A 144,179-nucleotide genomic window follows, 5' to 3' on the forward strand; every position below is an offset into this window, starting at 1 on the left:
CTCTTTCACAGCTGACCGACCAGCCTACGGTGGAAAGTGGGGGAAAAAGCGGGAATCCGATCGCCTCCATTCCAATGCCCTGAATGGGGCACACACTGACTACAATGACGCTGCCTCCCGTACCGACACTGACATGGAGGGAAGGCAGGGCCAAACAGAGGCACTCCCCCTATGGACGGACTCAAGGCCTCCACTGACACAGCCAAGGGCCCGGACCCAAGGAAGTCCAGCAACAAGGAAGGAGCTCCGTGATGGGCTTCCTGCCAAAACTCATAAGAGCTCCGACGTGCTGTGCAGCATAGCTCTCTCACCAAACTGGAAAGACATGCCTTGGGAGGGGAAAGGGAAAGGAGGGAGTTTGCAGAGTCTTCAGCGGGCCTTCCTGGCAGGTTTGGGCCCTAAGCATGTACCTACTGGGCCTATGCACTGGCTTCCCTTCTCCTCCGAAACAGGAATGACATAATTTCCTGTTTCGGATGCGAAGGGAAGCCAGCGCGCGCAGTGTTAGAACCCTGCGCCCTGAGTTCAGTTTGCTTGCAGGCGAGAGGGTAGTGAGGGAGTAGAAGGTAGGGAAGCTGACTTCACCAGACAGTCGGGGGGGGGGGCCCTGCCTTTTTTGCTCCCCCCTAACGCCGGTCCTGGGGCAGGGAGACAGCCCATTCTCCTGTGATGCCCTGTCCCATTGTCCCCACACAAAGCTTTGGGACGCCGTCTCTGAAAACGGGACATTTCAGCGTCCCGAAGCTGTGCATGGGGACAACGGGACAGGTAATCTGAAAAAGGGACAGTCCCGTTCAAAACGGGACGTATGGTCACCTTAACCAAAGTCCACTTTTTATCTTAGCTTAGTTAAAGGGCCCCTAAATTTCATAATAGAATATTAGTGCAAGTGGCCATTAATGTCCCTATATATAAAGCACAATCACTTACACCAGCCATACAACTGGTGCAAATGCTCATACCTAGATTGTAAAAACTGCAAGTAAATTGCTTTGCCACTGATTTGGGTATTAGGCATCAATCTTTTCTTTTCAGTCACTTTCCTTTGCTTCCAGTTCCAGAACAATGGGATGAGCTGGCCCAGCTAGTCATTTCAGTCCAGCTCAATGCCCATCAGCAACTTCAATCTGAATTCTAGGCCAGTTTCAAATTCTAGGTCAGGCTGTCATGAAAAGGAAATTCAGAGACTCACCTCTTTGGGAGCTATGTTGGGTGTGGCATTCTGTTTGAGATTAAATAGAATTTGTTTTTATTTGGTGGATGAGGTACAGTATTTCTCATTTATGCGTTATTTGTTGGAATATCTGTTTTGGATTTTTGGTTTTGGTTTTTTTGGGGTTTTTTTACATGCTATCAATTGTGTTGCAGACTGCTCTGGGCTTTATTTAAGAAGGATGGTGGGACAGAGGTACATTCAGAATTTTTTTTTTCATTGTTTTTCCTCCTCTACAGGAGGGTGTCTTATGGTCAGGTGCATCTTATAGAGCAAAAAATACGATAATGTTCCAACAAGTTTCCATGCAAATAATAATTTTATTCTTTTATACCGCTATAACCAAAAGTTCTAGGCGGTTTACACTAAAAAGAGCTGGACAATCAGCGAAATACAATAATACAGTAAAACATACAAATATTTGTAAAATAGAAATTCAGTAATAAAACTCACTAAGTAATAAACTTATACAACAAACTGGTCTTAATTAATTTCCAAAAACTGCAATAGGATAACATAGCTTGCTGAATACATTTTCCTAACCAGATTGTTGCCTACCAGCTTGAAATGCTAAGGTCCTATCTAAGAAAGTCTTATATCTACATCCATTAATTTTTGGATAAGCAAATAAGTAGAAGTTTCTAGTTTCTCTTGATGGTCTATGCAACACAAAATAAGGAAAAAGGTAAATTGGAGACAATACCAATATCAGCTTAAAGCAGATACAGGAAAATTTGAATAATACTCTTGCATCCAAAGGCAGCCAATGAAGTAAACGATAATATGGACTAATAAACCAAAAATCAATCAAACAGCTGTATTCTGAATTATCCTTAATTTCCTTAGAAATTTCCTTAATATCCTTAATTTCCTAAATAGATGATGTTACAATAGTCTAAAATAGATAAAATTAATGCCTGTACCAATAGTCTGAATGATAAAAGATCAAAATATTTTTTTTATGGTTCTTAATTTTCACAATGTAATAAAGCATTTTTGTACCACTAAGTTTGTGTGTTCTGCTAGTGTTAAATGTCAGTCTAGTGTGACTCCCAGACCAACATAAAAAAATATTTTGATCCTTTATTGTTCAGTCTATTGGTGCAGGAGGTTTGCCAGAATCCCATCACATAAGTCACTGTAAGAGAGACTGACACATGTGCAGAGCTTGTTTGGGGAAGCCCTAACAGCTGAGTGGAAGGGAAACCCCTCAGCTGTTGGGTCTTTCTTCTTCTTTTTTATGGCAGAGATGTGCGTGTGTTAACATGCACAATATCTACCCCCTTAAAAATAAATTTTGTACCCCCCCACCAATGATGGCCCTCCTAAAAGACCCTTACCAGCACTGGGAGACCCCACCCCCATGGTAGTAAAAATTGGTAGGGGATGCCCACTCCCTTTTGTCAACTGAAATACCCCTTCAATGGCAGCAAAAATGACAGGAGAGATGCCCACTCCCTCCTGCCAATGGAGGCCCCCACTCACACAATGCCTACCCGAACCATCACCTAACCTTACCCCCCCCCCCGCAAAAAAAGGCAGGAGGGATGCCCACTCCTTCATGCCACTGGATGCTCCCCCGAACCCCCGTACCTTTGTGAGGATTTGAGAACAAGAAAGATGCTCAGTCCCTCCTGCTCCGAGACCTGCCAGTCCAAAATGGCAGGTGTTCCCTTCCCCTGTGCATCATGTGATGTACAGGGAGGGACCTTCAGCCCTGATTGGCTCAGATGTCTAAATACCCTCACAAGTTTATTAAGAACTTTCTATCTCGCACCAAGGGTCATAGCCTTCTGGGTGGTTTAAAATCTAAAAAGCCAAATATTAGCCTTACATAAAACAATAAAATAAAATAAATAAAAGTAAATAGTACAATCTAATTTAAATCAGTTTAAAAGATAGATAAATCACATCAATCTATATTTCTAATGTCTAATGTCTCGTTTTTAAATCATTTTCATTTACATCAGAGAAAAAGAATGTTTTTAGTTCTGATTTAAATTTGTCAAGATTATCTAATAGTCTGATTTTTAGTGGTAAACCATTCCAGAGTTGGGGGCCCTTAATGGAAAAAGTTGTGACTCTTATATGTTTGTGAACGATTTCACGATTTGATGGTACTATAAGGTGTATTTGATTTTCCAACTTGTCCAACCCTTTTATTTATTCTTAACCCAGACATGGTAACCTCTATTACCACATCCTCTGATAATAAATTCGAGAGATTATGGGGTCATTTTTCTAAGGCGCACTAGCCATTTTAGCACGCACTAAACGCTATTGCATCCATAGACTATAATGGACACGTTAGTGTTTAGTGCACATTAAAACAGCTTGCGCCTTAGTAAAAGGGCCCCTAAATATTCTTTGAGTGAAAAAAAATATTTCCTCCTATTTGTTTTAAAATTATTTCCATGTAATTTTATTGTGTGTCCCCTAGACCAGGGGTAGGGAACTCCGGTCCTCGAGAGCCATATTCCAGTCAGGTTTTCAGGATTTCCCCAATGAATATGCATTGAAAGCAGTGCATGCAAATAGATCTCATGCATATTCATTGGGGAAATCCTGAAAACCTTACTGGAATACGGCTCTCGAGGACCGGAGTTCCCTACCCCTGCCCTAGACTTTGTACTTTTTGAAAAAGATGAAAAACCCCCCACTACTATTCACTTTCACCTGTTCTATACCACTCAGTATTTTACAGACCTCCACAAGCCATATCTTTTCTAAGCTCAAAAGTCTTATTGTTTTTATCCGAGGAGTTCCATACCCTTTACCATTTCATTCGCTCTGCCTTGATCCTTTTCTAATTCCACTATATCTTTTTCGAAACACAGCAATCAGAACTGAATGAAATACTCAAGCTGACATTCCACCATGTAGCAATACATAGGCAATATAATATTCTGAGTATTATTTACCACCCTTTTCCTAATAATTCTTAGCATCCTGTTTGCTTTTTTTGGGTTGCAGGCGCACACTGGATAGAAGATTTCTGCATAATGCCTACAATGACATCCAAATCTTTTTATTGGGTATCGATTCTTAAAATGGACCCTAGCATCAGATAACTATGATTATGGATTATTTTTCTGTTTTCATAACTTTGCATTTGTCCACTTTAAATTTAATCTGCCATTTAGATGTCCAGTCTTCCAATCTCCTAAGCTCTCCCTGCAATTTTGCATTGTCCACATGTGTTTTGCCAATTTTGAATAGTTTTGTTTCATCTGCAAATTTAACCCCCACCACCCCCCCCACCTCCTGCCCCTTTACAAAGCTGCAGTAGTGAATGCTGTGCAGCAAATGCTCCATTGCCCATTAAATCCTTATGGGCATCAAAGCAATTACCGCAGCAGTAGCCGTTAGCACAGCTTTGTAAAAGGGCCCCTCAATTACTTTACTTGTTCCAATTTCCAGATCATTTATAAATATGTTAAATAGCACTGGTCCCAGTACAGAACCCTGCAGCACTTCACTATTTACCCTCTTCCGTTGAGAAAAATGGCCATTTAATCCTACCTCTGTTCTCTGTCCAATAACTAATTCCTAATCCATAACAGAACATTGCTTCCTATCCTTTTGCTTTTCTCAAGAGTCTCTCTTGAGGAACTTTGCCAAAAACTTTCTGAAGCTCTAGATACACTACATGAAAATCTAGATACACTACACCCATCTTTATCCATTATTCACACCTTCGAAGAAATGAAGGGGTCCTTTTACTAAGGTACGGTAGCCGTTATAGTGTGCGCTAAATGCAAACACATGTGAATGTGTCTATTATATCTTATGGACGCATTAGCACACGTTAGCGTTTAGCGTATGCTAACTTTTAGCGTGCGCTAAAGCGGCTACCATACTTTAGTAAAAGGATTACTAAGCAAATTGGTTTGAACCCATGCTGGCTGCGTCCCATTAAACCATCTTTGTCTATGTGTTCCATAATGTTATTCTTTATAATATTTTCCACTATTTTGCCCAGCACTGAAGTCAGTCTTACTGGTTGTGATACGAATGTGAAACGTATGATATGAAAGGATTATTAATATTGAATGACACTGCCTAGGATCCATGATAGCTGTTACAGGGAAACACAAGTATTATGAGAACGAGCAAGGCCAGAAATTTTTCAGCACCTACTGATAATTATGAGAGCAGGTCATTGTCAGCTCAGGCAGGCTAGGAGTTTCTAACACATACTGATTGGTAGGCAGGCTAGGAGTTTCTAGCTCAATCCACAAGCATTCAGTTAGCTCAATCCATAAAGGGGGGATGTGTAATCAGATTGGTAAATATCCTCCACAAGGAAGGGGATGGGAAATTAACACATACTGATTGGTAAACATCCTCCCGACATTGGGATGGGAAATTAGCTCACGAGGCAGGCTAGGAGTATATTGGTAAACATCCTCCCGGCATTCAGTTACAAGGAGGGGATATGTATAAATATTGCCTTCCCAGAAAGGAAAGTTACCTGTAAGGGGGGGGACATTTCCACCACTGATACGCTGTGTGATGACATTCTGAATAAGCCTCCTGTTCGTGGTCCCCCGACAGAGTGATGACGTAATAACCGTGATGATGTAATAACCGGTAACGTATTGATTCAAACTCTGTACTTAATCAATGATTATGGCTAGAAATATTGTATATATGTAATAAAACTTAATATGTATACTATTTTGATTTCCTGGCATTCTGTCCAGTGCGGAAAGTGACTGAAGGTATTTGGTAAGCCTTTTTAAATAGTAATACATTAATTGGCGTAGTCGGCAGGATTTCTCTAAAAAAAACCTGAGCGCTCTTGTGATACAGGAATGTTCAGGAAGAGAGAGAAATCCTCAAAAGAACCTACAGAGGTGCCCAGCTGGACCGAGGCACCGTATAATTTAATAGCACAAGAACTAGCCAATAATCATGGATTAGCAGAGTCATGGGAAAAGGTTCTGGGAAGTGCAGAACCAATTGATCTTGTACTAGTTTAGAAAATTGCCCCGATAAATCGGGTGATGTAGTTTAGAGAAATAAAAATGCCCCGATAAATCGGGTGATGTAGTTGCTCTGGGTTCTGGGTAGGGCAGAACCACTTGATCTTGTACAAGTTTTGAAAAAAAAAAATGCCCCGATAAATCGGGTGATGTAGTTTAGAAAAAAATGCCCCGATAAATCGGGTGATGTAGTTGCTTTGGTATTAGCAGTTCATATTGCTGCCACAAAATATAAAAGGCGCGGTCGAGTAAATAGGATGTTGGAGTAAAAGTTCCTTTGTTTGAAAGAGCAAACTGCAAAGGGAGGGATTTTCACCCCCACCTTTTTCCTCCTTCGATGCTATCATGTGAGCTTGACGACGGCGGGCTTTTTAAGTTTCTCCTTTGTTCACTAGGCAGAGGGGAGGGGGAAGGGGAGAAAAAAATAGAGAGAGACAGCATGGGGTCTGTCTGCAATTCTACGAATGTTGCAAAAACAGGGATCGATATTTAAAATATGCTTAAATATTAACAAATTATGGATTTAAATGTAGGAACTTGTAATGAAATTAATAATGTAAACAAGGAACCAAAGGGTTTATGGATAAAAATTTAGAAGCTGTTTGCCTGATGTAGCCTGAATTTTTTTTCTTTTCCTTGTTTCTTTAAGAGATGGTTAAAAGCAGGGAGATAGTCTGTAGAACGAACGTACAAGAATGTGGAAGAAAGCTTTGTGAGACGTGTTAAGGAAGGATGTGCCTTTTGTTGTAGTAACAAGCAGGCTGACTAGTCACTGTCTGAAGGCTGGCCGCGGACTTTTCAGCAGTCCGAAATAAGTTTTTAAGAACGATAAAAGAATATTGGAAATGTTATAAAATATTAATGTATATTCCTGTAAGTAGGTTTCAGGTTTGTTTGAACGAGCCCAATCTACTTTTACTAGGCTACCACAGGGATGGTTACATAGTCCTACCATTTGTCCTCAAATAGTAGCGGAACATTTAGATGAATTTCAGAAATTCACATCTATACAAATTTCTAATTATGTTGACGACATATTGATACAGGGAACAGCGAAGGAAGAGGTGCAAGGGCAGTTGGATTTATTAATTGACCATATGAAAAAGAAGGGATGGGAAATAAATCCAACAAAAATTACAAGGACCGGCAACGTCAGTAAAATTTTTAGGAATTCAGTAGAATAGAGGATATGGGGAAATCATTGAGAAAGCAAAACGAAAAAATATTAGATTTTCCCACTCCAAAGAATATACAAGGTAACTAGTAAAAAATATGAGTTTATGTGGGGAGAAGAACAGCAGGTTGCTTTTGAAAATGCTAAACAAGCCATACAGACCGCTGTAGATTTGTGGCCCATGAGAGAGGGGGAAGTGGAATTACATGTATCTATTAATCAAATGCATGCTAATTGGTCATTATGGCAAAAACAAAGTGGGAAACGGGTACCCTTAGGATTCTGAAACAGGAAATTCCCGGAAGCAGGTGAAAAATATATTCCCTTCGAAAAACAACTTTTAGCATGTTATTGGGCGTTGGCTGAGACCGAACAGATTACTATTGCGACCACAAATTCCAATTATGCAATGGGTAATGTCTGATCCCAAGTCAAATAGAGTAGGATATGCTCAGGAACAAAGTATTATTAAATGGAAATGGTACATTTCCTAAAGAGCTAAAATAGGTGAGCATGGGGTAGCTACTTTGCACGAAAAAATAGCTAATATTCCTAACGGAGAGCTGGAAATCATAAAGCCAGTATATGCTCATGAATCCCCAGTGAAATGGGGAGTGGGATATCTTTTTACTGACTCCTGGTCGGTCGCTAATGGTCTTGCTACATGGTTAATGGGGTGGAAGTCCCATAATTGGTTAACTGTGGGGTAAAGAATTGTGGCAAGACATAGAAAAAATTGTACAGGAGACAATAGTGTCAGTATTTCATGTAGATGCACATATGCCTGTTGATTCAATGGAACGATTGTTTAATTCCCAAGCAGATGCTGCAGCTACCATTTCTGTAATAACTACTAATGAAATTCCTAAGGTGGAAGAATGGTTGGAAGGTACAGCCATTTGGACACATCAGAAAAGTGGACATCTTGGAGAAAAAGCTACTTACAGGTGGGCTCAGGAACGAGGGATTCCTTTGACAATAGATGTGATCAAACATGTGATCGGAAAATGTTTGGTGTGTCAACATATCAAGAACGGGAAGTACCACATAAGGTAATGGGGCACGGGGCGATTTGCCAGCCCAGATTTGGCAAATGGGTTTCATAGGACCGTTACCCGAAAGTCGTAAATGTAAATATATGTGTACTGCTGTAGATTATTACTAGCATTCCCTTGTGCTTCTGCGTCACAATGGAGCACTCTAAGGACTTTAGACATGATTATTCAGTATTATGGTATGCCCTTACAAATACAAACTGATAATGGATCACATTTTACGGGAGGGCAGATAAAAGAATATGCTAAGGAAAATAATATTGAATGGGTATATCACATGCCCTATTATCCCCAGGCAGCGGGATTAATTGAATGGATGAATGGACTTTTGAAAGAGGCCCTTAAAAAACTAACTACAGATGACAAATATGGGCAGTGGAGGGATAATGTAACCCCCAATTTGACGATTGGGAAACTGTCCATAGCCAAAATCTGGATTAGCAATCCTAAAGGACCTCCGGAACCAGCGGAGGTGATTGCAATCGGGAAAGATAAGGCACTCCTTGTAATGAAACCGGGAGTGGAAAAATGGGAATATGTCCCTCAGGAGAAATGTTATTTGAGAGAGTAATAATGTTTTCTGAAACTTGCAGATATGCGTGTGCCTTGGAATCCTTGGAATATGGTATGGGGTAAGAGGCGCTGCCCCCGGGCGACGTATTACAATTAAAGAAGGGGTCGTTACGTCATGGAGATGGAAGCATTCTTCAATGAATCGGAAGCAAGATAACTTCACTTGCAGCGCTAACTCCAGATGTATCATTGCAAATGTGACAACAAGAGACCATACATGGATTACAGAGATTAAAAGCAATGAACACACTAGAAATGAGCAGATATGGAGGACCGTGTTTATACAATTTCAAGCACCAGAAGTACAATGTAATGATATGTGTAAATATGTAGTGTTACCCCTCATACTGGGGGAACCTCAGAAACAATTTTTCTGAGCACCTAAATTTAACGGACAAATGATTGATATGAATACATTTTGTGACTCCACATTGCAAGGGCGAATTTGTAAATTACAATCAATAATATATGATGTGTGTGAATGGACTATATTATTGAAATAACACCACGCGTAATATGTGTGGTGACTAATGAGCCAATAATACCAAAAAATGATAGTACCCTTTGCAGGATGCTTACACAATATGTCAACACTTTTTTGGCAGAATCAAACTTATGTTTGAACACCTGATATAGGATTTAGAACAAATGTATTCTGGGAGAACAACTTTTCCGTTCCAAATTGGGATTTAAAGTTGGGAAAGTTAAAAGCTATAATACTAGAATAAATCAGTCCATAAGGAATTTGAACAAAAGCATCACCAGATTAGTACTAACCATAATAGTACTTGTTCTGTCCTTGTGGAATTGTTATGTGGTTTATGGACTATGCTGTAAATCAACACGGCCCACGATGGTATCCTATGGCAGTATCACTCAATAAGGACCGAATGTGATACGAATGTGAAACGTATGATATGAAAGGATTATTAATATTGAATGACACTGCCTAGGATCCATGATAGCTGTTACAGGGAAACACAAGTATTATGAGAACGAGCAAGGCCAGAAATTTTTCAGCACCTACTGATAATTATGAGAGCAGGTCATTGTCAGCTCAGGCAGGCTAGGAGTTTCTAACACATACTGATTGGTAGGCAGGCTAGGAGTTTCTAGCTCAATCCACAAGCATTCAGTTAGCTCAATCCATAAAGGGGGGATGTGTAATCAGATTGGTAAATATCCTCCACAAGGAAGGGGATGGGAAATTAACACATACTGATTGGTAAACATCCTCCCGACATTGGGATGGGAAATTAGCTCACGAGGCAGGCTAGGAGTATATTGGTAAACATCCTCCCGGCATTCAGTTACAAGGAGGGGATATGTATAAATATTGCCTTCCCAGAAAGGAAAGTTACCTTAAGGGGGGGGACATTTCCACCACTGATACGCTGTGTGATGACATTCTGAATAAGCCTCCTGTTCGTGGTCCCCCGACAGAGTGATGACGTAATAACCGTGATGATGTAATAACCGGTAACGTATTGATTCAAACTCTGTACTTAATCAATGATTATGGCTAGAAATATTGTATATATGTAATAAAACTTAATATGTATACTATTTTGATTTCCTGGCATTCTGTCCAGTGCGGAAAGTGACTGAAGGTATTTGGTAAGCCTTTTTAAATAGTAATACACTGGTCTGTAACTTACCCCCGGAACTCTTTTTAAAAGCTGCATTGGCTATCCTCCAATGGACAATTTTAGTAGCAGGTTACAGATTACTAAACCTGATTCTATATAGGGCATGTGTTTTTAATAGAATCACTCTAAGCAATTTATTTATTTATTTATTTTTATTACAATATGAAGAATCAGACCTAGTGTGCATTCTTAACAATACAGTGGAACCTTGGTTTATGCACATAATTCATTCCAGAAGTATGCTCATAAACCAAATTGCTCATATATCAAAGCGAGTTTCCCCATAGGAAGAAAAGGAAACTCGATTCGTTCCACCTCCTCCTCCCCCCCCCGAGGCTATCAACGCTGCTCCATAAACCCCCACTCCCCCCGCGATCTGGCATCCCCCCTGAGAACCGGCATCCTCCCCCCGCTCACGTCGCCCCCCTCCCCCGCGATCCTACATCCCCCGAGCACCGAAACGACATCCCTTACCCCGATTGGACATTGGTACCAGCACCAACGCAAAGGACATGCTGGTGCCAGTTCCCGAAGATCCTCCCTCTTCTGGGCTGGGCTGGGCAATGCGTCGGAGATCCTTCCTCTTGCCTGTGCTGGGCTGGACTGGGCCTTGAGCATTTGCGCATGCTCAAGGCCTTCTGGTCTCGCTCTCTCCAAGATTCTGAATCTGAGAATCTCAGAGAGAGCGAGACCAGAAGGCTTTGAGCATGCACAAATGCTCAAAGCCCAGTCCAGCCCAGCACAGACATGAGGGAGGATCTCCGACGCACCGCCCAGCCCAGCCCAGAAGAGGGAGGATCTTCGGGCACCGGCACCGGCATGTCCTGTGCATTGGTGCTGGTGCTGGTGCCGGTGCCCAATCGGGGTAAGGGATGTTGTTTCGGTGCTCGGGGGGATGTAGGATCATTGGGGGGGGGGATGACGCGAGCGGGGGGATGCCGGATCACTGAGGGGATGCCGGATCGCGGGGGTGGTGCTCATAAATCGAGTCAAACTCGGTTTCCAAGGCGTCGATTTTGCGAATGTTTTGCTCGTCTTGCAAAACACTCGCAAAACGGTGCACTCGTAAACTGAGGTTTGACTGTACTATTTTCCAACCTCCTCCCCCCCCCCAAAAAAAGAAAAATGTCTGTGTTCTCATCTCTATGGGATCCTTTTACTAAGGTGCGTTAGCCAATTTAGCACACGTTAAATGATTTATTATGTGCTAATCAATTTAGCGCATACTAAATGCTAAATGAATAGAATATAATGGGCACCTTAGCATTTAGTGCAAGCTAAATCGGCTAGCACACCTTAATAAAAGGACCCCTATGTGTTATATACTGTATACCCACAAACAATTATTTAACTGATTTGCCCTTGTCACTTACAGTATGTTAATAAACTCTTCTCTAGTTGTACTTAAAGGAATTTACTTTTTTGTTTTCCCGTTCACTATTCACAGTCTAATGAGGCATCCTAGGGAGTACAGTTTATTCATATTCTCATCTCTATCTTCACTGCTTATTTGAACTACAATACATAATGTGTAATATCTGTTTTGCTGGTTTGGATATTGAATCCATAGTGCTGTAGAGCTTCTGTCTAGACATTACCTTATTAATTCCTTATTCTCTCTCCCTCTTCTCTTATTTTAATAAAGTAGTCTGCACTTTAAATTATTTTGAACAGTATTTCAAAGCTAGATCTACTTTATACAACACTCAAAGATTTCTTGAGAGATATTTTTTTTTCTGTTCCGATCAATTTATTAAATAGCTTGGTTTCTCAAACAAGGTTTTCCATCACTGTTTATCTGGTTAGTTATACAACATGGGGCATTCTCCACTGGCATTATTTTTAGATATTCAGTGCTGAGCTATATCTGGGCACCAATATATCTGAGTTAATGTGGCCAGCTCTCTCTTATGCAGTTAAATGTTATATTCAACACATAACCAAGTTTCAAGTTTCCAAGTTGATTCTATCGCTTATCACATTTCTAAGCAAGTTTACATTTAAAATATAAGGGAAAAAATAAAAACGCCTATGACAATACAAATATTAAAATAAGAAGATAAAACAACTTTAACTTAAAGGCGTACTTAATTGAACTTTAAGGACTAGACCGAAAGGAAAACAGTAGGTAGTAGGGGAAGAAATACAATGGAAAATATGATAGAAAAACATTTAAGGAAAGACAAAAAGATGGAAGAGGTTTCTACCACAGCCCAGAGTGCTAAATGCTCTGGTGTTGCTCTGACACTCAGAATTCCTATGAGCGTCAAAGTATTTGGTGCACTGGGCTGTGGTAAAAACCTCTATTGCTGCTTAGTAAAAGAGGGCCAAAGACTTTTATGTGGTCTCATACAGCTCTTTAACTTAGGTAATTAAATCCTGAATATCTGATCACCCACAAAATAGTCTACTTTCACTTTTGCAGTCTCTGATGATATTCAGTGACACTAACCATTTAGATGCCACTGAAAATCAGTAGATAGTCCTGCGCAAGAGGTTTAGCAGATAGAAGCCATTTTTGGCCTGTTAAATTGCTTTGAATATCAACCCCCTCAAGTTAAAACAAAACAAAAACATTTGCTTGACCTTGCACTTGCATGTAATTATAGATCTATTTCCTTTTATTTTTAGGGTAATATGTAAAAATAAAACAAAAAGAATTAAGGTGATAGCCTTTTTTTATTAGACAAACTAGAGCAGCTGCCCCTAACCTTTTTTGGACCATGGACCAGTTTCATGGGGATGGAGGGGTGGCAAGAGATTCAAGTGCAAAATCAATAAAGCGCATAATATACAATTCCACTCCCCCCCCCTTTTACAAAACCACCCAAGAGGTTTTTAGTGGTGGCTGTTATGCCAAATGCCCTGCATTGCTCTGATGTTCTTAGGAATTCCATGACTATCGGAGCAGCGTAGAACATTCAGCGCACCAGCTGGCGATGAAAACCTCTTGCATGATTTTATAAAAGGGGGGTTATTAGAAATATACTTTTTATATTATGCACTTTATTTATATTATTATTACATTATAATATATTAGTACAATGCACCATAATGCAGAATCAGTGGGAGCTATGAGCTTGTTCCCTGCAACTAAATGGTACCATCTGGGGGTGATAAGAGAGAAAAAAAACCTGTATTGACTTTGGAAGCTGATGCAAGCTTACAGCTCCTCTATAGAGTCTGGCATCTCTCTCCCCTCCTTCCCTTCCTTCTTCTACCTTATTTTGGTCTGGCATCTCTCTGCCTTTCCCCTCTCCTCCAATCTGGAATCTCTCTATCCTCCTTCCCTGGTTTCACATCTGTTTCCTCCTTCCTTTCCTCGCTCTTCCTTCCCCATGGTCCAACATCACTCTCCTTCCCTTCTCTCCTTCCCATGGTCTGATATCTCTCTCCTCTCCTTCCTGCAGTCTGTAATATCTCTCTTTCTGCCTTCCCTTCCATTCCTTGGTCTGGCATCTCTCTCTCCTTCCATCTCCCTTCCCTTTCCAGTGGTCTGACATTTCTCTCTCTCTCCTTCCATCACCCTTCTCTGGAATCTGACATCTCTCCCTTCCTTGAGTCATCTCTCCTCCAGTGTAATATTCCTCCTTCCCTTCCTCCTTTCTGCCCCCCTGCATTCCAGCATCTCAACTTCCTTCCTCTTTGTGCCCCCTCCTTCCCAGTCCAACATTTCACCCTCCTTTCCCTCTACCAGTCCAACATTTCTTTCTCTCTGCCTCCTGCATGCTTCCTCTCCTACGGTCTTCAATCCCTCCCCATCCAACATCTCTCCCTCTCTCCAACACGTTCTGCCTCTTGCATACTTTCTCTTTCTCTCCTTGCCCCTCCCTCAAATATGACATTGCTCCCTCATTTCTGCCTACCCAGTCCATATCTCCCTCTCTGTCTCCTTGAATGCTCTCTCTGCCCCAGCTCTTTTCTACCCTGCCCCATGATCTACCATCATTTGCGTCCCAAAGGACTTTGCTGGCAGCAGCAAATAACATATGCTACCTAGCCACCAGCACTGGCATCTCTTCTCTACTGTGGGCCCACCTCTTATGAAACAGAAGTTATATCAGAGAGGGTGGACTGCAGTAGTGAGAAGATGCTGATGCCAGTAGCAGGGCAGTGTATGAGATTGGTTGCAACCAGCAACATCCTTTTGCTACAAAATGAAGATAGGACTGTCCCTGCTCCAGACGATGATCTATCAATTATGGGGGAGACAGAGCTACCATACCTCCTCATTCCAATGACTATGTTGCAAACTAATATAAATAAAAAATGTTATTCTTTCTGGAGCGGCCCAGTTCAGCACAACCCATGGCCCGGTTCTAGTCTGGGGACCGGTGGTTGAGGACCCCTGAACTAGAGCATTTTTAGATTAGCTTTCATAGGTAACCCTTCTTCTTCAGATGAGAGACCTCGTATTAAAAAAAAAAAATATATATATATATATATTCCTTGATATTTAGCAGCAGCCATTATCCTGATAGCAGTACTGGGTATCTTATTTGGATAATAGTGATATTCAACACCATTATTCAGATTCCTGAAAACTATGTGGACAGTTTGAATGATTTTGTGATCTCCTCCAGCGCCATTACCATTATTGAGAATTATGACATGCTGCTGTACTGATTTTGGACATTCTTTTTGAAATACCCCTGATGCAGCAAATCGCGAACGGGAATTTCCCTGTCGGATCTTTGTGGACTACAATCTCTGCTTGTGGGGAGTGATGAAGATTGCATTGGTGAAAACCCCCGCGGAGAGTCAGATAAGTCCAAATTATTAATATAGTTACAGCATTGGATATTTGCCATGAATGGAGTTGTTTCATATGCTTTGTGTCACCTTATTTTTTGAATTCATTGAAAGCCTGCATTGTTTTTTGCACTGATACCTCCTATTGTTTTTTAAAAAGGTGAAGTTATGCATTTTTTTGAAGTGGAGTTTTTTTAACCATATGAAGAGTAACTGAGGGTTTTCTTTCCACTTATTTTAGCTTGTCCGGCAATATTGGCTTGTTTAGTGAATTTTTGGTGACCGCTAGGGAGCCTCCTGCTCATTGCTTAGTTTGGAGCAGAGTTGTTATAGTTTTGATTTTTCTGCTTCACCCAAATTAGATATTATGTAATTGAAATCACTCATTATTATACTATTGTCCAATTCTTTAGCTTTCCTAATCTCTGAAAACATTTCTTCATCTGTCTGCTTATTTTGTCCCAGGGGACAGTAGTATAATCTTACCTTTATATTCCTTCCCTTCACACATGGAATTTTTATCCTTATGGACTCCACACTGCTATCTATGTCATGCAGAATGTTTATTTTATTTGACTCAATTCCCTATTTAACATATAGGGCTCCTTTTACAAAGGTGTGCTAGCGTTTTTAGTGCACGAACCGGATTAGCGCACACTATAGCATGTGCTAGGTGAAAAACTACCGCCTGCTCAAGAGGAGGTGGCTAGCGCACGTGGCATTTTAGTGCTTGCTATTCCGTGTGTTAAGGCCCTAACATGACTTCATAAAAGGAACCCATAGTACAATCTCCCCCCCTCTGTTTGATCACTCTATCCTTGCAATATAATTTGTACCCAGGTAATACAGTGTCACATTGATTGTCCTCCTTCTACCAGGTCTCTGAGATCAAGGGGTCCTTTTATCAAGCCGCACTAGTGGGATTAGCACGTCAGACATTTCATTACACGCTAACCCCCACGGCAAGCAAAAAAACTAACACCCGGTCAATGGAGGCGTTAGTGACTAGCGCAGCAGGCGGTTTAACGCGTGGTATTCCATGCGTTAAATCCCTACCGCGCCTTGATAAAAGGACCCCTAAGTTTCAAGTTTATTTATAGCTTAATATACCGATCATCACATGTATCTGGACGGTTTACAATATTAAAAATTAATTAAATCTGATAATTTTAAAAATTTAATTAAAATAAAATAAGAAGGGTAAAACTAATACTATGACATATTAAGACTTATTAGAGGCGAGAGGTACTATGGAATAGGGAAGTTTTAACTACAATATATAAATAAAAATAAAAGGAAGGATGGAGGGGTAGGGAATAACGAGAGGAAAATAGGGATGGTATTTCTTAAAAAAGATCAGTTTTTTGTTGTTGTCCCCCCCCCCCTCTCCTCCCGCTTATTGACAGGAGTCTTTAAAAAGAAATGTTTTAAGATTTGTTTAAAATTTATTTAGGGAGTTTTCATTGCAGAGATAGAGAGGTATTGAATTCCAGAGTGAGGGTGCGACTACAGAAAAGATGGAATTTCTAGTATAATATAGGTCCTTGATTGAAGGTACTGTCAATAAGTTTTGATTTGCAGATCTAAGGACCCTAGAAGGGATATGTGGAATGAGATATTCAGTGTTATACTGTAACTCTCCTATTTTATTTTTAGGCTTCTAATATTTGTATACAGACACTTCAAATTGTGTTTTTTCCTCGTAACTACAGGCTGCTGAGAAGACAGGGAAATTTGAGTCTTTTACTCTGCCTTCCTCTTAAACCCTCCTGGCTTTCTTTCACCATTATTGGAACCTCTCTACTGGGACTCCCTAAATATCCTGTTACAATAGTATCTTTCAAGGATACCTCACACCGAACCATCCACTCCTGAGCAACTGTTAGCTTTTCCTCACATCTCAGTTTAAAAGCTGCTCTATCTCTTTTTTAAACTTTAGCGCCTGCAGCCTGGCTCCATCCCGGTTAAGGTATCAATGTTGACAAGACTTGGACTTGCATGGAACTCCCCCAAGCTTGTACAGCTGGGGTGAGTGGGTTGAAGAAACCATGGGAGACCAGGTAAGCTTTCTATGGATATGTTTAACAGGTATTTTTGAACTACAGTTTGCACTTATTTGGATTATGAAAACAGTAAAATCCCTTTAATGGGTATTTTGGCAACCAGATCTTGACCGGTCTGGGAAACTTCAAAATACATTTTCCACTACTTCCAGAACAAATGATGTAGACCCTAACTCTGGAAAAATTGTTACAGCAATCAATGTGTTAATCTATTGCAATATCCATTTACGAATAGAGTTAGAAAATGAATGTGTAATCACTCTGCTTCTTTAATTTAAGCTCTCTCTCTTTTTTTTTTTTGCTAAAGCAAATGCTTATTAATTTAAGTAATGAGGAAATGAAAACTATTGAGAAAAGTAATTATGCAATTAATCATCAGAATCATTAGCAGTGTTTGGAAGTACTTTAATATTATTAAAAAATTTCAAATGCAATCCTTTTATTTTTCTCGCTCTTTTTGTCTAAGATACCCCTCAGAAGTAAAGACACCAGTGAAATTTAGCGCTTTAGAAATAGCATTTTAGATAAGGTTTTCCAATTATGCCATTAAGTGTTTTGAATTTTGGTACTGGGGTGGTGTTAACATGAGCAAATTGGAAATGGTTTGCATTGTATTGTATGATTTAAATTAAGTTGATAGAGGATTTAATCTTCATGTTGCAATTTAATTTTTATTAATTGGTGTCATAGATAAACAAAGGTTTATTAACTAAAAAAATGTTGGTTTCATTCGCTGAGGATGCTGCTTCAGAATAGCAGGAGGCTTTTGAGACCTTTGTTTATATTTAACCCGTGTTGTGAAGTTCAGTGAATTAAGTGTCTATAAAGTCATGATAGCCTCAAATGGACTAAAACCTGAAGAGGGCTCAGGATTAAATCTCAGAAGACAGGACTTGAATAAAGAGCCAATGTGATCTTCAACTAACAACTTGAGAAAGATATAAAGTTATTGGTAAGGGACAGAGGGAGCACAATAAAACTGGATACAGGTCAAGATGATCTCCGATATAAAACAGGCTTAAAGCTCCAGGTCAATTTTCTATACAGTGAAGGCATACAAAAGGAATTAGATCCAAAAGTTAAGGGTAGCTGACATTTGAAAAAAAAAAAAAAATGCTAAGATTAAAGCTAGCAGACATGATATAAGCTGAAAAGGAAAAGAAGACATTCTGTTCTGAAGTTATAGGTAAGAAAAGGAAGCTCAGTTCGGAGCTCAGGCTTCCAACAATATTGTCAGAATAGCTCTTCTGACAGATTTAGCATAGGGCTTCTCATACCTCTCCTTGGCACTCCTCCCCAAAGACAATGGTTTCCAGGATATCCTTAATGAATATGCAATAGATATAATTGCACTCAATGGAAACAATGTGTGTCAGTTTATCTTATGCACATCCATTAGGAATAGCTTGGAAACCAGACTGGTCAGGCAGAGAACAGATCTGTGGAAACTTAGAAATGACATAACTCTAAGCACGAGATGGGATTTGAACTCGTGATACGAGGAAATGTTTGTATAATGTGTACACCCTTGGTATGTGTCAGAAAATGCATGTGTATGTTGCCAAAATCAGCACTTAATATGTGATTTTACCTGATTTATACATCCTCTATAATAAAACCCTAAGCGCAGATGGAAGAAACGGATCAGCTAGATGGAAGCCTTTTGCTGGAACTGAGGAGCCTGAGAGAGGAGGTTAAGCGATTGCGAAGCATCTGAGATGATGAGGTCTTCATTGACGGAGTCATCCAGGAGCTGTCCCAGATCACCGAAAGGGAACCTGACAAGACCATCCTCGTTACGCCCAAAACAACCAAACCTGCAGCCTTGAGACCAACCATTGGAATACAGGAAGAGGCTGGAGACGCTGATTCCTGGCAGCTGGTAACTTCCTCCACAGGCAAACGCAGAAGACCTTCATTTTCTTCTGTCTCTTTCTCTCACATACAGGGCAGTTCTACATCGACCCCGCAAATCACTTTGAGGAACAGATTCCAGCTACTACAGGAAGGACCTGACAACGAGGTACAGGAAGTTGTTCAGCAGATGGTTCCAGTTCCGGAGACAACAGGTTGCCCCCCCCCCCCCCCATAGGAAGCGCAGAGTGGTGGTTATTGGGGATTCGCTGCTGAGGGGCACCGAGGGACCAATTTGTATACCAGATTTGCAATCAAGAGAGGTTTTCTGTTTGCCAGGGGCCAGGATCCGGGATGTAACCGCTTGCCTGGACAGACTCATCAAGCCCCAAGACCACTTCCCCATGCTTCTCACCCACGTCAGAACAAACAACACTGCCAGGAACACCCTGGAGAGCATACCTGAGGACTTTGGAGCCCTGGATGAGAAGCTAAGGAGGATGGATGCGCAGGTGGTCTTCTTCTCGATCCTCCCAGTGAGGGGCAAGGGTAGAGCCAGGGATGATCGCATCCAGAGGGCTAACGACTGGCTGCACGGATGGTTCAAGGAGATGAACTTCAGGTTCCTGCACCATGGAGTGGCATTACAAGGCTACAGGGACCAGATGGGCTATACCTGACCAGAAGAGGGAAGAACGTCTTTGGACACCTACTAGCCCCCCTACTTCACAGGGATTTAAACTAGGTAAGTTGGAGGAGGATACAGGCACAATTAACCTACCTGGCGGGCCAAGCTGCCAATACTTTGTTGAGACTGAGGTAAGTAAACATTGCAATTCTGGGTTTGGGTCTGGAGTGAGTACACACATTTCCGAGTCTGGGGTAGGTTCATATTGTAATTCTGGGTCTAGGGAGAGTACACACATTTCCAAGTCTGGGGCAAGTTCACACTGTAATTCTGGGTCTAGGGAGAGTACACACATTGCAAATAGTACTAAAGGAGTCCAAGTAGCTCAAGCGGGAATATCCCCAGAGAGACATAGCAAACATATAACATGGAGGGCTATGTACGTCAACGCCCACAGTTTGGGCAACAAGATCTTGGAATTAGAGACGGAAATGAGGAACGCCGACCTGGATGTGGTGGCGATATCCGAGACCTGGCTCACAGACTCCCAAGGGTGGGACATGGTCATACCGGGTTACAACTTGCTTCGCTGAGACAGGGAGGGCAAAATGGGAGGAAGGGTAGCACTATATACTAAAGATGACATTAAAGTCAGTAGAATAGCAGATGTCAGATACACAGGGGAATCCCTTTGGGTGAATTTGGCCAGGGGGAAGGACAAATGGCTGTATCTTGGCATAGTATACAGACTCCCAAGACAACAGGATGACCTGGATATGGAATTAATCGGAGATATAGAGAATATCACCTTGCGTGGGGACAAGGTATTGTTAGGTGACTTCAATATGCCTGATGTGGATTGGACCACACTTTCCTCTGCGACCAGCAGCAGCAGGAGGCTATTAAACTCTATGCAGGGAGCAAGACTCAGGCAAATAGTATTGGAGCCAAAAAGGGATCAGGCAATACTGGACCAACGGAGAAAGTTTCGCAGAGATCTCAGTGGGTGACACGTTGGCCTCCAGTGACCACAACATAGTATGGTTCAATCTCAGGAAAGGTTTCGCCAAATCTAACACATTAACCAAGGTCCTCAGCTTCAAGGACACCAACTTCGAGGGCATGGGGGATTTCATCCATCAGGTGCTGCTAAACCGAGCAGAAACAGATAATGTAGAAAAAATGTGGTCAACTCTGAAAGCTACCATACAAGAAGCAACCAACCGCTATATAAAATCAGTAAGTAAACGGCGAAGAAACAATAAGCCACAATGGTTCTCTGCGGAGATCTCAGACCTCATAAACGAGAAGAAAAGAGTGTTCATCTCTTACAAACAATCAGGGAAGCAGGACTCTAGAGAAGACTATCTGGCCAAGTCAAGAGCCATCAAAACAGCAGTCAGAGAGGCCAAATTCCGAATGGAGGAGAATCTAGCGAAGAGCATCAAGAAGGGCGATAAATCCTTCTTCAGGTATATTAGTGACAGAAACAGAAACACAGGCGGGATAGTACACCTTAGGAAACCAGACGGAAACTATGTAGAATTGGACTCTGAAAAAGCTAAACTTTTAAATGAATACTTCTGCTCAGTCTTCACCCGTGAGGCACCAGGATCCGGCCCTCAGCTGCAGACAAGGGATAGCTCGGTAGACCCATTTCGTAATTTCGAGTTTACGCCCAGCACTGTCTACTGTGAGCTGTCTAAATTCAAGGTTAACAAAGCGATGGGGCCAGACAACCTACACCCCAGGGTACTCAGGGAGTTAAGTGATGTCTTGGCGGAACCGCTATCCGTGCTCTTCAATCTCTCCCTTAGTACAGGTAATGTCCCGTTGGACTGGAAAACGGCTAACATCATTCCACTGCACAAAAAGGATGCAGGACGGAGGCTGCGAACTATAGACCAGTGAGTCTCACATCAATAGTGAGCAAGCTAATGGAAACTCTAATCAAACGCCAATTGGATACGATCCTGAACGAGGAGAATCTACGAGATCCTCGTCAACATGGATTTACAAAGGGGAGGTCCTGCCAATCCAACCTAATCAGCTTCTTTGACTGGGAAACGGGGAAGCTGAACATTGGGGAGTCCCTGGACATCGTATACTTGGACTTCAGCAAAGCATTTGATAGCGTACCACACCGCAAGTTGTTGAGCAAAATGAGTTCTATAGGATTGGGAGACACATTGACAGCATGGGTTGGGGACTGGCTTGGAGGTAGGCTTCAGAGGGTGGTGGTGAACGGCACCCTCTCTGAAACGACGGAGGTGATCAGTGGAGTGCCGCAGGGCTCGATCTTGGGCCAGATCCTGTTCAACATCTTCAGAAGGGACTTGGCTGAGGGGCTTCGAGGTAAAATAATGCTATTCACCGATGATGCCAAACTATGCAATGTAGTAGGCAAGAACACAACAGACAGAAAGGGGTTTATATTAAATACATTACCCTTACATAATGCTGCTTCTTGTTTTTCAGTGTGTTTCTTTCTAGCATGGCTGTTATTGAATGCACTGACAAATACACCTGCATTTCCCAGCGTCCTTACATATTTTGTAAAAGGCTCCACATTCGGCTTGTGGAATTGTGAAAGTCCCACTGAGGACTTGTGAACATGCCAACTTGGATATCCATGTTCATCCCTAGAGATCACCAATACCACAAAATTTGGGATTAAGCACATTAGAAATGTGTGGGCGAAATATGCTACCTATAGTCCAATATGCAAACAATACCCAACTGTTATCTCAAAACCACATATACAAAACTTGTCAAAAAGTGCTCAGAACCATTTCTTGGTTAAAACGATCACCAACGAGGTAAAACCCCACAAGCTTCTCTGAAGAAGCCGGTCTGGCGAAACGCATCACAAACCGGAGGATTTGGAAAACTTATCTGAGCTCAGTGTGACTAAACAAGAGATTTGAATGTTATAACCATGGACTACCGTATTTTCACGCATATAACGCGCGCGTTATACGCGTTTTTACCTACTGCGCATACCCCTCGCGCGTTATACGCGTGAGCGCGGTATACAAAAGTTTTTGTACATAGTTCCCACCCCGCCCAATGCCCGATTCACCCCCCCAGCAGGACCGCTCGCACCCCAACCCCGAACAACCGCTCGCACGCGCTCCCACCCACACCCGCATCCACAATCGGAGCAAGAGGGAGCCCAAGCCCTTTTGCCCGGCCGACTCCCCAACTCCCCGACAATATCGGGCCAGGAGGGAGCCCAAACCCTCCTGGCCACGGTGACCCCCTACCCCCACCCCGCACTACATTATGGGCAGGAGGGATCCCAGGCCCTCCTGCCCTCGACGCAAACCCCCCTCCCTCCAACGACCGCCCCCCCAAGAACCTCCGACCGCCCCCCCAGCTGACCCGCGACCCCCCTGGCCGACCCCCACGACACCCCCACCCCCCTTCCCCATACCTTTGGTAGTTGGCCGGACAGACGGGTGCCAAACCCGCCTGTCCGGCAGGCAGCCAACGACGGAATGAGGCTGGATTTGCCCATCCGTCCCAAAGCTCCGCCTACTGGTGGGGCCTAAGGCGCGTGGGCCAATCAGAATAGGCCCTGGAGCCTTAGGTCCCACCTGGGGGCGTGGCCTGAGGCACATGGGCCCAACCCGACCATGTGCCTCAGGCCGCGCCCCCAGTGGGACCTAAGAGAGTCGGGGCAGTGCACGGAAAGTCAGGGAGGGTGAACGGAGAGTCGGGACAGCGCACGGAGAGGCGGGGCAGTGCACGGAAAGTCAGGGAGGGTGAACGGATAGTCGGGACAGCGCACGGAGAGTCGGGGAGGGCGAAAGGAGAGTCGGGGTGGCCAGAGAAGAGTCGGGGCGGGCGAAAGGACAGTCGGGCTGCATGTGCGTTATACGCGTGAGCGCGGTATATAAAAGTTTTTGTACATAAAATTGTGGTTTCTGCGCGCTATACCCGTGTGCGCGTTTTACACGGGTGCGCGTTATCTGCGTGAAAATACGGTATTATTGCCACAAAAAGTGATATTCAAGTGCAGTGATTGAAAGTAAAAGGCACAGCTTGTGGGGTTTTACCCCGCTGGTAATCTTTTTCACCAAGAAATGGGCCTGAGCACTTTTTGACACTTTTTGTATATGTGGTTTTGAGATAACAGTTGGGTGTTGTTTTCACATTGGACAATATCTAGAGATCCAACACAAAATCAGGCTTTGTATTCATTTACAAGATGTGGTCTAATATAGGCTGTTGAGACAACAAAAATCTAATTCTACCACTACGTTTACTGAGTTGCTTCAATTCAATCAGCTATAATTGGGCAGCATTAGTAATAGCATTGTTTGTTCTCTTTTCCCATCCTCATTCCCTTTGACAGCTGCCGCATTTTTGATACAAGTTCAACAATGTTTGAGGCTTGAAAATTAGCTAGATCATGACTCAGAATTCAGACCTTGCCAAAGTGTTGAGCTTGTTCTGGCGCTATTCATAGGTGGCACATTTGTAGGGTTTAGATAATAATCACAAGTCCTCAATGTTATTAGAGTTATCTATAGCTCTTCTTACCCTTTCCACATTTGTCTGGGCCAACTGGTCAAGGTTATAAGAAATGTTCAGCATGTAATATCACACTTTTGCAGATGATATATATATCATCCACTTTATATATATATATCATCCACTTTTTATATATATATATAAAGATATATCTGTCTACAGAGAGAGAGAATGAATAATCTCTTTGGATCTCAACACGCACACCTCTATGTCTATATCTTTATCTACATGCCTAGGTGTCCTAATTAAATGTCATCACTGAGCTAGTTAGCCTGCTGAAATTCTCTGCTAACTTGCCAAGTTTCCGCTCCACCCTAACACGGCCACAAACTGCCTGCAAACTAATTGATTTCAGCATAGGCAATTAGATGGAATATTCAGACACACTTTCCAGTTAGATGCCACTGAATATCCTTGGATAGCTCTGCACTAGAGAATCAAATGGTCAGAAGCATGGCCTTACTATTTAAATCACTTTGAAAAATAGAATAAATTAATAATAATAAAAGTCACAGACAGATCTTTGAATCAGATCACCTTATCCAAGGAATATGGAGGTCCTTAATATTGACTTCTTATACTTGCCTCCCAGCAGCTGTAAATGTCAGGGACAGAAAATACCAATTGTATATGCAGTGGTATAGCAACAGTAGGAGGCACCCAGGGTGGTGGTGCCTCCACACCCTCTTCTCCATCCCCCGCTCCTTCTGTATCCCCACCATGCTTGTACACACACACACACACACACAGTACCTCTTTAAATCATTGCCAGCACAAGCAGCTTTTCTGGCCTGCTGCTCATGCCGGTGTTGGCTTCCCTCTGACATCACTTACTGGCCCCGTGACCCGGAAGTGATTTCAGAGAGAGCCAATCCTTCTTAACATTGTAATTATTTTACCATTTTTAATCTTGCTTTTTTTAAATCTTATGATAAGTATGTTCTTCGCTGATTGTTCAGTTTCTTACGCTGTAAACCACCTAGAACTCTTGGGTAATGGCAGTATAGAAGAATAAATTTATTATTATTTATTATTATTATTATTATTAATTGTTTGTACTGGTGAAGATTTAAAGAGGTATGGCGGGGGGGGAGGCAGAGTAGGGAGGGTGTGAGCATGGCATGGTGGGTGGAGAGGTGTTAGCACTCCCACCAGGACAGCAGCTGGTGTGGCCTACCCCCCTTGCCTCCCTTGCTATACTACTAAGTATCGATATATATGAGGGGGTGATGAATAGTCCTCAGTCCAACCAATCAACTTCCTAAATTCTGAGTGTTCTTTTGCCACTGTAGCTAGAAAGAGTGTTATCTTATTTTGTTAAGTGCCACATCATTCTCTTCTTGGCTGAGCTGAGAACTTTTCAGCACCACCTCATATAGGCCTTCTATAGGCCTTAAGACTATTGAGAGTGGTTTAGATTCAGGTACGGTAGGTATTTTTCTGTTGTTGGATGACAGAACAGTAAAAATTGAGAAGCAACTTTTAAACATCAGAGTAATGCTGAATGCTGAAATAAAAATAAGTATACCATAGAAGTGATTTCCAACTCACATTAGTGGGAAAAGTAGTTATGATTGCAATGATTGTTAATAACATTAATTTCTTTCACCTTAGCCTAAAGCATATCAAATATTTGGAAACAAGACCACCTAATGCATATGGGAAATGAAGAAAAGTTAATATTCTCCAATATAATTCTTCTAACATTTTTTTCATTATGCTTTTCCAACTTGACTTTTTAACACCAGGGAAGAACACAAAGTGTGAGTATGAGAATTATGATGAGAATGTTTTATCTTACAACTTGTCATTAGATAAGAGCATTATTAGTCTTAATTAGACTTATGCTGACATTTCCTTTCACTGAGACAATCAACACACCACACTAATGAGTTCTAGACCAAGTTCAGATAAAAACACACTTTAGACTTTGCCCAGCAGGCTTTTCTGCATTTGGCATACTAGCTACAGTATAAATTGTTGGCGCTATTTCAGTGCCTTAAGAATGTATAAAGTTGTGAGCATCTAAAATACTGTAAAACTTTTACTCTCCACCTCAGGCAATATAGTGTGTTTCTTAGTATACTACTAACATAAGAATATAATAATTTCCATACTGGCACAGACTGAAGGTCCACCAAGCCCAATATCCTGCTTCCAACAGAGGCCAACCCAGGTCCCAAGTATGTAGCTAGATCCCAAGTAGTAAAACAGATTTTATGCTGCTTATCCTAAGAATAAGTAGTAGATTTCCCCAAGCCATCTCAATAATGGTCTATTAACTTCTCTTTTAGGAAATTATCCAAGACTTTTCTAAACCCCTCTAAGCTAACTGATTTCACCACATACTCCGGCAACAAATTCCAAAGTTTAATTACATATTTTGTGAAGAAATATTTTCTCTGGTTTATTTTAAATCTATGACTTAGTAGCTTCATCGTATGTCCCCTAGTCCTAGTATTTTTGGAAAGAGTGAACAAGTGATTTACATCTACCCTTTCCACTCCACTCATTATTTTATAGGCCTCTATCATATCACCCCTAAGCCATCTCTTCACCAAGCTGAAGATCCTAGCTGTTTTAGCCTTTCCTCATAGGGAAGTCGTCCCATCCCTTTTATTATTTTTGTTGCCCTTCTTTATACTTTTTCTAATTCCTCTATATATTTTTTGAGATACAGCAACCAGAACTGCACACAGTATTTAAGGTGTGACCGTACAATAGAGCAATACAAGGGCATTACAAACATTTTCATCTTTGTTTTCCAGACACAACTTGTAATTTCTGGTGATAGCTTAACCCTTTATTTGGCATTGTTGCTCAGAAGCAATGTGTGTTCCTCTATGACTCTTATGGGAGATCTACATCTCCAAATGCCTGTTACTTGGCACTGTTGCTCTCGTTCAACATCAAGTTACTTAAAGCAGCCATTTCACCATCTGCCAATTAGAAACAGAAACATAATGGCAGATAAAGGCCAAATGGCCCATCAGTCTGTCCATCCGCAGTAACAATTATCTCTTCCTCTCTCTAAGTGATTCCATGTGCCTATCCCACACTTTCTTGAAATCAGACACAGTCTCTGTCTCCACCACCTCTACCAGGAGACTGTTCCAAGCATCTATCACCATTTCTGTAAAAAAGTATTTCCTTAGATTACTCCTGAAGTTATCACCTCTTAGCTTCATCCTATGCCCTCTCATTCCAGAGCTTCCTTTCAAATGAAAGAGACTCTACTCATGCATATTTACATCTCGTAGGTATTTAAACATCTCTATCATATATCCCCTCTCCCACCTTTCTTCCAAACTATACAGATTGAGATCTTTAATCTATACCCAAATGCCTTATGACGAAGACCACACCCCATTTTAGTAGCCTTCCTCTGGACCGACTCCATCCTTTTCATATCTTTTTGAAGGTGTGGCCTCTAGAATTATATACAATATTCTAAATGAGCTCTCACCAGAGTCTCCAGAGGCATCAATACCTCAGTTTTCCTCTCCCTATGCACCCTAGCATCCTTCTAGCTTTCACAGTACATCTGAGAAATGACCATTTTCAAACCAAAAAAATAAATGTTTTTCTGTTTCAAAAAATGATCATGTTCACTACTGGATCTTTGTGTATTTTCTGCAAAATGTCCAGACTCTGATTTGAACATCATATCTAAAATTACAGCCATATTGTTCATTTTAATCCTGATATATCTATTTGGTAAATGTTAGGCTGTCTGGCCAGAGGGGTGAGTTTCAACAGGGAACAGGAAGTAAAATTCCTCTGGCAGGGTATAACAGAGGCCCCAAATGTAGAGGATTCTGGAAAGGAGTTCCTGAGTCAAGAGAATTCCTGTGAAAGGATGATCCATAGTACCTGAAGAAAATGGATGGTGTCTCGGGTACCTGTGTGAGGAGAGACTATTAAGGTAGGAAGTATCTTATGATTTTGAAGACGCAGATATTGGGACCCAGACTGAAGACAAGTCTGTTTGGGACTGTGTTTGGCTAGGGAAGAAAGAATTGAACTGTGTTTGAGGTGTGGCCAGAGCCAGCCCTAGTGGGATTCTTTTCTGTTTAGTTACAAAGAATATTGATGCTATTCTCCTAGTACAATTTATGCTAATAATAAAAAAAGGTCTTTTGGTTACTTCTACCTCTTATCTACCTCTTACAAGCCTGCTACTCAATCACATTACCACACACAGCAATTGCAATCTATCAATAGACTTATTTCATAAAAATAATTTTATTATAATTAGAAAAGTTAGTTTGTACTCATCTTTTAAAATATTGTAAACAGCATTAGCTAGGGAATCTCTCTCCAATGGAGAGTCTGTTTTGCCGAAGCTTTATCAAGGTATTCCCGTTAGATAGTTGCCCCCATCCATTATCTTTTACGAAGCATCTATTTCTATCTGGCCCCCACAGTCTTTGTGGTCCAGCTTGGCTCCCAGTTTCCTATGATGATTCCAGAGAGATGGACAATTTAGAAGTAAGGGATGGGTTTTGTGTTCCTTTTTGGAGATGGAGAATTCCAGAAGACCTACAGTAGAGCCCTGGCATATAGAAGGTACAGATTTTAAAAACATGTTAGTCTAATAATAATATTTAGGTTTGCATCCACCTATGTCTTTATTCTGAAAGTGTTGATTATGATTTCAGAATAGAAGCTCTTTGATGTTTGCACTACACTATAATTTTGGCTTCCTTTTATCAAGCCGCATTAGGGTTTTTTTTATCGCCAGCCACTACGGTAAGAGTTCCAGTGCTCATAGGAATTCTTTGAGCATCAGAGCTTTAACCACTGCAGCCAAAGATTTTTTAAAAACAAACAAATCCTAATGCAACTTGATAAGAGGGGGCTAAAATTGTAGTGTAGTGCAAATATCATAGAACTTCTATTCTGAAATCATAATCAATTAACACTTTCTGAATAAAAACATAGGTGGATGAAAACCTAATTATTCTTATTCTTATTATTAATTCTTACATTGAAACTCTTCATCGTTAGTTTTACAAATATAATAGGAGGGGGCCATGATTTGCAAAAAAAGATAATGCTAGTGAAAATGATCTAAACTTTTTTTTGTTTTAATGCTGCAACTTCTAAATATCCAGTACACAGCTGGAGGTTTGGCTTATATATGTATATATGATTTCCTTTCACATAATATAGTACAATGTTCTTTTAAATGTTTCACTGTTTTTCATACATATTTTTATCAGAAGTTATAGATACCACCTAATCAAATATTGAAATAAACTGTAGAGGGGAGTAAGCAACATGAGAGTAAGCAGAGAGACAAGTGTTCTGTTTGAAGTTTTAAAATAAAAAAACAAAAAAAAAATCTGTAAAAACTTCTGAAATGTTGAGACATGACAATCTACAGTAGAGCAATGGTTTGCAAGCTGGTCCTTAAGGAATGCTAGAGTCGGACTGGTTTCCAGATATCCACAATGAATATGTATGAGAGATTTGAATGCACTGTTTTCATTGTATGCAAATATATTTCAGACATATTCATTGCGGGTATCTTGAAAAACAGACTGACTAGGTGGTCCTTGAGGATAGCATTGAAAAACTATGACTTAGAGCAGGGGTGTCCAATGTCGGTCCTCGAGGGCCGCAATCCAGTCGGATTTTCAGGATTTCCCCAATGAATATGCATGAGATCTATTTGCATGCACTGCTTTCAATGCATATTCATTGGGGAAATCCTGAAAACCTGACTGGATTGCGGCCCTCGAGGACCGACATTGGACACCCCTGACTTAGAGTATTAACTGTCACCATAATAAGAGGAAAAATGCTCAAACTATAAAGGAGAGTGGAAGGCAAACGGGACACAAAGAAAGCTGTGATATATCTAGAGAGAGCTACAGGCTATTGTATTTTTCTAAGGTTAAAAGAAATTTCAAATCACTTGCTTCCAATGAATGATAAACTAGGTAGCAGATTTTTGCATATATCATAGTCTAATTAGTTTGGCATGGAAAGGGGAAGGAGGTGTGTCTCTTCTTTCCCATTTTAGTCTATTTACAATCAAGTTAGGAAACATAAATGTAGACACAGGCTAGAAGTGCTTGTTTTGACCTGGCATGGCTTCCTACTTACATACCCATAGAAACAGCTGATCTTAAACGAAGACCCTTTTTTCTACACATTGACCCATAGACACAAAATAGGAGAAATTTTTTAAAGAATAGACTCCATGCTACAATAAAAAGACATTCCAATTTTCCAAGGATTCTGTGTGATTGACCCATTTCTAATGTGTTTCTGACAAACACCATTCATATTATTTCATCAATGTTTACATTTAATCATATTTCTTGGCTGAAGGTCTACAATATTTACAAAACAGCCAGAATCTGTTTAGGAACCTTAAAATGAGTCAAGTCCTGAACATCTGAGTTAGATGCAGAACAACACAAGAGGAGTTTGATTCCAATCCATCCATTCCTGCTTCCTGCCAATTCTGTTATGTAGCAGAAATGTCAGCAGAGATACTGATCACCCCACCAGCTAGGCTGGCAGGAATGGTGGCACCACCTCTTCAAGTGCCAGTAGAGGTTTCCAGTCCCTGTCAGCTGAAGATTGACTGAGACTGTAAGTTTCAAATCATCAGTGGTCATAGGTTTTTTCATAAAAAGCCATTTTTTGAGGACCAGCACTGAGGGAATGGGAACAGGGACTTGTATAATGCCTTTTTGTGGCCTTAACATTTTAAAACTGACATTCAAAGTGGGGCACTGAAGGATTAAATCCCATGCCCAGGCTCACAAGGAGCAGCACTGGGTTTTGATTTCATGACCTCTTGCTGCAGAGGCAGCAGTTGTACCAGTAAATGGGAATTAAAAAATTAAATAAGCAAATCTATTTAGAAAAGGCAATAGATAAAAATTTGATTAAAAAAAAAAAACCAGAGGACTGATGATGAATTGGTGATGATCTGAAGTTGTGATAAATGGATCATATTTTTTATTGAAACCTATCTGAAGGTCCTCAGAGAGAAAAATTGATTAAATACATATCCTAGCATTCACACTCTCACTTTTTTCATCTGCAATCACACCATTAAAGACACAGCTTTCTTTCTTTCCCCCCCAAAAACCTTTCAAACATTGTATAATTTCATAGCCAATCCCAACAAATCCCAATAACATTTTTACCCCCATAGGGAGAATCTGGTGCTGAAACTAGTTTCCCCTTAACTTGTATCCATCAAAAACCTCCAAAACAAGGCCTACGGTAGCACCAGGCCATGCTTTCCTCGCAGTGGTGGCGCCTACGAGGTTCACATTTCAACATTCAACTGTATATTTCCATTCCCCAACTGTACGATTACCTTCTATTATTTAATCTATATATATAAAATCGGAGGTATGTATGTGTGTATGAATGTGTGTGTGTATGTGCCGCGATCACGCAAAAACGGCTTGACCGATTTGAACGAAACTTGGTATGCAGATCCCTCACTACCTGGGGTGATATGTTCTGGGGGTCTCGCGGCCCACCTGCACATGTGGGCGAAGCTACAAACATAAAATCAGATTTCACCCATTCATGTCAATGGAAAAAATGTAAAACGCTGCCATTCTCACAGTAATTCAAAAATGGCTTGACCGATTTGAACGAAACTTGGTATGAGGATCCCTCACTACCTGGGGTGATATGTTCTGGGTGTCTCCTGGCCCCCCTGCACACGTGGGCGGAGCTACAAACAGAAAATCAGATTTCACCCATTCATGTCAATGGAAAAAATGTAAAAAGCTGCCATTCTCACTGTGATCAATTTGGACGAAACTTGGTATGCAGATCCCTCACTACCTGGGGTGATATGTTCTGGGGGTCTTGCGGCCCACCTGCACACGTGGGCGGAGCTACAAACAGAAAATCAGATTTCACCCATTCATGTCAATGGAAAAAATGTAAAAAGCTGCCATTCTCACAGTAATTCAAAACCGGCTTGATCGATTTGAACGAAACTTGGTATGCAGATCCCTCACTACCTGGGTTGATATGTTCTGGGGGTCTCGCGGCCCTCCTGCACACGTTGGCGGAGCTACAAACATAAAATCAGATTTCACCCATTCATGTCAATGGAAAAAATGTAAAAAGCTGCCATTCTCACTGTGACCAATTTGGGCGAAACTTGGTATGCAGATCCTTCACTACCTGGGGTGATATGTTCTGGGGGTCTCATGGCCCACAACTCTATTTTGCTTGCTCAAGGGTGGGTTCACCCAATAATTTATATGTTCTTGCTCCAGGAGGTGAAACTAAAATTGTTGTTTATAATCACGTTTTGCGTTAGTTGTATTGTATTCATTTTGTCAAATATTTCACTTTATAATTTGAATATTGTACTTTTTATTAAGCTGTAAAAAAATACTTTCATTCACCACTATAAAGTATCTTTATTTGAATCCATTTACAGTGTTATTGCTATAATTAAATACCCGTGCAACGCCGGGGCATCAGCTAGTTTTATATAAATAAGCTGTAACCCCACATACACATCCCCCAACCCCTACCCACCATCACCAACCCAACAGAATCCCTTATAAAACACTCAAAATAAGCACAACACAATCCAAGGGGGGGGTTTACTAATCCATGTCCTACCCTACCCTTCCCTTTCACCACAAAATCTTCTCAAATTACCAAACTCCCACCCAATCCCCATCCAGCTTCCTTCCACACAGTGCTCTCCCTACCTCCATCAATCACAAGCCATCTTGCACACTTCTCCTATCAGACTCTACCTCACCTGTTCTTTCTCTCCCAACCTTTTCTTAACCCCTTCCTTCCCTACCCCCTACTTATCTCCATAATTTCAAACATTGGTGACTTGGCTCAACTAATGTTAATTTCCACCAGATAACTCTGGTATCATCATTATTAAGGGCTCCTTTTACTAAGCTGTGCTAGTGGTTTAGTGCATGCTTAGCACGCACTGCATTGCCGCACACGCTAAATGCCAGCATTGAGCTGGCATTAGTTCTTGGCGCGTAGCACAGAGTTAGCACACGCGGCAATGCTGCGCACTAAAAACAATAGTGCACCTTAGTATAAGAGGAGGTAAGTTGTTCCATGATTAGATTGACAGAAATTGGAAGGCATAACTTATAAAATATATTGACCACTCTCTTCCATCCTATTCAACCTCTTCATGAGCTCTCTTGGAAACATCAAATTTAAATACAAAAGCATAATGTCCTACACAGATGATATTTTTCTCCTTATTCCCATAACCAACAATCAATCTGACATCACCAACAAAATCTCACACAATATTGAAAGAATCCAAAACTGGGCAACAACCAACAAACTAAAATTAAACACAACTAAAACCAAAGATCTATACTTCTACATGGCCCAACAGATGGCACAAACAAGCATCACCCTTCGATCAGGCAAGACCCTCTCTGTAGATGAATCATTCAAAATCTTAGGTTGTATACTAGACTCCACACTTACCATGGAACCTCAAATCTCCATTCTCCAAAAGAAATCCCTCTTCACCTTGAGACAACTAAGACTAATCAGACCGTACTTTTACCAACACAACTTCACCTTCATTGTACAACTGGTGATACTGCCACAACTGGACTAATACAACTCTATCTACATGAGAATCAACGATGCTCTAATCCATAAAATGCAACTCATCCAAAACACTGCTGTAAGACTAATCTTCAACCTGAGAAAATATGACTGTGTCACAACCTTAATCAAACAACTGCACTGGCTGCCCATCCCATCACGAATAACTTTCAAAATATCATGCATCATTTACCACATACTTTATGGAAACTTTGCAGCTCCTCTCATCCAGCTCTTCTCAATGGCATGGTCTACTTCTCGCAGAACCCTCAACAGGATACTTCTAAATCTCCCATCCACAAAAAGTCTTCAGTAAAAAAGTGTTTTCCACTCCATGCTTACCTTTCTGGGAGTAAAAACTTGGAATGACCTTACAGAAACAACCAGAACAGAACCTAACTACATCATATTCCTGAAGAAACTGAAAACCCATCTATTTGACATTTAATCTCCTGTATCCTCTCCTTCTTTCCTATTTCCACTTTCTCTCCTTCTTTCCCTATCTCCCTCCTAACTATCCTCTTCCATCTTCTCTCCCCCTCTCCTCCCACCCCTCTCCCTCCTTTTCCCCCTCTCTCCTCCCTTTAAGTCGCCTTGAGCCTGCATAGATATGAGCGATGCACAAATAGAAGATTAGATTAGATTAGATAAAACACAAGTGCATGATTTGAGGGAACTGTAACAACGGAAGTGGTATTAGGTGCTGGTAGGTGCAAAATTCAAGTCAAAGATAGACATCAGAAATGTAGGCCTTGAAAACTCTGGCCTACATTTCTGGTGCCTCCATTTGCCGGAGGTGCGATTCTGTAGACAATGCCATTTCATGATTGACACATAATTGGCAGCCATTGACAATGGTGCTGTTTAGAGAATCATGGCCTATGTAAGTTAATTGAGTAATTGTAGACTATCGAATATATAATATACCGGTATACATGCGGGTATATGCTAACACTCTTAACATCTATGTGTGCAATGGACATGAAATGTTAGTGTTTAGTTTATAGGATTGTTCTTCATGTGTTTTCATGTGAAATCTGGTGTAGTTGTCTGTTTGTTGTTTTCTGGTTGCTGTTGTTTACTGCAGACTACGTTGGATTTTCTTTCTCCCTTTTGTGCATGCTCAAATAAATACATGCAAATATGATGGTGCATCAGAATGGGAAAATACTTTAAAAGTACTTAGGTCTAGAAACAGTGCTATGATAATTTAATTTCTTATCAGTTTGTAAATAAGCATAACATATGAGGGGCCACTGAAAAGTTCTCAGCCCATCCAACAAGGCTGGAGCAGCCTCCATAGAGGGCTAAAAACAGTCCAGTGATTTTCCACTTTTTTTGTTCTGTAGTTTTCCGATGGAATGAAAGAAGTGGAAAATCAATGGACTAAGTTTATAGCCCTCTATGGAGGGTGCCCCAGCTTTGTTAGTTGGGCTGAGAACTTTTCAGTGGCCCCTCATATGTTATGCTTATTTACAAACTGATAAGAAATTAAATTATCATAGCACTGTTTCTAGACCTAAGTACTTTTAAAGTATTTTCCCATTCTGATGCACCATCATATTTGCATGTATTTATTTGAGCATGCACAAAAGGGAGAAAGAAAATCCAGCGTAGTCTGCAGTAAACAACAGCAACCAGAAAACAACAAACAGACAACTACACCAGATTTCACATGTGTCTTAAAGCACTCGCATCTATCAAGTGAAGTAAAACATATCATCATGAGGAACTGGCGTATTCTTGAGCTACATACATGCTTCAGAGGCAAGCAACCCCTTGTTGCAATATCGAGGAATCCCAACCTCAGAGACAAACTGGTCCCCTCTGCTCTCCCCACACTCGTCACCACTCAGAATCCACACACTGGACATCAACCGTGTGACTCATGTTCAGTTTGCCGACATTCCCTCAGGATCACTAGTTTTACACATCCACAGACTGGCAAGAAATTTCACTTGAATTTCAGCAGTAATTGTGATACTCAACAAGTGATTTATATCATTATTTGTCCCTGTAATCTTTTATATATTGGTAAAACCAAGAGAAAAATCAAAACAAGAATCATTGAACATAGAAGTTGCATAATGCGGGAGATTATGACGGCACCCTTGGTTCCCCATTGGAAAGACTTCTCTCATACTACCAATGATCTTCGTTTTTTTGTTTTTAAAACTTTTAAAACTGGTTGGAGAGGGGGAAGTATTGACAAGACTCTATTACAAATGGAACAAAGAACTATTTTCGAGCTGAATACCATTACACCTGCCGGTTTGAACTCTGAGATTGAATATCGTCACTTTCTATAATATATATCATCAAATGTACATATGTGGCTTTGTTTTTAATCCTCTCTTTTTTAGCATATTAGCATATTAGTAGTTTCTATGATTTTTACATTATCTAGTACAAAGTTATATATAGTATCTTTTCTCTTTTTTTAAGTCCATTATGGTTTTATTTGATGTTATATCATATTTATATTCATATCTCTGATTTGCTTATCCTTTCCTGTTGCATGGTCTTTACTTTTATTCATAACAAGCTGGTTATGATATTAATATTGATTTGATGTGTTGACTTTCACTTATACCCTTTTAGGCAGATGACCATTAGCTCCGTACCTTCAAAAGCTCTCACTTTTTGCCTTCGATTTTACCTATTTGTCATTACATTGTTCATTACACATCTGTCACTTATGGGTTCACATAAAGTTTTCCACATTTTTTGTTTCCTTAGTTCCAGCCTAATCCAAGCCTCATTTTCACTCTACCATTCATTCATTTGCTTGTTTAGCATTTCCACATAAGCATATCCACCAATCGGTTACACCCACGTTTCTGAGCACACCAACCTTCTGAGCACATAAAGTTTTTTCACATTTTTTGTTTCCTTAGTTCCAGCCTAATCCAAGCCTCATTTTCATTCCACCATTCATTCGTTTGCTTGTTTAGCAATTCCACATAAGCACATACACCAATCGGCTACACCCATGTTTCTGAGCACACCAACCAATCGGCTACGCCCACATCGCTGGTAGATCTCTATTTCAGCCTGTAGCTTACTGTGGAGTAACCTTTTTTACCATTGTGTAAGACTTGCTTGACACCATTTGATCGTGATTGGCGTGTGGTAAGTAAAGTTTTCCATATTTTAGATCCACGATGATTAATTTTACCTTGTTCTTTTATTATTTATGCTTATCATTGTTACAAGAGTATAGCTGGTTTTAATTCATATCTCATGTGCATTACTCTCCCCCCCCTTTTTTTAAATATATGGTATTTTTATGTCTGAATGGTATGTTTGAGTACATAATCTAATCTTCAGTTCTAATACTGTTAGGCTTATTTAATTGCTCTTAGCTATTGTTAAAGAGTATTTAGGCCACCTTTGAGAACACTAGCTCTGTGCATTTAGTCATCACTCTGTTAATCATCTTTTCTTATAATTCTGTGGTCGCCACCCACTCACATTGAACCCATGGTATATCAATCTAAATGTCCATGGCATGCAACAGGTTTAAGTTTTAGCAAACATTTTATGACTTTTTTATATATTGTTTTAATATTATTTCTTACATTGTTTTTAATATAGTTTCTTCTTATTGTTGTTTAACATTGTTTTCTAATAAAGTCTTTTAATAATTTTTTGTTATTAACATACAATAATGCATTTTAATATTTTAACATTCATATAGTACATTTTAGTTTGGGTTTTATTAACTGTTAGGCGTTAAAATGCACTTTCTCCAGCATATTTGGATCAACTGTTATTTTAAGTTGTATTCATAACATTGATTACAACCTTTTAAGAAGTGCACATTATGAAGATTTATATTATACTAGCTGATGCCCCGGCGTTGCACGGGTATTTAATTATAGCAATAACACTGTAAATGGATTCAAATAAAGATACTTTATAGTGGTGAATGAAAGTATTTTTTTACAGCTTAATAAAAAGTACAATATTCAAATTATAAAGTGAAATATTTGACAAAATGAATACAATACAACTAACGCAAAACGTGATTATAAACAACAATTTTAGTTTCACCTCCTGGAGCAAGAACATATAAATTCTTGGGTGAACCCACCCTTGAGCAAGCAAAATAGAGTTGTGGGCCGTGAGACCCCCAGAACATATCACCCCAGGTAGTGAGGGATCTGCATACCAAGTTTCGTCCAAATTGGTCAAGCCATTTTTGAATTACAGTGAGAATGGCAGCTTTTTACATATTTTCCATTGACATGAATGGGTGAAATCTGATTTTCTGTTTGTAGCTCCGCCCACGTGTGCAGGGGGGCCGCGAGACCCCCAGAACATATCACCCCAGGTAGTGAGGGATCTGCATACCAATTTTTGTTCAAATCGGTCAAGCCGTTTTTGAATTACTGTGAGAATGGCAGCTTTTTACATTTTTTCCATTGACATGAATGGGTGAAATCTGATTTTATGTGGGCCACGAGACCCCCAGAACATATCATCCCAGGTAGTGAGGGATCTGCATACCAAGTTTCGTTCAAATCGGTCAAGCCGTTTTTGCGTGATCGTGGCACATACACACACACATACATACACACATACATACCTCCGATTTTATATATATAGATTGTCTTTTGTATCCTATGTTATACAAATTCCAGTATGAGACAGCCACTGTACATATTAGATATTCTTAACCTATTCAGTTCTGTTCTTAATGTTTTAGGACCAATGCTTTTATTGACTCCATGCCTTATCATTTTTATTTTCATCAGTTTGTTATCTTTTACGCAGTTTGCTTTATATCTTAACCACCATGGTATGTTTTTTCAGTTTTTTGTTACCTATATGCTGGTTTCCTATTCACACACTCACTGCCCCTTTTTCATTATGCAGTATCACTTCCGGTTATTAAGATTTGGTTTATTTTTATTGTTGGTCTGCTCCAATTCTCGTTTCACCACCACTTCTGGTTCCCTTTTCTTTTCTTATATTTGTGATTTGTTTCTTCCGTCTGTCACGTATCCCTATGTTGATATTAATTGCTTTTCATTTGACACATGTCACTTCATTTCTAGTTTTTCATTCAGTGACATTCTAGTCATTAAAAATCTTTGCATCCTTTTGCACTATATCATTATATATTTCAATCACACTCAGAGACACCCGATTTTATTTGTACATTTTTACTTTTTCTCTTTAATATGTTCTTGTATGACATTATCACCTTTGTCACATTACCATTTGCTTGCTTCACCTTTTTATGTTCACACATTATCCTAAGTATTTATGCTTAAATTCATTAGGACCCCTGAGGAAGGCGTGTCATCTGAAACACGGACCGTGTCGGGTCCCTTGGTTGGCTATAAGGTTGTATATGTTACTGCATTTACTAATAAACAACGCCTGCATCTTGTACATTGTCTGCAGTCTGTTTGTTGTTTTCTGTATTTATTTGAGCTACATTTTGAGGGAAGTATGTTACATTACGTTATAGTACAGTCATTGTTTTTGTACTGCATATACCATTGCAGTTTCCTGATGTTGTCCTTTTTTCCACATTTTTGTACAGGTATTTAATATTTTACTTACCTGAAGGCTTTTTACTCACCTGTGGGCTTTGTTCAAACATCTTGTATCATCTATGATCCTAGTTTACTCCCCCTTCCCTCCTTTTTTTTTTTTTATCAAGCTGTGCTGGAAGTTTTTAGTTCAGGCCAACAAGATAAGTGCTCTGACACTTTTAGGAATTCTACTCCAGCCCACACTAAAAACCCCTAGTGCAGCTTGATAAAAGGATCCCTTATTCTTAATTTACCTTTCCCGCCTTCCCCCTCCCCCAATTTTACAAAACCACACGAGGATTTTAGCACCAGCTGGTGTGCTGAATTCTCTGTGCTGCTCCAACAGTCATAGAGTTCCTATGAGCGTTGGAGCACAGAGCATTCAGCACGCTGACTGGTACTAAACCTATTGCTCGGTTTTGCAAGTAGGTTAGCCTTTTGTTAGATTCGAGCTGCATAAAAGCCACCCATGACCTCCTTTCTGATATTACAATGAGAATTAATGAGATGATTTAGATTGCCATTTTCCTTACTTTCATAGTGCTTTTTTAAGCATATCATCTCAAATTTTCTGTTTCTATGTCCCATCTGTATATGTTCTAGTTTAATGCCTGGTTACAAACCTCCCAATATTCAGCACTATTTGACTGACCAAGCCACTATTTGGCTGGCTATCTCCTGCTGAATATCTGGCTCTATGGATTGTCCACTGACCAGCTATGCCTCACAACATAGCCTGTAACTGCCAATATTCAGAAGTTCACCAGCTATGTTCAACAGCAAATGGTGGATGGATCATGCCACCGAGTCATGGTAACACATACAGCAAGGAATCCACCCTGTAATGTTTCATGACAGAGTACAGGAACAGTTTGCTATTGCCTTCTCCCAGTGTGTGGCTCCACCATGTCTCTGTTCCCTACCATAGGCCCCCTTCAGCCTACAGCACCTGGTATTCCCAGGCAGTCACCCATCCAGGTAATAGCCAGGCCCAACTCTGTTTACCTTCCAATAGTAAGAGTGGGCCTACTCAGGGAAGCCAGGCTATAGGCTCAATCCTCAACAGACCCACCTAAAAGACAGATCTATTTTTAGCCGCTAAGACATAGTTGACCAGCTGATAAACACTGGCTTAGTCAGCTATGTTTCAGCCGGTCAAAAAAAAAAAAGACTAAAAATTCAATGCTGCTAGCCTGATACAGTGCCAGCACTACATTTCCGGTTTTGATGCCCATTGTGAGAAATAGCCAGCTGTCTCCCTCGGTCTGAATATCAGGCCTAAATGGTCTGAATTTCTTGTTTAGGATTCTTTCTTTTGTCATAGAAATATGTATGAAACAAAAGCGGGAGTCAAATCGCACAAGTTGAATCAAAAACAAAAGTTGAATCGCACAACAAAATCCTTCATGGTAGGAGTGGACCACAAGCCTTCCACAAATAAAAGAGGCATTAAAGGTTGAAATTCAAAATTTTTTAATAATAATCCCTCCCAAAAAAGGCTTAATAAAATATAAAGGCCAGAGGCCTAATGAAGTATTAATATCCACCAGAAGATAACAAAAATTAACTCAGGATTCCAACACAGAAACGTGTTTCAGTGTGAAAGGCCTACCTCAGTTTCTAATGGGTACAATACTGAAACTGATGTTTATAAATACCTCAGTGGTAACAGTAGTGCACAACAAAGAACAAATGCAATATATCATCCCATATTAAAAACACTGGCATGAGAGTTTCACATAAGAGCACGGTATCCTACAGTAAAAGGTAAAGCTCCCATGCCAGTGTTTTTAGCAAGAGATGTGACTATGTTAGACATTTTAGAAAGCAGAAAGTAAACAACGAAGGATACTGATTGGTGTTCAATTTCATTTATTGAATTAAAAAGACTCAACATGATCGTGTTTCGGCCCCAAACGGGCCTACGTCAGGAGTCTGAATGTATAAGGAGACAATGTTCATGGAGATAAACAATCTTCAATTCTTAATTCTGTACTCCAATATGCATTCACTTGATGGTTATAACAATAAATGTAATGAAATAGGGAGGAGCACCAGTTGGTAGTTAAAAATAATTATTCTCCGCAAATAGTACCTGCGATTTGCGCCGCTCTCAGTGTGAAAGCAGTCACCTTCTTTGTTTACTTTCTGCTTTCACATCCTGTGAAGGTGGTATCTCCTGCATTTTCTGTGAGACATTTTAGAAAAACAAATGTTCATTTTTCCCAAAGCTGTCACAATGTCTGATATCCCTTCCACCTTTTTTTTTTTTTCAGGGTGACATCAACCACTGGAGGAATAAGAAAGTGACTTCCTCTAATCTCTTCAGTGGAGTCAATGGGAGTAGTTTTCTGAAACCAAGACATCCCAGATAGCAGAGATAAATCCTACTACTACTCTTACTACTTATCACATATATAGTGTTGAAAGGCATACGCAGTGCTGTACATTTTGACATTTATAGATGGTCCCTACTCAGAAGAGCTTACAATTTAACTTGGACAGACAGATATGACATATAGGGTTGGGGATGTAGAACCAAAGAAGAGAGGAGTTAGGAGCTGAAAGCACTCTCAAAGAGGTAGGCTTTTAACAGGGCCTTGAACACTGCCAGAGAAAGAGCCCGCCATAGGGATTTGGATAGCTTGTTCCAAGCAAACTGTACATACATGCATTCCCCTAACTTTTTTAGGCCCATAGTTTGGAACATGTTTGTGTTTGAAGTGCTTGAAGTGTTTAATGTTTGCTTTATTTTGAAATAAAAAAGTCTGGTGGCAATTTTATAGTATTACTAGTCTTATAGCCCGTTACATTAACGGGTGCTAGAATATATGTGTGTGTCTCTCTTTATTTCTTTCTCTCTCTCTCTCCTTAGCCGCTTTCTTTCTTTCCGTCTTTCTTTTTCCTTGGCTGTCCATCACCACCCCTTGCCTGCTCCCCCTGTCCATTCTCCCTTCCTTTTACCTCCCCTGTGTCCACCACCACCCCTTCACAGCTCTCCTTATGCAGCAGCAGCCCTTCTCCCTTTGTTTTACCTCCCCCCTGTCCAGCAGCACCTTCCTTCTCCCCCTGTCCAACATTAGGCCTCCGTTCCTTTTTCTTCATCCCCCCCGTCCATCAGCACCTCTTTCCTTCTCCCCCTGTCCAGCAGTAGGTGTCCCTTCCTTTTTTTCCCCCCTCCTCCTTCTTATCCCTATGATACACTTACCTTGCTCTGCCCCTGATCAGAGGCTCCCGACAGCCGCCCAGTTGCACCCATTGGAAAAGTTCCCTCTGCGGCATCCCGCACCCCTCCTGACGCGACTCCCGCTGTCTTTCTTTCTGACTGTCTCTGTCCCTGGCCCCCTTTGTCTGTTTGTCTTTCTGTATATCTCCCTGCCCCTGTGTCTTTCTTCTTTTCTTTCTGTCTCCCTTCCTCCCTCTGTCTGTCTGTCCGAAGCAGCATTCCCTCCCCCTCCATTTCCCTCCCCCCACACTAGTTCCCTGTGCACCTGCCCCTGTGTCTTTCTTCTTGTCTTTCTGTCTCCCTTCCTCCCTCTGTCTGTCTGTCCAAAGCAGCATTCCCTCCCCCTTCAATTTCCCTCCCCCCACACCAGTTCCCTGTGCAGCAGCATTAGCGTTTCCTCTACCCCCTTTCCCTTCCCACAGTCGTGACTACAAACGCGGGCCCGAGTCCTTTGCCGCCCCCCCTTCCCTTCCTTTCCCGCAGGCCCGACTACACATGGCGATTCAAGCAGTGTGTGCAGCAGTCTTCACACGCTGCTTCGGGTCCTTCTACTGCCCTGATTTACTCTGGCACGTCCGGAGCAAATCAGGGCAGTAGAAGGGCCCGAAGCAGCATGTGAAGACTGCTGCACACACTGCTTAAATCGCCAGTCGGGTCCACGGTAAGGGAAGAGGGGGGGGCGGCAAATGACTCGGGTCCCGGGCAGCGGAAAGTTGCTAGGCTCCTCGGTGGGGGCGTTGAGTGGCCGCGATCCCTCTCATCCCAGACCTCCCCCCAGAGGAACGGAGATTGGTGGCTACAGCCGCTGGCTTAGGCGTCTTCTATCCACTGTGGCCAACCCTAGCGGAAACAGGAAGTAGTCAGAGAGGGGGGGGCGCAGTGTACAGAAGACAACAAAGCCAGCGTTAGCGCGGTGCAGCACTTTTCTCTTCATTTAAAAGCGGGTGAGCCGGCGAGAAGGAGGAGGTGGTGGTTTTGGCAGTGAGTGAGGGCGGGAGGGGGCAGTGAGTGAGGGTGGGAGGGGGGGAGTCGCCAGCTGTGCTGTGCTTTCCCGATCTGTCCGCCGCATACGCACTCTGGCCACGGACCTAAGGATCACAGATCAGGGATTACAGATCACGCAGGTCTGAGTGCGCATGCGCGGCTAGCGTTTTATTATATAGAATAGTCTGTCCATTTTTGGGGTACCCCAAAGGTGGACTGAGAGAGTTTGGTGTTTTCTTCCCCATCCCCCCTGTGAACTCACATTAAAATATACCTTTATTGTTGGATTAGTAAGCCCTGCCAGCATAAGAGTTCTCCTGCATACATAAATGAAGTGTCACATTTCGGTTTTCAGAATTTTGAATAAAGGATCTTGTATTTGGGAAAAGTTAATCACACATTCCTATGTTGGCCTCACTCTTTTTTTTGAGGTGGGGGAGGGTCATCAATATTTTATGACAAAGTCTTTCACAGCTTTCCAGAAAAGTTTTATATATATATATAACTAAAAAAAGAGATATGTGTTGTTTCTGGAAAGCTGTGAAAGACCTTGTCATAAAATATTGATGACCCTCCCCCACCTAAAAAAAAGAGTATAAAGGAAAAAAAAAGAAATAATGAGAAAGGAATACTGATTTTTTTTCTCTGAGCCTGAAAAGCAGAGTGAGAGAAAAGTCACTATTTTTCCTTTAGCTGATATTCATTTAATAGTCCTAGCAAGTCACATATTAAATCTTCTCATCATCTGATACAGAAAAGGTAGAATGCAGCCATGGCAGATAAGGGCATGTTTTGATCAAGACGGTTCATCTTACTTTCCGAGCAAATGAGATAATGCATCTGTAGGACAGCAGCTTTTAATCAGATCAGCATGATGCTACCATTGAAATGGAATAAAAGTCTGCAGCTGTAAGTTGCATTTCCCTAAAAACAGATGCACTAATGTCTTTTTGAAAGGAGAAAATTGTACAACTCACTATTTTGCAATTAAGTCTTCAGATAAACCAGAAAACTACACTGCAGCTAGAGATTCATGTTTGATTTTGCTTTCTGATAGTTTTGTGAGATGAAAGGAATAAAGTAACCATTTCTTTGCCTCTTTATGTTGAGGTTGATTGTTAGAATTCTGCATATATCATATTTTCTAGATTGGTACTTTCTTGCACAATCCTTCTGCAGGCTGAAGTCGTGGGATCTTGCATCCTCTTTAGCAGGGCTAATAAAACTTGTTCCCTCCCCTCTAGGCTATCTGCCTGATAGCTTCCTGTCATGCTCAGTTTGTTCCTGCAGCCTCACTGCATAGGTGAAATCAGTTTCTTCTGCTTGCGATTTGTATTTAATTCCTGGTCTTTATTTGATTTGTTTTGTGGTTTTCCCTAAGTGCTACGAAACCACTCTGTGGGAGTGATCCTTCGGCGGGAGATCATAGACATTTTAAATTTTGTCTGCTTCTGGAGAGTGCTCTGTAAGCTTAAACTGCAGTAAGCCCTCTAGACAGCCTGCAGATTGGATCTGGTCTCCTGGATCAGGAACCATCTCTCCCCTGGTTCATCCGCAAAGGGGTAGAGCGCAGGCTGCTGTGGGTCCATGGAGGTATGCCAGAATTAGAACCAGACCACGTGTCTTCCCTAATTTCCCTGAGGGGTCCTAGTAATCATGATCTGTGTTGACAGGGAAGGTGAGGTGGTCAGAGGACCTGAAAAAAAATCCAGTTTAATCAGTCCCTGAGGTACTGATCTCCTTGCTTGTACTGTGTATTGCAGGCTGCCATAGACTTTCATTAAAGCACAGGTCTCTGTGGGCTCTGTGACTCACAGAGTTTGCCGATTTTGGAGGGTGCTGAAATCATGGTTTTGGATGGTTTCCCTCAATGCCCTTGTCCCCCACCTGTAAAATTGTAAATTTGCTGTTTTTTGCATTTCCCTGCATTTTTCCCTAGGTGTTTCTTATACAAAATCGGCATCCACGGTGGCCATCTTGGATTTTCTTCAAAGTTTTTAAAAGTACATTTTTTGGACTTAGAAGCTTCATTTTTACTCCAAACTTCACAGATGGCCACTTCATGACAGGATGGCATGGATCCATGACATAAATGCAGCGGATGGCTGACGGATTTGCAGCCATGTATCACGTGCGCTGCAGCCCATGAGGGGCGTGAACCATGTATGGATCCCGCACTATCCTCAGGGAGGCCCTGCTTTCCTCCAATTCTGCCGGAGATGCGATTCCAGCGTTCAGCACACCAAATTTGGGTGAGGAGGGTGCTTTCGTGAAACGGAAGCGCAGTTCTGGGGAAAGTCTCATAAGTTTTCTAAACATTCCAAATCTGAGTCCTGCAGATCGGCTCTGGCCACTGGTGACTATTTTCCACCGAAATTTGTGGATATGATGTATCAGGCTTTCATGAGAAAGAGAGCTATGCCTGTATCTCCCTCTCAGACTCTGGTGTGGCAGTTTGTTCAGGTTTTGGATTCCAGCATGTCCATTTGCTCCCTTGCTGGAGGCAAGGGAGCAAAGGGAGCAAGTGACAGCTCCCCACCATGCAGGCAGATTGATAGGCTTAAAAACAATAAATCCCCAGGACTGGACTGCATCCACCTGAGGATATTCAAGGAACTGAAAGGGGTTATAGCTGAATTGCTTCAACTAATAGCCAATCTGTCGATCAAATCAGGTAGGATTCTGGAAGACTGAAAAGTGATGAATGTTATGACGATCTTCAAGAAAGGTTTGAGGGGAGATCCGGGAAACTACAGACCAGTGAGTTTGACTTCGGTACCAGGAAAGATGATAGAGGCTCTGAAAAAGGACCGCATCATTTATCACCTTGATGGACACAATCTGATGAGGACCAGCCAGCACGGCTTCAGCAAAGGAAGATCTTGCATGACAAACTTATTGCACTTCTTCGAGGGAGTAAACAGGCAGATAGACAAGGGTGACCCAGTCGACATTGTATATTTGGATTTTCAGAAGGTGTTTGACAAGGTCCCGCATGAACATCTACTTCAAAAAATTGCGAGCCATGGAATCAAGGGTGATATACTCATGTGGATTAAAAACTGGTTGGCGGATAGGAAACAGAGAGTGGGTGGTGAATGGACAATACTTGGACTGGAAAAGCATCACGAGTGGAGTGCCACAAGGTTCAGTGCTCGGGCTCTTCAACATATCTATAAATGACCTGGAAATTGGTACGACGAGTGAGGTGATTAAATTTGCAGTTGTTCAGAGTAGTGAGGACACAGAAGGATTGCGAAGTCCTACAACAAGACATAAACACGCTCAAGGAATGGGCCGTGAAATGGCAAATGAGGTTCAATGTGGATAAGTGCAAGATGATGCATGTCGGTAACATAAATCATATGCATGAATACAGGATGTCTGGTGCTGTACTCGGAGAGAGCCCCCATAAAAGGGAAATACTTGTAGACAAGACAATGAAGCCGTCCGCACAATACACGGTGGAGGCGAAAAGGATGAACAGAATACTAGGAATGATTAAGAAGGGGATCACAAACAGATCGGAGAAGGTTATCATGCTGCTGTACCGGGCCATGGTTCGCCCTCACCTGGAATACTGCATCCAATACTTGTCGCCATACATGAAAAAGGATATAATACTACTTGAAAGGGTCCAGAGAAGAGCAACAAAAATGGTTAATGGACTGGAGGACTGGGCCTCTTCTCCCTTGAAAAGAGAAGACTGAGAGGGGACTTGATCGAAACATTCAAGATATTGAAGGGAATAAACTTAGTAGAGAAAGAGAGATTGTTCATCCTCTCCAAGGTGGAGAAAACGAGAGGGCACTCTCTAAAGTTAAAAGGGGATAGATTCTGTACAAAACATAAGGAAGTTCTTCTTTACTCAGAGAGTGGTAGAAATCTGGAACGCTCTTCCGGAGGCTGTTATAGGGGAAAGCACCCTCCAGGGATTCAAGAAAAGGTTAGATAAATTTCTGCTGAACCAGAACGTACACAGTTAAGGCTAGACTCAAATAGGGCACTGGTCTTTGACCTAAGGGCAGCCGCATGAGCTGACTGTTGGGCATGATGAACCACTGGTCTGACCCAGCAACAGCAATTCTTATGTTCTTTTTGCCTCAGTGCCTGCATCAATTTCTATGCCGTTGATGTCATACAGCTCTTCGACTAGGTCCACAGATGTGGTTAGCTTAGCGAATCTCGGGGATTCCCAGAACATTGATTTCCATGATCTGGGAGAGGGTCAGATGGTGTGCAGGCTCTTTATGTCCAGACGCCTTCCTGATCTTACCTCTGAGTCCCTGCGGACATTGAACTTGATTCTCAGCAGTTCAGGCAGAGTGTTCTATCATGAGTTCTAAGCCTCTGCTTTCTGCTGCATTTCTGGATCATGCAGACTTGACGGAAATGCTCTTGGAGGTTTAGGAAGCCCCGGAGGGTCCCCTGAAGTATGCTAGGGTCATGGCTAAGTTGTATCCCATGGCATCAGAATTTTCCAAGCACTTAGTCCTGCCAAAGGTGGATTCTGGGGTGGCTCAGGTCACTAAATATACCTCTTTGCCCTTAGATGGAGGGGTTTTCCTGAAGGATGTCCAGGAGAGAAGACTGGATTTTGTTATGAAGTGTCTTTTTGATTCTGCTGTGGCGGGAGTGTGAGCTGCAACAGCCACTTCCTTTGTGGCCCGGGTATGTCATACCAAACTCCATCAGGATCCTGAGATTTCCTTCGGGACCTCGACTTCCTGATTTCTGGGGTGAATTATTTGGCAGACACACTCTTTGATATCTTGAAAGTTTTTGCTAATCTGGGAACTTATTCAGTTTCTGCAAGGAGGATGTTATGGATTTGTCGATGGTCGGGTGATTCTTCATCTAAGGCTATGCTGACCAAGTTACCTTTCAAAGGTTCGCTCTTATTTGGCCAGGGTTCGGATGACCTTATTGCAAGTGTGCAGGACCATAAGCCTAAGGTGCTTCCTGGATCTAGACCTCGCCCGACAGGGGGACGGGATGGCCAAATTTTTGTCCTTTCCGGAGAACCTCACAGTACACCGGAACCCCTGCGGTGGGACAGCGTTTTGGATCGTTCTCCAGACTTCGCTTTGGAGGTGTAGTACGCCAAAAGTTTTCCAACTCTCGACCTTCTGTCCCTCCCAAGAGAAAATTATGATGCCAGATCTCTGGCGAAGCCCCCCTCTCCCGGATTGGGGGCAGTTTTCGACCTTCCTTACGGAATGGCTAAAGATGACCTCGGACCAGTGGATCCTAGAGGTACTCAGGGAGGGCCTTCGACTACAGATCTTCTAAGCACTGCCAGGCTTCTTCCTATCTTCTTCCAAGGGAAAACGTACAGAGTCGGCAGAGTGTGTGCTATGGTGCACTGGTTATTGGATCTGGCAGCCATAGAGCCGGTCCCAAGGGAAGACTTGGGCTCTAGGAGATACTCGATTTACTTCATCATGCCGAGGACTCCAAAGATTGCAGACCAATTCTGGACCTGAAAGCAGTAAATGCCTTCCTGCGAGTTCCGCGCTTCCAGATGGAAATGGTGCGTTCTGTAATGGCAGTAGTGGCGCCCGGGGAGTTTTTGGCTTCCTTGGATCTCATGGAAGCATACCTTCACATCCCCAATATTTCCAGATCATCAGAGGTTCCTGAGATTTCACGTTCTTGAGAGGCATTTCCAGTTTTTGGCGCTACCTTTCTTTTTGGTGTCGGTGCCCAGATCATTCACCAAAGTCATGGTGGAGATGGCTGCTCATCTGTGATCACTGAGTGTGCTGGTACATCTGTACCTTGATGGCTGGTTGGGCTTAGAGGCTTGGATGCTCTTTATTTGGGCGGAGAATTATCTGTTGGCTTTGTCTGTGGCTCATGTGGCCGGCGTAGACAATGTTCAGGCAGACTTTCTCAGTCATCAGATTCTGGACCAGGGAGAATGGTCCTTGTCCAGGCTAGCATTCGAGGCCATAGTGCGCCGTGGGGTCATCCCACCTTCGATCTGATGGCATCTTCAAAGCACAGGAAGGCGGACAGGTTCTTCAGCCGCTGATGGGAGGTCAGCAGTGAAGGAATCGACACTCTGGTTCAACCTTGGCCTGAAGATGAACTTCTATACATCTTTCCCCTGTGGCTCATGATAGGGCGCGTGCTGTGCCGGGTGTCCTCTCATAGGAGTCCGGTGATTCTTGTGGCTCTGGTTTGCCCCAGAAGACCTTGATACGCAGACCTTGTGAGGTTCAGCTTGGAAAGGGGTCTGCGTCTTCCTTGAGTTGGAGGTTACTCACACAAGGCCCAATTGCATTTCAATATCCAGCTCGCTTTGGTCTTATGGCCTGGCGCTTGAGCGAGCAGCCTTGAAGGCCAGGGGTTATTCTTCTGCGGTTTTCACCACCCTCCTTCAGAGCAAATGGAAATCAACTGCATTGGCTTACGCAAAAGCCTGGAGGTGCTTTCAGGCCTGGTGTGCGCGGGTTCAGGTGGACCCATTGGTCCGTCAGTGGCTCATGTTCTGGACTTCCTGCAGGCTGCCTCAGGAAGGGTTTGGTGGTCTCTTCATTCCGTGTCCAGATTGTGGGACTTTCCTGTTTAGGCCCCTCTTCGTTAAGGGGTTCTCTGGCATCTCACCTGGATGTTGTCCGGTTCTTGAGGGGAGCTGGGAGGATTTGGCCTCCCTTACGGCCACCCTGTCTGATGTGGCATCTGAATTTTGTCCTTTGCTCCCTGACTCATCCGTCCTATGAACCCCTGGATGACATCTCTCTGAAAGAATTTGCCATTACAACTGTTTTTCTTGGAGCTGAGAGCGTCGGAGCTTCAGGCTCTGTCGTGAAGAGATCCTTTTCTTTGCTTCACTGTGTCAGTGGTGTTTCCTTTCTTATGAAAGTGATTTCTTTTTTCGATGTCAACCAGGAAGTTTGGCTGCCAGCCTTTGTTCCTTCGGGTTCCAAGTCTAACGAATATGTTTTGCGGTCTCTGAATCTGCAGCGTCTCCTTTTGAGATACATGGAGGCCACTAATGCTTTCCGTCTGTCGGATCATCTTTTTTTTCTAGTGGGCCCCGTACGCAGGGGTCGGCCTGCTTCTAAGGCTACCATCTCGCATTGGATACGAGTGGCCATTTCCGCTGCTTATGTTTCAGCAGGGAAGAAGCTTCCCCTTGGGGTGAAGGCTTGCTCTACCAGAGGCTTGGCTTCCTCCATGGTGGAGTCTCTGGCAGTTTCACCTGAGGAGATTTGTAGGGCAGCCATGTGGGCTTCGATTTATGCCTTTACTGGGTTTTACCGGCTTGATGGGGCAGCTAGGAGTGATGCAACCTTTGGCGCTTCTGTTCTGGTGGCGAGCTCATCCCTTGAGGATTGGGACTACTTTGATATGTCCCACGAGTTCAGCCTCCAGAGGGATTGTACAAGAATGAAAGATTAGGTTTCTTACCTCTGCTAATCTTCCTTCTTGTAAATCTCTTCTGGAGGCTGAACCTCCATCTGTTTTGTCTGATTTGCAGATCGCTTCTTCAGTTACTGGTTAGTTGGAATCCTGTCTTTGACCAGACTCACTAAGAATTCCATGCATGTTCTCTTAGGTTGGGTTCAAGGATTACTGGGGTTCCTGGGTGGGACCCAATCTGAATTTCAGGTTACAATTTGTACATGTTCAAATTTCTATTTCTTATATATATATTTTAAAAAGTTGGCATTTTTTTGGCCATGATTCCTTATGTTTGATGTTCTCATCAGTGTAATTGACTGGTAGCGGGAGTTCCTGCACCCTCTTCTCTTTTTTTTTTCCTGTTTGCACTAGATATCACTGGCTTTTCGACAAACTGAGCATGACAGGAAGCTACCATGCGGATAGTTTAGAGGGGAAGGAACAAGTTTTATTAGCCTTGCAGCCGAGGCTAAAGAGGATGCAAGATCCCATGAGTTCAGCTTCCAGAGGAGATTTACAAGAAGGAAGATTAGCAGAGGTAAGAAACCTAATCTTTCATTCAAGAAAATGCTTGTGCAACAATAATGAAAATCATTAATTTTCTTTCCCTAGCTTTTTAACAAAGAAAAGCTTATAATAACTGTGGTATCGCTAAGTATACATGCACATATGTGTGTGTGTATGTCCCTAATAACTATTGTGTTCACTGCCTTTTTCTCACCAGATTTTCAGGACTGAAATTTAAGGTAGTCTCTAAGATTGATACAGCAAAAAAGGTGCCTATTGTCACATCCCACGAGCTCCTGATCACTGCAGCGAGCTGTGTTTCAAGAGACCTTGACTGCTCCCACCGTGTACCCTTTAACCAGGGAATCCTTCAGGCCTTCTTTGGCAACCGCCTAAGGTAAAACAATAGGTTCAATGTTCTCAGGTAAATCAGGCAAAGGGAAAAAGAAAGCCACACACCTCCAAGAATGTCAGAAAAATAAAGTTGTATTTTATTTTTATACTTCTGGTTACTTTGTCCAGGTATTGATAGCCAATAGCAGTATTTTCCATACAAGTTGTAGAAAACATAGAGCTCCCGGCCAACCTTGCTACCCTGGCTTTACACACACCAGTCTGGCTCTAATTCCAAAATAATAAATCAAACAAACATTTTTGACTGGACTCTAGTCTTTATATCACAGTCCTCTTCACCAGCCTTCTATGGTTTTAGAGTAACCACAGCAAACTTCCCTCATCAGGAAAGGACAGAAGAGAGTAGCAAACAACACTCCTGCAGTAAAGGAAACAAAGCTTTTACAAAAAAAGTCAAAAAGAAAACAGCTAGTTGCAGCACTGCCACAGAGTGCCTGCAGATAAGGAACCCTTCTTAAAAGGAGCTCCCCTGTGTTTGCCGTTCTGCCAGAATCTTATCTTCTCTTAATTAGCTTCCAGCTGTGCTGAGAAAAACAAAACAAAACACAAATGCTCCGTGGTTTGCAAATGTTATATTGGCTCATGCCACAGTCCAAGTATTTCAGTGCTTCAGAGACTAGCTTTGATAAGCTCACATAGTTCAGCATACAAGCAACTTTAGACTCAAAACTAAGGTAAGCAACAAAAATAGCCACACACTTCCCACCTTTGCTGGGTTTGCGTCCATTGCCTCAAAACCCTCGCTAGGCAGAGTAGATACCCCAATGTCCTTTGGTTCACAGCTTTGTAACTGTCTCTCAGCTTTAGTCTCCAGCCCCTCTGACATGTCCACCATGTCCCAATCGTGGCTTAATTCTTCAGGCTTTAGTTGAGGAAGAGTGTGCTGCCTCTCGAGCTCACCCTGAAGCCTCCTGGCTCCTCCCCTTTGTGACTCAGCTGCCCTGCTTTTACAGTCTTCAACTCGCCCCTCCCTGCTCTGAAGAGGGGGAAGGGAGAAAACTCTTCCTGCAGTTGTGTCTGCTTCTGTGACCACTTCCTGTTCTAACCCGGGTCTTCTGGGAGTTGAAGTTTCTTAACTCCCAGGTTCCTTTGAGCCCTAACTGCAGGCTTTGGAGAGTAGCCTGACACCGGCTTGAACTCCCCTTGGAAGTCACTGTCTGGCTCCTCAAGGTTAGTCCCAGGGAAGTCAGTGCTTACATAATCCTCCGGGCCAACCTGGTAGGTTCTCCTACATAGGGGTTTACTGGTCTTCTTCACTAGCCTTGTGCCAAGGCTAGGAAGAGAGCTAGCTTTGCCACACTATTTATAACCCAATATAGAGTTCCCTCCTTTTATGAAGCCGCGTTAGCATTCTTTATTGATGGCTGCGGCAGTAAAAGTTTCAATGCTCATAGAAATTCTATGAGTGTCAGAGCTTTTACCACTGTGGCTGGTGATAAAAAATGCTAATATGGCTTCATAAAAGTTGGGGTTTGTGTCTTCAAGCAAATACTAGCACAAACCCTGTTTTTTTTCTTAGGGCATCTACAAATTTCTACACAGCCTCTTAGAGAATCACATTTCACATCAATAAAGTTTTATTTTCCTTGACAATGCTTTGTACAGGGCCACTGGCCACAAAATTTGCTTTCAACTCAGTCCATACTTCAAAAATACAGCCCACTTTACAAATATCACACATTTCAGGATTTCTATATTTTCCAATCAAAAAAACAGCAAATTGGTTTTACAGCTTTTGCCCCCGGGCTTCTGCCTTCTCTCAGTCCAATAGCCTGTGCAGATGGGGCCAACATTTTCATCTCTCAGCCTACAGGCAACTCCAGACTGTTACTATTATCCACAGTCAAATAAGGGACACTTTCTTGTGCCTAGCTCCAAAAAGCTCACTCACCTTACTACCCTGACTCTCTCTAGCTGGGCCAGTATGTGTGGGAACAAGCTCCACCCAAATACAGACAAATGGACCCTGTACTAGAGAGCTGCAAGGGAACGGGGATGACGGAAATCCTGCAGGAGCCGCGGGGATCCCGTGGGTTCCCCCTTCGGGTCACGGGGATCCCGTGGGGATGCCCTCTAGGGTCACGGGGATATCGTGGGGATGCCCCTTAGGGTCACGGGGATCCTGTGGGGACGCCTCCGAGGGTCGCGGGGTTCCTGCGGGGCTGGATGTATTCAGCCGCAAGGCTCGTCTCCCTACCTGCCCTGCCGCACACAGCCAAATGGAAGTCTTCCTGATGTCAGCGCTGACGTCGGAGGGAGGGCTTAAGCAAAGCCCTCCCTCCCTCTGACGTCAGCACTGACATCGTGAAGACTTCCGTTCAGCAGTGTGCTGCGGCAGGGCAGGCAGGGAAAAGGCAGTGGTACAAGGAGGGGGGCGGTCCGCCCCGGGTGCAGCACAGCCAGCCAGGTCCCCCGACCGACCGACAACAGGCCCGGTCTGTCAAACCTCCATGCCCTGTAGCCGCGAATTTAAATTACTTTCTTACAGCAGCTTCAATATTCCAGCTGCTGTAAGAAGGTAATTTAGATTCGCGGCTACAGGGCAGGGAGGTTTGTTGAACCGGGCCTGTTCTGTTGTCAGTCGGGCGGGTAAATGCCACAAAGGTAAGGGGCAAGGAGGGAGAAAGGGAGGAAAGGTGGAGTGGAGAGGAAAAGGCGCTTAAGGTAAAACTGAGGGGGGAGAAGGACACTGAAAGCACTGGGGAATACAAAGGGGTGGAGAAGAATGCTGAAAGGACATGGGGAAGACGGGGGGAGAAGGACGCTGAAAGGACATGGGGAAGACAGAGGGGGAGAAGGACACTGAAAGGACATGGGGAAGACAGAGGGGGGATAAGGACGCTGACAGGACATGGGGAAGATGGGGGGAGAGGACGCTGAAAGGAAATGGGGAAGAGAGAGAAGGGAGAAGACGCTGGCAGGGAAGAAGACAGAGATGCCAGATATGGGGGGAGTGGAGGGAAGAAGATGGGTGCCAGAACAATTTGGAAGGGGGGAGAAAGGGAGGCACAGTAACAGAGCAAATGGAAGACGCAGAGAGAAGAGAGACAGTGGATGGAAGGAATTGAATGAGAACATGAGGAAAGCAGAAACCAGGCAACTAAGATAGGAAAAAAAATTATATTTATTTTTTTTGCTTTAGGATAAAGTAGTATATTAGTTGTGTTGATAAAAATTTATAAACATTAGAAGCTCTGGTAGAAACCCATTTACAAAGTATGTATTCTTCCCAATTAATATTTCCAAATTAATAAAGTCTTTTTGCTTATTTGTAAATGGGTTTCTACCAGAGCCTTTAATTCAGTAGCATAATTAAATGAAATAACTATTTCTGTAGTTTATAGGGACGGGTAGGGACAGAGGGTATTCCTCACGGGGACGGGTGGGGACGGAGGGTATTCCTCGCGGGGATGGGTGGGGATGGCGGGATTCCTCACGGGGACAGGTGGGGACGGAGGGATTCCTCGCTGGGACGGGTGGGGTCGGGTGGGACTTTGGCGGCGACGGGTAGGATTTCTGTCCCCGCGCAACTCTCTACCCTGTACACCTCCAGTGTTCCCAATTAATCTATATCTCTGGACAAGGACAAACTTTGGCACTTGCAACAGCCCTGGTTTTAAACCTGGCTTCCTCTGTAATACTACTGTGCTTTTCTCCCCCACTGCACCAAAGCTCATTCAAACACACCTGTCCCCACACTCAAACAATCTCTATTTCAAATCCTTTTAGTTACAGGATCCTTGCTTCATTCTTAACCAGGAAGGTTTCTTATTTAAATGAGGTTTATTCATCCATGCTTTCCACACACATTCCTTCCGCTGGATCATAATCATACTCTATGGCATAGTCTACAATATCCTTCTCAAACCCTTATTCATTTACCTCCATAGGAGTTACTTCTCTGCCCTGTGGCTCCCTTCCCCCACTCTGTACAAGCTCTCATTTCTCATAGCCAGCCTGCTTATACTTTTCCCCAGGAACCTCCCCCTCCCAAGCTAACCTTGCTCTGGGAAAATGATTCTTGCTTTGCCTGGGAGTTGCAGATGGCAGCCTTAAATGAGGCAGTGATACAGGAAAGGAAACAGGGTTTTCCAACATGCTTGGCAGCCTTCTCAGCTCTGTAGCTCTGCTTTAACGTTTTGCTTGCTACTCTGGCTTGTCCTGTTTCTGCCACTCCTCCCTGCAGCTCTCAGCTGTGGAAGCTTTATTCTTCCCGGGCTCTAGCCCTTCTTGATACACGTCAACCCTGATGACTCCACCCCTCTCCTTAACCCTATGTATGTCAGCTTGTAAAGCTGCAAGTTTAAAAGGAGTTTTTACTTCTGTAGTTTTGAATAAGGAATAATAGGGTTGATAAAAAGGAATTCTGAGCTGCTGCTGCACTCTGCCCTATTTTCTGACTCTCTGATGTGTGAGCTACCTGCTAGCCAGACCTTCCAGATTGCTTTCTGGTCCTAGGAATAGGCACTGGTTTGCAAGGAATAAGGTTTGCAGCAGAGTCTCTAAATGAGACAGGGTTCTACCTGTCACAGTACCAAGTTTTCAATTATTTCTCATGGTGCTAATTGGCTTAGATATTCAATTAATGGAGGCACCGTTCTCGGTAGCTGCTTCCAAAATTGGTGCTTAGTGGTAGGCAACCTTTGTGTAATATTCTGAGTGTTGTTCTTGATATGTTTTGTGCAAGAATAATTAGAATTAAAATTATTGTCTAGACTATAATATCACTGATATTGAGCTGATGTTTGGCTTTCTGTTTGCAATGCAGAACTCAGCATGCCTCACAAGTTGTACTTTATTTATGTTCTCTACATAAAAATGCAAATTAGAAAATAAAATCATTGCAGACTTAAAATGTTTATTTGCAATGCCTTATCCTCATAAAATTGCATAAAATCATCTTCTTGCTTTGAGCGGGGAGCTGCGAGGATGAAAATTAAGACTGTGGGGGATGGTGCAGGTTTGGGGATGAATCTTTGTCCCTGCATCACTTTCTAATGGGAACTTAAGTTGCCACACCCCGGAGTGACTCAATATCGCAGGCTTATTTTTCAGTGCTAACTTGGCATTTTCAGTGACAATAACCAGTTAAATGCTACTTAAAATACCCAGTTAGCCACTGAGATGTTAATGGTTTTTTTTTTTCCTTTCCACACAGGAAAATCAGGAAATCAAATTTTTAGAACATTTTAAGAACATACCCCCCTTTTACAAAATGCATGTTTTATGCACGATTGAAAAAAGTCGACGTTGCTTCTCCCCTCCTCTCCCTTCCATTCGTCCAAAAGTGCAGCATGAGAGTGTGTTTTTGTTTTTTGTTTTTTTTTTTACGGCGTTTTATACGCATGTTCCCATTAGTGATGGGCACATGCAAATGTAGGAAATCTTCGCTGCTCTCTGCAGATCTTATTTGCATGCACAATTCTTTAAGAATGTCTCGGGTTTTTAGATTCAGTATCAAACGGCTGCGGTAGCAGACTATTGCTTTTTAACACAGGTTTTTGAAAATCCTGGCCTTAATCCTCCAGTGCCCACCACTTTGAAATGCCATAGCTACAGAAAGACAGTATACAAGTCCCCATTCCCTTTCCCTAGGGCAGATTTTTGCATAATTGATGGAGTTATGTCTTTTAAATCTTAAATTCCCCAGTGTTTTGGGGATCCAATCAATATTGCTGCAAGAGATTCAATCACAATCGATATTATCATAGATTTTTTTTTTCTATAAAGCTTTTCCACTTCAATGTTTAAATCTAGGCAATTGTTTCCTGCTGTTTTCAACTGTTTTACTATCCCTGGTTTTGACCATATCTACAAAATATGCAATTTTCTTTTCTACGACCACGGTGCAAGGTTATTGTGTCCAAGTGCCTGCCAATCTATATTTTAAAGTTCCAGAAGATCTTGTCCTGTAGGTTTTCTATAACATTTTAATGGTATGATCTCAGTAGTTGCTACAGTAATAATGCATGAAAAATTTAGCCACGTGATTGGATTATTTTGCTATAGACATTGATTAAATTGTCTACAATTTCTTCATTGCTTTGCATGATTGCCATTTGCTATCATTTGAAAAATTTACAATTTTAACATTCATTACATGTGCTTGTAACGATTATTCTTGAGCTATTAAAACCGTTCCTTCAATTTCTTTTTTAAGTGCTTCAAATTGATAATTTTTTTGTGACATTTTCCAAAAATATCTTTTATGCATTGACCATGCAGTGGCTTATCGCTTCAGTTTTGAACATGATTTTTTATTTTCTTGCCTTTATATTCTATTTTTGATGCTGATGTTTTCTACAATCATTTTTAATACATAGTAACATAGTAAATGACTAAACTAAACCAAACCTTAAGGGCTCCTTTCACAAAGGCACGCTAGCGGGGTTAACGCATGTGACTTTTCATCACGCGCTAACCCCTGCGTTGGCCAAAAACTACCGCCTGCTCAAGAGGAGGCGGTAGCGGCTAGCACGTCTGGCGGCATAGCGCGTGCTATTACGCGCGTTAAACCACTAGCACGCCTTTGTAAAAGGAGCCCTAAGTTTATATACCGCATCCTCTCCATAAAGATAGAGCTCGGCACGGTTTACAGAAACTTTAATATAAGGAAGGAAAAACATAATAAGAATTAGTGATTATAAAGAGGGTAGCGCGATTTACATTTTTGAGAATAGCCAAGTTTTCAGATGCTTTTGGAATAATTGGAAGGAGCCCAGATTCCGCAGCACAGCAGGAAGGTTATTCCAAAGCTCAGTGCTTTTGAAGAAAAGAGATTTCCCTAATTTTCCAGCATAGATAACGCCTTTTAACTAGGGGAAAGATAATTTAAGTTTTTGGATGAATCTGGTAGTGTCATGTCTTGTAGAATTCCGAGATAGTGGAACTAGAGGAGGAAGAGTGCCATGCAAGATCTTGAATGTTAGGCAGGCACATTTAAATGACAGTAAATAAAGTCCTGAATGGTCCATCCAGTCTGCCCAATGGTTACTTGCATTATAAATTCATGATTAAATTGGTGTAGACATCTGCCCAGTACAGTCAGTAGGTTCCCAAACAGACTAGCCATATATAGGACAAAGAGGGCCTGGTTCTCAAAATGGCATCCCAATTATAGGCAGCAGTAGGCATCCTACCACCATCTAACGGACCAATCTGGTCACATGTTTCTTGTTTTTAATTGATGCAGGTAACAACGCCTACAATGATATTCAAATTAGTTTGGGGTCCATTGACGTCTTTTGTAGATTTGCTATAGTTGTCCTTTATCTTTATTTTCTGTTGTTTTTCACCCACATATCGGGGGGGGGGGGGAGCGGGAGATAGGGGGGTATATCTTTTGTTTTGGTGTTATTCCTGATGGTAATGATGGATGGGGAGGGAATTTTTATCTTTTGTATAGATACTGATTGATTATAAGTGCTTGGTTGATTATCATTATTTGTATATAAATTGTATTACACTTTTTGTTGGCATTAAAAACTTAATAAAGTTCAACAACAAAAAAAAAGGCATCCCAATTATAGGCAGCGGTAGGCATCCTACCACCTTCTAACGGACCAATCTGGACATGTTTCTTTTTTTTAACTGATGCAGGTAGCAACGCCTACAATCAGTGGTGTACCAATTAGGGTGTGAGGGTGCAGTCTGCCCCGAGTGCACGCCCCAAGGGGGTGCATAGCTGGCCACCCACCGGGGAAAGGCTGCCATTGCCACCATCGGGAACAGGCCGGCGCCAAGTTCTCCCTCCCTGCTTTTCTTTCCCACGAGGCCGACCAACTCTCGCCACCTGACGTCAATTCTGATGTTGGAGCGGATGTTCTGGGCCAGCCAATCACTGCCTGGCTGGCCCGGAACGTCCTCTCTGATGTTAGAATTGACGTTGGGCGGTGAGAGTCGGTCGGCCCCGCGGGGTAGAAAAGCAGGGAGGGAGAACTCGGCACCAGCCTGTTCCCGATGGCGCCAGTGGCAGCCTTTCCCCGGTGGCGGTGGCAGCAGCATGTTTCCCAATGGTGGTGGCATGGGGAGGGCATGGAGAAAGAAAGAAAGAAGGGGGGGACAGGGAGACAGAAAGAAAGAAAGGGGGCAGGGTGAAACAAAAGAGAGAAAGAAAAAAATGAGGCACGGAGAGAGAGAGAAAGACAGACATAGAGAAAGAAAGGGGGCATGGAGAGAGAAAGAAAGAAGGGGGCAGGGTGAAACAAAGAAAGAAATGGGGCACAGAGAGAGAGAGAGAGAAACAGACATAGAGAAAGAAAGGGGGCATGGAGAGAGAAAGAAAGAAGGGGGCAGGGTGAAACAAAGAAAGAAATGGGGCACAGAGAGAGAGAGAGAGAGACAGACATAGAGAAAGAAAGGGGGCATGGAGAGAGAAAGAAAGAAGGGGGCAGGGTGAAACAAGAAAGAAATGGGGCACGGAGAGAGAAAGAAAGACAGACATAGAGAAAGAAAGGGGGCATGGAGAGAAAAAGAAAGAAGGGGGCAGGGTGAAACAAAGAAAGAAATGGGGCACAGAGAGAGAGAGAGAGAAACAGACATAGAGAAAGAAAGGGGGCATGGAGAGAGAAAGAAAGAAGGGGGCAGGGTGAAACAAAGAAAGAAATGGGGCACAGAGAGAGAGAGAGAGAAACAGACATAGAGAAAGAAAGGGGGCATGGAGAGAGAAAGAAAGAAGGGGGCAGGGTGAAACAAGAAAGAAATGGGGCACGGAGAGAGAAAGAGCAAGACAGACATACAAAAAGAAAGGGGGCATGGAGAGAGAAAGAAAGAAGGGGCAGGATGAAACAAAGAAAAAGTTGGGGGAGGGAATGAGGTGTGGAGAAGAAGCATACAGGAGGCTGAAATAAGGGAAGAAATATTGGATGCACAGTCAGAAGAATAAAGTGCAACCAGAGACTGATGAAATTACCAAACAAAGGTAGGAAAAATGATTTTATTTTCAATTTAGTGATCAAAATGTGTCCGTTTTGAGAATTTATATATGCTGTCTATATTTTGCACCATGGCCCCCTTTTACTAAACTGCAATAGCGTTTTTTAGTGCAGGGAGCCTATGAGCGTTGAGAGTAGCATGGAGCATTCAGCGCAGCTCCCTGCACTAAAAAACGCTATTGCGGTTTAGTAAAAAGGGAGGGGGTATATTTGTCTATTTTTATATAGTTGTTACTGAGGTGACATTGCATAAAGTCATCTGCCTTGACCTCTTTGAAAACCCGCAGAATATAAATGATAATTAACATTTTCTCTGCGTACAGTGTACTTTGTGTTTTTTAAATTTTATTGTTGGTAGATCATTTTGACTTGGCCACGAAGGTAAGGGGGAGGGAGGGAGGGAAGCTGCTTAAAGACATCTAGTAATCCTTGCAGGCTTGACTGTGCAAGGAATTATTTTTGTAAAATCATGTTTTGTTATGTGACTGGCATTATTTAGACTTTAATTTCTATGAATGAATAGAATGAAAATGATTTAAAATTACTTGCTTGTTTTTATGTGTGTGCGCTGAAGGAAAGTGGAGAGAGAGTGGGCTGAGGACGCTGAAGGGAAATGGGGAAGAGAGAGTGGGGAGAAGACGCTGATTTATAAATTGACAATTGTACAGAATATTGTTTCTTTTTATACTTTAATATAATAAGTTCAATATAAAACAATTCAAGGCTTGTGTGGATGGAATCAGGTGGTTTGCGGGGATGGGGTACCGAGCTTACGGGGATTAGTCCAATAAAATGGTATTTTCTTATTTCTCATTATTTGTTTTATTTTTATTTGTTAATTTGTAAAGTGGTGATTGTTATGTATCAGTTTTTTCAAATTTACATCTACTGTCTTTATATTTTGCATAGTATTAGAGGACATGCATTACTGTTTTTGTGGTGTTGTGGTGTTACATTGTATGCAGAGTCTGGTTTCTTGGTGGTTCAGTTTAACTTTTGTCTACATATTTCTATTTTTAGTTTGTGATTATTCCATATTGGGCGAGGGTGTATTTGTCTGTGTGTATGAAAGGACATGGCTTTCTGATAGCATCGACTGTACAGGATCAATTGACTGTGCAGGATCTGGCTTGTTTAGTTTTACAATGTATGTGTTGGTGTTCTAGTGCTCACTGCAGTGTTTAAGATGCTGCCTTTTCCTAGGTACACTCTTGTTGTGCGATATGTGGATTGTTACTAAAAATCATATTTTTCATATAGATGGGGGGGGGGGGTGTCAAAAAATGATGGGCCCCGGGTGTCACATATGCTAGGTACACCACTGCCTACAATGTAGGTGTCATTTGCTCATGTACAGAGATGTCAGCATGACTACAGATGCCTAAGGAAGGTGTAGATGTGGCTTATACTGGAAGAGGTCTTAGGTGTCCATAGGCATGCCTAAGCATTTCCATAGGAATGAGTCAGCCACCTTAAATGTAGGCCTGTAAAATGCTGGCCTACCTTTAAGGCATCTGTACAAAAAAATAGATGTGATTCTGGGCAGGGTGGCTACCAGTGATTGACATATGATAGATGCCTTTTTTGCAGGTGCCTACCGCGGCAGGCACCATTTCCCTAAACAGGCCCAGACTGTAAATCTGCCCAGTTCCAACCTTAGTTCTTCAATTTATACCCTTTACTTTCTGATTAGAGATCCTCTGGGTTCATCCCACACTTTTTTGAATTCTGTCATCATTTTGATCTCCACCATCCTTCCTATTACATTATATTACATTACATTGGTCTATTTTATCCCACCAATACCATTCAGTTCTAGGCAGTAAAGAATTTGCCTGGGCATTCCCAGGGAGATTACAAGGTTGATAGATAGAATATGCATTGGTAATTGGCAAGGAGTTTTCCACCCCGCAATCTCAATTCATGCCCTCCAGTTTTACCCTTTTCCTTTCTCTAGAAAAGATTTGGTTCTGTATTAATGTCTTTTAAGTATTTAAATATATGTATCATATCTCCTCTATCCATTCTGTCCTCTAGAGCATACATATTTAGATCTTCCAGTCTCTTCTTGCCTTTTGCCTAAAACCCCTTACTATTTTTGTGGCTTTTCTCTGGACCTCTTCAAATCTTCTTATATTGTATCCTTTGGCATATATGGTCTTCAAAATTGAACACAGCACTTCAAAGGGAGCCTCACCAATGACCTATACAGGGGCATCAACACCTCCTTTCTTCTGCCTCTCTCTATACAGTTCAGCATCCTTCTGGCTACAGCCACTGCCTTGTCACACTTCTTTGCCTTGAGATCCTTAGGCATTATCACCCCAAGGTCCCTTTTCCCCATCCGTGCATGTCAGCTTCTCACCTCCATGTGCATGCAGCTCCCTCAGATTATTACTAATATTACTATACAATTTTTAAAATACAATGTTTTCATTTTTGTTCTATTTGGACATTCTAGAAAGTAAGGTGGAATAGCAAGTATCAGTAAAATTAACAGAAATCTGAACTACAATACCTGCATGCAATGGAAAAAAGAGCCATTAACTTGTCAAACAGATTTACTTCCTGATGATAGCTCTAGTTTGCTCTGGTATTCTTTGTTGAAGAGGTTTTCCCCTTATTCAGTAAGGCTCCATCTTTTCTTAATCATTAAAACTGTTCTGAAACTTGGAATGAATTTAGAGAAATAATATAAAGGGGCATAATCAAAACATATGCCTTAATCCTATTTGGACATAGAGCGCTAGTCACCCAAAGTTGGCACTGGTAAAATGTCCATTCTTGAAAAATATGTCTAAACTATTCTGTTTTTCGAAAATTGTAATATTCCACTATGAAACTAGATACTGTACAGTAGATATAGGTGAAATTTGTTAGTGTACAATGAATGTTAGATTGATCTTCAGAAGTCAGTCATGTGTATATTTCATGTTCTCTGTTCAGTTTCACATTTGAAGTGTTGTAGGTTGAGAAAATCTCACTACCTTTTGCTACTTTTCTTATTTTTCATAGCATAGGGGTGTATTATCTGTAATAAGGCTGAAGTGCCTTCCAAACAACAAAATGTCCCTTGCTATATACAGTAGTTTGATTTCATGGCAGTCTTTCTTTACTACACTCCTTCCTTCCGTATTTGCTGGGGTTAGGGGTGGAGCTGACCTGCAAATACGTAAAAACCATGAATAGCTTTTTAGATGTTATTCACGGAGATTTTGTTAAAACCCTTGGGAATATGATGAAATTGTGAATAAAAAAAGTCAGCACTACCAGCACGACCTACCAATGCCAATCTCTACCTCCAGAGGCTGGCATCATCCCTTCCCGTCGATGCCTAACCCCAATCCCCAAGGGGTCCCTGGACCTCCGAGCTTACTGCTGCTTTCCAGAGAGGCTGTTTGGGGTGTGAGAAACAGCCAAGGCCTCACTCCTCCTCTTCCAGAACTCCCCACCCACATTCTAGTACTGCTTCTCTCTCACTCTCAGATGACCTCAGCCACCGCCACCGGCCTGGGATACGTGACGTGAGCGCGCGATGTCAATGCCATGGGCCACACTGTGGCTGCTGAACCAGTTTGAGAATTGGGACATGGCGGTGGACTCTGAGGGGAACTGTGGGCGGAGCCGAGATCTCCTGGGTGGGGAGTGGTTTTGAGGGGGAGGCTGTGTTATTTTGGAGGGTGTTTTAAGAGCTGTTTAAAATTGGACAGTGGTATTTATTTGGCATATAAAACGATGAGCTGGAGGAGGAAAGGCCGGAACAACATTTGGGTTATTTATAGGACTGAAGGCGTGTGTTTCCTCTGCTTCTCACTTCATATTTTGGGTGTTGGTTTATTGGCTCAGCTATTCTTCCAAGCCATTTGGGGGGAGGAGCCAGCAAGGTAAAAATCACGAATAAGCGAAACCGCGAATACGGAGGGAGAAGTGTACCTCATACTTCTCTTGGCAACAATCAGGTATAAAATAAGATATTCTTTCCCATTATGGTATGAAAGAATTGCTTCCAACCCCATTGAGATGTATCAATTTGTAGAAAAAATTGCTCTTAGAAAACCAGCCTAGGTACAAATAATTATCCAACATTGATTTCAAGTTCTGAAGTGCTGCTTCCCTTTCCTGAGACCATTAATCATATGGACATCACTTTTCAAATAGATTTGTGCCAGTTAGAGAGCTTAAGTACTTTTAGCTGTATTTTCTTGGTTGTATTTAGATCATGGAGAAAATCAGGGAACATATATATTTGGGAGCCTGTTTGCTAAACTGTGGTAAGTTTTACTGTACCTTAAAACTTAGCATGTGTTGTGATAAATACAGTAAGGTGGGGGGCATGCCCAACATCATCCTTCATTACACAAAGAAGACACATGGGTGTACATACACTTCTCCCTCCGTATTCGTGGCTTCAGCAATCACGGTTTCGATTATTCACGGTTTTTAGCTTGCTGGCTCCTCCCCCAAAATTACATCAGCTTGCATAGAGAAATCACTGATATCAAGCATTTACAGAGAAAATCGCTGATTCCCAACACTTTCTTCACCGTGTTTTGCCTCTCCTTCAGGAACAGGCCAGTTCTCACACCATGTTATTTGCGGTTTTACCATATTCGAAAACAGCGAATAACATATGAAAAAGTTATTTGCGGTTTTTCTGTATTTGCGGTTCTGTTAATCCCCTATCACAGCGAATACAGAGGGAGAAGTGTATAACTAGGCACTCACATGCACATGTGTTTTATGCACATAAATGTACATTCACTCAACTTGAGCACAATCCAAAGTTCACTATAGGTGTGAAACAAAACAATATACTGCAGAATCATACCTATTACAAAATTCCTTTAATCGGAATGTTAAACTGACCCCCAGAGGTGCAACCCCAAAAAATATTTTATGGTTTTTCAAAAGGAAAAACACCCAGCTTCATTCCAGTAACCTCAAAACTGCATTCATATTGATGTGCCTTAAATCAGTAGGTTCTCCTGCCTCATTCAGTAGGAGGCATTAATTACAGGGGACATTAAAACTGATATGAATTCAGATTTTGCTTAGAGTTGTAACATGGAACGGTCTAGAAAGAAAAAAAAGATGCTACTTCTAAAGCATGGAACAAGGCCGTATCACAAAAAAAACCTATAAAAATAAATGTTTTACTATGGCAGCAAAGGGTGAATTCTCCTTGATCTCATCTCCTCACAAGCTCTTCAATCAAGACCTCTTCTAATCTGATTCCAATCATGACAATCAGCTACCTAATCAAGGCCACCTCCCTCCAATCAGTTTCACAAAATGACTCTCTTGGAGGTTCATAGAAGGAGATCCTATTCTTCAAGTGCTGTTGACCATTTTCTTTAAAAGCCTTGAAGATAAGTTTTAAATGTATCCCTGTTCTGTATGGGTAGCCAGAACAGTTTGCAGAAATTGTGTAATATAATAACATCACTTCCTTTATTATTCTTGCTGCAACATTTTGAATCAAATGGAGCTAAAGTAATGTAGAGTATATTATAGTACTCCTGTCTTGATTTTATCATGCTGCATATTACTATTACTGTGGAGATATTTGCTTTCTACATATATGGAGAGAATCAATGTAGTTGTTACAAATAACAGATCCTAGAACCATTATCAAAATTCCTGAATGTATTTTTACAACTGGCAACCATCAAAATAAAGTCTTATCTGAAAGATACTTCACATCTACTGATATTACTAGGAAAGATGTCAAAACTTGAAGGGCAAATATGGTTATCAACTTTAAATGTATCTCTGTATACACGGATCCTACAAGAAGGGGCCTTAGATATCATTAATACCACATTGGAAAAAAGAAATATGCAAGATAGGATATCGATATCCACCACCATTTTGAATGAGCTGGCAAGAAAAGTGATAGGATAAAGCTTCTTCTGGATTGCAGGGAATTATTATCACCAAATATAAGGAGTAGCTATGGGTGCTATAGTAGCCCCAACAGTGGTAACATTGTACTGTATATGGAGAGATTTGAAGAGACTTATGCATACTGTATACATCTGAAAAATACTCCTCTGTTCTATTATGAAAAAGGTATCTGGACAATATTCTGATAATCTGGAAGGGATCAGAAGAGAATCTATTAGAGTTTACCGTTTGGCTCAATATATGTGATCCTAATCTTCAGTTTGTGTTACAGCATGATGCATTGCAGATACAATTTCTGGATGCACTGATAATGAGGAAATGAATTACATTCAAAATGTATAGAAAACCAGCAGAACGGAACACCTTATTACGGTTTCACATCTCCCACCCTTACTCCTTGCGATATAACCTTCCAGTGGGCTAATTTTTAAGGGTGCAGAGAATATGCTCCACTTTGGAATTATACCAAGAGGAAGCTAAAACCCTAAATAATAAGCTTTTAGATTGGAAATATCTGAAGTCAACAATAAAGAAAGCTTATCTTAGAGCACAATTTGCTCCGAGACACTTGTTACTACAGAATGAGAGAAATGATCAAAAAGAAGAGAAATTGGTTTGTGTACTACCCTATAATAGGAGGGCACAAAATTTGAAGGGTATGATTCTGAAATATTGGCATATAATCTAGTCCCTTATAGAAGAATTTACAGCACCTCCTGTAGATGTATATCAATGGAACAAGGACATAGGTAGATATATCAGCCAAGTAATGGAGAAGATTAAATACCCACATTCAAATTGTGGATCCTGCCAATGGTGTCAGTATACCATAGAGAGACATGAGTGGACAATGCCTAGAACAAGAAAAACAATTAGAGCTAAGATATCAACAACTTGTAAGAGTAAAAATGTAATATATATGATACAGTGCCCATGTGATCTAATTTACATAGGCAGAAGTAGAAAATTGATGCATATTAGATTGGATGAACATAAATCCAGAATTGTAACAGGAGCTATACAAGCTCCTTTGGTTCAACACTGGCAGGATGAAAAGCATAGTTGGGATGAGATGAAATGGCGAGTATTAGAACATGTAATAGAAGGGTGGGAGAGTGGAAACTATGAACGGATGTTAACTACAAGGAACAACAGTAGATCTTCATGCTAGATACTGTAACGCCAAAAGGCCTTAATTTAGAAATCAAGTGGATGACTTTACTTTGAATCTTTGTATAATAGAATGGCGATAATGAGGCTGTAATTCATAGAAACAATAAAGATCTAAGAATAAGATAGGCTTAATGTGAACCTAGCTGCCCAATTAGAAAGTAAGAATTGGTTGACGTCACAGGGAAGTCCTAATAAAAAAAGTAACAAAAAGCACCATCTTGTCTAAAAAATAAAATGGGGGAATGTAGAAGTAAATGGTAAGCAATAAGAATCGATAGATTCCTAGAAGATATCATGTTTTTAATTGTATAAAACTGTTTTGTTTTGTCCCCTATTTAAAAAAATGTTTTACACATTGAAGTATTTGACATTGCGTGGACAACAAACCTTAATAAAACTTGAAACTTGATTATAACACTATTAAATTCCAATCGAGGAATATTGTAGTAATTGAATTTTTTCACCTTTATGTATAGGGGACAGCCTTGATACAGCCTGAGAGGTGATACATTTCAGCAGAAGTCCCCAGCTGATAAAGCTTCAGCTGAGATCAGTGCTTGAGTTAAGTGTTTTAAGAAATATTTTTTAAAAAAACTTGATATAATAGAATTTAAACTATTTAAACTACCAAAAAAGAATGAATAAAGGATCAATAACGATTCAAGCAGTTATTCTGTAAAATGGATGAAGGATTACTGCAGTAGATTCCGATGATCCATGAGTGGTTGTAAAGAAAAAATATATAGTTTGAAAAAATATAAAGATTGGAAGGAGACTGCATGATATTTGTTGTAATAGTTTGACTGTAAATTCAATCAAATGAGCAATATTTTGTTTCATATGTAATGTAATGTTATTTATTTCTTATATACCGCTACATCCGTTAGGTTCTAAGCGGTTTGAAGAAAGTATACATTAAGATTATAAATGAGAAGTAAGAAGGTACTTAAAAAATTCCCTTACTGTCCCGAAGGCTCACAATCTAACTAAAGTACCTGGAAATTAATAAAGAAGAGAAAATAAAGATGGTTGAAAAAAGAAAAATTCTATGTGAACTTATAGGATGGAAATTAAACTGACAGTGAAGAACTGTATGAAAAATACATATGGAATGCAGTTAGAGAGGGTAGGTTACAATCTATTTATGGTATTTGTTTAATTGGAAGGTGTTAAGGTGGGTAATTTGGGGGAAGGTTATCTGAAGGTAGGTGAATCTTCTGGAGGTAAAAGAGGAGGGGTTAAGATATTTGGATGAATTTTTTGAAAAGCAGGGTTTTGATTTCTTTTCTGAATGTTTTGAAGTTGTCTGATATTGTCATAAGATTGGAGATGGAATGGTTGATTTTTGCTGCTTGTGTTGCCAGAAGGTTGTCAAACATTTTCTTGCGTTGTGTGCCTTTGAGTGGGGGGAAGGCGAAAGGGTTCGAGGTTCTTCTGTGTCTTGAGGTGGAGATTTGGTTTAAGCGGTTGTTTAGATAGGAGGGGGAAGAGCCGTGTAATGCTTTGAATATCAGGCAGTGGAATTTGAATTGGATTCGTGCTTGTATGGGTAGCCAGAGAGAGTCTAAGAAGGCAGTTGTTATGTGATCATATTTTTTGAGTGAGTAGATCAATCTGAGGGCGGTGTTTTGTATGGTCTGGAGTTGTTTTATCATAGTGGCTGGACAAGGAAGATATAAGGAGTTGCAATAATCCAGCAGACCTAAGACTAGGATGAATTTATCTTTTTCATTTTGTTACATTTCATGGTTAGCATACATACAATTTGCAGATAGTGTAAGCTAAAAACAAAGGAGAACAAAATGAACAGAGTGAATCTCGTTTTTTAGACTACAAAGAATTTTGAAATAAAAAGAACATAGATTCACTCTATTTTCATGTTTGTTTGTTTTTTTAATGAAACAGATGCACTTACCTATCATTTAGTTATCCTTGAATCTCTTCAAGCTCAACATCTGAAAAACAGCAATAAAACCTTATCTCTAGAAAAGATAAAATGGAATATACCTTTCTCATTGGCCTTTACTCTGAGAATCTTATGCTCTGCCAACTGTTCATGAGACAAAAAATCCTGAACTCATTATCATCCCTTTAAATATTAATATATGAAATATTTAAAGTTAATTCAAAACATAAAATCCCAGATTTTATATACGGCATCCAAAATTGCATGTTCAAGTTTTGCATGCATTGTAATTGAGTAACAAGCAAATAACTGGGAGCTAACAATTAACTATTGTAGTAATTTGACTTCAATTTGAATTTGTGTGCTCATCTATTCTATAGGGGGCTGATGCTATAAATGGTGCTTATAATGGCCGGTACCTTAAAAAATGGCACTGGCTGCATGTCAATCACATTTAGGCACCATTTATAGAATTGCGGCTAGCAGTGCTTATATAAAACTTAGGCACCGGAAATGAAGGCGAGGGTTTTAAAGGCCTACATTTCAGGTGCCTACGTTTATGTCAAATTGCGCTTAGTGACACCTAACTCACGCTCCACCCAGAGAAATGCCCACTTAGGTGCTAGGTGCCGCTAAGTGTGTCGTGATAGGTGCCTTTCTTTTATAGAATCAGATAGGTGCCTATCGTCAATTAATTGTTTTAATTGACGTTGTTAAGGGAGGTTGTTAAGGGAGTTTTGCCAATTAAGTTTAGGCATCCTTTATAGAATGAGCCCCTAGATGTGCAAATTTTTTTAATGCACAATTGAAAAGGATGCATGGCCATGGGAGAGGCATGAGCAGGTCAGGGGCATTCATTAAAGATGCACACAGTATTACAGAATTTGGAGATCCACATCTAACTTACACACCAAGATTTACACAAGGTTTTAATTGCTATAAATCTTCATGTCCAAAGTTAGGTACAGATCCTGGTGCTATGCACTATTCTAGAAATTGCATGCATCTCAGAGCACTGTTTATAGAACAGAGCTCCATGTGGATTTATTCACTGTCCACATTTCAACACCATTTAATGAATCTAGTCCAATAAGTCTAAAATCCTAAGGGTATGCAAGTTAAGCAATGTTGTTTGTGCTGAATTTTTTAACTCATGGGGTGGAAATTATCAAGCTACATGACCCCCACTAACATCACTGTAAAGCAATGTTAGGTAAGTCACTGCTTGATAAATAGTTATGAGATGCAAAACATGTAAAATTGTGGAAAATATCTCATTAATAGTATATATAAGGAGGCCCGTTGCCGATCTTAAGTGTCATCGTGGGGGGGGGGTGGGGGGGTGCAGATCTTGTTGCCAAAATCGGAAAGGTGAGGAAGGGAGAAAGATGGGCCTGTGGTGGATGGAGAGATTGAGAGAAGGGGGCAAATGATGGAAGAGGGGAGAAAGGGGAGAGAGAAGAGGGCAGATGATGGAAGTAGGGAGAAGGGGCAGATGATGGAAGTGGGGAGAGAGAAGAGGCAGATAATGGGGGAAAAGGATTGAGTTAGGGAAATACTGGAGGGGGTGAGGGAAAGAGGTGACGAGCTGTAGGTAGACAGTAAAAAAGGAAATTGATGAGAGGGTAGTAAGAACGTAATCTAGATGGATGCAGAAAATAAATTGAAAAGGAAAATAAGGGAAGAAAGGGATTGCAGAAGAGAGGCGTGGGAGAGGGAAGGAGAGGAGAGAGATGAAAGACCAATGGGGGTGAAAGGAGAGATGGAAGGGGGAGGCATACAGTTTCTGGAAGGGGCATAGAAGGAGAGAAGATGCCATATAGGGAGGGGCAGAGAGATGGCAGACAGTGGATGGAAGGAAGACAGTAACAAGAAGACAAGGAAAGCAGAAAACAGAGAAGACAAAGGTAGAACAAATATTTTCTATTTATTTATTGCTTTAGGAGACATGTGTCACTGTTTCTGTGGTATTGCGTTTTATGCAGAGTCCAGCTTCTTGCTGGTTCAATTTAACTGCACTTCTTCGAAGGAATTAACAAACAAATGGACAGAGGAGACCCCATAGACATCATATACCTAGATTTCCAGAAAGCCTTTGACAAGGTGCCTCATGAACGTCTACTCCGGAAACTGAAGAACCATGGGGTGGACGGAGACGTGCATAGATGGATCAGAAACTGGTTAGAAGGTAGGAAACAGAGGGTAGGGGTGAAGGGCCACTACTCAGACTGGAGAAAGGTCACGAGTGGTGTTCCGCAGGGCTCGGTGCTCGGGCCACTGCTTTTTAACATATTCATAAATGATCTAGAAACAGGGACGAAGTGTGAGATAATAAAATTTGCGGACGACACCAAACTATTTAGTAGAGCTCGGACAAAGGAGGACTGCAAAGAATTGCAAAGAGACTTGGACAAACTAGGGGAATGGGCAGAGAGATGGCAGATGAAATTCAATGTTGGGAAGTGTAAAGTATTGCATGTGGGAAGCAAAAACTCGAGGTATAATTATGCGATGGGAGGGATGTTTTTGAATGAGAGTACCCAAGAAAGGGACTTGGGGGTGATGGTGGACATGACAATGAAGCCGACAGCACAGTGCGCAGCTGCCGCTAAGAGAGCGAATAGAATGCTAGGTATAATCAAGAAAGGTATTACAACCAGAACGAAAGAAGTTATCCTGCCGCTGTATCAGGCAATGGTGCGTCCACATCTTGAGTACTGCGTCCAGTATTGGTCACCGTACCTTAAGAAGGATATGGCATTGCTCGAGAGAGTTCAGAGGAGAGCAACACGACTGATTAAGGGGATGGAAAGCCTTTCATATGCTGAGAGATTGGAAAAACTGGGACTCTTTTCCCTAGAAAAGAGAAGATTAAGAAGGGATATGATAGAGACTTACAAGATCATGAAGGGCATAGAGAGAGTAGAGAGGGACAGATTCTTCAAACTTTCAGAAAATAAAAAAACAAGAGGGCATTCGGAAAAGTTGAAAGGAGGCAAATTCAAAACTAATGCTAGGAAGTTCTTCTTTACACAACGTGTGGTGGACACCTGGAATACAATTCCAGAGGAAGTTATAGGGCAGAGTAGAGTACTGGGGTTTAAGAAAGGTTTGGACAAATTCCTGCTGGAAAAGGGGATAGAGGGGTATAGATAGAAATTTACTGCACAGGTCCTGGACCTGTTGGGCCGCCGCGTGAGCGGACTGCTGGGCGCGATGGACCTCGGGTCTGACCCAGCGGAGGCATTTCTTATGTTCTTAACCTTTGTCTATGTATTTCTATTTTATCCCCCCTTTTACAAAGCTGTGGAGTGTTTTTTAGCGCCAGCTGTGGTGGTAGAAGCTCTGATGCTCAGAATTCTATGAGCATCAGAGCTGTTACCACCGTGGCTAAAATCCAAACTACAGTTTTGTGAAAGGGGGAGGGGTTAGTTTGTGATGACATATTCCATACTAGGTGAAGGTGTTTTCTGTGTTCTGTGTGTTCAAAAGACATGGTTTTCTGTTAGGATTGACGGTGTAGGATTGATCTGTACTAGTCTGGCTTGTTTAGTTTTACAATGGGTGTATTGATGTACTGCTCACTGCAATATGTAAGATGCTGCCTTTTCCTAGGTACTCATGTGTGACATGTGGCTTGTTACTAAAAATCATGTTTTTCGTACAGATGGGGGGGGGTTGCCAAAAAATGATGGGCCCCTGGTGTTACAAATGCTAGGTACGCCACTGACAGGCTGAATTTATATATAGCCTGAGTGGATTAAAACCACTGACAGAAATCTGAGCAAGTTGTAAGTGGATTAGTATGTAAGGAATAGTATAGCTGAACAACAATCAAAAAAGTAGGATAGATTAAACATAGACAGGGATGGAAGGGCTGAACCTGAGAGTTGTAGCTTATTTAAAGGAAAGCCTGAAAATTGATAATTCTTGGTTAGCAGGCTGAGCATAGTTGAAGCTTGAGTTGATTTAAGACTGTAAGTCTCTTATATGCAGCTGAAACTCTGAAGACTAAGATAGACAAAATTCCTGAGAGCCTGAACAAGGAGGAAAAAACAAGCCAGCCAACGCAAAGAAATAAACTTGAAGATAAGTTTTAATTTTTGTGCACATAAATATGGAACATTCAATTTATTTTTTAAATGTAAAGCATCAGTCACTTTAACATCAACTTACCTGATAGAATTTCCTTTCAGAAGGGATGTCAATGGTGCTGAAAGAAAGAAAAAAAAAAAGAATTTATACACAAAGAACAAATTGCTTGGGACAGATATTAAAGTATTAAAATTTGACGGTATCGCTTATAATACTTCAAACATAACAAACTGTACAGGGCCCAACATGATACAACAGGGAAAGGGGTTGAACTATAATAGCTATGGAAAAGAGAACAGCCTAGGGAAGCACTTAAAGGGCTGACTGGGGGAATTTCTGATATCTTATCAGATCCCATAATAATACTTCTCTGATTTAAGTGTTGATTAATTGGATTCTGGAAACAATCTTTGGTTCTTAAAAGAAAAGAGCACTTAAAGCATGTTGTCAATGTTAAACTATGGCGTCCCTTTACTAAGGCACGCTAAGCCATTTTAGCGTGCGCTGCTAAATGCTAATGTGTCCATTATAATCTATGGATGCATTAGTGTTTAGCACATGCTACAAGGCTAGCACGCCTTAGTAAAAGGACCCCTATATTAGATTAAATGTTCTAAATTTTAATTAGACTTTATCAATTTTTTAACTGTATTTATCCTAGATATGTGAGCTGGATCCAGTTAGGGCTATTTTTTAGATTCAAATATAATTATAAAACCAAACTAATTGTACTGTTATTTATTTATTATATGTTATTTACTATATAGTAAAGTAATATGTTATCATCTAACATATTCTTACTAACTCGTTGTTTTAAAACTTACTGAGTTCCCCGTTCCCCTTCCCTATTTATTTGTGCCCACACTCCTCAGAGTGAAGTATTGCCTGAGTTATCGGCCTGTTTAATGACTACAACAATTAAAGGTACAGTAAGATAGGGCTTCTGCTCTGAGGAGTGTGGTTACACTAGAGTCTAGCATGGTACTATGCACCACAGAAACTACTCTACTGGGTCCCAATTCTAATATTTTGCCTTTAATTAGTAGGGTGTTGATCATCTGTGCTTGAATACTGCTCTCACAGAAAACTTTATAAAAGTCATTGCAGGTCAGGGATATGTTGGTTCAGAACAAGCTCCGAACCACATAGGGAGGAGCGATGACAAATCGGCCGAAGCCTTGGGGGCCAATCGGCTAGGTGCGGGGGGGGGGGAGGGGGAAGGGGGGTAGGATAGATTAGGGTGAGCGGAGGGGAGGTCGCCCCTTTCGATCCGGCTTCACACGAGGCGGACGCGGCTTCCCTTCCGCTCACCCACTGCAATAATGGATTTGTCTCTCACCTGGCTGGAGCGCTCCCGCGAAGCGGGAGGCTGGCAGGGCGTTCTTTGGGTGTCTCCGACTACAGTGTCCGAGACGTGGGGCCGCTGCACACGCGGCAAGGAGCAGTCCCCGATCCATGGGGAGCGGAAGGGAGATCGCGGGAGACCATGGCAACGTGTCTCCTAATTTCCAGGTTTGTCTCCCCACGTGCATCGCCGGCTCGATCCGCTCCCGGCGTGCACTCACCCCTACGGAGCGTCGCGCAGCTCACACCCCGAATCTCCATTATGGTGTTGCGGCCTAGCAGGGCCCGCCGAGACGCTCCCTCGTATCCTGCGAGATTGGAGCGTCTCAGGGGAGCCGCCGCGCACGACAGGGGGAATCGCCGGCCGGCCGCTGTCGGTGGCAGTCCGTGCCCTGTTCCCATGGCTAGGCGTTGTGCGCGGCGGTATGGCTCCAACGGGGCCCATGGCGGTGTCGCGTGGGAGCGGATCGGTTGTATTCTTCCTTCCCCTCCCTGAGCACTTCGGCGGTGGGGGAGGGGGATTTGGGGCGCGGCCTCCCAGCTGCCATGCTCCCACCCCGAACCAGGCAGCATGGCAGCCTGCGGCCGCACTGGGCCACGGGGCATCCCGACTGCGGCCGGCCGCTGACGGTTGCTGTCCGTGCCCTGGGGCCCATGGCTGGGCTTTGTACGCGGCGGTATGGCCCCGACGGGGCCCATTGCGGATCGGGAGCGTCAGCCACCTACTGGCCCCAACGCGGCCGGGCGGCGGTCTCACCCGCTCCGCGTGGCTGGCGTCCTTCCCCTCCCTGAGCATTCCGCAGCATCTGCTACTCTGGTTAAAGAACTCTGAATATCATGTGTACGTATTTAACATTTATTTATTTATTTTACAAATGTTTAACTTACTCCATCCTACAATTCTAGGCAGTTTACAATAAACATACATAATAAAACTACAAGCTCAACATAAAACGTAATAATTAATGCAAAACCCCCCCCCAAAAAACCTGAGAGAACAAATGTAAAAAAAAAAAAAAAAAATCCACAGCTGTGATTTTCAACAACAGCAAAGGCCTGCGGTGGGGGAGGGGGATTTGGGTCGCTGCCTCCCAGCCGCCATGCTCCAGCCCCGAACCAGGCATTATGGCAGCCTGCGGCCGCACTGGGCCTCATCTGCTGCGGCGTGGGGATAGGAGGCGGCGTGCACTCGCTGCGGCCTCTTTTAGTGGCTTTCCTCTTCCCCCTCTTCCCCTGCAATGGGAGATAACAGGCTCTTTTCTAGAAAGTAAGATATATAAATGTGAGATAACCTAGTGGTTAATGTACTGGGTGCTTATGCCGAAGAATGCAGGTTCAAGACTCACTTTAACTCTTAAAAAAAAAAAATAAAAAAATAAATAAATAAAATAAAATAAATACATACAAAAAAAAAAAAAATCACAGAAAACTTTATAAAAGTCATTGCAGGTCAGGGATATGTTGGTTCTTTAAAATGTGTAGTTCTTTCAAATAGCAATGAATTCTGATTACATGATTCAACAGCTTCTAAACATATCCTAATTGAAACAAATTTTTCCTCTAGAATATGCATTCACGATCTACTCAAGTGTCATAAAAATTGTTCATATCCTAATAAACTATTTGGTTGTTAAATAACACAGAATAATCACTAATTTGCTGTGAAATGCAATAGGCAGCTTGAAAACCAGCATGTTCTTTAAAGGTTTTTGACAGATATGGTCATAAAATAGGAAACATTGACCCAAGTATTCAGTGGCAGTTATCTGTTTAGAAGCAGTTTCTACCCATATGAATGTCACTCACTGATGCCATACATGGATTTTCAGTAGCTTTATCTAGATAATAGCAGAAAATTTATTTACTGTCCACCCCAGGATAGTGCTAGGGCAGTCATGGTCAGAGTCAAGCAGAGCTGGAAATAATTTGTGTGAAGAATGGTCTGAAATTTGGCAGCTAATATTTAATGCCAAGAAATGCAAGGTCATGCATTTGGGCTGCAAAAACTCGAGGGAACAGTATAGTTTATGTGCACGACAGAAGAGTGGGACTTGGGTGTGATTGTATGTGATGATCTTAAGGTGGCCAAACAGGTTGAAAAGGTGACGGCACATAGGGAGAGGTATGGCCAGTAGGAAAAAGGAAGTATTGATTCCTCTGTATAAGACTCTAGTGAGACCTCATTTAGAATTTTGTGGAGGTCGTACCTTCAAAAAGATATAAAAAGACTGGAGTCGGTTCAGAGGAAGGCTACTAAAATAGTGTGTGGTCTTCGTCATAAGGCATATGGGGACAGACTTAAAGATCTCAATCAGTATACTTTTGAGGGAAGGCGGGAGAGGGGAGATATGATAGAGACCTTTAAATACCTACATGATGTAAATGCAATGAGTCAAGTCTCTTTCATTTGAAAGGAAACTCTGGAATTAGAGGGCATAGGATAAAGTTAAGAGAGGAGTAATCTATGAAAATACTTTTTTACAGAAAGGGTGATAGATGTATGGAACAGTCTCCCGGTAGAGGTGGTGGAGACAGATTGTGTCTGATTTCAAGAGGGCCTGGGATAGTCATGTGGTATCTCTTAAAGAGAGAAAGAGATAATGGTTACTGTGGATGGGCAGACTGGATGGGCCATTTGGTCTTTATCGGCCATCAAGTTTCTATGTTGCAATGATAGCAACAGCCCAAGCAAGTTAAGACAACAAAATAGTTGTCCTAACTTGTGCAGGTAGAGGTACTGACACTGAATATTGATGCTACCCAGATAACTTTTGGCGATCACTCTATTACTGGATATTCAATACTAATGTCTGGATACTTCCCACTGCTGAATAATTTGGTATAATTTCATGCATAATTATGACTGCACCCACCCTCTAGATTAGCCCCCTCACTATCTCAAACTTAAGATACCATTTGATAAATTTAAATCACAGCTCAAGATGTTTTACTTCACATTAACTTTTTTGGTCTCTAACCCTTCTGCTTTCATATGACCATTCTGACCAATTACTCCATTTTTTTTGCTTCAGTCAGAGTGAACAAGAATGTCAGCTTCTATCTTTTATGTCGTTCTCTCCTGCCATCCTTCAATTTAATACTGGCATTCACAAACTCCTTGTGTTCCACTTTTTCCATATTCAATAAATCACAACACATTTATTTAGTGGCAAAACATGGGCCACAAGTTTATTCCAATTTCAGAATGACAGCAACAATTAAGTTACAATAATAATAATAATAATTAAAAAAATTACACTACTGAAAATCTCAGTGCAACTTAACAGTCCAATAACACCTGGAGCTATTTGGTGTAGAACTAGCAGTGTCCTCCTCCACCCATGGTGGTTTTGCATATTAGCAAACCAATAACAATTAAATATATCTCCTTCTTAGCCACACTGAGACAATCAATCCATCCCAACATGTCTACTTTACTGCAACTACAAAAGCTGAGACCATCCCAAAACCAGTCCCCCAATCACCCTATCCCTTGAAACACTACACACCTCGTACTAACCGGCTCCCCTTCATAGCAAGGTATATTTTTAAACTATGTACACTGATCTTTTTAATCTTCCATGGCAAAACACCAGACTACATTCTGAATTTAATCAAAATACCACCCAAAGACAAATACAAATTGATCAGCAACCAAATGGGAATAAAATTTCCAAATCTTAGAGGAATCAAACACAAAACTATTAACTTTACAACCTTACCATACCTGGCATCAAAATGGTGGAATCCTTTACCAGCACAATTAAGGAACACCCGCTCCTACCAAAACTTTTGTAAAGGCCCCCTCAACAACAGACTATGACCATCAGAAACCAAACAAGACACAAATCACCTCTCCTACCTCAATAGATAACCAAGCTCCCTACAAACTGGGAAAGTAACACCATACCAAAATCTATAATATTGACTAGCAGATGTAGACAAAATTCTCTTCAACCTATATTCCATAATCATACACCTACACAAACACAAACAAAGTTATCTGTGTTATGATCCCTAATGAAATAATGTAATCCCTGGATATAGCCAGGCAGTTCTAAATTGTAAATCACATTCCTTCTGAGGCATGTTAGCAATCCATAAATACAAATGTAATATAATATCAAGGCATTATTTACTACAGTTGACAATCTATCAGTTAATTTCAATGCTGGAACAAATGTACATTTTGCATGTCAGGATTTTGTTGATAGATTTCAGGAGAAAGTTCATGATATTGTTCATTTCTTAGAATCTTTTGATTAGCCTTGGAGTGGAAATATCAATGAGACCATGTTCATCTGGGAACATTTTGATGATGTTACTATAGACAAGGTGGAGGAAGTAATTTTGTCTTTGAATAACTCTAATAATATTTTGAATCATTGTTCTACTTAAGTACTTAAGACTCTTGATAAGGAGATTGTTCCTTTTGTTATTAAGATTGTTAATAAGCCTTTCTGTGAAGGGATTGTTCCTGGTGTTTGAAGAAGGAAATTGTTAAGCCTTTGTTAAAAGGCTACAATCTGGATCCCTCTTGTTCTGATAATTATTAAACTATCTCCTCTTTATTATTCTTGTCAAAAGTGTTGGAAAAATTAGCCTTATTGCAATTAGATCCTTTGGTGGATGATCATGGCATTGTAGATCAATATCAGTTTGGATTTTGAACTAGATTTAATACAGAAACTTTGCTTATTTCTGTTTTATATAAGATTTGATCTGGCTTTGACTAAGGAGTTGAATTTTTGATGGTAATGTTGGATGTCTTAGCAGCTTTAGATACTGTTAATCATTCATTGTTATCTCATTTATGGTCCACTAGGGTTGTTGGAACACATTTGTGATGGATTGAGTCTGTTCTGACAGATAGATTTTTTCAAGTTAAATTGGATTCTGAATAGTCTGCCTGGAAACCTATCTCATCGGGAGTACCCCAGGGTTCTGCCCTTTCAGTTTTACTGTTTAATATTTATTTTTTATTTATTTTAAAATTTAAATACTGCATACAACTATGCAGTTTCTATATCACATACATAAAATTTTATTTCCTTACGATTTCCACATATAACATAGACATGTCTGGACAACATCATAATTGTCCCCCCAAATAAAATATCAATAAATCAAATCAAGACAAAATTCATTGATTAAAAAACAAAAGACATCAGATCAAATGATCGATTCCAAAGTAGGTAAACAAATCAATTCACATTTGTATGCAAAGCAAATCAAATTCAAGCAATTCAGAAATACAAACAGGCTTTAAATCATACACTACTGTCAGAAAAATCTAAAGAGGAGATTATCAGCTGGAATAAGCATTAGCATAGGAAGGCATTGGAAAATAATTGAGTCGTTGAGTTTTCAACATTTTCTTAAAATTCATCCTCCCCATGCAGAATCGCAAGACACCAGGCAAGTCATTCTACATCAGCCACAGATAGCATTGATGCTCCAATTCCAATGTGTCCTTAAATGTTTAGGGGTTCATTTTAGATTTATATGCTGATGACATCCAATTTTACTTTCCTATTAAAAGGAATATTATAGAAACTTTTGACTTTCTGAAGTTATGTTTACAGATTATTAATTCCTGGCTAATGGCCACTAGATTGTGACTTAATATGGCTAAGACACAGATTTGGTTTCTGTCAAATTCTTAACAGACCTATTTTCCTGCATTTTTGTTTATGATGAGGTGAAGATTTCCATTATAAAGGAGGTTAAATATTTGGGAGTCATCTTAGATTCTTCTTTGTCTATACAATCCCAGGTGAAGAAGGTTGTGTAACTTGTTTTCTTTAAGCTGAAATTTTTGAAGAACTTATGTGATTTTTTGAATGGCAGTAATTTTCATACTATGGTTCAGGCTTTTGTTTTCTACTTTTTGATTACATTATCCACTGAATTTTCAAAACCGATGTCCAAAAACAGCATGAATCGGCACTTGGACGTTTTTCTCACCAAAACATCAAAGTGCCAATTTTTGAAGCTGGCTTTCTAGATATCTTCCTAGGTATTTTGCCTACATTGCATCCAAAGTTCAAGGGGCTATGTTATGGGCATGTTTTGAGCAGGCTTAATACTTAGATGACCAGGACGGAACATAGATGTACAAAGCTAAACCTGTTTTAAAAGTGTCAAAGTATCAAAGAGGAACTCAAACTAACCCTCTCCTTTTTGTTCTCTCCCTTCTCCTTCCTAACTCCCTTTTATTTTTATTTTGACTTCGATGTAATTTTGAATCTCCCCTCCCCTAGTGCCTATTGTACCTACTTTGTCCGTATCTTTGTCTTCATCTGTTTTTTATGCTCCCCAATTTATTATGTTTACTTTTATTATTGCATTTTATTTTAAACTCTAACTTTAGCAATTGTAAACCATCCAGATATTTGTTTGATGGTTAGTATATCAAATTGTAAATAAACTTTGAAACTTGGCAGATGACCACTGGACAGATTGATTAATGACCTCCCACATTCCCCCAGTGGTCACTGAGCTCCTCCTACCCCATAAAGATCTGAATTAATCAGTACATATATGTCTCTAAAACAGCAGCACCTGGTATGGAAAAGCCTAGTAGAGCAGCACACATGTGTCTGGAGTAACCTGGTAGGTGATGTACTGAACCATAGAGAAAGAGGAATATTCCAGATTGATTCCAAGCTGAGTAAACATAGGGGACCTTTGATGTCTAGGTTCAAGCAATGGAACTTGTTGGATGAAAGTGTGAAAATCACAGATCAGAGGAAGTGTCATCAAGTTTTTTCCACCTTCTTCATCCATAAAAATGGGCACTGCTTCTGTCACAATGTGACCAGTCTGTTTGAGGCAATTGGAATAACCTGTAACCCAAAAGAGTAGTGTCTCTTCATTATCTACACATTCAGGAGCATCAAAGCTGTGCTGCTTCATAATTGGAACAAGTACTCGTCTTTTCCACTGACTTAGTGCATCTCAAAGAGGATTACAACAGCATTAAGACCTTACTATGCACCTTGAAGTATGATGAGTAATGTTTGGAGGTCATTGGAGTGGGAAAACACCTTCCAGGGATTCAAGACAAAGTTAGACAAGTTCCTGCTGAACCGGAACGTGTTCTGGTAGGGCTAATCTCAGTTAGAGCACTGATCTTTGATCAGAGGGCCACCGTGTGAGCGGACTGCTGGGCACGATGAACCACTGGTCTGACCCAGTGGCGGCAATTCTTATGTTCTTATGTTATTAAAAATGGTAGCATTTCTAATGGGTCTCTAAGGCAGTTTTACCAAGTTTTCCTACTCTCTTTCCTTTGGGACAGCAGGGACACAAAGTTGCACCGCAACTGACCAAGTTATCTGTGGGGAGAAACAACATCAAATGGGAATCACTGGTGGACTCCACAAGCAAAATTCACTCAGTCTGTAAATCCTTTCTTTGAAATAATCAGCAAGTGGGTGGGCCAAGCAAACTGTATTGCAATAAAGGATAAGTAAAAAATATTTACCCAGTCACTGATTATTTCAAAGAAATGGATTTACAGACTGAGCGAATTTTGCCATCTGTAGACTGGATGATTTAACCCTGATGAGTGAGGGTGTTTTTGCTTGTGGAGTTTTCCAATTTACCTCACTTTCTGTCTTCTACATTTTTCTGCTTTAGTGTGTAGTAATCACTGGTGGACCCCTGGAAGGTGCTGATGCCATCACTGCATATCAAATTTGACCTAATAAAACAATTTGTTAGAACTCTAGATAAGGAGTCGGCAGCCTTCAAGTACCTTCAAGAAATCTTTCCTAATCTGCCTAAGGCAAAGGTCAAGACTGGTGTCTTTGTCGGACCACAGATAAAAAAGATCCTGGAGTACAATGAATTTCCCAGGAAGCTAACTAGAAAGGAGAAAACATCTTGGGACAGCTTTGTTGCAGTGGTTCCCTGGCAATCACAAGGCTGAAAATTGCATGGAGTTTGTTGAGAATCTGGTGAAGAATTACAGTAACATGTTTTATAGGTTATCTCTCAAAGTCCATGTCCTTGATGTTTATCTTGAGACTTTCAAAGAGAACATGGAACTATACTCATCGGAACAAGGTGAGTACTTCCACCAGGATATACTGGACTTCAAATGCCACTACCAAGGGCAATATAATGAAAATATGATGAGAGACTATATCTAAGGGGTGATTTATGAAAGTGACTTACAATGCTTACAATATGTACAATCGCAAATCCCGAGAAACTACTCACTCCTAAATCTTGTGTGGTCATCTTTGTAAAACTTCAATGTAAATAGATATTAACTCTGATTTTTATGACTTTATAAAGAATGATGAAAGATAGCTGTTTACATGTTTTAAATAGGCAAATTGCAAAATTGGACTATCCTGGTCACAAAAGCAAAGTTTTATTGAAATAACAGACATTAATTATATCCTGACCTTTTACTCTCAACTCTGAGGATTGTCAAGCAGCTTAAACTCATAGAAACATGATGGCACATAAAGGCCACAGTAACCATTATCTCTTTCTGTCTCTGAGAGATCCCACGTGTCTATAATATTACCAGGCTAGATTCTGTGATTCCTTAAACAACTTTCTTTAACACAAACTTAAAATAAAGAAATAAATAATCTTATAGTTCAGTTATTCTTATGGATTTCTTCTTCCACAGAATTTACAATCAATTGGCACCTCCTATGAAACAGGGTAAGCCAGGAATATATTTTCACATACTTTGTAAAGTGGTAATACTATGCTTGAACTTCTCTCACTAAGCTGTTATCGGCTAGCAAAATTCAAAGGTTTAAATCAGAAGTGGAATAGTATTCTTATAGCCATATGCAGCTCTAAAATGGAGATAGCTATCTCCACAAACAAGAGCAGCAACCAGGAGAAAGGGGTGCTCAGCCTACCGAGGATACAGAAGTGCATTCTGGGAGCTTGTCTTAAAGAAACACTCTCACTGCTTATATATATCTATACACAAGTAATCTGCATTCATGAACATGGAAGTAGAACAGTCTATGCTTTTTAGGCATGAGCAGTTAGGAAATTACACGAGGAAATTCTGTATAGGATGCTGGTCTCAGCAGCTGCCTAAGCAGCTGATGAGGATCCCACACTGGTGTCCTATACAGAATCACATCTGCTTTAATGGAGACACACCTAACTCCCATCTAACCAGCCCAATTCTCTAACCAGCGCCCATGTCACATGATCTGGTTAGAGAATCACACTCGATCCCTTGCCATCAGCTAATCACGGCAAAGGAATCCCTCTGCTGAAATCAGCTAAGCAGCTGTGGCAGGGAACCCCTGAACCTCCTGCCAAGTCAGCCGGCAGGAGGTACACCCACTCCCTCCTGCCAGAACAGCCGATGCCCCTTCCCCCACAACAAATCCCCCCAAGAGAAATGCTGCCTTCTCCGACAAATCTCTCAGCAGAAGGGATGCCCACTGCCTCCTGCCACCACCACCCCAGAAATTCCCCCCACCCAGTGATACCCCTCCAAAGCTCCCTACCTGTAGACCCTATGGCACCCCCCTAACCAGCACCCCCACATACCCCCAGCCTCCCCACAATCCCCCATGCCTTTTAAGATGAAAGTCCAGACAGAGAGATGCATATACCCTCTGGCCAGTAGGCCCATCTCTCTAAAACGGCAGGCTTTCTCTTTCCTGGTGCATTCTGGGATGCACTTAGAAGGGGGCCTAAGTTTCTGATTGGCCCATATGTGTTTTAGGCCACTCCCAATATAATGGGCATCCCTCCTGCCAGGGGATTTATTGGGGGGGAGGGGGTATTGGTGGTTCTGGAAGGAGTGAGTGGGCATCCCTCCTACCAGCTGACTTCATGGCGGGGGAGTTCCCTGCTGTGGCTGCTCAGGTAATCGCAAAAAGTAGATTTCCTTGTCACAATCACCTTCAATCAATCTTTAAGAATAGTCTAGCCAGGGCTTACATTTTCTATTAAGGTAACACATTCATTTATACAGTATGCTCGTATAAACAAAAAGGCTTTAACCTGCTTTCTAAAAATCAAGAATACCTCAACACTGGACTCACAATCTTTAACATTTTTTCTCTGTATCCTGTATATCCAGCCTTACTTGTTTAAAAGAGGGCACATCCAGTAGCCCCTTAGTAGATCTTAAATTGCATACAGTTCTATATGTACTCAAGGTAGTAGTCAAACAAACCATAAAGAGATCATTTACCCCCTCTTTACAAAGCCGTGCTAGTGTTTTTAGCACCGGCTACGGCGGTAACAGCTCAGACGCTTATAGAAATTCTATGAGCATTGGGGCTGTTACCATGGCAGCCGGCGCTAAAAACGATAGCATGGCTTTGTAAAGGAGGGGGTAAAAGTTTTAAGCAATAAAATAGCCAACTTGAATGAAATTCTCAAATGAACAGACAACCAATATAGCTGTTTCAACATTGGAATAATATGATCAGTATGAGAAGTATCAGGTGTGCTGCTGCATTTTGAGCTATTTGAATAGCCTTGATGAAACACTTAGGTAATCCTACAAGCAGAATATTACAATAACGCCTATGTAACACAATTTTTGCTCCTGGCCAGTAAGGCCCAGGTTCTCTAAATGGTGCTGTTTTTTTAGGTGCCGGTAAGCATCCAAGCTCAGTGAAAAAATGGCATTTAAATGATGTTTTTCACTGATTTTCAAGGTGCCTTCTGGTACCTAAAAAATTGGCACCAGAACTGCACCTCCATCGGTGCTTTACGTTGCCTAATACTGCTGTAGGCGTGGCTAATGTTGGAAGTCATGTTAGGCATTCTAAAGTGCCTACAAAGGCACTATTCACATTAAAGGTAGGCACCAGAAATGTAGGTCTGGAAAACCCTGGTCTACATTTCCGTCGAAAACCAAAAAAAAACAAAAAAAAAACTTTGTGGAGTGACGATGTTCCTAAATGGACTTTATTTGAAAGTGTCAAAGTTCCAAAGGTAAACTGAAATCATCCACATAAAATAATTCCATCCACATAAAAATAAATCATCCACATAAGAGCCTTAAAGGACCTAGTCCGCTAGGGATACAGGACCAAACACGGTCCGCATTTCGACAAAAAGTTTTCTTCAGGGGTCCCTGGGGGGTCCTATAAAGGTGAGTGCGAGGGAAATAATTGTGTGGTGAGCCGGAAGTGAGACACTGCTATATTTGGCGGAGGCATGATTCTTTAACCGGCACTGTCGCGTGATTGACATATGATCAAAAGCCACTTTAAAGACAGCTGCCAATAATGGTGCCAATTACAGAATCCAGACATAAGTGTACAGTATAGTCCTCAATGAAGACTCGCCCCCTCTTTTACTAAGGTGCACTAACCGATTAGCGCGTGCTAAATGCTAACATATCCATAGACTTAACATGGATGCATTAGCATTTAGCGCGCAGTAAATCGATTAGCGCACACTAATCGGTAAGCGCACCTTAGTAAAAGAGGGCCTATATTGTTTAACTTGCTTTTTACCAAAATTGTATATCTGAACCTTAATTTGAGTTTTACTATTTATAATGCAAGGTTGTGGTTGTGTGGAAGTATAATATCCAAATGATCACAACATAAATTCATATTTAAAAGGAAAGGCAGACTTTCAGGACATATTTCTTGATCAAATTATACATCTTGTATTAATAAAATCCAATTAATTTATCCACTTAATTGCTGTACTGTTTATAGTTGGCTACTCAAATTATAGTCCTTGATAATTAGACATTTTTTTAACGAAAAAAAAAACACCTTTGGGCTACACTAATATTAAATATGTTATCTGAAATATACAAACTGCTTTCTGTCAACAATACTGGAGGATTTTAACTAATAAATTTGTTCTTAATTATACTTTTAATGTGTGTTCTAATATATATTCTGGGAAGCTCATTTAAAAACAGAATAATACATTTATAAGTAAATATGCCATCCGGCAACTAGAATGGTGATCTATGTTAAAAAGCATATGGGTACAGACACAAGGATCTCAATATGTATACTTTGGAGGAAACTTAGAAGAGGAGAGATATGATAGAGACATTTAAATCCAAAAATTTCAAAAAAATGTCACTCACCAACTGTGGGCTACCACAATGAGATCTAACATTAAGATATAAAACAGGTGGAGAAAAAGCCTCAAAACCATGTATCACGCAGCAATCTTTGATGATTTTCAGCTGGTGTTGTTATTGTCATTGGCAAAAAACTCACACCATGAAACAATGTTTAAAGATCTACAGGGGAAAATCATCAAAGATTGCTGCGTGATACATGGTTTTGAGGCTTTTTCTCCACCTGTTTTATATCTTAATGTTAGATCTCATTGTGGTAATCCACTGCTGATGAGTGACATTTTTTTTGAAATTTTTGGATTTTTTTTCACTACAATAGTGTTCTTGAGAGACATTTAAATACCTATATGACATAGACACTCATGATACCAGTACCGTAATCCTTTAAACTCTTGTGAAATACACTAAAATCTTTGAGACTTGGCTAAACCACAAGTCAATATAAACCCAAGTTGGGTGTTACGGAGAGGTACTAGGGATCTCGACATACCTGTTAATACCATCGGCACTATATAGTCAAGTTTCAAGTTTCAAGTTTGACCTTTATTTGATGGATCGCTTATAATAATATCTAAGCGATGTAGTCAAATTTCAACAGAATAGTGAGGAGACTTCTGTTGAAATTTAACTATATAGTGCCGATGGTATTAACAGGTATGTCGAGAGAGCTGAGTTCACTTATCAGTTTTGGTTCACATTAGGCTTAAGATAAACCTTATTATTCACAGTAGGCTTAAGATAAGTCTTATTGGTTAGAAGGTTAAAGTAGACCAGCTGACTTTGTACAACGTTTATAATGTTAACAACATCTAAAACCTTTTAATAAATATTTAGTAGTTTTAGGAAGGAATATTTCCGAAAAGCTCTTAAAAATTGGAGTATTTAAAAGTGTAACCAGAGGTATCGACATGGAGCGTTTGTTAGCGCAAGTATTTATTATAAGTTTGAATTTAAGTACATTAGTTAATGCCTTATTTTGATACATTATGTTTTATTTGTAGTGCTATTGCTGGCGCTTTCCCTGATAAAGCTCTTCTAAATGTAATATGAGCGAAACGGAGATCTTCCGTCGTGAAGCTAAGTACTTCATAATTATATTCTATAGTGGGAAAGTATCGCTTAACAAATGTAGATCATTATACAAATACAAAATAAGACCTGTAAAGTATTTAAAACATTGAAAATATTTAAAAGATTAAAAAATTTTTGATAAAAATTGAGAGAAAAAATTGAAATCAATCAATAAGGAGAATATATGGGACCGATGATAGCTCACTTTCTAGTTATTAGCTTGAAAAACATATCAGGCTTATAGCTGTGAGCGCTTGAGATCCCTAGTACCTCTCCATAACACCATACTCGGGTTTATATTGACTTGTGGTTTAGCCAAGTCTCAAAGATAGATACTCATGAGGCAAGTCTCTTTCAATTGAAAGGAAGTTCCAGAGTAAGGGGGCATAGAATGAGGTTAAGAAGTGATAGGCTCAGGAATAATCTAAGGAAATATTTTTTTTACAGAAAGGGTGGTAGATGTGCAGAATAGTCTCCTGGCAATGGTGGTGGTGACAAAGACTGTGTCCGAATTCAAGAAAACTTTGGGCAGGCACATGAAATTTCTTAGGGAGAAGATGAGATAGTGAATGCAGCTGCGTATTTTTTAAGCATTTCTCTGTCAGAAAATAGAACTTTGAGAAAAATTCAGGAGTCTTAAATTAAGCCTTCTCTGATGGTTTTCCAAATTTTAAAATTTAAGAGAAAACTTATAATTACCTTAAAGAGTTTATACTAATGTAGGGGGTCTTTACTAAGGCATGCTAGCCGATTTAGCACACGCTAAATGCTAGCACATCCATAGACTATAATGGGCATGTTAGCATTTAGTACACACTAAATCATCTAGCGTGCCTTAGTAAAAGACCCCCGTAGTTTGATCTAGAGAGCCTTTTTCTAACCCTTGAATCTTTGAAGCATGTTCCACTAAAGTGTTGGCATGTCACACATTTCCTTGAATCTCCTTATCCATAGAAGTACATCAAATCTTCATTAACAGTATTTTGTAGGGTTGATATTGCTTTCCTAATCATCTCCAGAGTAAATGATGGTTTTTATACATTCTATAACTAGACTGTTTCTGTGCAGCCTTCTATAATCTCATGAGGACTACACCCTTAGTCCATTTTCCAAGCTAGTTGTTGGAATAACTCCCGTCAGAGGAGTTTGGCAAAGAAACTTACCTCCCAGGAAAATGTACTGCTGTCATGTGAGTCTCAATAAAAAAAAAAAAGCTTACGGGCATTGTACCTACTGGCTCCAACAAACACTGTCAAACTGTTTAACTGTACCGAAACGCTTGCAGCATTGAGTCATGGATTATAGAAATGTATCCCTGCTCTCAATAAAAGATATCCCCTCCTTCCCACTTGATTTCTCTACAATATATAAATAATTTGACATGGACCTTATTTCACATAACAGTTTGTATCAAGGGATCATAATAATAATCACTAAATACATTAATACAAGCATTAATAACATGCATTGGTTAATAAAGCAGAATCCTATCAAATGTCCAGCTGTTAGCAAACCAGAATAATGCTGGCATTATATAGAAATTGCCAGTTCACAGTATTTCACAAAGGAAATTTACAAAGAAACACGGAAAAAAATAGAAATAAACTAATATAATGAAATAAAAATTGGAGAAAGAAAAATAAAAATGGCTCTAGCAAATTGGAGCACAATTACCAGGTATCAGAACAATGCCTCAAAAGGAAGCAGCACTGCTATTCTGTCAATAGAGCACAGAAGGAACATGAATCAATCAATGCATAAAGCCTTGAAAACTCATCAGATACATAAATCAACATATGGCAGCGATGAACAAAAAATAAAAGTCAAACTATACCAGTGAACTTACAGTTACCATCCATATGCTCAGCAGAGTACAAGTATTCTCGTAGTTTATCAAGGTCAGTTTTATATACTTAACTCAGCTGTCAGATGGAAATACTAAACATTTATATGCAAAAAGAGGCATTTAAAATGAGCCCAAGGCCGCTTTCTAAAACAGAAGGATGCATCCATCACATAGACTCAAAAGAGCTGTCAGACTTCATAGAAAACTTACCTGTATACCCATCTTTTAACTTAAACCTCCAGGATGTGCTGCTCGCAAACTCTGACATGTGGAAGGCATCTCCATTTATGTGCCTCTGTGCCCAGTTTCCTTTATAGAATACTAACTTAAGAGGTAAAATATGCACATATAATTAAGGCATGAACACTAATGTTGTCCTAGAACTGGAATAAAAGCTTGTGTCTAGATTTCAGATGCACATATCTTATTCTATGAGTCCAAATATACCCACACTCTGCAGCTGCCGTCCATGCATATGCCCACCTGCAACCTATCTGCTGTTAAATATATGCATGCAATTATAGAATAGTACATAGCTGAATTATTGGTATTTATGAGAGTATGTGCACACATACGCATGTATTGTCCAGAATTCTCATTTTATAGGTATACCCCCCACAAGGGTAAATATTGAATAGGTTGGCTATGTATGAAGACCAAGGGCTCCTTTTACTAAGGTGCGCTAGCGTTTTTAGTGCACATTGAAAATTAGCGCGTGCAAACCCCGTGCTACATGGGAAATACTAACACAAGCTCTATGGAGGCGTTAGCATCTAGAGCGCGCTAAAACCACTAGCGCACCTTAGTAAAAGGAGCCCCAAGTAATGCCTATTTCAATCCTCTTCTATGAAGACACAAATGGGAGGCATTTTTGATGGGATGTCCAAGACAGAATAGAGACGTCCATGTCAGAACATCATAAATGGATATCCATCTCTCATATAATTTCAAACAGAAAATACGTGACCCCCCTTTATCAAACTACACTGGAGGTTTTTAGCGTTGGTCAACAAGACAAGTGCTCCGTCGTTCATAGGAATTCTATGAGCATCGGAGTATTTACTGCACCAGCTCATGCTAAAACCCTCTAGAGCAGCTTGATAAAAGGGGCCCATAGTGATTTCCTGTTTAAAAATATGTGCGATGGACATCCCTGTGCTGGAGATATCCAGAACAAACAGTAGTTTTACAAACTAAAATATCCAAATTATGAATGAGGGAAAACAAAAACATGGGCATCTGTCTGGCAGCATTCTTAGAAAATAGCCACACAGACATCCATACAGAGCAGTGGATCAGCATAGTAGTTTTAGTGCAGCGAACTGTAATCCAAGGGACCCAGTTTCGAATCTCACTTTAACTCTTATTTTTGTAATTGTGAGTCCTACAGAATAAAAATTTTTTAAAATGCCTACCGTAACTTAATGTATACGTCTATCTTTTTTGGCCATTCTCGAATATGAAAAACTTACTGTACCCACCTCTACACCACAACAATAGCCCTTATGCCTGCAGGTATCATCTTTATGTAGGCATCTACCAGAGCCTAACTCAAATGCCTAGGGATGCCTATGTCAACCACACCTATTCTCTGTCCCTAACCATGCCTACTTTTCAGGTAGGTATCATTAGGCATTGGCAGGTATCTCAACTTAGGTGGCACTAGGCACAGCTCTGAGTTCTGTGTGGTGCCTAGTTAAGGCTCCCTTTTATCAAGGGATCCCTTGCCATCAACTGATTGTGGTAAGTGAATCTACAATCAACTGAGCTGGCAGGATTACCCAAAACCATGGCTTCAGGGAGACCGGCTGGCTCAGCTAATCAGGGATTCCTTTGCCATGATCAGCTGAGCCAGAAGTGGCATCTACTTTTAGGATTGAAATGTAGGCCAGGATTTTGCAGGCCTACATTTCAGGCATCTATTGCTGCTCTAGGGAGATGCATAGGGACACTTACACTCACCCAAGGCCACTTCTGTGTGAAACCACACCCACACCCAGCCTTGGCTGAGTTTAAATGTCCCTACGCATCTCTATAGGCCCTCGACAGATACCTACAATGTAGGTGACCTTCCTCGCCTGGTTTTTTTTTCTAAAAATGTGTGTCCTGATTGGCTGCCAGAGGGCGGTAGGATGCCTACCGCCACCTACAATCAGGATGCCCATTTATAGAATCAGTCCCTTAGTGTTTTTCATTGCAGTTTTTACAGCTATAATGTTTACTATTTTTTCACAGGAGCCTTATATAAAATAGTAAGTAAAAGTATTTAATATTTAGATAAAAAGTAAAGTAACAGAACTGAAATCTGAAAGTTAAAACAATGTCAAGGACCATAAAAAGTTGTCAGTTTAACTAGGGTCAGTTTGGAACCAGACAAAATTTTATATATTCACAGACTACTTGACCTTCAGCATTCAATCTGTTCAGACTTTTGTCTATCTTTTGCATTTATTTGCAGTCATAGTTTGTTAACTCTCTCCTTCCCTCAGGATTATGTATATTGTCTGCCAAAATCAGAACCTCCCATCACAGAAAATGAGGTAGCATTATACTGTATACTATGGGCTCCTTTTACTACGGTGCGCTAGCGTTTTTAGCGCACGCTAACCACGCGTAAAATGAAAAATACTAACGTAAGCTCTATGGAGATGTTAGTGTTCAGCGTACGTGGCATTGTAGCGTGTGCTAAGCGTGCGCTAAAACCGCTAGCGCACCTTAGTAAAAGGAGCCCTATATCTTCTTCAAAATGGGTGCCAAGACCTCCCTGATTCTTTATAATGGACAATCTTCAATTTTTTTCTGTTGTAACACCTTTGCAAAATCTTCATCTGGTATGTACTAACTAAATATTCCAACAAAAATTACACAACTTGACACAGAGGTTCAGAAGCACACTGTGAAAATAGGGGAAATTGAGAAATCTACCTCTGAGGTGAAAAGAGTAATGAAACAGCAAGTTATGGATAAAGCATTGTGTCTAAGAAAAATTGAAAATTTGGAAAATCAAAATAGGAGTTTGAACTTAATATTGTTGAATTTTCCTATTCCTAAATTCATGAAGAAATAGAAGTATCAGCTTTACTGGAATCATCAGACATAGAACTGGCGGGTCAAGCTACATTATTGGTGTCTTTCAAGAGAAAGAGATGGTTTTGAAGTTGTATTATAACCTGAAGTAAATCTCCTATTTAGGGGTAGTAGAGTTCTGTTTAGCACTGGTATCCATCCTGGCCATCCTTTAGTGCAGTGGTTCCCAAACCTGTCCTGGGGGACCCCCAGCCAATCAGGTTTGTTTTGTAATTTTTAAAGATTTCCTTCTTTTTATTATTGCTGTACACCGCCTAGAAATTTGTATAACAAACTTTTTAATAAACTTGAAACTTGATATCCCAAATGAATATGCATGAGAGAGATTTGCATATAATGGAAGTGACAGGTATGCAAATCTCTCTCATGCATATTCATTAGGGATATCCTGAAAACCTGACCTGCTGGGGGTCCCCCAGGACAGGTTTGGGAACCACTGCTTTAGTGCTTTATTGAAAAGGTGTACTTAACACTTTCTGAAGGTCAGTCTTCCTTTTGTACTCCATTGAATGGGTGCATTTAACACTTTTCTGAACAGATGGATGAAGCAATGTTGGCTCAGTCTTTCCAAGTTAGAAATTCACTTTCAAAATTATTCATTTAACTTAAATTCAAATAGAAATTCACTTTACTATAAATCCATAATTTAAAATCACATCCTGCCTTGAGTCAAGCAATAATTCCAGCAAACTTAAATAATTTACCTCCAACAAAACTAAATACATCCTGCTATATATTTTAACTCCAAGCAGAATTCTAAAAATCATATCATGACACATATTTAAACTCCAGCACAATTAATATATCATGCTACAATATAACATATATTTTCCTTTCTCTTATTTGAGCAAGCAATACCTCTGATAAAAAGACAAGATCTTTGCTATGTGCTTAAAACCATCTGGACTAGTTCCTGTATTACACCAGTTCCTTTTCCAGCCAGATAATTGACCCCTGAATTTTCAGTATAACATCCCCTGAATTGAGTATAACATCAACATCAGAAATCCTTACTTCTTCTCTGACAGTACTAGGAATCCGGTTGCATTCTTGTTAGCCTGGAATTGTGGTAAGTTTTTAATCTTGTGGTTTCCCTCCCAATATGCTTAAAATCTAATGCCTTTGATAACTATGTCCCCCAGCAGAATAACTGTCTGTTATGACATCTTTTGACAATGTTATTGAGCTTTTGTCTCCAATGGGTTACTGTCTTTATTTCCTGGTACATCGTGGGGTGGGGGTTCCAGCAGTATGACTAAGGGCTCCTTTTACTAAGGTGCGCTAACGGTTTTAACACGCGCTACAATGCCACGCAAACTAGATGCTAATGCCTCCATACAGCTTGCATTAGTATTTTTCATTTAGCGTGGGGTTTGCACACACTAATCCTTAGTGCGCGCTAAAAATGCCAGCGCACCTTAGTAAAAGGAACCCTAAGTGTAGGTAGACCCACATCCCGCCTACGTCACGTCCTCCTCACCACTCCTTAAAAAATGACCCTTTCTGCTCTGAGCGTACAGCAAGTTTCAAGTTTATTAAGATTTGTTATCTACGCAATATCATATATTTCAATGCGTATAACAATTTTTTTAAAAAAATTAAAATTAAAAAAAGGGGGAGGACAAAACAAGACATTGTAAACAAATTATTTACATTCTAATACAAACTGGTAGAAAAGGCAAGGGGGTGAACTACAATCTTTAAGGAAAGAAAAAGAAACATTTAGGGAAGAACACATATGGTGGGAGCACTAAACCAGAATATAAAGTAAAATAAAAAATAATTTGGCGACCTACTCATAAGACTCATTAAAGACTAAAGATTTAGTACTTGGTAAGTTATGCTTTCTATGTTTTGAATGCGTCCTTGTACAGAAAGCTTTTTAAGGAGCGCTTGAAGCAGGATTCAGAGGCCTAAAAAAGCTCTGGATACATCTAAAAACCCATTTTGATTATCGACACTTGGACGATCTTTTAGACATATTTTTGTTTTGATTATGAGCCCCTTAATAGAGAAAATAGAATTGTCACACAAAACTCAAAGTCTTTCTTTCTGAGGAAACACCTAATCAAGCTAAGCTGAACTTTTCCCCTCATCACTGTTCATACATAGCTTCAAACTGTGTGATTTGCCAACCCAACAAAATTTGACAAGATCAAAAGAAAATGCTGAATATTTGAAGGTGGCAACCTTAGCAATGAAATTGGATTATGACAGGTTGAAAGAGATGGGTTTGATTGGTAGCTGAAAGTGCCACAAATTCAGGAAGGGAATTATCTGATAATTTTTACTTTGTACAATGGTACCTCATCATTCTGTTGCCACTAACAAACTACTCAGCCTTCACTTTTAACAACACTTTTCAGGATAATTAAGCCTTACAATTCATGGTTCACTTACATGTCTTTTAAATCCAAGACATCCTATACAATGTTCTATATTTATCCACTGTCTGCTCATTTGCAAAAGAGTTTGCCTGTCCAAGAAGAAAAGATACAGCTTTTTTTAGAGAACAATAAACACATAATAAATGAGGTAATTTTATACATTTGCCACATAAAAAGCACATTTAGTACATGGAAAATGACTATTACAAAATTGTGCATGGTATGGTTTATGCTCCTTTAAAATAAAAAAGAAAAATTCCTGATTTTCAGGCATTTGTTTATGTTCATTTAATATATTCATTGTTTTGTAGGCATGTATGGTAATTAAGCTACATGGAAATACCTGTAAACAAATAGGAGGAAATATTTTTTTCACTCAATGAATAGTTAAGCTCCGGAACCCATTGTCAGAGGATGTGGTAACATCGGTTAACTAAGCTGGATTTAAAAAGGGTTTAGACAACTTCCTGGAGGAAAATTCCATAGTCTGCTATTGAAATAAATATAGGGGAAACCACTTCATGCCCTGAGATCAGTATCATGGAATCTTTCTACTATTGGGTTTCAGACAGGTAATTGTGACCTGGATTGGCCACTGTGAAAACAGAATATTGGTCTAGATCAGTGGCCTCAAACTCAAAACCTTTGCAGGGCCACATTTTGGATTTGTAGGTACTAGGAGGGCCGCAGAAAAAATAGTTAATGTCTTATTAAAGAAATGACAATTTTCCATGAGGTAAAACTCTTATAGTTTATAAATCTTCCCCCCGAAGGCCTGCATGTTCCCCCCTTCTTTGCAGCGTCCTCCAGCCCCCCCTCCCCCCCGGCCTCCAGATCTTAGTTCCAGCTAATTACCGCAGCCTGCAGAGAGGATCGCCAGTGCTGTAGCATTCTTTGCAGGCTGCGATCGGCCTCCGCTGCCGCAGTCCCGTCCCTCCTCTGACGTCATGGGAAGGATCACGGCAGATGGAACATGCTGCTGAAGATGACGGCAGCCTGCATGAATCGCTACAGCATCAGCAATCCTTTCTGCAGGTAGTGGTAATTATCTTAAGGTAAGAGCGAGAGGCCAGGGGGAAGCCGGAGAATGCTGCAAAGAGTGGGCAGCACTAGTACAGACCATGGGCCGCAATATAGTACCTGGCGGGCCGCATGTGGCCCCCGGGCCGCAAGTTTGAGACCACTTGTCTAGATGGACAATTGGTCTAGCCCAGTATGGCTATTCTTATATAATAAGGCACCATGGGTATACAACTACCGAGATACCAATATAGGTGCTATTTTGTAAAATAAAGTAGGACTTAACTTTCTTTGTGAAATATTAGCATAAATCACCTAAACTGTGATAATATTGCAGGTGTGTTTATACTGCTCTATCCTCATCTGCCTCAAATTCTGCCCATGTGAATGCTTATCATCAAGGTGTACCTGCATATTTTATGCTTGTTGGTATTTAATTAGAGGTCATCAATTTATGTATTTTGTTAATGACTAAAATACCGTCACAGGGGAGCACACTTCTACTTAAAGTACACCCATATAAAATTACCTCCTTTATGCATGAAATAACTTAAAATTGTACTAGGGCTATACTGTAGATGTAAGCATATAGTGCAATCAGCATATTGTAAACCCTTCACAAATATGCCTAGAAAGTACAGTGTTCCCTCGCTCATTCGTGAATCACAGACTCGCTCATTCATGGTCTGCTCCAACCGCCTCTTCCTGTAGTAAAGCCAGGCTACACCAATCAGGAGTTGCGTGTCAAAGCAGCTCATGATTGGTGTAGCCCAACTTTACTACATGAAGAGGCAGTTGGAGCAGACCATGAGTGATTTTCTTCACCCGCCAGCGCTCCAGCTGCCCTCTATTGCCTCACCTGCCTTTTGACAGGTGAAAAACCACATTTGTGGTTTTTCAAAATTCATGGGAGCTCCTGGAAGGGAACCCCCAGAAATTTGAGGGGAGTACTGTATGAGAAATGCTTGAGATAAACATCAGTCTCACAAAAGTCCGCCATGGAAGTTCAAAATGTTCTAAAAGGTTGCCTGTAATGCAGAATCTCAGACAAACATGTTATGTCCTGCCCTAGAGGTTTAGTAATTGGCATCTGTGAGGTTCTTTCACCGTGGAATCTACCTGTCTACAGTAGCACCTGCATGGAAAAGCATCTAGGAGTCCACTATCAGGGTAATTCTATATAGGTCACCAAACATTAGGGCCCTGATTCTATAAAATGTAGTAAGCACCTAGATTGGGGTGCTCAGTGGTGTAGAAAGGGGGGAGGGTGCAGGAGGGGCGGTCCACCGTGGGCACGGTCTTCCTAAGGGTGCAGCACTCCTCCTCCTCTCTACCCCTTCCTCCTCTCTTTGCCGCGCAAATCCCTTGCCTTCCCCTAAATTTTTTATTTCCCCAACGCAAGGTTGCTGCCACGTCAGCATCAGTGCTTTCTTTGACATCACTTCCAGGACCCGCACCTAGGAAGTGACATTAAAGGGCAGGCCAACATCAACGTGGGCAAGCTGCCCACACGGGAGAAGTTAAAAAGGTACAGGGAAAGAGAAGGAGGCGTGCGTGCGGCAGGAAGGTGGAGAAGAGGGAGGGCAGAGGTGTCACTGCCCTGGGCACCGCTCACCCTTACTATGCCACTGGGAATGCCTACTGATTTAGATACCTAATTTAATGTTGTTTTTTCTTAATTGGCACTGGTTATTGAAAGCACCATTAAAAATTATTATAAAACAATTTTAAAAATGAATTAGCTATTAGGCAACTAGGGATCTACACTGAAGCACCTAGCAATACCTACAGAGAAAATAGGGGTGGTTAGGGGTGGCATTTGGGCATGAATTGAGTTAAGTGCTGGTAGGCGCCAATTTTAGTCACTGGTATATTAGGCCTTGAAAAACCTGGCTTAATATACCTGTGTCTAACATTTTGATGCCTCCTGGGACCCAAGCCAATTTAGGTGCTACTAGGTGTGATTCTATAAAGGGCACCTAACTTTGATTGACATGTGGTAGGTGCTGCTTTGATAGACACCTATTGAGTTAGGCACCATTTACAGAACCTAGCCACGACACTCAAATAGAAGTTAACCAAAATTAAGCACCAAAACAGAGGAAAAATGGCAGGCTCCTAAGTGCACTTTGATACTCTTCTATAATGATTGCCTATGTAACCCACTTAGAACCATCGGATAATGTGAGTTATAAATATTTAAAATAAATAAATATGTGTTCTGGCTCGTAAGTACAAAGAGGTCATACGGGAGGGGCACGGATGGGTCATGGGCATTTTGACTATTTCAGTATTCACTTTATCGCATACTGTCAGTTAGGTACCTAATGATGGCATTTAAGCATTTACATTTACACGTGGAATAGAGCTGGCAGAAGTGGTGGGTCTACATTTTGACAATTAATTACTGACTTACACTAGTATTCAATAACACCTTAGCCCCCAGATTCTACATATGTCGCTCAAATTTGAGTGCCCAAATTTGGGCATGCAGGATAGATACACATTCAGATTAATTAGTTAATGAGCTGTTAACAATCAATTATTAACATTAATTGGTACTAACTTGGACTTAGAGTACATCTGCCTATGCGCTATTCTATAACACTGCATGCCATGCCCAAAGTGTCCCATATGAAACAGAAAAGGGGGCCATGGAAAGGGGCATGGGCGGGCTAGGACATTCCAAAACTTTAGATGCAATGCTATTTAATACCAGGTTGAGCACCTAGTTTGCATGCCAGGATTTAAATCAGGTTTCAACAGGCATAAGTCCTTATACACAAAGCTGGGCACGGAATCCATGCTAAGCACTAGTTCATAAAAGATATGCAGACCCAGGGCACCTATGCTTGTCATAGATTCCCCTCCCCCCCCCCCCCCCCCCAATCTAATTTTGATCACCATTTACTGAATCTATCCCTGGGCATTCAAATTAGCACCAATATCTGTCTTATAATTCTCTCCGTAATTTCCCCATCTGAGCACTGTGTATTGATGCATCTTCTTGTCCAGTGTGTCTGTCTTGACTAGATTGTAAACTCTTTTGAGCAGGGACTGTCTCTTATATGTTTTGATGTATAGTGACGTGTATGACTAGTAGCGCTAAAGTAGCAGAAGAAAGTGAAATCCATCTTAAAACCCAGAACTCATCAAACAGCCAGTCAGCAAATGGAATTAGGCCCATTTCAGCATCTTTAAAATTGTTTATGGGACCTCAGTAGTGACTTATTTCCACATGAGGTCTCCAGCCTCATGACTCACTCAATTATTCATCAGTTTTTACTTAACCAATGCATTTACGTATTTGTTTTTTTACATTTATTTGAAATAAAATTTTAGCTGTCTTACCTTTCCATTCTGTTGCATTCATCAGGACCTTAGCCAACACGGCCTTGTTTTGCCTATGCTGCATCAGGTGTGGTTCTAGCAACATAACTCCAGCTGCCGGAAGTCACTGCAAATTATCTTTTGGTGTTGGCTAAGCCTCCATGTTAAATAGTAGCTTTCTGAAATCATTGTTTACACATTTGTATCTGCACATGTAAATGTAGCAATATACCTAAGGAGATGCTTTCTGTTTATTAAGGAGCTACGAATGCTTAAAACTGTGATGTTGTTTTATATACAGAGAAAAAAGACCTAAAAAAACTCCAGTGTCTGTTAACCATACAAGGCACCTTATTTAGAGTTTGAGGTCAAAAAACCTCTATTTCATGTTATTTATTCCTTATTTGTTTGTTTTTCTATTTAGAAATATTTTTGAATATTACTGTATTTAAAATATTATTTTTAATCTCACATGAATCTACTTGCAATCGTGATGACAACTGGATGAGAAAAGAATTTGCAATTTCAGCCAAGCTTTACCACATGTCAGTTGTCATCACAATTGCAAGTAGATTCATGTGAGATTAAAAATAATATTTAAAATAATGTTCAAAAAAATTTATAAATATAAAAAACAAAATAATAAAGAACAAGGAGTAAATAACATGAAATGGAGGTTTTTTGACCTATGATGATACACTTAAACTCTACCCCCCTTTTTTTTACAAAACCACAAAAGCGTTTTTTAGTGCAGGCCAGTGCACTGAACACTCTGCGTTATTTCCGAGGCTCATAGAGTTCCTATGAGCATCAGGAGCAGCGCAAAGCGTTCAGTATGCTGACCTGCACTAAAAACCGCTTTTGTGGTTTTGTAAAAGGGGAGGGTAAATAAGGTGTCTTGTATGGATAACAGACACTGGGGCTTGTGGAGGTCCTTTTCCTCTGTATATAAAACATATCAACACAGTGTTAAGTTGGTGTGTTTGCACTCATAACACCTTTGTATAGTAAGGAGGTCATTTCAGAAGACTTGCATGCACAAATCTTACACCTGTACAGAGAAATTTTAGAAAACCACTATTTGTATGTGAAAACCAGAGCAGATCCAGTTTGAAATTTATTTTTTTTAAAAAAAGCACATTGGGGCATATTTTACAATACCAAAACATATATTACCTTAAAGAAAATATGAATTTCATCCTTTATACCTGCTCTGAGTCATGTGTGTCAGCTAACTTCTCAATTAGACTTGAGATTTGCAATAGCAATTTAGGGAGCAACTGTGCTTATCTTTCTGGTGTTTAAATCCCTTCCCTTCAATCCACAATTGCTCTTTTGCTCAACTCTTTAATTTGTTGATCTTCCATGCCTAGTGAGGTAAATTACCAGTAAATTACAGTACTTACACCTGCAAAACCCTGAGTCATGCCACTCTTTAATTGCACATGTTTCTTCCTAAAATGGTTGTTCCCACTGGACATGGTGGTATTTACAAGTGCATTCTCTCATGTCCTAGATATTTTACAAAAGGCCCTGAGAAGGGCTAGATGAATGAGAGCAAAAAGGTAAAAAAACAAAACAAAACAGTAGCAAGCACACCGATGCTATAATGTCTAGCGGCAGAGGTAATTACTCCAACCCTGATGAGCACGATATGGAGGGGGGATTAGGAAAGGTAGCCAAATGGTAGACAGATTAAAAAAGCTGGCCATAGATAACATTAGTTAATATGAAAGAAGACATCCTCTAGACCAGCAGTCTCAAACATGCGGCCCACGGGCCGCATGCGGCTCTCCAGGTGCTATTTTACGGCCCATGGTCTGGACGCGATCAAAACAGCATTTCTCTCCCCCCCTTCCCTTCCTTTTGGAGCAGCAGCGTGTCTGGCCGGCTCAGTCGATCATTCCGTTCAAAGCCGCAGGTTGGCGGCTCCTCGCGCTATCCACTCCTGCATCGAAAACCTCTCTGACGTCAGAACATCAGAGAGGCTTCAGATGCAGGTGCAGATCTCACGAGGAGCTGCCACCCGCGGCTTTGAACAGAACGATCAACTGAACCGACCAGACATGCTGCTGCTCCACAAGGAAGAGAACGGAAGGAGAGGGGAAAGAGAAATGCTTCTGCTGCATAGGAAAGGGGGACCCTAGAGAAATGCTGCTGCTGCTGCTGCTGTACAGGAAAAGGGAGAGGGAGGGATGGTCTTCAGAGATTTGTAATCTTGGGTTCTTGAAGAAGGGATTTTGGTTCCCGAAACCAGGCTTGATTGGACCTGGTATCCTGCAGATCTCCCTGTTTTTGGGAGACCGTTTTATCATCCGTTTTCATCTTCAGCTAAGTTGGCTTTTTGATTCTTGTGGGAGTTTTCCGGGGGAGGTTCTCTGAGAGACTGTTTGATTGACCTCACTTGTGTTTTCTTTGTGCTTCATTTTGCACTTCTTTTGATTTACATGACACACCCTGGAAGTACCCCATGATGGTGTGGGGGCAGGGACTGGCTTGTCCTTGTCTCATGATGTGAAGCGCTGGAGTATTGCTCCTTTCGCTGCTCTATCACACTGAGGGTACTCCATTACTAAATTATAACAATTAATATATTGATTGTACACTATCTTCTTGTGTGTTCACAGTTGTTTGGTCAGCAAGCAGCCTCTCCGAGAACCGTGTGATCATTACTGCCTCCTTTTTGGTAAAGATGGATGCAAGGTAGAAAGTGAAGATGGAGAGAAAAACAGTCAAAGGACAAGAAGGCCCTGGAACCATAGCTGAAAGCACAGAAAAATAAACTCACCAGACAACAAAGGTAGGGGAAATGATTTTATTTTCAATATAGTGATTGAAATTTGTCAATTTTGAGAAAGAAAAGATATTAAACTTTAAATGTGAGAGCTGCAGAAAAAATAGAGTACTTGGAGGGCCGCAGAAAAAATAGTTAATGTCTTATTAAAGAAATTACAATTTTGCATAAGGTAAAACTCTTTATAGTTTATATATCTTTCATTTTAACTGTTAAAGGAAAGTTTTATAAACTATAAAGAGTTTTATCTCATGCAAAATTGTCATTTCTTTAATAAGGCATTAACTATTTTTTCTGCGGCCCTCCAAGTACCTACAAATTCAAAATGTGGCCCCACAAAGGGTTTGAGTTTGAGACCACTGTTCTAGACTGTAGGCATGAGTGGGCTTCTCATTAATACCATCAGATTGACCAGCAAAGGTTACCAAGAACCCATCCTGATTTGGATAGTCAGGAGGATCTAGGGTGGCCAGCAGGGACACCAAGTGAGATTACTATGGCAGCCTGGAAAAATAATCACACTGCAGGAGGTGGTCAGCTTTTATGGCACTACCTATACCCAACAGTTGAGCGGAAGTGGCGCCCCCTCCCCCAATCTCAAAACCCTTCAGGGAAGGCAACCTTCCATAGCCAGTCAGTGATATATTGTTAGAATTCTTTCATGAATTGATTCAGTTAGATTGCTTTGATCATTTGCTGTAGCTTTGTTAATAAATTTCCATATTTCAAAAGAAATAATGCAGAGGTATTTTCATTTGGGAGAAAAAGTGCATGGGGGGTGGTGGTAAGGTGAGGGAGTACAAAGCACAGGTAAGGATTTAGTCAGCACTTACCTCTATTACATCTATTTGGGATATAAATGCCTGCACCTATCCTTAAAATTTTCCTCCAAACTCTGCACATCCACTGTAAAACTACCTGCTATCAAAGCATGGTTTGTACTTTCCCACTAGTCTATGTTCTATAAGAGGTCATTTGCACACACTTATATACACAAATGACTAGAATACCATTAATTGCATGCCTTCTTGCCAACTAAGGGGTTTGATTACTAAGCCATGGTAAATTGGGCTCACCAAGGGTCACCACAGAACTTTTCTGTTCATTAAACCTAGATTGCACTTGACATATTTTATGTGGGGGAGGGGGTTCTTTAGTTTTAATTGCATATTGTATGATAATGTTCCCATTAGTGTGTGGAACCTGTTAACAATTAATGCAGAAGTACTTACAGCCTCCTATTTAGGATGTGCTAAGTTCTACCATGTTAACTCTGTGCTAGCTTTCATGGTATATAAATAAGGATTTATATTATGTTATAATGTGCTAACTAGATAAAACAGGAATGCCCACTTTTTGCATATTTATTATTTTAACATTTTTATTCTGCAGAAATCCCATGTGGATTACAATACAAAATCCTGTGTTATATCTCAAAAATTGACACACCCTAATGTGATAACCATGCATTATCCCCTTGATTTTATACATGGCATCTAAAATTGGATGCTGATATTTGAAAACTGAATATTGAGCGCCATTTACTGAATCTTACTCTAAGGGCTTAAGTTCCTTTAGTAAACGTACCCATAAAACTATGCTGGTTTTTACAGAATTTGCCTCGAAAAAAAGATAATCATATAGATAAGATGTTAAAATTTATACATATGATAATATTTCACCAAAGTGCCATTCTGTAAATATTTGCCTATTTTGTATATCACATACTTTCAAAGACAGCAAATACATGGTACGTGCATTTGGGCGTTTGGGACTTAGGCTTTTTTTGGTTTATATGCCCCTCCATATGTTTACCTACATTAGTAAATTAGGGTATACACTTCATACAGAATGAACACATTCAAAGAGCTGTGGAGGGGCTTTTTCGATAGGACGTCTGAGTTTAGAAATTTTGGGAAAGACATTCAGAAATCCAGTAGAGAAAATTTCCATTCTCAAAACAAGATGTTTATCTTTTTCTTTTTTTTTTAGAATGACCTATGTAGACTTTTTGGTCTTTAGTATGTCTGGGTTTTTTTGGTCATTCTCAAATATAAAGGCATCCTAGAGCGAAAAGAGGTGATCAAGATGGCGTCAGGAGCAGATGCCTGAGCGGACAGCGCTGAATATCGGCTGAGTTCAGCGCGTGGTGTGACTCTCTCCTGTTTAATAAGGGGAAGAGGAAAGGGACTACTCGCCCTAACCCTCCGGCGGCTGAACCTCCCAGCGAATGACACAGCTGACTATATTCAGCATGCTAGCCCGTTCGGGCGAAGATCACAGACCTACATTGGAGGTTCTTTCAGGTTCAACTGTGAACCTCAGCGCAGTACCGAGCCAGGCATCGCTGAGCCAGGAGCAGAGACTGGTTCCTCCCCAACCTGGAAGCATTACAGTGCAAGGAGCAGCTGGTATCCAGTTACCCCAAGAGGGAAGTGAGGAATCCAGCATGAGAGGGACTCATTGGAGGAAGGAGCAGGTCATTTCCATCTGTATTCTCCTAGCGCAATTAAAGAAGACCTAGGAACTGCTTCAGGTGAGAATACCATCAGTCTTGGGGAGTTGAAAAAGCCATTGAAGGTTGATTTAGAAGCGCTCTGGCAAGCCATATCGATTATGGACTCCAATCTAAAATTAACTCTTTCAGCTATTAAAACCGATTATGGGACTGTCCATTCTAAGGTAGAGCAAATTTGAAGGAAAATGTAGATATGCAAGAAGTTAAGATTAATGAAATTAAAGTGGTTGAAGTTGAAATGGTTAAAGAAAGATCATATATCTCACGAGAAATGGAAAATTTTGAAAATCAATTGAGAAAGAACAATTTAAGACTTTCAAACTTTCCTAAATGTCCTATCATCTCATCAGTGGAGATGGTTAGGAAATACTTTCAAAAGACTTTGACCGTTGGAAAATTTGCCCCCTATTGTGAGAGCTTATTACTTTAATATTAGGAATCCTCAACGTGAATCTACTCCAGCTGAATTGCCTGAAGATAGACAGGCGGATATGAACTTATCTTCATTTTTGGAAACTTCTTTAGAAGTAGTTACTAATAGAACTACCATGCTTGTGACTCTTGCTTTGGAAAGTGACAGAGAATTTGTTCTTCATCTATATTTCCATCATATGAATGACCAGTTTTTAGGCTCAAATGTTAAAATTTTTCCAGATTTATCTCAAAAAACCCAGAGACGTAGGAAAGAACTCATGGCCTTGAGGCCTAGAGCTCTTGCTCTGGGGGCAACATTTCTTGTTAAGTATCCTGCAAAATGTTTTGTCACCTATCAGAATAAAATTTTTTTGTTCTTTGAGCCTAAACAACCTACAGAATTTATAGAGTCGAGAGAAAGATTGGTAACCGTACCTGATGTTATATGATTTGCCAGCGGCTGTAGGAAGGTGTATCTTTTGCCGTCTCTTTTGGAATAGATTAATAATTTCCTCAGTTTAATTCCTATTCTTGATCTCTTATATTGTGGACTAAATAAGAGTTATATTTTCTTTTCTCTATATTTAGTATTTATAAAATTATATTTCTTGATCTGTAACAAGTTATGTATAAGCTTGTAAAACTGAAAATGCAATAAAAATTAAATATAAAAAAATATAAAGGCATCCACATGAAAAACACACAAAAGCCAGTTTTTCAGTTCAAGCAGCCAGCATTCTTAGCAAACTGTTCACAGACAAATGAGCATTCCTCAGCACAGCAGAAGGATTACTGCAGAGAATAACATATTAAAAGTCCCAGGTACAGATGTCACTTTAATTTGCTTCTATTGTCTGGTAAACCTTCCAAAATCCACCCAAAATTTACTGTACCCACCTGTAGTCCTTATGCCTGCAGGTGTCACCTTAATATAGGTATAGTAGGGTTTGGAAGGCTCACCACACAATAGAAGCAAGTTAAAGTAACATTTGTACCTGGAATGCTTAATGTGAAATTCACTACAGTACTTCTTAGAAGAGCACCTCTGCTCTCTGGGCTCCAACGTGTGTTTTAACATCTGAAGCTACTTGGGTTGTGAACTTTTCAGCACTCCCTCGTAATATAGGCTAGAATGTGCTGGGGAGGCTTAAACATCTTGTGGTGGTGGTGGGGGGGAGGTGTTGGTGACCACTGGGGGAGTAAGGGGGTGGCATGCCTTAATCCTTCCAGTAGTCATCTGGTCAGTTTGGCCACCTTTTTAGCATTTGGACACTTTTAAAACAAGTCCAGCTCCAAATGTAAAAAAAAAAAAAAAGCCAAAACCTTTTGTTAAAGGTTTGATTATGCCTGAGGAATGTCCAAGTCCTAAGCTCACCCAAAACACACCTCTAACACACTCCCTTAATATCTGAATGCACTGGAAACAAAACAACCAGAAAGACTTCTAGAAAATCTATTTTTAGAATGTTCATTTAGACGTTTTGACTAGTAAGGCGTCCAAGTGCTAGTTTATGCTGCCTTTTGGACATCTTTTTTTTTTTTTTAAATGAGCCCCATAGTCATGTCAATGCATTCCTTTGACCACACATTTATTCTGCATTTTATGAGCTTCATACAAGGGGATGCTGAAAAGTTCTCAGCACAACCAACCAACTTCCTAAATTCTGAGTGTTATTTTGTCACTGTAGCCGAAAAGAACATTATCTTGTTTCATTAAATGCCAATCTGCAGAAAAAAAAATTATGTTTTTTGACATTGTTTCAGATCATTGATTGATCCATATCCATGTCATTCTCTTCTTGGTTGGGCTGAGAACTTTTCAGCACCCCCTCGTACATTGATTTTCAATTGCTTCCTAATGCTAAAAACATTTGCTTGTAAATGGCAGCATATAGATCCAGTAATCATTTGTTTTGTAAAGTATCTGAAACCTCTGAAGAGTTTTCATTTTCCCATGATGTTCTGGCATTTGTTTGCAATATACCTTTAAGACAATCGAAACTATAGTTGATATCTGCTATGCCCAATGCAAAATCTCCAAAGAATATATTAGCATCCAGATCCATACCCTGCATTTTGTCTATTACATTTGTTCCTCTTCACATAGCAGTGCTAATACATTTAAATAATTTAGCAGGCAGTTAAAAGAAACAAATACCTTACAGTAAGATGATCTTTTTGCTCTAATTTATGTTTTATCCCTGAGGAGAGATAAATGTCTAACATTTCTGCATACACTTCCTAAACACTTACTCCCACTTGCAAATCTTGGGAAATTGGTACACCGCTGTACCTAAAACAGAAAACCATATAGAAACAAGGAAAGGCCAAATACAGTGCAGACGATTTAGGGCTCCTTTTACAAAGGTGCGTTAGGGCCTTAACGGGCGGAATAGCGTGCGCTAAAATGCCACGCACGCTAACCACTATGCCTCCTTTTAAGCAGGTGACAATTTTTCAGCCAGTGCGCGCTAATCTTGTGCGCGCCCTAAAAAGGCTAGCGCACCGTAGAAAAAGGAGCCCTTAGGGAAAATAGGTAAACATATGGCCATGTCAAAATGGAAAGGCATTAAGAATTACTTGAGAAAGGTATGCAATGGAAGGACAGCAATACTGTATAAATTAAACATAACAAAGGTAATTCAATAATGAAAGTCTTTGGGGGGAGAGGAGGGGAATTTTTATTAAGCTGTGGCAAGAAGAGGCTATGAACTCAAACCACACTAATCCTACCTATGAAAAGCCAGCACAGCAAATAGTTTAGAACACCAGTTCACATCCAGTTGGAAAAAAATGAGCAAAGGCCAGACTGCTATGAATCCCTACACTGAATCTATGATAAAATACAGACCTTCACCTAGTATAATAATAATAGTACTAGAGATTAGAAGCAAATATACAAAAAACTGAAATAAAAAACCCAGAACTTAATTAAGTGCTGGCATTGCTTGTACTGCTCATACAATAACTTTTTTAAGGAAGCCTCAACTGGTTTCAAGGCTTCCTTAAAACTAGAACATATAAAGTAAAGACAAAAGATCTCATATTGGACCCCTGGTCAAACCCCTGCGGAGTACCGCAAGGATCTCCATTATCACCCATACTTTTCAACCTCTTCGTATCCTCACTGGGCACCACCCTAGACACCCAAAATATAATATCATTCAGCTACGCAGACGACATAACAATCCTTCTCCCCTTCAATATTCAAGACCCCAATTCATCAGGACGACTGAAAACAACATTGGAAACGGTAGAAACATGGATGACGAACCACAAACTGAAATTGAACACGGAGAAAACCAAATTCCTTCTGCTAGAAAAAGACAAAGAACCAACCTTAACTGAATTGGTGACAAATGCAATCAAATACCCTATACAGCCCACGCTCAAAATTCTGGGAGTAACAATAGACAGGAGCTGCACAATGCAGATTCATACCAACAAAACAATCCAAAAAGCTTTCTACACCATGCGTAACCTGCGGAAAATAAGAAAATACTTTGACAAAGTACATTACAGGATCATAGTCCAATCACTTGTACCGTATTTTCTTGCATATAACGCGCACGTTATACGTGGTTTTTACGTACCGCGCACACCCTTGCGCGCTATACGCGTGAGCGCGTTGTACAAAAATTTTTTTACATAGTTCCCCCCCACGTCTGATTCACACACCCCCCCTGCAGGATCGCTCGCACCCCCACCCCGAAGGACCGCTCGCACGCACCCGCACCCCCACCCCGAAGGACCGCTCGCACGCACTCCCACCCGCACCCACACCCCAACCCTGAAGGACCGCTCGCACCCCCACAGCCTCCCGACCCCCCCCCCATCATGTAGAAGCTCCTACCGGTGTCCTGCTGCTTCCTCTTGGCGGTCCCGACACGATCCCAGCCAACCGCGGCACCCCCGACACGATCGGGGCAAGAGGGAGCTCAAGCCCTCTTGCCCCCCCGACTCCCCGACACGATCGGGGCAAAAGGGAGCCCAAGCCCTCTTTCCCCGCCGACTCCCCAACTCCCCGACAACATCGGGCCAGGAGGGAGCCCAAGTCCTCCTGGCCCTGGCGACCCCCCCCTGCTAGTTGTTCGGGCCAGGAGGGAGCCCAAACCCTCCTGGCCACGGTGACCCCCCTACCCCCACCCCGCACTACATTACGGGCAGGAGGGATCCCAGTCCCTCCTGCCCTCGACGCAAACCCCCCTCCCCCCAACGACCGCCCCCCCAAGAACCTCCGACCGCCCCCCCAGCCGACCCGCGACCCCCCTGGCCGACCCCCATGACACCCCCACCCCTCTTCCCCGTACCTTTGTATAGTTGGCCGGACAGACGGGAGCCAAACCCGCCTGTCCGGCAGGCAGCCAACGACGGAATGAGGGCGGATTGGGCCATCCGTCCCAAAGCTCCACCTACTGGTGGGGCCTAAGGCGCCTGGGCCAATCAGAATAGGCCCGGGAGCCTTAGGTCCCACCTGGGGGCGGGGCCTGAGGCACATGGGCTCAACCCGACCATGTTCCCAAGGCCCCGCCCCCAGGAGGGACCTAAGGCTCCCGGGCCTATTCTGATTGGCCCAGGCGCTTTAGGCCCCACCAGTAGGTGGAGCTTTGGGACGGATGGGCCAATCCGGCCTCATTCCGTCGTTGGCTGCCTGCCGGACAGGCGGGTTTGGCTCCCGTCTGTCCGGCCAACTATACAAAGGTACGGGGAAGGGGGGTGGGGGTGTCGTGGGGGTCGGCCAGGGGGGTCGCGGGTCGGCTGGGGGGGCGGTCGGAGGTTCTTGGGGGGCGGTCGTTGGGGGAGGGGGGTTTGCGTCGAGGGCAGGAGGGCCTGGGATCCCTCCTGCCCGTAATGTAGTGCGGGGTGGGGGTAGGGGGTCGCCGTGGCCAGGAGGGTTTGGGCTCCCTCCTGGCCCGAACAACTAGCGGGGGGGGGAGTCGCAAGAGCCAGGAGGACTTGGGCTCCCTCCTGGCCCGATATTGTCGGGGAGTTGGGGAGTCGGCGGGGCAAGAGGGCTTGGGCTCCCTTTTGCCCCGATCGTGTCGGGGGTGCCGCGGTTGGCTGGGGCAAGAGGGCTTGAGCTCCCTCTTGCCCCGATCGTGTCAGGGGTGCCGCGGTTGGCTGGGGCAAGAGGGCTTGAGCTCCCTCTTGCCCCGATCATGTCGGGGAGTCGGGACAGCAAAGAGGAAGCAGCAGTACACCAGTAGGAGCTTCTACATGATGGGGGGGTCGGGAGGCTGTGGGGGTGCGAGCGGTCCTTCAGGGTCGGGGTGCGGGTGGGAGTGCGTGCGAGCGGTCCTTCGGGGTGGGGGTGCGGGTGCGTGCGAGCGGTCTTTCGGGGTGGGGTGCGAGCGGTCCTGGGGGGGGTGAATCGGACGTCGGGGGGGGGGCATCAGGCTTTCAGGGTGGGGACAGGACTTCAAGGGGGAGAGGAGAGTCGGGGCGGGCGAAAGGAGAGTCAGGCGGTGACGGGAGAGTCGGGCAGCATGCGCGGTATACGGGTGTGCGCGGTATATAAAAATTTCTGTACATAAATTTGTGTTTTTTGCGCGCTATACCCGTGTGCGCGTTTTACACGGGTGCGCGTTATCTATGTGAAAATACGGTACTAGGACTCGTAGACTACTGCAATAGCCTCTATCTACCATGCCCCACTTACATGATCAAACAATTACAGACAGTACAGAACACAGCTCTCAGACTCATCTATTCACTAGGGAAATATGATCACATCACTAATGCCTATCTCGACTCGCACTGGCTACCGATACGAGCAAGAACCCAATTCAAACTATACTGTCTATTATTCAAAGCACTAAACGGAACAGCACCTCTCTACCTAAACAGCCGCCTAAACCGAAACCTCTCATCTAGAGTTAGGAGAACCCAGATCCCATTCACCTACCCCCCACTCAAAGGCACAAGACGCAAAAAACTATATGACAACCTACTGGCTACACAGGCCGCGAAAATTGACCCCACCATATCCAAGTTACTGATCACTACTACTGACTATAAAGCGTTTCGAAAAGATATCAAAACCATTCTATTCAAAAAACACATCCCAACAATATAATTTACCTTCATCCTCTCACCTTTCGAAACCTCCTGCAATTCCTCTCCACAGGCAACATCTATTCTAGTCGCAAAGGACGATAAGTCAATTCTTATCTGGAAACACTGTTTCCTCCAAATATCTCTTAACGTCAGATATAACAATTTAAAAAACAGATCCTAGCTTTTCTGCAATATAAAGTTATGCTATGTAAAATAATTGTAATGTAAGTTATGCAAGTACTGGAAAGATAATGTAAAGTAATGCAAAGTAATTCCACGTAAAGTTATATAAAGTTATGTATGATAAGATATGTAAAGTTAGGTATGCAAAGTTTGTAAAGTAATGTAAAGAATTGTATTGTCATCGCCTGGAAATGACCAGCCATCTTCTAATGTAATCCGCTTAGAACCGCAAGGCACAAGCGGAATAGAAATCACTAATGTAATGTAATGTAATAACTGACTTCAGATTGAGCACTTAGAAGGATTATTCAGTGACACTATCTAGGAGGTACTGAATATTCCCTCAGCACCTGGTCAGCCTGACATAACTGAGATAAGAGCCTCTCTTAACCAATGAACTCACTTTGAATATCGACCCTGATAGATTGTAGTTATCTAAATCGAGAATGACATGGGGACAAATTTTTCCGCATCCCCGCGAGACCTCATTTTCCCATCCCGTCCCGGCAAGTTCTTTTCCTGTCCCTGCCCTTTTCCTGCAAGCTCTGTCCTCATCTGCACAAGCCTCAAATACTTTAACATCATAAGTGTTTGAGGCTTGTGCCGTTAAGCAGAGCTTAAAGGAATGGGACAGGGATAGTGACAAAACTTGTGGGGACGAGACAGGGAAATTGAGTTCCCACGGGGATGAGGACAAATTCAACCCCTTGTCATTCTCTATATGATTCTATGGCCAAGGTAAGGGTCTCAAAAGAAACTGTGCAATCAGACTTGAAACAGGAGATTTCTATACCCAGGCATGCCAGGGTATGAACTTTGTCTACATGTCCATTCCATGAACATGTAGTCATTTAACTGGCAGGACAAGGGAAATGGCAGTGCCTCAAGCTGCATTATTCATCTCTTCCATCCAAGAGCCAACTTGGAGTTTGAACCATAGTAGTATGATATGCGCCATAGTTCAATATAGAAATCAGGTACCAACAGTAAAAAGAGAATGTAGCCTGTGGCATTTGTGTTGTTCTCGTCACACTTCAGCTTGATCAAAGAAGATGAAAAAAAAAAAAAAAGACATCTAGAAAAGGAAGGTGTGAAATGACAGTGGAGAATTTGGAAAATGGCAGTGGGGAGGGTGCAAAGAGAGTAAAAATCAGCAGGATGTAAAGGGTAAATATATAAATGGAGGAAGGTAAGAAAAGAACCAAGGGCAGATGAGGGTGACAAGTTTTGAGAGATTAGATAGTATTGGGGGGAGGGGTAAGAGAGAAAGAGAGAGGCATGCCAGGGCATGAACTTTGTCTACATGTCCATTCCATGAACATGTAGTCATTTAACTGGCAGAACAAGGGAAATGGCAGTGCCTCAAGTTGCATTATTCTAGAAGCAGTGGAAAAATGGATGTCAGAACACCAAATTGTGCACTCAGCACTGTTGCTCTTACCTTCATGGTCTAGCGTGGACACTCAGGCGTTTATCAACTCATGTTGAATTTATTTGGCCGCAGCCATGACAGCACAATTACATCAAACTGTTATCAACTGAACATAATAATCAAGCATGAATGGTGATGAACTGTACACTGTAACCGCACTTCTGAAAATGGCATAACACACAAGGTACATCACCAGGCGACATATAACCAACCGATGATCAGGCACACAGCATATGCCTCCCTATCCCCGCACAATGTAGGGCGCCGTACAAGCTACCCCGGCTCACCGGACCCTTCCCGTTCAAGGAGGTGTCCCCTTGTCAGCGGTACGTTGCTGTGAAGATCATGGCCTGGCCTCCCTGCCGTCCAAGCAAGGCGATGTGCCCCATGTCTTAACCACTGTAAAGATGCATGCCTTCTACCCATATGCTGTGCTTACCTGCCAGACTGGCTGCGACAGGAGGGAAGGGTGGGCAGGAGGGAAGCCGCGTCTATCTCCCGAGATCGCCGATTAGAAAGGGCGACCTCCCTTCCGCTCACCACTATCCCCCTAACCCCACCCCCCTCGCTTCTTCGTTGATTGGCCCTTCCTTCTCCTCCCTTCCCCCTCCCCCCTCCCATCCTTTTTGCTCCGGCTTCGGACGATTTGGCTGCGCTCCTTCCTATACGGGATCGGAGCTTGTTCTAAACTGAAGCTCAACCCAGATAAGACTAAATTCCTACTGCTTGAACAGGACAAAACCCCTTCTACAACCGAACTAGAAATAAAAACCACCAAATACCCCATACAGCCCGCTCTCAAACTCCTTGGAGTAACATTAGACAGACGTTGTACTCTTCAATTGCAAATCAACAAAATCACACAAAAAGCATTCTTCACCATGCGCAACCTTCGCAAAATCAGAAAATTCTTCGACAAAGAACAATACAGACTAGTGTCCAATCCCTAGTCCTAAGTCTAATGGACTATTGCAATATCCTCTACCTTCCTTGTCCCACCTACTTAATAAAACAACTACAGACCGTGCAAAACACTGCCCTCAGACTGATCTATTCCCTTGGAAAATTTGACCACATCACCAACGCTTTCCTAGATTCACACTGGCTTCCAATACAAGCCCGCATCCAATTCAAACTCTACTGCATATTATTCAAAACATTAAATGGAACGGCACCCACCCACCTAAACAACCGCCTAAACAGGAACCTCTCATCCAGACAGAGGAGAACCCAATCCCCTTTCTCCCACCCCCCTTTTAAAGGAACCAAGTGCAAAAAGATGTACAACCACCACATATGCAGCTAAATTGGATCCCTCAATCACCAACTTACTGACAGCATCAACTGACCTCAAAGCTTTCCGAAAAGAAATCAAAACCCTGCTATTTAAGAAATTCATCCAAATGTACTAACCCCCTCTGTCCCCCTCCTAGTATCCTCCCTTCAAAATTGTTTCAGACCTAACGCTTTTAATTGTATTCCTTTTCCTGGAAACGTCCAGCTATCTTCTTGTTGTATTAGGCCCAATGTCTTTAATTGTATCCCTCTTCCTGGAAATGTCCAGTTATCTTTTGATGTAATCTGCTTAGAACTGCAAGGTACAGGCGGAATAGAAGTCATTAATGGAATGTAATTTAATGTAATTCATCTCTTCCATCCAAGAGCCAACTTGGAGTTTGAACCATAGTTGTATGATATGCACCATAGTTCAATATAGAAATCAGGTACCAACAGTAAAAAGAGAATGCAGCCTGTGGCATTTGTGTTGTTCTCGTCACACTTCAGCTTGATCAAAGAAGATGAAAAAAAAAAATATATCTAGAAAAGGAAGGTGTGAAATGACAGTGGAGAATTTGGAAAATGGCAATGGGGAGGATGCAAAGAGAGTAAAAATCAGCAGGATGTAAAGGGTAAATATATAAAGGGAGGAAGGTAAGAAAAGAAACAGGGGCAGATGAGGGTGACAAGTTTTGAGAGACTAGATAGTATTGGGGGAGGGGTAAGATAGAAAGAGAGAGAACTAATGCCAAGTGGCAAGAGAAAATAAAAACAGTAACTCCCCTCTTTCTCCCTTTCCTTCACCTGGCCCTAAATCTCCCTTTCCATTCATCATTCATCTTAATCTTATTTATTTATTTTGATTTTTATCCCATCCTCCCTGTAGCTCAGAACGGCCTACAAGCAAACATTCACAGTGGAGTACATTTGGACAATACAAAGACTATACAGTAGTTTAAGTACAAGGACTATACGGAAATTTAAGTACAGGTTAAGAATGGACTATACAGCAATTTAAGTAGAGGTTTAGAATGGAGAAGAGAGGGTAGAGGGGATGGTGGGTTTAAGGGGGGTGAGGCGTAGATTGCGGTTGAATTTTAGTTGAAGAGAAGGGTTTTTACCGCTTTCCGGTAGGTCATCAATGAGTTCTGTAATCTGATTTGCAGGGGGAGTTGGTTGCATTTTGTACCCACTGGAGGCGCTTGAGATCTTTTTTGGCTACTCCATTAAATAGGGAGTTGCAGTAATCCATCCTGGAGAAGACATAGGCATAGAGGATTTGGGCTAGGTCGGGTGTGGAGATGTAGGGTTTGATCCTTCTCTTTGAATCTTCCCTTATATCTGATATACCATCTTCCTCCCACCATCTTCAAAATTTCCTTCTTCCCAATCTTCCCCTTCTGATCTGTCTCTCAATTCCTCTCCTGTTCCTGCACCTACCCATTCCCTCTCTATGCTCCCGTATCCCCCTTTTTTCCCTCTCCTCATTTTTAAAATGTTCTCCCCCTGTCATCTTGATCTCTAAATTCCTGTTTTCATAAATAAATAAGCAAAACAAATTGCCCACCCCACAAAAAAAAAAGATTTATGACAATTATGTGAGTTTTTTTTAATGTGCCATATTTAATTTATAATTATACAGAAATGTTTTTGCAAATATGCTCTGGCTTTATTATTGGAGAAATATTCTCACTGAATTTTGTAACTCTTGCCACAGAATCTTGCCCTGAACTTCCATTATAAAAAGCCAAGGCTGTGCCTATGAAATTAAGGAAATATCAACTAGCCTAGACATGTTTATATTAACAAACCTTTTAAAATAGACAAACATTTCTTAGAAGCATATTTTGTTTTCCAGAACAATCCAAGTACTAGGAAATAAAACAAATGAAATTAAATTTTACAAATCACTCAATGGTATATGAATTGTGCTAATAAAAGACCTGGGAGACTTGCCAATAGCAGGCAAAAGAAGAACCAGCCTCTTCTATCACTAGAATCAATGACCTTAATTTTTATTGATGATGGAAAGGTGACCTTTCCTATTAAATCAAGCAATAATAAAGACAAATCTAAGTACAGTAGCTGTTTTTCTATTAATAAATTATTATTGGTTAAGCTTTATAATCTTTACATTTTTTTTTCTTTGAACATATGTTATTATATCAGCCACATTAATTTGGTACAAATGTAGAAGAGATTGGGTCCTTACCACCACCACCATAACAGCATACAAATGAAATGGTTGTTGGTATATAATGACATTAGAGAATGACATGGGGACAAATTTTTCCCTGTCCCTGCAGGAACTCAATTTCCCTGCCCCATCCCCGTGAGTTTTGTTGCTATCCCTGCCCCATTCCTGTAAGCTCTGCCTTAACTGCATAAGCCTCAAACATTTTGGATTTTAAAGTGTATGAGGCTTGTGCAGATGAGGACAAAGCTTGCAGGAATGGGGCAGGGACAGGAAAAGAACCCCTACTACACAAGTGTTCTAGACCTTTTTTTTTTTTGCCAGTGAGAAATGTGTTGGAAATAATATCATCTGTTTTACTTTATTAAGAAATAATGCAGGAGTGGTCTAGTGGTTACAGTGGTCTAGTGGCTACAGTCTTAGCACCCTGAGCTTGTGGGTTCAAATCCAGCACTGCTTCTTGTGACACTGGGTAAGTCATTGCCCTGGGTATGTTAGATAGATTGTGAACCCACCAGGACAGATAGGGAAAATGCTTGAATATCTGATTGTAAACCCCTTAGATAACTTTGATAGGCAGTATCAAATACCTAAAATAAATAAATCTAAACTCAGCACATGTTATATAGACTCTGCACTACTTTGACTATCCAGGCACTTTTTCACGTTCTGAGCATGACAGAGAATGGGTTAAGGACTCAGGTTTCACAGGTGGCATTCCAAAAGGCGCCAAATTATTTATCTTGGCTTTTATTTAACTTGCCATTAATATAGATATATCACCTCCTTTACAAAGCCGCTAGCATTTTTAGCGCCGGCCACCATGATAACAGCTCTGACGCCCATAGAATTCCTATGAGTGTCTGAGCTGTTATCGCAGCAGCCAACGCTAAAACGCTAGCGCAGCTTTGTAAAGGAGGGGGATAGAAACATATTTAATTCATTTTTAAACTTTGCATGTACTGTTCAATCCAATGTTCATTGAAAGTAGTTTTCTAGTTTGTATTATTGGGGAACAAAAGCTATACTGAGAGCTGGGGTATTTAGCAAAGAACAATATACAGTAGATGATTTACTCTGAAAATAAACAGAAAGCAGCTAAATGAAAAGGCTAGCTGGACAGGTTTTTCAACCACAATGTATGCTATGCAAAAATAAGGTAGGGACTTATGAGAAGCTGAATTACAATGAATGAAACAAAAAGGGATGTTTAATGAAGCATTTGGGGCTGCCCCACACCAAGCAATGAATGTATTATTTGCCTCATTAGCCCTTTTATTCCATTTCAGACCTGCAAAGTCACTCTTACATAGACGTAATAGTAAGAAATAAAAAAATGTTTGACTATGGTTTTATCTCAACAGTGTTCCTATTTATACTGTCTGAACCTCTTTTACATGTCAGTTTTATAGGAGTTCATGGAGAAAATGCTGGAACCTAGGCACTAGAAAGTAAAGGGGCCCTTTTACAATGCTCCTCACTTCAGGTCTGCCAAAACCGGGTGTAAATGCTGGCACCCAAGTTAGACACACTTACTTGATATTTTATAACTATCAAAGCCGTGCTAGCGTTTTTAGCGCCAGCCACAGTGGTAAGAACTCCAATGCTCATAGAATTCCTTTGAGAGTCGGAAGTCTTACCACCGTGGCCAGCGCTAAAAATACTAGTGTGGCTTTGTAAAGGAGTGGGTATATGCATAACTTTCAAAATACCCCCATAGGAGGTGGCCTAAGGGATATGGCCAATCGGAATCTTAGGCCACTCCCAGTGCATCCCAGAATGCACTGTAAATGGTGCCTAAGATTCCACTTGGCCCAGGTGCCTAAGGCCCCTCCTATGGGGAAGACCCGCCATTCATGAGAAGGCGGGCCAGCCTGTTTGAGGGATGCTCATGATCAGTGGTTCCCAAACCTGTCCTGGAGGACCCCCAGGCCAGTTGGGTTTTCAAGATAGCCCTAATGAATATGCATGGAGCAGATCTGCATTCCTGGCATCTCCATTATATGCAAATCTCTGTCATGCATATTCATTAGGGCTATCTTGAAAACCTGACTGGCCTGGGGGTCCTCCAGGACAGGTTTGGGAACCACTGCTCATGATGTTCAGTGGGTGGGGTTGGGTTCTGGCAGGAGGGACTGGGCATTCCTCTTGTCGTCGATGTACAGGGGGTAGAGGGTTCCAGCAGGAGGGACTGGGCATCCCTTCTGCTGGTGATGCATGTGGGTGGGGGAGTTCTGGCAGGCGGAACTGGGCATCACGCCTGCCAGCGATGTTTGGTGGGGACGGGCGGCCACAGCCGCTAAACTTATCGTGGCAGGGAGATCCCTTGCTGCAAAAAGCTGAGCGGCAGTGTCTGCTTACAATATAGGCTAGCATTTTGCTGTCCTACATTGTACTCAACTTCCAAGGGCTAGGCCCACCTAAGGCTACTTCAGTGCCAAAGTACACCCACACCTAGCCTTAAGTGAGCTTAGGCGGGCCTACATGCCTCCCTAGGCTCCCGGAGCTGCCTACAATGTAGGCAGCCTGCCTTGGGAGGATTTTTTTTTTTAAACATGTGTCCCGATTGGCTGGTTAGGCAGAAGTTGGCTGCCTACAATCAGGATGCTGTTTATAGAATTTGGCCTTTAGTGTTTGTTTTTCATGTGGAGCCCTGATGCAGTGACTACCAAGTCACAAAATGATGGCCACCATAGGAAGATGATTTTGAGGTATGAAAGATACCGTGAAAGTCTAATACAATTGGAAACACTAATCCACACTCACAGATAAGCTTGCTTTCTATTTGTTTGTATACTTCTGCCTGCTTTAATTCAATCTACTGATACATATATGCTTGCTTTTTGTTGCTGTATGCTTCATCCAGCTCTATTTTTTATCTGTATTATGGAACTATTGTATTTGAAAATTTCTAATAAAACTGTTAGGTAAAGCTGGGAGGTGTTTTATGCCAATAAAAGAGAAATGAAGGTGGGTCAGTGAATCAAGCTCTTCCTTCATAACTACTTTTGGTTTCTTTGTCACTGTGCTCCAAATACGAGGGTAGTTTGAAAAATTTGGTAAAAAATTAAGTTAAACAAATATTTTTTAAAAAAAATGCAGTTATATTTCTCAAGTCTCCATCAAGGGCAATATATACTTACCCCCTCATTTACAAAGCCGTTTTGGTATGCACTAAACACTAACGCGTCCATAGACTAACATGCACACATTGTTAGCGCACGCTAATATTTAGCACGTGCTAAAACGCTTGGCGCGTTTTTGTAAAAGGACCCTTTAGTCCAGTGAGTTTCCAGTTTTTCCATCCTGTCGGGAAAATATGGTTTTATCAATTTAAAAATATATATACAGTATTTGTTTAACTTGCTTTTTTACCGTAGTTTTCAAATCACCCTCATAGTGCATTTTTATTTTTCATTCCTGAGTATAAGAATTATTAGTGTTTAAAGTTATTTCAAAACTTCTGCTTAACCACTCTCTTATTCATTTTTGACAATCCCTCATAATATACCTTGGCACCTGAAGTGGGGATTTCAGAGAGATTATTTTTATTCTACAATGCACTGTGGGATAAAACAGAAGTGGTCAAAAATCTCCCTGCAGAAATGTTGTCATTTGTAAGCTTTTGATCATGTTGACGCATGTAAAGCATGGACAGAGCATGAAATATTTAAATCCCAAACAAGTTCCAGCCAACATTGTCATTGCATCCTCTCTTATCTTCATATTATTCTGTACAATGCCTTCATTGGCTGTAAGCACAAGGACATCCTGGAATGTTTCAATATGAAAGCAGAGAAAGAGGGTGAGTTTATTTTATTGGGGTCTCTATTTTTGAAAGTTGTAAATTACTTTGGGTATTCCGGAAGACTGGAAGGTGTAGAATGTTATGCCAATCTTCAAAAAAGGTTCGAAGGGAGATCTGGGAAACTAAAGACCAGTGAGTCTGACCTCGGTACCGGAAAAGATGATAGAGGCGCTGATAAAGGACCGTATCATTGATAACCTTGATGGACATGGTCTGATAAGAACCAGCCAGCATGGTTTCAGCAAAGGCAGATCTTGTTTGACAAACTTGCTGCACTTATTCGAGGGAGTAAACAGGCAGATAGATAAGGGTGACCCGGTCGACATTCTGGACTTTCAGAAGGTGTTTGACAAGGTTCCGCATGAACGACTATTTCAGAAAATTGTGAGCCATGGAATTGAGGGAGAAATACGTGGATTAAAAACTGGCTGGAGCATAGGAAACAGAGAGTGGGAGTAAATGGGCAATACTCAGACTGGAAGAACTTCACCAGTAGGTTGCCGCAGGGCTCAGTGCTTGGACTCATACTCTTCAACATCTTTATAAACAATCTGGACATAAGTACAATGAGCAAGGTGATTAAATTTGCGGACAACACAAAGTTATTCAGAGTAGTGAAGATGCAGGCGGATTGCGAAGATCTACAACATGACATAACCAGGCTTGAGAAAAGGACATCGACATGGCAGATGAGATTCAACATGGATAAGTGTAAAGTGTCAGTAACAAAAATCTCAGGCAAGAGTACAGGATGTCCAGGGCGGTACTTGGAGAGACATCCCAGAAAAGGGACTTGGAAGTTCTGATCGATAAGTTGATGAAGCCGTCTACGCAATGTGCGGCTTCAGCAAAAAGGATGAACAGAATGATAAAGAAGGGGATCACAAACAGATCAGAGAAGGTTATTACCAGGCCATGGTGCGCCCTCATTTGGAGTACTGCGTACAGCACTGGTCACCATACATGAAGAAGGGCACGGTACTACTCGAAAGGGTCCAGAGAAGAGCGACTAAAATGGTAAAGGAGTTGGAGGAGCTGCCGTACAGCGACAGATTAGAGAAACTGGGCCTCTTCTCCCTCAAACAGAGGAGATTGAGAGGGGACATGATCAAAACATTGAAGATACTGAAGGGGATAGACTTAGTAGATAAGGACAGGTTGTTCACCCTCTCCAAGGTAGGGAGAATGAGAGGGCACTCTTTAAAGTTTAAAGGGGATAAATTTCGTACAAACGTAAGGAAGTTCTTCTTCACCCAGAGAGTGGTGGAGAGCTGGAACATTCTTCTGGAGTCTGTCATAGGGGAAAACACCCTTCAGGGATTCAAGACAAAAATTAGAGCCTTTTGGCTAGACATGCAGACTTATTTACAGTCTCTATTGAGATATGTCTTTCCAAGCCACTTGAAGGGTATAATTTTTCTTTCCAGGGGTTACTTGGGAGGATAGTCTTCAGGAGATAGCCTACTTTTGAGTAAGGGTTATATCCTGGGGAAAAAGTACATTCTCGACCATTGGCTCTAGAACTCCACCCCTACCATGTGGTACTGGAAGAATAAATTCCATAATTTGATGTTATTGGAATCTATGTCTGCACACTTCTCTAGGAGCCGGAGTAAAATTTTTCTTTCAGTATGGTCTTCTTATCTAGCTACTCTTTCCCCCACATTGAGGCATCAAATATTGAATAGATTACAGAAGGCAGCACTTCCCTTGTTACCAGAATCTAGTTGCTAAGAGGAGGGAAGGGGGAGGGGGTTATCTGTAAGGCATTGTTCTGATCGTTGAATCTGGATCATAAGAGTCCAGACCTGGATTCTCTTTTGTCAGTGCTATAGGCAGTGATTGTTGTAGTTGTGCATCAAAAATTGAATAGCTTGCACTTGTTCTGTATGCTTTTATGATTGTTACTTTGAATAAACAGTTAAAAAAAATAGATTTGTATGAAAGTTCCATTAACTTCCTCATGGTATTTAGTGACACAAACTAGGGAATTTAGCCCATCTATTTTTCCCTCTTCTTTTTTCCTGTAGTGGACACAGCAATATTAGCAATAGGCAACAGAGTGCTCACACCAACCCAAGCCCTCTCTCTGACACTTCCTGCTAATACAGAAGTGAGAATCTATGTCAAAGAGAAAACTCAAAGGTTAGTGCTAGCAGGCTGTCTAAATTGTTGCCCATTGTCGCTGACCACACAGAAGAAATTTTATAAAGATGGGTCACTGGCTGGGGATGTAGAGGAGTGATAGGAAACTCCTGCAGCATAACATAAAACATAACATAAAAACTTACTTCTATACTACAATACCGTTAAGTTCTATGCAGTTTACAAAAGTAAAATGAATTGCAATTAGATGAAATACTTTAGTTGGCTAAAAATCTAGTAAACAGTTACAGTATGTTTTTGAGTGTCGCCTAAATTGTTGATAAGTACTGGAAGTCACAAGTAAAAAAATTCAAATCCTTATCCCAAGATGCTGCTTCATAAGACAAGACATTGATGATATCTTTTTTAAATTTACATCCTTTAAAACAGATGGAAAAGTAAATAAAGCATGTGAACATCTGGAGCAGGGGTATCCAACTCAATCACATAAGGGGCCGAAATCTAAAACAGGCTAATGTCATGGGCCAAATTTTTTATTAAGCTACTTAGGGGTCCTTTTATTAAGGTACGCTAACCGATTTAGCATGCACTAAATATGCAGCTTAATAAAAGGACCCCTAGCAGGCTGCCTCGGCCTCCTCAGCACATTCCTTCTGCCGCAGACCTCTCCTCTGACATACGGGATCGTGGCAGAGGAAACGTGCTACAGAGGTCGATGGCAGCCTGCTAGGTTCACTACAGATGACCGGCGATCATCTGCAGGTGGATGACCTGGTCTCATCCTCTTGAAGATGAGACCAGGAAGCTGGGATGGAGGGAATAAATGGTGGGTCAAATCTCAGGCCAAATCACAGGCCAAATTTAATTACCCTGTGGGCCAAATTTGGCCCGTGGGCCTGAGTTTGACATCCCTAGTCTAGAGCATTTTGAATTAACAAATATAAATGAATCTACAAGATAATTGGGTGTGAGGCCAGATGATACCTTGAAGCAAAAACAACCAAATTTAAACTTCACACGAGTCTCGACCGGCAGCCAGTACAGTTCACAAACACTGCTAGAAAGCATATACAGTATATGATGGCAGTTAAAGGCCAAGTAGCCCAATGCTTAGGGCAGTGGGCTGAGGACCCAGGTTCAGTGCCCACTGCAGCTCCTTATAACCCTGGGCAAGTTCCTTAACCCTCCAGTAACCCAGGTACATAGACTTGGATTATGATCCTTCTAGGTACAGAGAAAGTATCTGCATATAATATACACTTTGGTTGTACCTCAGAAAGGCAATGTATCAAATCTATGACCCTTTACCCTCTAGTCTGAACAGAAATGTTCAGGTTCCTCTTATTTTATCTTTTAGATGGGGTTAATCAGATCTTCACTGGAAAACTTCATGAGTACAGAACCTCTTTTTCAGTTGAATCTTGTTTACACCAAACTCCTTTTGACTGAAGAATGGTTATGTTCCCAGTGGTAGGGCATCCTAAACATCTCCTCAGTTCAAATACCAATCAGGGAAAGTCTTGCTGCACTCCTCCACTTGGTTGCAGCTCTTTGAATTATAGATACAGTAGACACTCACTGGTCCCTTATGTCATTTCCAATTCCACAAAAAAATTTCTTTATCCAGTTATCCCTTTCAGATTCCTCCTGAGAGGAATCTGAAACTCATGCAGAATCTAAAGAATTCAATTTCAGAGCCCAAGAGTATTCTGAGCCACTGTTTTTATTACATTATCCTCCTACTTTTCCACTTGATATATTTTTCCCTAGGTGAACATGTGATGTTTATTTGGGGCATGCCTGACAGTTTGGGCCTTTTACATTATGTAGTATAACTATTTCTATATAGCATGTGAGTACATTTATATTATAAGTTCTTAAATATTAATAGATTATTTTTCATCTCTAAGTAGTACAACAATTTCTAGAAACTGCAAAGCAATACAGTGTTGAAAAATGTAACTTATGTAACCAATATAGGACAGGGAACTTTAGACAGCAAAATTAGAGAGGCTAACAAACTGGGTAACACAATAATAATGGAAGATTTCAACTACCCCGATGTTGACTGGGTAAATATTACATCAGGGTATGCTAGCATGATAAAATTTCTTGATTAAATCAAGGGCTGCTTTATGGCTCATGAGCCAACAAGAGGCAAAGCAATTCTAGACCCAGTTTTTAGTGGAATGCATGAATTGGTGTGGAAGGTAATGGTGCTGGGGCCGCTTGATAACAGTGATCATAACAAGATCAGGTTTGATATAATCCCTGAAATAAGTGTACACAGGAAACCTAATACAACAAAATTTAATTTTAAAAAAGGAGACTATGGTAACATGAGGAGAATATTAAAAAAATAAACTTAGAGGAGCAGATGTAAAGGTCAAAAATTTACTTCAGGCATAAATGTTATTCAAAAATGCCATCCTGGAAGCCCAGGCTAAATATAATCCATGTATTAAAAAAGGAGGAAGGAAGACCAAATAACAGCTGGCATGGTTAATGATTGAGGTGAAGGAAGCTATTAAGAGCCAAAAGAGAATATTTCAGAAAGTGGAAGAAGGTTCCCACTGAAAATAATTGTAAACAGCACAAGGAATGGGAAGTCAAATGCAAGGCACTAATAGGGAACGCAATGAGAGACCTTAACAAGAAGATTGTACTGGAAGCAAAAACACACAGTAAAAACTTTATTAGGTATATTAAAAGTAAGAAGCATGGAAGAGAATTGACTGAAGGAAAAAAGGAGCTCTCAAAGAAGACAAGGCCATAGCAAAGATTAAATGAACTCTTTGCTTCAATCCTCACCGAGGAACATGTGGGGGAGATACCGGTGCCAGAAATGGTATTCAATTCTGATGAACCAGATAAACTCAAACAAATTTATGTAACATTGGAAGATGTAATGGGTCAATTTGACAAATTGAACAGTAGCAAATTGCCTGGACTGGATGATATACATCCCAGAGTGCAGATAGAATTGATAAATAAACTTGCAGAGCTATTTGTAGTAATTTGTAATTTATTTCTAAAATCTAGCATAATACTGGAGGACTGTAGCGTGGACAATGTGACGCCGATTTTAAAAAAGGGTTCCAGAGATCATCTGGGAAATTATAGACTGTGAGTCTGACATCGGTGTCGAACAAAATGGTATAAACTATTATTAAAAAACAAAATGACAAAACATATACATAAGCATGGATTAACTAGATAAAGCCAACATGGATTTAGTCAAGGGAAAACTTGGCTCACCAAACTACTGCATTTCTTTGAAGGAATAAATGAATAAGTGGATAAAGGTGAGTCAGTTGATATTGTTTATTTGGATTTTCAAATGGCATTTGACAAAGTACCTCATGAAAGACTTCTGAAGAAATTAGAGAATCATGGGATAGGAGGTGATGTCCTATTATGAATTAAGAACTGGTTGAAAGACAGAAAACAGAGAGTAGGTTTAAATGGTCAATATTCTCAATGGAGAAGGGTAAATAGTGGGGTTCCCCAGGAGTCTGTGCTGGGACCGCTGCTTTTTAACATTTTTATCAATGATATAGAGGTGTGAATAACTAGTGAGATAATTAAATTTGTTGATAACACCAAGTTGCTCAAAGTTGTTAAATTGCAAGAGGATTGTGAAAAATTGTAAAAGGACCTTGTGAGACTGGGCATCAAAATGGCAGATAATGTTTATGAGTAAGTGTAAAGTGATGCATGTGGGAAAGAGGAATCCAAACTATAGCTATGTGATGCTGGGTTCCACGTTTGGAGTCACTACCCAGGAAAATAATCTAGTTGGCATTGTTGAGGAGCCGTTGAAACCTTCAGCTCAATGTGTGGTGGAGGCTAAGAAAGCAAATGGAATATTAGGAATTATCAGGAAAACATAGATGAAAATGTTATAATGCCCTTGTATCTCTCTATGGTACGGCGACACCTCGAATACTATGTGCAATTCTAGTTGCTGTATCTCAAATAGATATAACAGAATTTAAAAAAGCTAGAGAGAAGGGTGATGAAAATGATAAAAGGGTTAGGACAACTTCCCTACGAGAAAAGGCTAAAGTGGCTAGAGCTCATCAGCTTGGAAAAGAGATGTCTTAGTGGTTGATATGATAGAGGTCTATAAAATGCTAAGTGGAATAGAAAGGGTAGACGTGAATCATTTGTTTACTCTTTCCCAAAATACTAGGACTAAGGGGTATGCGAAGAAGCTACTAAATAGTAGATTTAAACAAACCAGAGAAAATATGTCTTCACACAACGTGTAATTAAACTCTGGAATTCATTGCCAGATAATGTGGTGAAATCAGTTAGCTTGACAGGGTTTAAAAAAGGTTTGAATACTTTCCTAAAAGAGAAGTCCATAGTTCATTATTGAGACGGCATGGGGAAATACACTGCTTTTTCCTAGGATAAGCAACATAAAATACATTTTACTACTTAGAATCTAGCTAAGTACTTGGGACCAAGGCTGTCTACTGTTGGCAAAAAGGATACTGGGCTTGATAGACCTTCGGCCTGTCCCAGTATGGCAATTCTTATGTTCTGAAGAATAGCTGAACTGGTCTTCATTTTGATACAATTTTCTAGAACAAATTATGATGAATAACAAATTATTTGATTCAGCAGTTTCCTATTGCTCCATTTTCCTTTTACTTCAATCAGATCTTTACTAAGCCACCTTCCAAAATAAGAGTGTATGTGGGAAAAAAGAAGTTCTAAGTTCCCTGGTTAGCTATGGAGATACCAGCACTGAATAATGACTGACACATGCATAACATAAAAAGGTGCTCTCTGCTCCAGTGATACCTCTCCCACGCACATGCACACTCCTTTGGTCTCAATCTCTCCTCTTTTATTCACCGGCAAAGTCTATAGCCCCCAACTCCAGACAAGGTTAGACTACTCTCACCCTCTTGGCAAAGTCACACCTCCTCTCACAAGTCCAGAGCTCCCTCATAATTCTCCCAATAAGAACAGGCTTCTCCCCAGGACCTGTTTAAGTACCCTGGCGGTTGAGCTATGAAATTGGTACATGAGTGTACACCTCTCATTCTTGCCCTTCGTGGCTGCTTATACAAATTAGCTGCTAAGACTCTAGTGGCAGCCTCAAGATACTTGGATTAATGTCCTAGCAGTCTAATGGTAGTTTCCAAATTCATTTAGGCAAATGCAAATGTATCTCCCGCTCAATATTTGCCTTTGTACCTCTTCGCTGTTTGTCCAGCACCTCTTATTGTAAACCGCCTCGAACTATCATGGCTTTGGCAGTATATAAAAAAATTAATTATTATTATTATTATTTGCAGATTAGACAGTGATCGGCTGTCACATTTTGGACAAAGAAAAGCAATAGAAAGTGACATGAAAATGCTATTTCAAACAAATGCACATCCCTAATGACAACAGTACATCTTGTTCTTAGTATCAAATTTATTATTTTCCCCATAGACATATAAACAGCTTAAGAGAAAAACCTTAGTATATGAAGATCTAGTACTTAAGGGGATAGGGAAGTATTTACTGTCCCTTACCTTCAGCTGCCAATAAAATGTGTGAGCTAAATCCAAATAAATATAAACTGTCAATCAAGGTATTGAAATAAATAAATAAATATCATAGAAAATGAGATATTACAATAACAAATACAGTGTATTAAGAACATAAGAAATGGCTTCGCTGGATCAAACCTTAGGTCCATCTAGTCCGGCGACCCGCACTCGCAGAGGCCAAGCCAGGTGTTCCCTGCTGAGAAATCTTGTTTACTTGTATCCCTCAATGTGATTTGCGAGAAGGTGTGCATCCAACTTGCCCTTGAATCCCAGAATGGTGGTCTCCGTCACGACCTCCTCCAGGAGAGCATTCCAAGCATCCACCACTCGTTGTGTGAAACAGAATTTCCTGATATTTGTCCTTTAAAGAGATTTACATTTGTTAGAAGAAAGCATTTCATGCAGGCGGTGTTCTTTATAACAGAACATCGGATTGGCATTTTAATCAAGGAACTTTAAGAAGCAGTATAATAGAGTATTCTGTTGCTGTTCTTAACATCATTTCCACTGTGCTCCAAAAACATTTACACACATTGTAAATAACTGAAAGACAAATTGTCTCTTATGGTATCTGGGCCGCAACTTTAATAATCCATATATAGACTTCAAAATATAAATCTATAAACATTTATAACATCATAAATATAACACGAACCCATCACCCATTACAAAAGTGATCTGCAAACATTTGCCTCACCATACATTTCACAGTATAAATATAAAATCCCCCACTTAATAGGTTTCCGTGGTGCTGAAGGGTCTCTAAATATTCGTGTTGATGTCACACATAGACACAGATGTTCCTTTTGTGCCTGCACAATACCCTTACTAAAGGCCACTTCCATTAATCACCCCTAATTTTTTGACCACACACAGCTGTGACCTCCCATATAACACCAGCCACCCAACACCCAAAACCAATGCAATCAAAACTCAGCAAAAAAGGAGGATGGGTGGATGACCTCTAACATCTCTTCACCTGCACCTCCCATCACAGCCCTCCCAGTAAAAAACCTCTGCTGCTTGCCAAAATAACACTGAAGAACCTACTAATCTAATCAAACCCCAAACTAACCATTTATGTACATCTTAACCCCCAAGCTAACCATTTAAGGACATCTTCACTTTGCCCATTTTACTTGGTGCAAATTTGGTATGCTACTGCTGAAGCTTTATCTATATATATAAAATCGGAGGTATGTATGTGTGTATGTATGTGTGTGTGTATGTGCCGCGATCACGCAAAAACGGCTTGACCGATTTGAACGAAACTCGGTATGCAGATCCCTCACTACCTGGGATGATATGTTCTGGGGGTCTCGCGGCCTACCTGCACACGTGGGCGGAGCTACAAACATAAAATCAGATTTTACCCATTCATGTCAATGGAAAAAATGTAAAAAGCTGCAATTCTCACAGTAATTCAAAAATGGCTTGACCGATTTGAACAAGAATTGGTATGCAGATCCCTCACTACCTGTGGTAATATGCCGTTTTTGAATTACTGTGAGAATGGCAGCTGTTTTACATTTTTTCCATTGACATGAATGGATGAAATCTGATTTTATGTTTGTAGCTCCGCCCACATGTGCAGGTGGGCCGTGAGACCCCCAGAACATATCACCCCAGGTAGTGAGGGATCGGCATACCAAGTTTTGTTCAAATCGGGCAAGCCGTTTTTGTGTTGGCAGCTCTTTACATTTTTTCCATTGACATGAATGGGTGAAATCCGATTATCTGTTTGTAGCTCCGCCCACGTGTGCAGGTGGGCCGCGAGACCCCCAGAACATATCATCCCGGGTAGTGAGGGATCTGCATACCAAGTTTCGTTCAAATCGGTCAAGCCGTTTTTGCGTGATCGCGGCACATACATAGTTTCAAGTTTCAAGTTTATTTAGATTTAATGGTTCGCCTAATAAATTCTAAGCGAATTACATAAATACATAATTACATAATTACATACATACATCCGATTTTATATATATAGATTGTTTGACTGCACCTCAAATTTTCTGTGCAATTCTGGTCACCGCATCTAAAAAATATATGATGAAATAAGAAAAGGTACAGAAAAGGATGATGAAAATGATAATGGTGAGGATGAGGAAAAGCTAATGCAGCGAGGGCTCTCCAGCTTGGAGAAGTGACAGTTCAGCAGAGATATGATAGAGGTCTATAAAATACTGAGCAGAATAGAACTGGTAGGCTTGAATTGCTTTACTCTTTCCAAAAATAGTAGGACTAGGGGGGGGTGGGGGGGCATGCAATGAAATTACTAAGTAGTAAATTTAAAACAAAGAAAACATGGAAATATTTTTAAGAAAATTTTAAAAAGAGCAAACATGGGGCTCCTTTTACTAAGCTGCGTTAGTGTTTTAAGCGCACGCAGCATTTTAGCGCACGCTAAGCCCACGCTATGTGGCTAGATCTAACGCCAGCTCAATGTTGGCATTAAGGTCTAGTGTGGGCAGCAATTTAGCATGCGCTATTCCGCATGTTAAAGCTCTAACGTGGCTTCGTAAAAGGAGCCCATGGAAATATTTTTAAAATAAATAGGAGGATTTTTTTTCTCCTCAAAGAAAATTTAAACTCTAGAACTCATTGCCAGAGGATGTGATAGCAGCAGTTAGCATAGCTGGGTTTTAAAAAAGATTTGGACAAGTTCCTGGAGGGAAATTCCATAGTCTGCTATTGAGACAGACATGGGAGAAGCCATGCTTGACCTAGATTGGTATCATGGAATGTTGCTGCTATTTGGGTTTCTGCCAGGTACTTGTGACCTGCATTGGCCACTGATGGAAACAGTATGGTTATTCTTGTTTTCTTTTATTTCTTCATTAAGGTCCTTTTCACAAAGCTGTGCTAGCAGTTGCCGTGTGGCAACAGTCCCGAAGCCCTTTAAATCTCTATGGGCTTTAGGGCCGTTATCGCGCTGCAGCCGCTAGCGCGGCTTTGTAAAACAGGCCCTAAATGTGTAATTAAGATCTGGAATTCATTACCAGAGAATGTGGAAAATGCAATTAGCTTAGTAGGGTTTAGAAAAGGTTTGGATAATTTTATTTTTAAAAAAGTCCATAAACCATTACTAAGTTGGACCTTGGAAAATCTACTACTTATTTTTAGGATAAGCAGCATAAAATCTGTTTTACTCTTTTGGAATCTTGCCAGGTATTTGTGACATAGATTGGCCACTGTTGGAAACAGATACTGGCCTTGATAAACTTTCATTTTGTCCCAGTATATCAACTCTTTTGTTCTTAAAGAAATTAAAGATTTGGAGGGGCATAATAAAAATAAAACATCCAAGTCCCCTTTTGGCCTAAGGTCATAATGCTGAAAGTAGCAGCAGGGAAATTGTCCATTCTCAATAAAAAACCATCCAAAATGAGGTGTTTTTTTTTAGAATGGCCTACCTTTATGTTCAGTACTTTAATCGCCCAGACCACCACTACGTCTAATCATAGAACACATTATCAACCAAAAAATTGCCCCCAAACCCCCAACACCCCAACTCACGGTAAGTTGGTCGGCCAGATGGGTCCCAAGCCCGTCCGACCGGAAGGCCCACCATCCTCTGAATGGCAGGCCTAGGACCTGATTGGGCCAGGTGCAACCTGGAAGAGCCTAAGGAGCTTGGGCCAACCGGAATTGTGCAAAATTGGTGCAAAAGAACAGGTACAGATATTGCTGGACCCCCCTTCCTCCACACACCCACACCCACATACTCACACAATTTACTGCAAGTTTTCTGTGCATACAATCTGAATAAACTGGGGAGATCCTAGAGGACTGGAAAATAGCCAATGTCACGCCCATCTTTAAGAAGGGATCAAGGGGTGACCCGGGAAACTACAGGCCGGTGAGCTTGACCTCGGTTCCGGGAAAGATGATGGAAGCACTGATCAAGGACACAATCTACGAACACATAGAAAACAATGGACAACTGAAGGCGAGCCAGCACGGCTTCTGCAAGGGAAGGTCATGCCTCACGAACTTACTGTATTTCTTTGAGGGAATAAACAGCCAGGTGGATAAAGGGGAATCCATAGACATCATTTACCTTGACTTCCAAAAGGCCTTCGACAAGATACCTCACGAAAGACTGCTTAGGAAGCTGTGGAGCCACAGGGTGCAGGGGGATGTCCACCAATGGATCAAACACTGGCTGGCAGAAACAGAGGGTTGGAGTAAAGGGCCATTACTCAGACTGGCAATGGGTCAAGAGCGGAGTTCCACAGGGGTCGGTGCTGGGACCGCTCCTGTTCAATATATTTATCAACGACCTGGAGACGGGGATGAAATGTGAGGTTATTAAATTTGCTGATGACACCAAACTCTGCAGCAGGGTTAGAAACATGGAAGACTGTGAAGACCTGCAAAGAGACCTAACGAGACTGGAAGAGTAGGCAAAAAAGTGGCAGATTAGTTTTAACATAGAGAAACGCAAGGTCATGCATGTAGGGAAAAAGAACCCAATGTTCAGCTACAAAATGGGAGGATCACTGCTAGGGGTGAGCAACCTTGAAAGAGACCTGGGGGTGATGGTGGACACAAAATTGAAAGCATCAGCACAATGTGCGACAGCCTCAAAGAAAGCGAACAAAATGTTGGGTATCATTAAAAAGGGTATCACAACCAGGACGAAGGAAGTCATCATGCCGCTATATCGTGCAATGGTGCGCCCACATCTGGAGCACTGTGTCCAGTACTGGTCGCCGTACCTCAAGAAGGACATGGCAGTACTTGAGGGGGTCCAGAGGAGAGCAACTAAACTGGTAAATGGTATGGAAAACTTTTCATACGCTGACAGGTTGAAAATGCTGGGGCTGTTCTCCCTGGAAAAGCGGAGACTTAGAGGAGACATGATAGAAACCTTCAAAATCCTGAGGGGCATAGAGAAGATGAACAGGGACAGATTCTTCAGACTGTGGGGAACCACAAGTACAAGGGGTCACTCAGAGAAATTGAGAGGGGACAGGTTTAGAACAAATGCGAGGAAGTTCTTTTTTACCCAGAGGGTGGTGGACACATGGAACACGCTTCCGGAGATTGTGATAGGCCAGAGCACACTACAGGGTTTAAAGGAAGGTTTAGACAGGTTCCTAAAGTATGATGGGATTGAGGGTTACAGATAGATGTAGTGGTAGGTTACAGAAATGGTCAGGAACCACTTCACAGGTCACAGACCTGATGGGCCGCTGTGGGAGCGGACCGCTGGGCGCGATGGACCTCTGGTCTGACCCAGTGGTGGCAACTTCTTATGTTCTAAATTTAGCTTGAAAATGTGAAGTATCATGTGATGAATTGTCTACGATGGTGAAGTGTCACATGATGACGCATGACTTTTAGAACCTTTAAAACAAAATGTAGATGTCCTAAATTTAACTGTGCCAGTTCAACTATTATTTTTGAAGGTCAGAAAAGAACATTGTAACATTTTGAACAAGGTTTGAGGAAAAGAGGAAAAGAAACTGCAAAGAGGTGACATATGGTGCGCTCGTCACATCAGGATAATATTATTAAAAGAATCAGAGTCAAATTAATTATGACTGGAAATCATATTACACGAAGGCTACATGTTGCTTTTAAGATCTAATGTGTCTTGTCCTTGTTTTCCCTTCCTACAGAAGCTCATTTCAATGAGTATTTATTAGAATTTCAAAAATGGTCTTCAAATTCTGATGCCTAATTATTCTAGACACACTTTTATATTCTAATATACCACTTGCTCTTTTGATATTTTTTGAGAAAAGGAATTACACATGTAGCAATTTAAAACAAATGTCATGAGGAATGAAAATTTTGCTCTTCATCTCTTAAGGGATTCTGAAGAATAGAAACCTGCTGAATGTCTAAGCATGGGGGAATGGAGCCCCAATGCTAGACAGATTTGCACGGTCAGTGCTCTGCATGCGGCATGAGACAGGTGAAGGTTCGGCAACTCCAGTGTGTTGATCATTTTATGATGTCCACACACAAGAAAACAAGGAAACAAAACCCCACAAAAAAAACAAGTCAAGTCCATAAAAAGTGAGGATGGAACAGTACACAACCACCGGGGAAATATGGACAAAATGTAGTCACAATGACCAGAAATTCTTCCCAAAAGTTTATTATTAGCTTCACCTGACACAGACCATGTTTTGGCTTGAAGAGCCTACTTTAGAGGTACATTTTGTGTCGATTGTAGTATAGTCTTATGAACTGAAAGGAAATCAGTGTTTCAATACTTCAAAAAGTAAGGATAATGGCAACAGTGCTAGTTCCTGCATGTACCCTGAAGAAGGCTCAAATCAAATTACTTCATCAGCTAAGCCCCTTAGAGGTACTTAAATAATTACTGGATGTCTTGGTGCAAACCTAGTGGATATTTTTATCCATATGGTTTGAACCAATAATCAAAGCAAAAACTACTGCATGTTAAATTCGGTGTTAAACACATCACAGAGAATTTTATTTACTCCTCAAAGAAAATTTACTGTACATGTAGGGAAAGGTATGGGAAAGAGGCATTAACCATGAGGCAGGCTGTTACAGTGGAAATTTTAACTACTCCTTCAAGGACATAGCAACTGTTACTGCAACAGCCTGCATTAACACGGCAGCTGTTTCTACATGCTAGGCACATCCAAGCTCAGCTTTATATAGGGGCAAAAGGGACAGCCACATGGGGTGCCATGATCCTGGGGGACCCTTTAGGCATAGGGAGGGGAAAGAGGGGACATTCCCTCTTCCTGGATTTCTTAGTCATTGCTTCTATCCTCCTCTGCCCTGTATCGGTAACCATAGAATGTTGCTACTATTTGGGTTTTTACCAGGTTCTTGTGACCTGGATTGGCCACAGTGAAGACAGGATACTGGGCTAGATAGACCATTGTACTGACTCAGTAAGGCTATTCTTATGTTCTATGATCCCTCCATCCACATAGATTATCATTCTTCCTCCTTCTAATATTAAAGTCCCACACTCCTTCTTCAATTCACGCACTACGCAATGCTACAAACTATCCTTTCCATTTCCTCAACAAGTATGGATAAAGAAGATATTTGAAACTACCTTTGAATAACGGAGAACTTTCCAGTGGCATAGTAAGGGGGGGGGGGGGCGAGGGCACAATGTTGGTTGGGGCATGACACCCCTCCTCCTCTCCACCCCTCACCTCTTCCCATGCCTCCCCTCCACGTGCACGCTCCCTTCCCCCGTACCTCTAGTGCAAGTTGTTGTTCATGGCGGTCAACAATGTGATCTTCACGACCCTATTGGCTCTCCTGCCGATGTCACTTCTGGATTCCATGCATAGGAAGTGATGTCAGGGTCACAAAGAGCACATGGTTGACTGCCGTGAGCAACAACTTCAACTAGAGCAGGGGTAGGGAACTCCAGTCCTTGAGAGCCGTATTCCAGTCGGGTTTTCAGGATTTCCACAATGAATATGCATTGAAAGCAGTGCATGCAAATAGATCTCATGCATATTCATTGGGGAAATCCTGAAAACCCGACTGGAATACAGCTCTCGAGGACTGGAGTTCCCTACCGCTGAACTAGAGGTACGGGGGAAGGGAAGGGGCACATGCGGCAGGTGGGATCAGGGAAGGAGTGGGGGGTGGAGATGAGGGGAGGGGTGCCTCTCGCCTCTGGACCTCTCATTTGGAACAAACTGCCAATACACATAAGACAACCCACCATCTACCTTGATTTCCGGGTGAAACTAAAGACATACCTCTTCTCACTATAGTCACGTTCCTAACCTTCACCCCTTCCTTCTAAACCAGGGGCAAGCAATTCCGGTCTTCGATAGCCACAGGCAGGTCAGGTTTTCAGGATATCCACAATGAATATGCATGAGATAGATTTGCATCTCAAGGAGGCAGTGCATGCAAATCCATCTCATATATATTTATTGTGGATATCCTGAAAACCTGACTTGCCTGTGGCTCCCGAGGGCCGGAATTGCCTACCCTTGTTGTAAACTAATACTCCTTCTAACAATATAACTCAAGACCTTGATCTAATTTTTTTTTAGAGTAGTAATATTTTATTGTTGAAGTACAAAGCTCCTAACACTTAATAGGTACAGGTGGTTTATAGAACAAGGGTGAGTGTTGGGTTTCCTAGACTGTAGAACTGGATTTGGGGCATTGCTTGTTGGTTTACTGTAGGCTTGTAATTAACCATTTGTTGCCTGTTAGATGTTCTTGGTTCTCAATAAAAACCATTTAAACCCATATGTCTTCCTCCTTCTATCCACGCCAGTCTGATGTTGCTCTTACTTTCCATTGCTGAAAAATTCATTTTTGCTGCAGAGGTCTTTCAACCGCAGCAGCCAATCTGAAGCGCTGCTTACAGCTCCCCTCCCTGCTTTCCTTTTGCCATGGTCCATCCCCAATGACCCCCTTGATCTAAATCTTATTCTAAATTGCAGAGATTCCTTTTAGAAAATTGTGGTATATAAGACACTGTATTGTATTGTATTGCATCTCTCAATCTCCCATCTACCTTAACATTTGTCTCTCTCCATTTTTAAATGTCACCGGTTGCAGCAGTGATCAACATATGCTGCTTGTTGTCTGCTATGGAATCTTTCCTCTGACCCGTCCTACCCCATCTGCTAAAATTTCCAGTTTCTGCAGAGGCAGAATGGGTCCGAGGGAAGGCTCCAGAGCAGGCTGCAGGCAGTGTGTTTCAGTTGCTATAACTGCCACTTCTGCTGTCAGCAACATCTAAAAATGGAGGGAGACAACATTTAAGGCTGATGGGGGATTGAGAGGGGGGCACCAAATTGGCCTGAAAAGGGGCTTACAAGTGCTAAGGCTATTTCTAGGCACATCTCTTTCTCCCTGAAAACATTGCTATGGAGGTTTTGCTGTTAAAATGTGCATTAATGGCAGGACCTTACAATGGTTTAATCAATAGGTCCCTTCCAGTCTATGAGTGTTGCTGGAAGTCGTTAAGAGTCCTTGGGGTACATCTGTTGAATCACTGATAAGAAGCAGTATCTTCCATAAGCTTTGGAAATGTAGGCATCGAGTTCTGGAAGACAAAGGGCAACTGTTTGTCTTTGAAATGAATAAACTATTGTACTCCAGAACTGTGTGACTTTAGTTGGCAAAGCTCTGCACCGTATGGGGTTTGGCTATGACTATGTAGGACTATTAGATTCTGATATACAGCTTTTACAAAGCATGTCAAAGCAGTGTGCAATCATATAAAATTTAGGATTGTTTTTAAAGAAGTAGGCTGTGAAAACTGTTAGGCTGTTTATATCTATTTTACGAGATGTTTTAGATTCTTTAATTTGTAATTTTTCAATTTGTATTTTGTATTTCTTATCTTTTCATGACCGTTTATTATAAGATAACTGCATAACTAGGGCCACGTAAAATGCAGTCCTATTCTCCTCCCACCCCCACCCCTTTTATCAAGCTGTGCTAGTGTTTTTTTTTTTTATCATGGGCCGGTGTGATGCTCATCAAATTCCTATGAGCGTTGGAGCACTTACCTCATCAGCCGGCGCTAAAAATCTCTAGCGCAGCGCAATAAGAGGGGGGGCACTTATGCGGTTCGTAATAACTGATAAAGTGCTGAATATCACACTTAACTAGCTATGTTTTTTTTTTTTCTGGCTGTGGATACAGCACCGGCAAATACAATGCTAGAGCCCAAACATGACTCAGCGTTGAAACAGATTGCCACTGGCTGAATATCAAATATCAAGCCCAACATGTGCGTATTGCTACACTTATCCTCTCTGCTTCTTCCCATTCTCCTGATACCTCTTGAAAATGGCACTGTGGACTTTTCTTACAAGAGTATCACTGGAATTCAGACAGAGCTCATTGCATTGCTGCTGCATACCTTGCTAAAGCTTCACTTACTTCTTGCACAGTAACACCAGGCACAAATCTTAAAAGAATGCTGGCATGGAATTGCAGTTAATAAGAAATAAACTGAAATTGAAATAAATGATATTTTGTTTGATTTTTATATTGTTTTTGAATTAGAAAATAAATGAAATAGTAAAGAAAAGTACCATGTACTGAACTTACTCCGCTGACTCTGTTGGAACACAATCGCTACACATTTAATGAGGCTAAATGAAGCTGGGAGCCTGAGGGTATGAGTCCATGGTCATATAAAATATGTACATATGCATATATTTTTTAAATATGAGCATTGTGACTCCTCTTTTGCCTCACCCAAATTCCACCTCAAAACAGACCTACACATAGATAACATAGAAGCACTTACCTCTGTGTTACCACACACGCTTTACACAAATAAAAAAGCTATATGCATGAAAGTACCTTGAAAATTATTATCTACATTATTCATGCCTAGGTAATCAGAGGTCATTCCCAACTTTATTACCAACCTAAACTGTATACTGATGACTTCTGCTGAAACATTGTCTTGCTAAAAATAATCAGATTACTGATGTAGACCTGAATATGCCTTCATGTTCTTTTTTTCCCCCCTTAGTATTTATGTCCAAGGTCATACTGCATCTCACATTTACAAATTCTTGATGGACAAATTATTTCTGACTAAATCCAGCTTATAAGCATATGGAAATCTGACTAGCATCAGAGTCTTTCAAAAGAACAATGACCCCATTTCTCTGGCCCCATTTCAGTAGACCAACAACTTCTGCAAGTATGATGCACTCTTTATATGTCTTACATCATAAATCTCTCTGGACACCTCAACGATTATGTGTTGTGAGACTGACATCTACGAATATCTGCTGGTCATGCTCCTTTGTTTGAATGTCACGCAACCTTCCAATTTTGGAGTGACATCTGAACTATAAATAAATATTGCCTATAAAAGATGAACTTTTAGTCAATAGAATCTTTTTGGATCTGTGACCTTTAACAGAGACATTAACAGAGATTTTATACCATAAGGCTCATTTTCAAGAAAGAAAAACAACCAAAACAGACATTTTTCTCTTCAAATCCTTCCAATTTGCTATTTTCAAAACCTATTTCCTAGACAGATTTATTTGCTGTTCTGCAGTTCATCTAAATCTCAAGGGGTCATGTTAGAGGTGTGGTTTTTGTGGAACTAGGGTGAACTTATGACTAAGACATTTTTCTGCCATAACTGAACATTTTAGAATACATCCAAAGCACCATTTGGATGTCTGGGGCTAACTTGTTTTAACAACAAATAAGTACCAAAGATGTTTTTCAAACTGACCAGATGATCACTGGAGGGATGTAAGCATGACCCCCCGCACACTCCCCCTGTGGTTACTGATGCCTTCACACCCCCACCCCAAAGATGTGAATCAAAAAGTACATACCTGCCATATGACAGCTTCAGATTGTGACAGGCCTAGGCACCTGTCCTGTAAGTCAGTGGCTATAGGATAGAGCTCAGCGTCCATGGGTAATGGTGGTAGGGCAATGAAGCAATAGTAATCACTATGGGGATCACAATCAAAACTTTAACATGTCTTAAGAACAACTAAATTGGTACTTGGATGTCCTAACCACAGGTACGTCCAAGTGCCAATTTTTGAAACCAACTTTCTAGATGCCAAAATGGATCTCAAACTGAACAGATGACCATTAAAGGGATTAATTAATGACTCCCCCACCCCACACACACACACTCCTCCAATGGTCACTGACCCCTTCCACCCCACAAAGATATGAATGAAACAATATATACCTATCTCTAGAACATCTGCACTGGGTATGGGTAAGCCTAGTAGAGCAGCACACAGGTGTCTTATATAGCCTGGTAAGTGAGCTAGTGAACCATAGAGAGGAAGACCCATGCCCATAAGCTACTCTACTACATTTATGGTGGAAAGTGTGGACCACCAAAACTCTTCTCTACTGCAATACCAGTGCCACCTGCAGCCATAAAGGCTATTAGGGTGGGAGGCAGGTAGGTATAATAGATTTGGGGGAGTTTTGGAGGGCTCATTACCCATTATAAGGGGGTTCTAGTGCGATAAACATCTGGTACCTTTTATGTGAAGTTCACAGTGCTCTCTGAGTTGCCCCACTGCTCTATTGGCATGTCTATGTGGCTAGTTCATTACAATGCTGGTCCCTCCCACATCTAAATGGCCTTATTCTGGACATTTGCAATGTGAATGACTTTGTGGTTAAAAATATGGTATAAAGTTGGACGTCTTGGTGACCTGATCATCCCAGTAGCCAAGATGCCCAAAGGATTTAAAAAAAAAAAAAAAAATTTTGACATCTAGCAGTTTGTCTTTTGAAAATTGTCATTTTTTCCAATGCCGACTTTGGATGACTATGGGAAACGTCCAAGTTGGACTTAGACCTCTATTTCAAATATGCCCCTCAATGTGTTAAAAAATTTACAGCTGTGAGAACTTAATTTTAAAAAGGGAGACTGATAAAATGAATAAATCAGAAAATAACTAAAAAGAACAGTGGTCAGGGTCCAATATTGGATGAGATATTAATTTTATTTAAAAATATATTTTTGGAACCCCAGAAATAATGTACTGTATTTACTTGAATATAAACCTAGATTTTTGGGTCAGAAATGTCATAAAATGGGGGTCTTCATTTATATTTAAGCCTCCCCCCTCTTAGACCCATCACAGGCCTCTCGCCTGGCCTACCTTAAGCTCTGCTGGTCCAGTGGTAAGCCAGGGCAAGAATGATCCTCCTATGTTCCTGCTCCATGCACTCATAGTACTCAAAATAGCTGATGCAAGTTTATTTATTTGGATTTATTAAGTGCCTTTCCATGAAGAGACTGAGAATACATTGAATTGTAATCATGCATTTTTAAATATTCTCCCTATCTGTCCTGGAAGACTCACAATCTAACTGTGGTACCTGGGGAGTGTTGAGTGACTTGCTCAGAGTCAGAAGGAGTAAATTGGGATTGAACTCGCAACCTCAGGGTGCTGAAGCAGCAGCTCTAACCAGTAGGTCACCCCTCCAATCTGCTTGTGAAACTGCTGTGAGTACAGTTTATATTCAAGTCAATCCTCTTTTCCTCCTTTTAAGGGGGTAAAAAAAGGTTACCATAGTTTATATTTGGATGGGTTTATATATGGTATTCCATGAATTAAAAAAAAAAACATAAGTGCCTTACAATGGCAGGCATTGTTTAATAGTGAGGTAGAAGAAGCAATGAAAGCCAAAAGAACATCTTCAGAAAAAAAGGAAACAAATTGTAATGAATAAAACAGGAATGAGCACAAATACTGGCAAATTTGGTGTAAAAAGTAATAAAGCAGACCAAAAGCGACTTTGAAAAGAAACTTGATGTAAAGAAGAATTATACTGTGATTAATTTAAAGTTTTTTTATACTGCATACATCATTACATTACATCAGTATTTATAGATCACTAATATGCCCCAGAAGGAGTTCAATGAGATTTACAATTTAGAAGAGCCTGGCCATATCTAGGGATTACATTATTTCTAGGGATTACCAAAATGGCTATTCATTCTAATGTTTTTAGTTTGGCAGGGCCACAAATGTGGAATTCCCTGCCTGATATTATTCAACAGATCCTAGTGTATTTAACTTTTCGTAAGACTTTTAAAAGTTCATCTTTTTCCGAAGATTTTTAGTACTGCCTAAGAAGGGATGATGGTTGATAATTTGTGCATTATGGTTTCTTTTAATTTGCCAAAAGTATTTTGTCACAGTTTTACTCAAATTTTTACTGTCTGATTTTGATATGTATCTGTTGTTTATTTATTAATTTGATTGTGTAGACATTGTAATCCACATAGATGTGATATGTGGGATAAAAGTTTGTTTAATTAATTAATTAATTAATTAATTATTTAGGGTTCATGACACAGATAACTTGGTTTGTGTTCTTGAAGGCATATGATTATGACGTGTGGTTTAGAGAGATGGACTGCACCTGAGCGTGGCGGGAACAAGACTTCTAGCAAACAACGTCAAGAGAGGAATAGAACAGGCTTTAAACTAAGAGAAAGGGGAAAGCCGACAGTCGACCTAGCGTCGATGATTCGGAAGAAGGTATCCCGTGAAGATACTAAGGGGAAAAAAGGCAGGGAAGAAACAAGAGACAAATTACAGGAGTCAACTAACCCAGAAGAGGAGGTTAGAAAGATTGTAGCAAAAGAGAAGACACCAAAGACTGAAGCACAGGGAAAAGAAATGAAGACGACAAAATGCCAGGATCTAAACTGCATATATACTAATGCAAGGAGTTTAAGAAACAAAATGGGGGAGCTAGAAGCCATGGCCAATGCAGAGGACATAGACATCATTGGAATCTCTGAAACGTGGTGGAATGAGGAAAACAAATGGGATACAGCACTGCCGGGGTACAAGCTCTATCGCCGGGATAGGTCAGGTCAGAAAGGAGGAGGAATAGCCCTATACGTAAAAGAAAGCATACAATCGACAAGAATGGACACAGCGGAGATGATCAACAAACTGGAATCGCTATGGGTTAAAATACCGGGTAGGAAAGGGCATGAAATAAAGATGGGCCTATACTATCGTCCACCCGGGCAAACCGGAGATAGCGATAAAGAAATGGATGCCGAGATGAAGCGAGAATGCAAAAGTGGTTACACAGTTGTTATGGGAGACTTCAACTATCCTGGGATAGACTGGAGTCTTGGAAGCTCAAGATGCGCTAGGGAGACAGAATTCCTGGAGGCTATACAAGATTGCTTCATGGAGCAGCTTGTTAGAGAACCGACGAGAGGAAATGCCACTCTGGATTTAATCCTAAATGGACTAAGGGGACCTGCAAAGGAAGTGGAAGTAGTGGGACCGTTGGGAAACAGTGATCATAATATGATCAAGTTCAAGGTTGAAGTAGGCATACCGAACGGAAAGAGAACCATAGCGACATCTTTCAACTTCAGGAAAGGAAACTATGAAGCAATGAGGGAAATGGTAAGGAAGAAACTTAGGAACACTTCCAAAAAATGGCAAACAGTAGAACATGCCTGGTCTTTTTTCAAAGACACAGTGAGCGAGGCACAAAATCTGCACATCCCCAGATTCAGAAAGGGGTGCAAAAAGGGTCGAACAAAAGACCCAGTATGGATGACTAAAATAGTGAAGGAAGCGATAGGCAATAAGAAAAATTCATTCAGGGAATGGAAAAAGGACAAAACTGAAGGGAACCAGAAGGAGCACAGGAAGTATCAAAAAGAATGTCACCGTGTGGTTCGAAAAGCCAAAAGAGAGTATGAAGAGAGGCTAGCCAGGGAGGCACGAAATTTCAAACCGTTCTTCAGATATGTTAAAGGGAAACAGCCAGCTAGGGAGGAGGTAGGACCGCTGGACGAAGGAGACAGGAAGGGAGCGGTGAAGGAGGAGAAAGAAGTCGCAGAAAGACTCAACATGTTCTTCTCGTCTGTATTTACAAACGAAGACACAACCAACATACCGGAACCTGAACAAATATTCAATGGAAATCAAGCAGAAAAATTAACATCCATGGAAGTGAGCCTTGATGATGTACACAGGCA

The sequence above is a fragment of the Geotrypetes seraphini genome, chromosome 6 (assembly GCF_902459505.1).
Source record: "Geotrypetes seraphini chromosome 6, aGeoSer1.1, whole genome shotgun sequence".
Classification (NCBI taxonomy): Eukaryota; Metazoa; Chordata; class Amphibia; order Gymnophiona; family Dermophiidae; genus Geotrypetes; species Geotrypetes seraphini.